Below are 144,179 nucleotides of genomic sequence, written 5' to 3'. Positions count from 1 at the left end.
GACGGATTTACCACCAGACGTATTACGAGTTCCATAGGATATAATGGACTCGTAATACGGCTGGTGGTATATCCGTCACTTTACCGTCACTTTTGGGACGGATTACCACTTCCTCCAAAGTTGGAATAACCCCCATAGAGTTTAGAAGTAGGGGTTATTTGCACATTTCTGTGTTTGTGGGTACCCTTACTGGAATGTGAATTAGAGGGTATTTCTCAAAATGACTTCTTTCTCACACATTGTCTTACATTTTGAAGGTGTAAATGCAGAGAAATATAATTGGTAATAACACTCGTATTGACCTGTTTTTTTGTAAAGTAGGTAAAGTGGATAGCTGTGGATTTTGGACACTAGCTCAGCTGGCACACATGTCAACCTCAAACTTTGAATAAAAAAAACACATTTTCCTCACAATTCTGGAATCTGCACCACTTCCTTCACCAGCATTCTCCTACCACTTCTGATACAAATGGTCCCTCACTTGTGAGGGTAGGCCTAGTGCCCATGACAGGAAGCGGTCCAAAATACAACATGGATACATCAAAATTTCCACACAAAACTGACCTGTTATTTCCAAAGTAGATAGCTGTGGATTTTGGCCCTATGTCAGCTAGTACCTAGGGATACCTAGCAAAACTGCCCATTTTTGAAAACTGGACACCTAGGGGAATCCAGGTAATGTGCATTGCTCTCAACAGGCTGTTTTACCCGGGTTCCCTTACAAACCTCAAACTTTGACTAAAAGATCACATTTTCCTCACATTTCTGTGATGGAAAGTTCTGGAATCTGCACAAAGCCACAAACATCCTTCCACCAAGCATTTTCCTACGTATTCTAATAATAATGGTACCTTACTTGTGTGGGTAGGCCTAGTGCCCACAAATGGAAATGGCCCAAAAGACAACATCAAATGTTTCCACACAAAATTGACCTGTTTTTTGCGAAGTAGATAGCTGTGGTATTTAGGGCCCTGGCTCACCAGACACCTAGGGAAACCTACCAAACCTGCACAAATTTAGAAACTAGACACCTTGGAGAATCCCGGATGGGGTGACTTGTGTGGCTTTCACCAGGTTCTGTTACATATAATTCCTTGCAAACCTCAAACATTCACTAAAAACACATTTTCCTCACATTTCTATGACGGAAAGTTTGGAAATCTGCACAGAGCCACAAACTTCCTTCCACCCAGCATTCTCCCAAGTCTTTAATAAAAATGTGAGTGGGTGGACCTAGTGCCCGCGACAGGAAACGGCCCTAAACACAACATAGATACATCAAATTTTTCCATGCAAAACTTACCCATTTTTTGCAATGTGGGAAGCTGTGGTCTTTGAGCCCTAGCTCAGCTTGCACCTATGGAAACCTAGCAAACCTGAACATTTTGTAAACCTAGACAACCAGGGGAATCCAGGATAGGGTGACTTGCATGGCTCGAACCAGGATGTGTTATTAAGAATGTCTTGCAAACCTCAAACTTTGACTAAAAATCACATTTCCCTCATATTTATGTGGTGGATAGTTCTGGAATCTGTACAATGCTACAAACTCCCTTTCACCCAGCATTCCCCTAAGTCTTCTAATAAAAATGGTACCTCACTTGTGTGGATAGGCCTGGTGCCTGGGACAAGAAAGGGCCTAAAACGCAACAAGGACACATCACATTTTTTCACGCAAAACGGACCTGTTTTTTGCATTGTGGGTAGCTACATTTTTGGGGCCCTAGCACCGCCGCAACCAAGGGAAACCTAGCAAACCTGTACACTTTTTAACACTAGACAACTAGAGGAATCCATGGTGGGGTGACTTGAATGGCTCCCACCAGGTTGTGTTACCCAGAATCCTTTGCAAACTTCAAACTTTGCCTAAAAAACATATTTTCCTCACATTTCTCTTTAGAAAGTTCTGTAATCTGCACAACTTCTTTCCACCTAGCATTCCCCTAACATGTCTAATAAAAATTGCACCTCACTTGTGTGGGCAGACCTACTGCCCATGACAGGAAACAGCCAAAAACGCAGCAGGGATACATCAAAGTTTTCCACACAGAACTGACCAGTTATATCCAAAGTGGGTAGCTGTGTTTTTTGAGTCAGCTGGGCACCTATAGAAACGTAGCAAACCTGCTCATTTGTCAAAGCTAGACACCTAGGGGAATCCAGGATGGGGTAACTTGCGAAGCTCTCAACAGGCTGTTTTATCCAGATTCCCTTGCAAACAGCAAACTTTTACTACAAGAACACATTTTTCTCACATTTCCATGGAGGAAAGTTCTGGAATCTGCATAGAGCCACAAACTTCCTTACACCCAGCATTCTCCTAAGACTTCCAATAAAAATGGTATTCACTTGTGTGTGTAGGCCTAGTGCCCACAACTGGAAATTGGCCAAAACACAACATGGATTCATAACATTTTTCCACGCAAAACAGACCCATTTTTTGCAAAATAGTTAGCTGTGGTTTTTAAAGCTCTAACTCAGCCAGCTCCTAGGGAAACCTGGCCAATCTGTACATTTTTGAAAACTAGACACCTAGGGGAATCGCACAGTGCCACAAACTTCCTTCCACCCACCATTATCCTCAGTCTTCTAATATAAATGGTACCTCACTTGTCTGGGTAGGCCTAGTGTCCATCACAAGAAAGGACACATCAAATGTTTCTACGCAAAACTGACCCATTTTTTCCAATGCAGTGGGTAGCTGTGGTTTTTGGGATCTAGCTCAGCTGACACCTTGGGAAATGTTAGAAATGGGGTCTCTGGCAGTCAGATTGCCCCCTGTCCAAGGACCCTCACTCTAGTCAGGGTGAAGGAGAATCACACTCAGTTAACCCTCGCTCACCTCTTTGGTAGCTTGGCACAAGCAAGCAGGCTTAACTCAGAGATAATGTGTTAAATATTTCTACCAACATACACAGTAATGCAGTGAACCACTACAAAATGACACAACACAGGTTTAGAAAAATAGTAAATATTTTAACTAAATAAACAAGACCAAATATGATAAAAATCCACAATACACCATTAAAAATATGATCTTACCACTCAAAAACACAAAACAAGTGCCTAGAGGCAGAAATGCTGCAAGTTGATGTTAAGCGGTGTCGTGACTGAGTCATTTCCTAAAATGCGACGCCACTGGCGCTGTTTACAGAGTTGTATGACCCCCAGGTACAGTAACTTAGCAAACAAAGTAGAAAACAGGCCAATGCACGGAGTTGGGGAGCAAGGCGTTGCTGGATCTGATGCGATGTCGATTCCGGTGCTACAGGGCAGAGTAGCAGAGGAGTCATGCAGCAGCGTCGGATCCTTACTGCAGAGCGGTGGATGTGAGGGGGCATCGGTTGCGAGGTGTCGGTCCCTTGGTTTCGGCAGGTACGAAGTCCACGAAGTCATGATGCTGCGGGGGCAACCTCATGGGGTCGCGATGATGTCGCAGGGCAGAAGGCGCTGCAATGGCGTTGAGTGTCACGGACGTCGGAGTTATGAAACTCTGATCTTTGCGATTTTGTGCCGGGTCAGCAACTGTGGCGACGCGCAGCCTGCAGAGTCGATGGGGTCATTGCGCTTCTGCGAGGTCCACGGTTTCTGTGCAGCGAAGTCCTTAGCGAAGTCGCACTGTGTCGTCCAGCATCATTAGACAAGTTCTCTCCAGAAATTCACTTCCAGGGGCCCAGGAACTGGAATGGCACCCTCTAGCAAGCTAGGGTCCACTGCATGCAGACTCAGAACAGGATGGTGAAGCGTTTGCTGTCCCTGAGGCTTCAAAACAGGAGGCAAGCTCTACTGCAACCCCTTGGAGACACCTCTCAAGCAAGAATGCACAACAAAATCCAGTCTCTGTCCCCTTGCACAGGCAGAAGCAACAACTGTAGAATAGCCCAACAAAGCACAGTCACAGGCCAGGGCAGCACGTATCCTCAGCTGTTCACCAGGCAGAGGTTCCTCTGGAATCCTTGAAGTAATCGAATGTTCAGGGGTTTTGGGGCCAATACTTAGACGCCTTTCTGCCTCTGAAGTTGGCAACTTTAAAGGGAAGTCTCTCTTGTTTGCAAGATCCTACCTTGCCCAGGCCAGGCCCCTGACACACACCAGGGGGTTGGAGACTGCACTGGGAGAGGACAGGCTCAGCCCATTCAGGTATAAGCGACCACTCCTCCCTCCACTCTAGTACAGATGGCTCATCAGGATGTGCAGGCTACACCCCAGCTCTGTTTGTGTCACTTTCTAGAGGAGAGGTGAAAACAGCCCAACTGTCAAACTGACCAAGACAGAGAATCCACAAACAGGCAGAGCCGCTTAAGCAAGAAAATGCCTACTTTCTAAAAGTGGCATTTTCAAACTAAAAATCAAAAACAACTTCACTAAAACATGTATTTTTAAATTGTGAGTTCAGACACCACAGACTCCATATTTCTGTCTGTTCTCAAAGGGAATCTGCACTTTAAGAATATTTAAAGTTAGCTCCCATGTTAACCTATGAGAGAGGGAGGCCTTGCACAGTGAAAACTGAATTTGGCAGTATTTCACTGTTAGGACATTTAAAACACATCAGTACATATCCCACCTTTAACATACACTGCACCCTGCCAATGGGGCTACCTAGGGCTTACCTTAGGTGTGCCTTACATGTATGAAAAGGGAAGGTTTGGGCCTAGCAAGTAGGGTCACTTGCCAAGTTGAACTGGCAGTTTAAAACTGCACACAAGGACACTGCAGTGGCAGGTCTGAGCCATGTTTATAGGGCTACTCATGTGGGTGGCACACTCAGTGTTGCAGGCCCATTAATACCATTTGATTTACAGGCCCTGGGCACCCCTAGTGCATTTCACTATGGACTTACTAATAAATTAAATATGCCAGTCAAGGAAAAGTCAATTACCATTACAATTTACACAGAGAACATATGCACTTTAGCACTGGTTAGCAGTGGTAAAGTGCCCAGAGTCCTCAAGCCAACAAAAACTGGTCAGAAAAACTAGGAGGAAGGAGGCAAAAAGTGTAGGGATGACCCTGCAAAAAGGGCCATTTCCAACAGGAAGCCTAGCAAACCTGTACAATTTTAAAAACTAGACATCTAGAGGAATTCAGGATGGGGTGACTTGCATGGCTCTCCCCAGATTGTGTTGCCCAGAATCCCCTGGAAACCTCGACTGTGCCTAAAAAACATATTTACCTCACATTTCTGTATGGAGAGTTCTGGAATCTGCACAACTTCATTACACCCAGCATTTTCCTAACACTTCTAATAAAAATTGCACCTCAGTTGTGTGGGTAGGGATAGTGCCCATGACAGGAAACAGCCAAAAATGCAACATGGATACATCAGCTTTTTCCACACAAAACTGACCCGATTATTTCCAAACTGGGTAGCTGTGTTTTTCAGGCACTACGTCAGCTGGCACCAAGGAAACTTAGCAAACCTGCACGTTTCTAAAAAGCTAGAAACCTAGGGAAATCCAGGTTGTTTAATTCAGATTCCCTTGCAAACCTCAAACTTTGACTAAAAGAACACATTTTCCTCACATTTCCGTGATGGAAAGTTCTGGAATCTGCACAGTGTCAAGCACTAACCTGTTTGTCCCACAGAGACACAATGCTGACCCAAGTTGCTTGTTCCCAACTCCACTTAGATGTTGCGGGCCTCCCACTTACTTGTACTTGAACATTAAACATTTAGTCAAATACCATTTTTCATCTAACTGATATACTAAAACTACTCTTCACCAATTCCCACAAACTAGGTGTACTTGTCGGGGTCCCATTTCCTGCTTTTGATGACTCTCCCCTCTCTCGCTAGGGGTTTTCAAGAATCAGTATGGAACATGCAACCAGATACTATGTTTAGCCTTCTTTACTACCTACATGTATTCCCATTTTATTCTCAAGTCAATGTGACCCCACTGGAAGACCTACCTATAATGTTGCAGAAATTCAATGTACGTCTTGCTCGTTGGGTCTTGATGAGACTTTCTAAAACACATTCACACTCACAATCATAGACATATACAGTAAAAATTAGTTTGTAAGTATTTTAATTTCTCAAATATTCAGGGATTAATCAGTGTAGCATGTTAGTATCGGAAAGAACACAGTTCAGTGGTTTAACTGCCCCTAGAGCATAGGTTTAATATACTAAAGCTCACTTTCGTATGTAATTGGTGTCATCACTGTTACATCACAGTGACAACTGAACATGAAAATAACAGATCTTTGATTCACATTATGAAACCAGTATGTGCCAAGGACCGAGGGGCATATTTATACTCTGTTTGCGCCAAATGTGCATCACAAATGTTGACGCACATTCAGCGTAAACCTTGCCCCATATTTATACTATGACGTCTGACCCCGCGGACGTAAAAAATCCTCCTTGTGGATCATTTTTTGGATGCGGGAAACCGCCTTGTATTAATGAAATGCAAGGTGGGCGTTCCCGTCCAAAAAATGACTTTAAGGCCTCTGCGCCTTATTTATACTCCTGCGTCATTTTGATTGAAAGGAAGGGGTGGGCCTTAAAAAACAGCGCACAGCCTGATGTGCGCCGGTTTTTAAAGCCTGGATGAGGGCAGGCGTTAAGGGACCTGTGGGCTCACTTCCATGGTCTCTGAGCATGGAAGCAGTCCACAGGTGCCCTTCCCTGCCCCCAGGGACACCCCCTGCCACCATCGCCCACACCTGGAGGACACCCATGGATAGGGGGACCCATCCCAGCTAAGTACAGGTAAGTAGAGGTAAGTATTATTTTTTATTTTTTTTAAATGGCATAGGGGGGCCTAATTTGGGCCCCCCTACATGCCACTGTGCCAATGACCATGCCCAGGGGACAGAAGTCCCCTGGGCATGGCCATTGGGCAAGGGGGCATGACTCCCGTCTTTGCTAAGACAGGAGTCATTTCAATGGTGGTTGTGCGTCAAAAAATGGCGCAAGTCCGGTTTGAGCCTCATTCTTTGCTTCAGATCATGCATTTTCCTTACATTTTGATGATGGAAACTTCCAGAGTCCACAGGAATCCACAAAATTTCTACCCCCCAGCATTTCTCTACTTGTAGCGATTAAAATGGTGTCCCAAATGTGTGGCTGGGCCTAGTGCAAGTGACAGGAACTTATCAAACTAAGGGCAACAGGAGCCCTTGTGTATGGACTCCTAATAACATTGGTTGGAAACGTTCCTGTCGCTGGCACTCGGCCCAGCCAGACAAGTGGTGCAGAATTGTTATCGACACAAGTGGGGCAATGCTGGGTGGTAGGAATTTTGTGGATTCATGTGTATTCCACAAGTTTCCATCATGGAACAAAACAGCTTCTAGGCCTTCAATATTCATAAACGTTGCAGACGTGTCAAGGTTAATGTGTACTTCAGATTAAAATGAAAATGACATTAGAATTCAATCAAGTAACATTTTAGGACATGTAACACTTGTACATTAATGAGCTTATAACAAATCAGCTCGTATTAAATGTACAAACTATGGTGGTCATTACAACCCTGGCGGTCGGTGTTAAAGCGGCGGTAAAACCGGCAACAGGTAGGCGAAAAAAAAAATGGAATTACGACCGTGGCGGAAACCGCCAACATAGACAGCCACTTTAACACTCCGACCGCCAAGGCGGTACAAACAAACACCGTGGCGGTAACCGCCAACAGACAGGCGGAAGACAATGTACCTCCCACATTATTACAAGTCACCAATCCGCCACCTTTTCCGGGGCGGATACACTGCGAACAAAAATTCGGCGGAAACAGGACTTGGAAGGGAAAACGCTCACCTCTACACATCCCACGAGGAACCAGGACGCCATGGAACCGGAACTTCAGATACTTCCAGCCCTTATCTTCCTGATCCTCTACCAGGAGCACGAACGCCGGCGGAGAAGACCACGGTGAGTACTGCACCTACGACACAGGGGAGAGGGGAGGGAAAAAACAGTGACAAACACACGCAACACGCAACACTCCCACCCCCACCCTCACCCACGATGACACACACACTAATACATCATGACACATCACAATTACACCCCTCAACCCCCCCTGGAAGAATGCAAGTACAAAAGGGAATGAGTTGAATGATTGTAATATATACGAAGACAGTAATCAAAAATATATAAATATATTAAGATATTCACACTATAAACAAATATATACACCAAGAATACAAGTCCAAGGTATTCCACTATCATAGTCCATGGACCACTGGGCCCAAAAGGCATGGGCGAGGCCCACACCCAATCCTCGAACAAGACGGAGAGAACACTGCAGGGGCATCAGATAGAAATAAAACAGGCTCCTCAGGGGGAAGGGAAGGGGGGGCACCTCAGCCAGATGAGTGCACGACGCTAGATCCATGAGGGGGCTCCATGCCCACTGTTCAATCCTGGGGAGTGCAAAGCCACAGACTCTCAAGTCTCTCCAGTGGGTGGTTTGCCCACTGCTGCATCCTGGGGAGTGCAAAGCCACAGTCTCTCAAGTCTCTCCAGTGGGTGGTTTGCCCACTGCTTTATCCGGGGGAGTGCAAAGCCATAGTCTCTCAAGTCTCTCCAGTGGGTGGTTTGCCCACTGCTTTATCCTGGGGAGTGCAAAGCCACAGTCTCTCAAGTGGATAACAGTCTCCACTGGTTCTGGAGTGGGCTTTGTGCCCAGAGTGCTTCATCCTGCCAAGGACTGAAGTAGCGGATGTATTTCTCCACTGGTTCTGGAGGGGGTATGTTGCCCAGAGTGCTTCATCCTGCCAAGGACTGAGGTAGTGGATGTATCTCTCCACTGGTTCTGGAGGAAGCATGGTGCCCAGAGCGCTTCATCATGCCCGAGGCGGCCTCAGTAGCGTCAGAAGCTATGGCGCTCATTGGCCTGCGGGGCTGCTGGCGGCGGTGTCCTGGGCAGTGGTACTGCTGGTGGCGGTGTCCTGGGCAGCAGAGATGTTGGCGGCGGTGTCCTGGGCAGCGGTGCTGCTGGCGGCGGTGTCCTGGCCAGCGGGGATGGTGGCAGCGGTGTCCTGGGCAGCGGGGATGGTGGTGGCGGTGTCCTGGGCAGCGGTGCTGCTGGCGGCCATGTTCTGGGCAGTGGTGCTGCTGGCGGCCGTGTCCTGGCAGCGGGCCGTATCCTGGGCAGCGGGGATCGTGGCGGCAGTGTCCTGGGCAGCGGGGATGGTGGCGGCAGTGTCCTGGGCAGCGGTGCTGCTGGCGGCCGTGTCCTGGGCAGCGGGGATGGTGGCGGCCGTGTCCTGGGCAGCGGTGCTGCTGGCAGCGGTGTCCTGGGCAGCGGGGATGGTGCCTGCGGTATCTTGGGCAGCGGGGATGGTGGCAGCGGTGTTCTGGGCAACGGTGCTCCTGGCGGCGGTGTCCTGGGCAGCGGGGATGGTGGCAGCGGTGTCCTGGGCAGTGGTGCTGCTGGCGGCGGTGTCCTGGGCAGCGGTGCTGCTGGCGGTCTTGTCCGCCTTGCAAATCTTCCCAGACTTGCTGGTTTTACTGTGCTCCTTCCCCACCTTGGATGGTGGGGCAGCTGTCTCCACACCCCCAACTGTACCCCTGGGAGCAGCTTTGGTGGCTGATTTCTTTCCCCTCTCCCGCCGGGCACTGGCCAACTTTTCATGCTTTACGGGTGGGGGACTGTCCGCGCTCTGGGTCCTTGCCACACTGGCTGCCCTGCTGCCTGGCGCACTCCAGAAGCCGGTTACTACTGGCACCACTGGCCCCGCAAATGTTGTGGCTGAGGTGCTGGGTTGGGACCTGGAGAGCCGGGCCCTGGGAGACTGAAGGGGTGGGGGAGGTGAGGGAAAGAGGTCAAGGTTGGACAGGAAAAGTTTCTTAGGAAAACTGGGACGGGTAGATGGAGGGGGTTTGGGAGTGGAGGAAGAGGTAGTGGTTGTAGGAGGTGTACGTTTGGGGACTTTGGGTGAAGATGCATGGGCTGGAGGCTGTCGTGAGGTGGATGGCTGTTGGGTGGGTGTGTGGCTGCGTTTGTGTACTTTGGGAGGTGGCCTCACAGACACACTGGGAGAGGACACAGGGGACGGGTGAATGGTAGTGGGGGTGGTGAGTGCAAGTGAGCGGGGTGTGGTGGTGGGTGTGCTGGTGATGGACGTAGTGGCTGAGGATGTAGTGCATGCAGGTGTGAGTGGAGACGAGACAGGGAGGGAGGAGGGAGACGAGTAGGAGGGGGACACAGTGGAGGCAGTGGATGTTGGTGTGTCTGCATGTGTGTGATGCTTGCGTAAGTGCCTGTGGGATGTGTGGTGCTTATGTTTGCCCGAGCTTCCCTTGTGTGTTGATGTGTGTGCATGCTGGTCTGATGGTGTGCTTGGGATAGGCTGAGGTACAGGGGTTTGGGTCTGGGTGGAGGAAGTTGGAGGGGGGAGGCTAGAGACAGGGACAATGGCTGTCATCAGTGCTGAGGCCAGAGTCTGAAAAGCTCGCTGATGGGCTGCCTGACCAGAGTGAATGCCCTCCAGGTATGCATTGGTTTGTTACAACTGCCTCTCTACACCCTGGATGGCATTCAAAACGGTAGACTGCCCAAAAGTGAGGGACCTGAGGAGGTCAATGGCCTCCTCACTGAGGGCAGCAGGGGTGACAGGGGCTGAGGTGCCTGGGGCGAAGGTGATGCCCACCCTCCTGGGTGAGCAGGCACTGGGCATAAGCTGAGGGGCTGCTGGGAGGGCGGTGCTGGTAGGGGGGTGGCGGCTGTACTTGTGGATGCAGTAGGCACAGAGGGGCCCGCCACCACAAGGGTGCTCCTCCCATCAGAGGAGGAGTCCGTATCGCTCCAGTCCCCGCCGTGGAGCTCCTCTCGCCCTCCACTGGTAAATTCAGACTCCGTTGTGTCGCCCTCCAGGGACATGTGGGATGTAGCTCCCTCCTGCTCCAGTGCCACTGCTCCTCCGCCTGATGATGCTAATGTACGCAAGAACAGGGAGACCACAAAAAGGAGGGGGAAGACAGAAGAAAGACATGTTGAGTGCATGCAATACTGCTACCGTTGGCGGACACTACAGACACAGAAGCCCCCTGCACTACGCAGCGCACTTGGAGTTCCCTATTCAATCCCAAGGACATGGGTTACAAGGCTATGCCTGATTGCTGGACACATGGATGTCACAGGAGCCTGACTAGCTGTAGTTGGCACTGTACACAGGTGGGGTGGGGTGCCACAGGGCCTGCCTTAAGAAGGGTCCTTGCTTACTAAATTCGCCCTGGCCTAGGGGAACCCACAGCCCACCTCCCCCACCCAGACACCTAAATGTGCGCTGAATCAGCAGAATGAGAGTGTACTCACCCCCTTGTGTCTGCTGTGATGCCCTCAAGCGCCCATCCAAGTCCGGATACGCCACCGCCAGGATCCTGAACATCAGGGGGGTCATGGTGCGATGGGCACCCCTCCCACGTTGGGAGGCCATCCCCAGCTGGGCCTCCGCCGTCTTCTTGCTCCAGTGGCGAATGTCCTCCCATCTTTTCGGGCAGTGGGTGCTCCATCTGTGGTAGACCCCCAGGGTCTGGACTTCCTTGGCGATGGCACGCCAAATGTCCTTCTTCTGGTGGGCGCTGACCTACAGGAAATGTGCAGGGGAAAAAGATAAGTTATTGCCGTCCGCACTGTCACAGTCATTGGCCCGCATCCCTACCCTTGCCATGATGCACATGCACTTATCGTTGTTTCATGCACGCCTCATTCTCCCCCCCCATCTTTCATCCACACCACTCCACACAGGCATTGCCCATACACCATGCTCACAGTGTACTTACCTGTTTGTCTGGAGAACCGTAGAGTAGCATGTACTGGGAGAGGACCCCATCCACGAGTTTCTCCAACTCCTCCGTGCTGAAGGCAGGGGCCCTTTCCCCAGACACACGAGCCATTGTCTCTTCCAGACTGAGGTCACAGCAGCACATGCAGTGTAGGCCCTCTCCTGTTGAAGATCAGGTATCAAGGGATTGAACAGAGAGAAAATGGCGGTCACGTCCGCAGCAGTGCGTACCGTCACCGTACATCGTCATTGGCTCTTGGGACCCATAGGGTCAAATGTTAACCAATGCAAGATTGCGCGCGGTCTTCAACCGCCTACCGCGACGGTTTACAACGTCAGCGCAGTTACCTCATATCCCCTTGTCCCACATTACAGGTCAGGCAGCCGCCATTTCAGGGGGCCACATGGCATTAATTTTAAATGCATCACACATACCTAGCCTTGCCTAAACACTCATACAGGCATCTGTCGATTTGCTAATATTTCTGAGTATGCTGTGTTTACGTACCTCAGAGTTCGTTGACTCTCTGCTCTCTGTTCTCCTCCATAGGCACTGTCCGCTGGGGCATGTGAGGAGATGGCGGCATCCTCCGATGTACAGACCGCAGGTGGCCCTGTCTACAATGGAGGAGCGACATGTGATCATCACCTACAGACTTGATCGTGCCACAATCCAGGAACTGTGTGCCCAGTTGGAGCCAGACCTGATGTCAACTATCCGCCATCCCACAGGAATCCCCCCTCAAGTGCAGGTGCTGTCAGTACTTCATTTCCTAGCAAGTGGGTCATTTCAAACTACAGTGGCCATTGCATCAGGAATGTCCCAGCCTATAGTTTCCAATGTGTTGTCCAGAGTGTTGTCTGCCCTGCTGAAACAGGAGCTACACCGTTTCCCCTCAGGTGGAGGATTTGCCTACAGTGAAAGGTGATTTCTATGCCCTAGGACATATCCCAACATCTTAGGTGCCATTGAAGGGACACATGTGGCCTTGGTCCCCCCCGCAGGAGTGAACAGGTGTACAGAAACCGGAAGAGTTACCATTCGATGAATGTGCAGATGGTGTGTTTGGCAGACCAGTACATCTCCCATGTGAACGCCAAATTCCCAGGCTCAGTGCATGACGGTTACATTTTGAGAAATAGCAGCATCCCTCATGTGATGGGGCAACTCCAGAGACACTGTGTGTGGCTATTAGGTGAGGACATGGACCCAATACAGTGTGAATAGGTGTCTGGGTCTGGGGTTGTCCCTAAGGGTTAGTGTGTGTATAACAGTTGTCCCTCGACATTTGCAGGTGACTCTGGCTATCCCAACCTGTCATGGCTACTGACCCCAGTGAGGAATCCCAGGACAAGGGCAGAGGAACGGTACAATGAGGCTCATGGGCTAACTAGGAGAGTTATAGAGAGGAACTTCGGCCTCCTGAAGGCCAGGTTCCGGTGCCTCCATATGACAGGTGGTTCCCTATTCTACTCACCAAAGAAGGTGTTGCAGATCATCGTGGCCTACTGTATGCTTCACAACTTGGCTTTGCGACGACAGGTGCCTTTTCTGCAGGAGAATGGTCCAGATGGAGGTGCTGTGGCAGCTGTGGAGCCTGTGGACAGTGAAGACAAGGAAGCTGAAGAAGAGGACACAGACAACAGGAACACCGTGATCCTGCAATACTTCCAGTGAGATACAGGTAAGAAGACAACACAGCCTGCTACATCTGATTTAATTCTAATACTTCTCATCTGTCTATCATTTTCAACCAGTGTATGGTCACTGAGTTGTCATTTCCCTTACGATTTCACAGATGTGGGTCCCACTGTGTGACATCTGCTTTGTTTCCGCATGGACTAGAGCTGTGTGACATAGGTATGTTGACATTACATTTGATATAGCATTTTGCCATTGTTATTGCAAATACACATTTTCGAAAGCACAGACTGACTCCAGATTGTTTTTTTATTTAAGGGTGTCTATTTAAGTGCTCAATAGTGGAGGGGGTTGTAAAATGGTCAGGGGTGATGGTGGAGGAATGTCCAGGTTGCACAGTCTATTAGTCTCACAGGTACATTGTCCAAAGGGGCATAGGAAGTGGAGCTGGGGCAGTTTAAGTATGGACAGGGTGACAAAGTGGGACAGAAGGATGACAATCAGGGTGGTCTCATTTCTTGGTGGGGTCTTGGCATTGTTCTCTGTCTTTGTCCTGGATCTCAGGGACCGTTTGCGGGGTGGTTCTCCATCTGCAGGGGGTGGGGTGCTGGTGTCGTGCTCCTGTGGCGGTGCCTTCTGTCCACTAGCACCAGAGGAGGTGGTGGGCAGTTCATCGTCCAGGCTAGTGTCAGGGGCCCCTTGTTGTGCCACAGTGTCCCTCCTGGTGTTGACGAGTTCCTTCAGCACCCCTACAATGGTGCCCAGGGTGGGATTGATGGATTTGAGTTCCTCCCTGAAGCCCAAATACTGTTCCTCCTGCAATCGCTGGGTCTCCTGAAACTTGCCCAGTACCGTTGCCATCGTCTCCTGGGAATGGTGGTAGGCTCCCATGATGTTGGAGAGGGCCTCGTGGAGAGTGGGTTCCCTGGGCCTGTCCTCCCCTTGTCGCACAGCAGCCCTCCCAGTTCCCCTGTGTTCCTGGGCCTCTGTCCCCTGAACCGTGTGCCCACTACCACTGCCCCCGGTCCCTGGTGTTGTTGGGGTGGTGGGTTAGCCTGGGTTCCCTGTAGTGGTGGACACACTGCTGATTGACGTGTCCTGGGGACAGAGGTATGGGCACGCTGGGTGGGTGATGTGCTGGTGTTTCCAGAGTCGGCAAACTCTGTAGTGGCCTGTGCCAGTGTGAGGGGAACCGACTGTTCCGAGGTCCCAGATGGGCCGGGCTGGTCATCTAGATCCAGTTGGACAGAGCTGCTGTCATCACTGTAGGCCTCTTCTGTGGGTGGAGTGGACATATCTGGACCCTCCTGTCCGGTGACGTTGGGTAGGGGTCCTGCAGGGGTGTAAAGGCATAATTATTGCATCTGTGTATGCAATGGTGTGCAATGGGTGGGTGACCGTGTACCCCAGTGCTTGCATTCCTGTGTAGGACCTTGTGTGATAATGGTTTAGGGGGCTGTATGGGTATGTGTAGTGGACATGCATTGGTGATGGGTGTCCATGCTTTGGTGTTGCATGCAGGGCTTCGTGTTGGGATGGGTGGTTTGTGATGTTGGGACATACGTGAGGAGTTGGAGTGATGGGGGTGCGGGCGAGGGTGGGGGTATGTGACAGCATGCAGGTGGGTGGGGGATGAAATAGTTAAAATTTGACTTACCAGAGTCCATTCCTCCAGCTACTCCTGCGAGGCCCTCAGGATGCAGTATAGCCAAGACTTGCTCCTCCCATGTTGTTAGTTGTGGGGGAGGAGGTGGGGGTCCGCCGCCAGTCCTCTGTACCGCGATGTGGTGTCTTGAGACCACGGAACGCACCTTCCCCCCAGGTCGTTCCATCTCTTCCTGATGTCATCCCTAGTTCTTGGGTGCTGTCCCACTGCATTGACCCTGTCCACGATTCTGCACCAGAGCTCCATCTTCCTAGCTATGGTGGTGTGCTGCACCTGTGATCCGAATAGCTGTGGTTCTACCCGGATGATTTCCTCCACCATGACCCTGAGCTCCTCCTCAGAGAACCTGGGGTATCTTTGCGGTGCCATGGGGTGGTGTGGGTGATGTGTAGGGTGGTGTGTGTTGTGATGTTTGGGGTGATATTTAGAGGTGTGTGGTGTTTTGTGCATGGATGTTTTGTGAGTGATGGTGTTGAGTGCCTGTGGATGCTAGTTTGTAGATGGTGGTGTCTCTCTCTGGCCCTCAGTCGCAATTGTTGTCGTAAGGGTTTGTGGGTGATGTGGGTGTGTGTTTTATATTGTATTGGGCGTGTGGGAGTGGTGTGTGTATGTGTATCAGGTGTGTGTATTTGGAATTGTCCATTGTGGTAGTGTTTTGTAAATGTGTGTGTATTTTGAGCGCGGCGGTGTGCACCGCCAGTAGAATACCGTGGTTGAAAGACCGCCATGTGGATTCGTGGGTCGTGATAGTGTGGGCGTATTCCTGTTGGCGTGATGGTGTAGGTTTTGTTATCGCCAGTTTATCACTGACTTTAGTATGACGGACTTGTGTTGGTCTGGATTATGACGGATTCAGAGCTGTGGGTCATAATGACTGTGGCAGAATTCCACGGCGGTGTGTTGGCGGTCTTCTGCATGGCAGTAAGCGGCTTTTACCGCCAATGTTGTAATGACCCCCTATGAGATTTTGCTTTCTTAACGCTCTGCTTCCTCTTTTTTAGTTGGAAGGCAAAACCCTTCATAGTAATTCTATCACATACTGTCAAACGATTTAGGTGCTGATTCTGACATTGGCGGTAATTGCCACCTACCGCTGGGGTGACGGCCTCCAGCATACCACTGCGGTGGCGACCATCCGTCTGCCAGATTATGAGCACTGCCACCACAATAAGGGTGGATATCTGGCAGCGTTCATACTGGTGGATAGTGGTGACCTGGCACTGCTACCACCAGCACCGCCCCACCAGTAGAATGTGGCTAGATGTATTTTGGCTTGATGTATTTTGAGCTGAAATATTGACTGCGGCCAACCCGCCACACTCATAATGTGGGGGTATGTACCGCCAGTCTGTTGGCGGTACTACCACCACATTAAGGGGCATATTTATACTCCGTTTGTGCCGGAATTGCGTCGTTTTTTTTTACGCAATTTTGACGCAAAACTAACTCCATATTTATACTTTGGCGTTAGACGCGTCTAGCGCCAGAGTCCATGGAGTTAGTGTCATTTTTTAGCGTGGACACCTACTTTGCGTTAATTATATGCAAGGTAGGCGTTCCTGTCTAAAAAATCGACTCTGAGGCATGTGCGTCGGATTTATACTCCCGGGCAAAAATCACGCCCGGGAGTGGGAGGGTCAAAAAAAATTACGTACGGCCGCTTTTGCGCCGTTTTTTAGCGCCTGCAAAAGGCAGGCGTTAAGGGACCTGTGGGCTCTGAAGGAGCCCAGAGGTGCCCTCCCATGCCCCCAGGGACACCCCCTGTCACCCTTGGCCACCCCAGGAGGACACCCAAGGCTGGAGGGACCCATCCCAGGGACATTAAGGTAAGTTCAGGTAAGTGTTTTTAAAAAAAAAACAATTGTGGCATAGGGGGGCCTGATTTGTGCCCCCCTACATGCCACTATGCCCAATGACCATGCCCAGGGGACAGATGTCCCCTGGGCATGGCCACTGGGCAAGGGGGCATGACTCCTGTCTTTGCTAAGACAGAAGTCATTTCTATGGGGGTTGGGAGTGAAAAAGAAATGGCGCAAATCGGGTTGAGGCGAAAAAATTGCCTCAACCTGACTTGCCCCATTTCTTGACGCCCAAGCCCCATATCCCCCTACGCCGGCGCTGCCTGGTGTACGTTGTTTTTTTTAACGCACACCAGACGTCGCCGGCGGCTAACGCCGGCTAACGTAATTCAATAAATACGGCGCCCGCATTGCGCTTCAGAATGGCGTTAGCCGGCGCTAATTTTTTTGACGCAAAACTGCGTTAGCGCAGTTTTGCGTAAAAAAATATAAATATGGGCCTCAGTTTGGTGGTCAAAAGCCTGCCAGGGTCATGATGACGACCTTAGTCTTTTATGCCTTTAACATTACTGTCTTCATCATCTCCAATAGTAGCAAGGGGACAATTGTAGACAAAGGACCTCATAACGCCACTAAACCAACACTGGGGGCTAAACCTTCGCCGGCCCTATTTTGAGTTTCCGGCTGGGCCGGAAGGGGTAAAACAGTGTTTCCACCCGCTGGCCCAGCAGGAAACAGGGCCATGACATTGCAGCCGGCTCATAATCAAGCCGGCTCCATTGTGGCGGGTGCAGCAGCACCCGTCGTGCATTCCACTGCCCATTATTTGGTGCCTGAGCAGTGCAGGGTCCCCCAGGGGCTCCTCGACACCCCCATTCTACCAGCCTTTCCATGGCTGTGTAAACCGCCATCGAAAGGCTGGCGGAAGGGGACTCATTATTCCCAGGGCAGCGCTGCTTGCAGCGCTGACCTGATGGATTACAACCTCCAGGACTGTCGAGCCGCAAGCTGGCGGCAGCCTAGCGGTGTCGGCGGTCTGACTGTGGTGGCTCTGCCACGGTCATAATAGGGCGGTCGGATCACCCTGTCTGCGTCATAAGGGCCAAAGTCTTTATTAACAGAAGTGTATGCTATGGTGCACATCATTAATTTGATTAGTATGCACAAAGTAACAACAATCAAAATGACACCAATGACTATTTCAAATATTTTAATTTTCCAAATTTTCAAAGATTCCACCCAGCCAAGAGCGGATCATAAGACTGGGGGGAAAAATATCAGCTGTGAGGATTGTGGTGTATTATATATTATGTTGTGTAACCTTAACAGGAAATACACTCAGGAAACGGTCTTGAGTCCAGTTAGGCTCATTTGTAAAACATCTTGCTCAAACCTGGATAGATGTGCCTTTGAGCAGCAAGACTTAAACGATGGAAATACTGTAAAGCATTTAGAAGCAATAAACAACGAAATCAGAAAATCATGCAACACAAGAGAAATCGGACACCAATTTATTATAATAGATGATATTGTTAAAAAGAATTGACACCATGATGAGCAAAATCCACCAGAAGGTTCTGGAGATATAGGGGGTCATTCTGACCCCGGCGGGCGGCGGGAGCCGCCCGCCTGGAGGGAGCCGCCATATGGTCGACCGCGGAGGCCATTCTGGCTTTCCCGCTGGGCTGGCGGGCGACCGCCAGAAGGCCGCCCGCCAGCCCAGCGGGAAACCCCTCCCAACGAGGAAGCCGGCTCCGAATGGAGCAGGCGGAGTGGGAAGGTGCGACGGGTGCAGTTGCACCCGTCGCGAATTTCAGTGTCTGCTGAGCAGACACTGAAATTCTTTGTGGGGCCCTCTTACGGGGGCCCCTGCAGTGCCCATGCCGTTGGCATGGGCACTGCAGGGGCCCCTCAGGGGCCCCACGACACCCCATACCGCCATCCTGTTCCTGGCGGGCGAACCGCCAGGAACAGGATGGCGGTATGGGGTGTCGGAATCCCCATGGCGGCGCAGCAAGCTGCGCCGCCATGGAGGATTCCTCAGGGCATCGGAAAACCGGCGGGAGACAGCCGGTTTTCCTGTTCTGACCACGGCCAAACCGCCGCGGTCAGAATGCCCTGCGGGGCACCGCCAGCCTGTTGGCGGTGCTCCCGCATCCCCGGCCCCGGCGGTCGGAATGACCCCCATAGATTCTTAAGTAAAACATAAATCTCAGCTTTTTAGTGCAAAGTACAAACAAGCATTGGTAACTGAAAACTTTAGAAACTTTTGAAAAGCTTGAAATAGATGTGTTTGGCTACTCTGGCCCGAGTGGGGAGACTGAGTCCAGCACGCAGATGGTCAGTGGAGCCAGTAAACAGTAGCTGGACGGTTAGGCAGACAGTCCATTTCTATACTTTACATCAAGACTGCTATAGACTTCAATATGGTGGCCTTGATGCTGGAGATGTAGGATGCTGAGGACTCTGAAAGATGCTCTGGGTGCAGTGTGGCAGACTGGGGTCCCATTGTGGATAATCCTGAATGCACAGGTAAGGTAGGGTGACTTTGGGCACAGGGGTAATTGTTCCTCAATGTTCTTTTTGAGCTGGTATAAGGCCAGATGCGGCTGTGCTACTGATCTCCAGACACAGTTTGTTCAACAGTGTCCTTTGGTGAAGGCTGGTGTCCATCTTTGGTCACAAATCTGGACTCAGGTGGCACATCAGGGTGCAGCGGACTTGGGTGCAACTTTTGCCGATTCAGGATCAGTCTTTTTTTAGTCACCTAGCAGCAGTTAGTGGTGATTCAAGTAATGTGTGGGCTTTTTCAGCTTTGATGGCCTTGGTACTGATTCCAGGAGGTCAGCTGACTGACCCTTTGTAAGAAAGTAGTTTCTTTCTAGCAGTTACCCCCACCTTTTGTTCTGTTTGTCAGTGTGTTTGACTGTGTTAACTGGGATACTGCTAATCAGGTCCCAGTGATTATGCTCGCTCCCTTAAACTTGGTGACTTGTACCATTTTCACCCCACGTTTGGCAAACTGGTACCCCCATGTAAGTCCCTAGTACAAGGTGCATAGGTAACCAGGGCATTGGGGTACCACGGGACCCCTATGGGGCTGTCACATGTATTATGCCACCCATGTGGAACCCATGCAAAGAGTTCTGCAGGCCTGCCATTGCGAAACCTGGGCATGTTTGGTATCAAACAAGTCGGAATCATACCCCAATACTATTGCAAGTATTGGAAGTATGATTCCAAGCACTCACGGGGCTCCTTACAGGACCCCCATCATTGCTACCACCAGTGTTGCAGGGTTTTCTGGGCAGCCCACGATGCTGCCACCCCTCTGACAGGTTTCTGCCCTCCTGCTGCTTGATCTGATCAAGCACAGGAAGGCAGAACAAAGGATTTCCTTTGGTAGAGGGAGGCAACACCCTCTCCCTATGGAGATAGGTGTGACTGGCGTGGGAGGGGTAGCCTCCCCGAGCCACTGGTATGATTTGAAGTGCAAATTAGGTGCCCTCCATGCATAAACAAGTCCACACTGGTTCAGGGACCCCCAGTGCCTGCTCTGTTGTGAAACCTGGCAATGGAAATGGGAGTGACCACTCCCCTGTCCATCACCACCCCAGGCGTTGTGCTCAGAGCTCCTCCAGAGGGTCCCTGGGTTCTGCCATCTTGTTTCCAAGGTTGGCAGGGAGCTCTGGGAGCATCTGAGTGGACAGACCAGGGCCAGGCAGGTGCTTACCTGGCTAGTTGACCAATCCCCCTTTCAGGGCTATTTAGGGTCTCTCTCTTGGGAGGATCCTCAGATTCGGCTTGCAGGAATCCAACAGGACTCCTCTGCAACCTCCACTTTGACGTCTGGCCTCTGGAACTGCGACTGGAACCTCCGGGACCGGACAAGCCTCCTCTAAGAAGAACTCTTCTGCAACATTGTTTCCAGGGCTCCTGCCAGCAATTGCAATATTTCAACTGACTGTGTATCCACTGAGGGTGGTGTGTCTTCAGTCTGCACTAGAAGAAAGAAGGAATCTACCTTGGAGTGAAGGAGTCTCTCCCGTGCATCTGCAGGCACCGGCTGCAACAACAACTGACTGCGTGCATCTCCTCTCATCCTGAGCTGCGTCCTCTTGGTCCTCTCTGCCAGCTGTCCAACTTTGGTAGAGGTAAGCTCTTGCCTTCCTATGTAGGTTAGTACCCCCGTGCACCAGGTCTCTTGCAGCTGACAAGACTTTGTTTGCATCTCCTCCAAGGGATCTTCAGGTGACATGTAGCTTTAGTCCCCAGCACTCCTTACTGTGATGCCCAGCCCTCTGAGTGGTTCTCCTGCAGCTTGTGATCCCTTTCTGTAGTGCTGCATGGGCTCCTTCTGCAACTTCTGGGTCCCCGTCGTGTGGTCCTCTGTCACTGAGGGCCCCCTCTGACTTTCCCTCCTGTGTTGAGTCCTCCTGGGCATTACTGGTCCCCAGCAGCACCTCCTTTCCACCAACCGCAAATTTGCCTTTGCCAAAGCTTGTTGGTGTAATTCCTGCACCGCCATCCATCTGCAATCTTCACTCCAGCATGGGACATCTTCTGCATCCATCAGGAACTCCTCTCCGGCTCCAAGGCTGCAGGGGTGACCTGTTCTTCCTCACCGTCGACCAACTCTTGCAAGTACAGCCGGGTGGGTAGTAGCTCCTACTCCTCCTGGACTCCACTATAACTTTTGGACTTGGTCCCCTCTCTCCACAGGTCTTCTTCTCCAGGAATCCACCGCTGGTTTCTTGCAGTCTTGTCTGGGTGTCTTCTTTTCTTCTTTTCCTTCCATTTGAGTGCTATGGGGAAATTTCAGTGATTTACTCCTGCTTTACTGGTCTTTGAAGGGTAGTGTGTTACTTACCTCTGTGGTTTTCTAATGCTCCCAGCTCCCTTCTACCCATTCCACTTACCTAGGTGGGGGTTCTGGTTTCGCATTCCATTTTTTTAGTATATGGTTTGGGCTCCCCCTAGGTTCATTATTGGTTATTGCTATTTGCAGTTTTCTAACCTTTTCTGTGCCTATTACTGTTTACTAGTGTATATAATTACTGTTTTACTTACCTCCTATTGGAGGGTTGCCTCTTTAGTATTTTGTGGTACTGTGTTTAAAAATAAAAGCACCTTAATTTTTGTATAACTGAGTATTTTCGTACATGTGTATAAGTGGTGTGTGACTACAGTGGTTTTGCATGAGCTTTGCATGTCTCCTAGATAAGCCTTGGATGCTCATCCACAGCTACCCCTAGAGAGCCTGACTTCTAGACACTGCCTACACTACACTAAGAGGGGATACTTGGACCTGGTATATGGTGTAAGTTCCTTAGGTACCCACCACAGACCCTTGAAATCACTTTTTTGGCCTGAGGCATGTGAGCGACTTTTATGTGAGCCAGGAGACACATGCACAGTCCTCTCTTTGTTAGCCCAGGGTGCGACAGGTGCAGTCCTGCAGACGGTGCAGCCTTTCTTGCCAGATCTAGGGGTCACCAGGGCAGTTCTTCAGTTACATTACGATATGAGATTCAGGGTGCCAGGGGTGCCATATTGAAGCCCAAAGAGTGCCCTGGGAGGATGATGTAGTTACTACCCAATAGGCTACCAGAATCCCTCTGGTTCTGTGATGACTTATGGCTATGTGTGGCATATGGCAATTCCAGAGTGCACTATTCTGCCTACTCTAAGATGTCTGACCCCTTCCTTGGAGTTTAAGAGTTGTTTAGCCCACCCTAGAGTTGTGGCTACTTGTGGTGCTACAATCCTACAGGCAAATCAGGCCCATATTTATACTTTTTGACACAAAACTGCGCCAACGCAGTTTTGCGGCAAAAATTTTGCGCCGGCTAACGCCATTTCTTTACGCTGTGCGGGCATCAAATTTATACTTTGACGCACGGCGGTGCAAACCACAGGTGTGAGTCATTTTTTTTTACTCAAACCAATGCGTCACGTTGTAAGGAAAAACGACGTTAACGTAGTGAAAATGACTTGAGCCGGTTTACGACGTCCCGAACCGGAAACGTGCCGCTTGTTGACGTAATTGCGTCAAAAAGTGGCACAAACTAAGCAAAATGTGCTAAGGAGAGCCAAAATGGATCCCAGATGCTTGCACAGACCCCAGGAAGATGACAACAGACCAGGAACCAGCCAGGAGGACCCACACAAGACCCAAGACAGGGAGAAGAAGAAAAGAAAGTGTAGCTTCAGTGCAGAGGAGCAGGACATTCTAGTGAAAGAGGTGACAGAACACCAGCACCAGCTGTTTGTCACCTCAAAGTTGCCAATTAGTAGGAGAGAGGCAATATGGCAAATAATTGTTGACAAGATCAACAATGTGGCAGAAGTATGGAGAACAGTCATTGAGTGCAAGAAACGCTGGCATGTCTGCAAGCGCAAGGAAAAGATGGCCAGGAACAGGAAGGCAGCACTGCAGACTGGAGGTGGAAGTCCAGTACCGCAGGAGGCCCTGGACCACATGGAGGAGATGGTGGCAGCCGTCATCCCTGAGGAGATCATCACAGGAATTCAAGGACAGGACAGCGCAGACTACCAGGAGACAACACAGATGCAGGGTAAGTCGCATGGGGAATGAAAATGCACAAATGTTAACTGCAAGCGGGGGGACATACCTACTACACAATGCATGTAAGTCATGATAATCAGGCAGTGGCATTGTTAAAGGGGCACGTTACAGGGGCATGGCCCGTTCAGAGGAAACCTGGGGCACAGTACTACCCTACACCACAACCTTTGCATGGGGTAATGCTCCATGCTAAGGATGTTGGAAAGGTAAAGCCAGGCCAGAAGGGTAGGGTACAACCTAAAACTGGCATGCTGTCACACGTCAGCCAGTATTCTCCCTACATGAACTAGGGCCCAATTAACAACCTCAGGCCAAATCTGCAAGTGGAATTTAACATTGACAACAGTTGTTATTACCACCTCTGCTGTGTGTGCAGGTCATGTAGCTAATGGCAGTAACGTCCCCCTGGATCAAACACACCCAAATTAGAGGGTTCAGGATGACAACTTTATCAATCCCCTGAAATCAATACAAATGTTCCAATCCTGTCAAATGTGATTGTCCATAGTTGCTACAAACATCTGCCATTGTCATAAACATTATGAGGTACACAGCACTAATGTCATACCCATGCTGCATATGTCAGGGTCCACCCTATGCCTGGATCACAATAGCTCCAATGACACCATGCAACATCCCAAATGTCATACTGCTCAGACAACAGCATTGAGGGGATGGGCATATGTAACTGGTTACAGAAATACACCCGCCCAGTCAGAGGAGGAAATGGAACACTGCTAGGACCATCAGTGCAATCCAATGTAGCACACATTTCCCAACATCAGCAGTACACACTACCAATGCTGATATCCGTATCATGCCATGCCAATGCAATACATAGTATATGCTAGGTCTCAGCAACATATAGGTGAATGTGAAATATCAGAGACTGGGGAAGTTCCAGAATGTTAAGTGTGGTGCAAGTACCATCAGAACACCCACAGCCAGTGAAAGGCCTCACCATGAGAATGGAAGTAGACGGAGGGTTGAGTAGGACAAGAAGGTGGCAATTCACAATTTGGCCAGAACCAACACCTAGAGGATGTGATGCTGACAAGTCCACAAACTGACCACAATACATGTGGCATGCAGGTGGGGCATAGGCCTGGGAGAATGCTAATATGAAAGACAGGAACAATGAACAGGAACCAAGATCACAGTGTGAAACTAATAGGAAGGTAGGCACGTCACATTACAAATCCCACAACACAGACACACTAATTGTACCATATCTCATTGCAGAGGGCGATGGCTCTTCTGCGGATATGCCTATCCCAGATGACATGGATGAAGAGCTGACAAACATCAGCCAGCAGACCATCCAAGATGTCCTTGGAACCCTCCAGACCCTACCTTCAGTCACAAGGAGGAGCACAGAACTAGCAGCCATCACAAAGGACCCACCCACCACCCCAATTGTATGACCTGTCATCTCCAACACAGCTGAGGACTCTGACGACACTGGCACCAGCTTTGAGAGAACTGTAGTTGGAGTACACCCAGAGCTGGCCAAGGAGGTGCGGGTGGGGATGGAAAATATGCTAGCCAGCCTAGAGGGGGTGCCTTCGTGCATGATGTCAACTGCAGAACAGGCAGCAGCCATGCAAGGGCGAACAACAATCTTGCAGGAACTTTAAAAAAAGGTTGAAGGAAATCAGCACAGCTGTAAGAGAGTTGACAAAACACCTACAACAACACTCCTGTCAACGTGTACACAAATGCAATATTGAACACCTCAGGGCCGACATGGCTGCCTACCACAGTGATGTGGCTGCTATTCTTAAGAACCAGCTTCTCCTCCTTACTGCAGTACTACCCTTAATAGCCCCACAGTTGGTAGCTACCGGGATGTCTGACTCCACGTCTTCAAACACTGCCCCTACACAACCACCACCACCAAGGGCTGAGGAGACAACACGCACATCAGAAAATGAAGACGTCGAACAGATCACCTTCACCCCTAAGAGTACCCGGTAGCACTAGTCCCTGCCACATGGCCACCTATTGCCAAGGTCTTGTGCTTTGTAACATGCCAGTCTTACAATAACTGTACTCAGGCACTGTTCTTCAGCCCACTGTTAATCATGTTACCATGCCCTGTGATTGTCTCTCACTACCTCATTGGCAAATCCTGTCCCTCTGCCACTTCACCCCAGCATGTCCAATGGCATGTCCTTTTGCACTTGTGTAGGATCACAATAGAAGGTGTCATACTAATGGACTCACAATCATGGACAATGTGCATATAGCACTACTGCACTTTCTAATAAATAGCGCTTACACAACAACTTTGTCTCTGTAATGTGACACATCAACCGTGAGGTAGATCAGTGATGTTTACCTCAGGTCAATGATTATAGATTGTCAATACACCTGACCTGAAGGAATGTTGGTTGATAACTATGCACAGTGGTCTGGATTGTACCATCATCTGCCCTTTCTGAGGGTTATTTCTGAGGAAAATAGAAACTATACACCATAATGCTGTGTTGGACAAAATAATGCTTCCTCAAGGGATGTCTAAGCCAAAGATTATTGCCTTCAAATGTTTCTTCAGGCCAAAACTTACGTATGTGACATTTGACCCAAATTTTACTCAACACACACCATACTGCATGAATGGATGTGTATGAGTTTACATACAAATATGTAACTGGGCTGAACATTGTAACAAATGATAGGTGTGAGTTATGTATACCATACTACATGAGAGCATGCTACCACTCACCTTATAAGGATTCGCTTGGACATCAGGCTGCATGCAGGCTTAACACTGTGTCCTCAATACCAATTCTGTAGCAAAGTATATGACATTGAAAACATATATCAAAAATGAACAACACTTTGGGATCCATCGTAACCGTGAGTGTTGGGTGCCATGGATGACAGTATCTTAGTAAAGTAGCTTTGGTGTGGCTGCCAATGTAACAGCTCAGTTGGGATTTGGTTGCAGCATGGGATACAAAAGCTAATACAAAAGAGACACTGTTCACTCATGCCAAGGCCCTGATCCCCAAGCATGTGACACATACTGTAAAGGGTTACCTAAATATTTATTAAACAGTAAAAACAGAAGCTAAAACCAGGGAAAACACCTTGCCTAACCTAACCTATCCTAAATACACATTACCCACAACTGGCCCTAACTAACCTAAGCTAAACTTACTTATCACATTTAACAAAACAATCTAAACTTCAACCCCCCCACTCCCCTTATAAGATGGGACACATGGAGGACAACATATACTAACCTAAACACATACTATCTTATACTAAACAAATATATATTTCTTTGTATTTTTATATTTTATATAGATATATTTTTTTTAAACACCAACATCATCCACCACCCACCCACCCACACAATAAAAAAATAGATATAAAAAGTATCATACCCCGCCCCCCACCCACTACTACTAACTAAACTAACCTAACACTAAGCCCCCTAAACTCACTTATTGAAAGAACCATGAAAGAGGAGGGAATCATGGCTGAGGGTATATTGTCTACAAGTTCACCCTCTGCAGGGTCTTTTTTAAGGCACTCTCCCTCCTATTTACTTGTGCCACCTCCTGCTACAGCCTGGTCATTTTCCTCAACATACGGTCCACGTTCTGTTGCATCTGCTGAAAATCTGCTGGGGCAATGACTGCAGCAGAGGTGGTCTGGGTGCCAGGGAAGAAGTATGTCCCCTTGTAGGTGCCAAGCCTGTAAGAGGAGGTGCAGGTGGTGCTGTGACAGATCCTGCAGCAGTGGAGGTTGATGGTCCTTCAAAGGTGCCTGCTAAGGTTGGTGACACCTGGGTGGTAGTGGTGGTGCTGGTGGTGGTGGCTGTGGTGGACATGGAAGGGCCCCCTTGGGCAAATGCCCTCCACACTCCGGAGGCTCTTTCATGTCGATAACGCCTTGCCATGTTGTGGAACCCCGACTCCACATCCAGAATGTGGCGGTAACGCATCGCCCTGCACTGAACCTCGGGAATCTGGATGGGATTCATATTGGCAGCTGTTAAAACTAATAGAAAACCAAACATTAGGTACTTCATTGTGTGATATGGCTCCAGAAGTTAATCAGACAATACATCTAATGTACCAGAAACAGCCCATATCGTCATACAGATCACTGATTGTCCCTGAGGAAGTACATGCCAATGCAGCCTACACATGTCCTATCAAACAGCACAGCAATACTCTAAAAGAAGGGTGACAACTTGAATGACCTATGCATTCATTGTTCAGCCATTTGCCACATAAAAAAAATGCTGCAGCCCTCCACCAGTGACAGGCCAACTAATGACTATCTTTTTGATGACAATCAAGGGCCACAAGGTCTGCGAGTTGTAAATGGAATTGCCAGGATAAAATCCAGTTGCTAATCATGAGTGGGTATCTTAGGTTTGGACAAGTGACGTACAGATTTACATGTCTGTGTACTAAACTTGGATCATCAGTCCTAGGAACACTTTTCACAACCCTACTTCTGTGCCTGAGGGGTCGGGACAAGCAACAAATACTTTCAAACATCAAGGACACCCAGGAAGCCTTGGACAGCTGTACATGGGTTTGGGCAGCCCACCACAGGTAAGGAGGATGTCCACCTAGGATACACCCAAACCTTGGACAATCCAATCCACACTTATGTTTGGAAATGCAGACAATTGACAACATCATTTCCTACCAGTAAAAGCAGATAGATGCAAGCACACATCTGGCCATGAGCTGCATGCACACCTATGCCATTGTACTCAAGTGCCTCATACTCGTAGCACAACATGTGGAGCTACATGCTGCTAGGAAGTCAAACATACAGTCAAACATGTTCATTAGTGAATAGGGAAGCTGAAGTCTGTGGGTAAGACTTTGGCATCCCTATTCTGTGAGAATCAGGGTCTGACTTGCTGACTAAATCACAAATATGGTCCTCTGCTACATATTCTGAATTTAAGTTTTGTCCACAAAAGTCATTCCTATTCACATGGCCGTGCCTACAGGACTGACCTACAATCCCAAATTATGACTATACGCTAATGATTGGGCAACTCAAAGATGGGGAAAAAATGATACTCCACTCAAGTAACATATCCGATCATTGACTAGCGCATCACACCTTGCTATGTGTCCAACACACAGGGGGCCAATCACACAACAGCAGCAAACACAACACAGAACAGAAATATCAACACTTACTGGAGATGTCTGGGTCTGCAAATTGAGCCACCTCTCCGATAGTGTAGGGGGCAGGTCCACCTGTAAAGCATGGAAGGGAGAAATGTGCTCAATGTCTGTGCACTGTACAACACTTCCAAATACAAATACTGTGTGTAATATTAAATCAGAAAGTCAAGCCTCTCAGACATGATGATACCGCATCCGACATACCACTGCAAATATGTACAGACCTGGGCACTCCAGTGAGTGATACACACATATCTGCACACATGCAGTGGCCCTACCTAACATGCTCCATCATTTGTCAGCAGACTCATTCTTGGAGTGTATTCCTCTCATCATGTGTATCCATGAGAGACATGCAAAGCCACTTTCCTGGAGGACTGCAATACCAGTCACCCAGCTATTGTGATTAATACCAATATAAAACACAATGTACAGAGGGCCAGGGAGAGTTGTTATCCCTCAATTTGTATCATTTGCTTCATTTTATGTGCCACAGCTATGGTAAGTTGCACCAAACATTGAGATATGAACCCGTGTGCATAACATTTGGCATCCATCCCTAATTTAATTGTGGCACAACAAAGTCCAAATATCAGTCTAAGATGTTACCTGAGGTCAGCTATAACTTGTTATGTATGTGTCAGAATCCAATTCAGACATGTATCCGAAAAAATTGAGGGACACATTATTTCTTGAAAATATCTGGATTTAAAACATGTCTTTCCTGGTACACTCAGAGACCATGCATAAAACATATGTTAGAGCCACATTTGCATCATCTATTGACATGAAGGCAGCACTAATTTACAAGCTCCTGTTGCATTTTGTAAGTTAGTGCAGCTGTTGCATCAACAAATGACGGTAATGTGTGGGAATTATTGTATAACTCACAGGCAACTGTATGTTTAACTTGCATTCCACATGTCAAAAAACATTGCCTGCAGCATATGAACAAATATGCTACTGTCACTACAGAGCATTTTAATGTGCACATTACTCTGATTTGTACTCACCAACAGGGCCACCAATCACAATCCCCAGGTGGTCCAGCAGGTCTTTCTCCTGGGCAACTAGGTCAGCCCAACGGTGTTTCAGCTGGTGATCGTTGCAAAGTGTGTTGTAGATTTGCTTGAGATGGTACAGGACCTTTGCCCCTCAGAGCCTCCTTTCCTCTGTGTGATACCCCTGTATCACACGCCCACCTGATTCGATCATTAAGGGTAGGAAGTGGCACACCAGCCAAATAAATCCACCCAGCTCCTCCTCTCCCATCCTGCCAAGACGAGGCCTACCCAGCATGCTTGCACAAAAAAAGGGAATAAAGGGGTAAAGAGGAGAATGAAGGGAAAGTAGAGGAGAGAAATGAAACAAATTAACAGAAAACAGCCCAACTATCCCCAAACTAACACTACCCACAACAGACTTCCAACAGTACAAAGACAAATTTTTACACCAGAAATGACAAACAATACACTTACAGAGGATACCACAGACACTTAGGAAACACAAAAAGACAATTTAAAGACCACACAGGAGACACAATCACCAAATGCACAGAGAGACAAGTCAAAACACAGCCACACAGTCAGGAAATATCACAGACTGCAAAGTGAAAGTCAAAGTACACCCACCGTACCAATTCTGTAAACAGGATCTCCTATTACATCACTTCCTGCCTCAAATGCAGGGCGTTTTTATTCTTATGTGTCAAAATATCATAACGCTTAGAGTCTGTGCGTAATTTTTTTTTTTACGCACATGCTTAGAAATAATCCCGCATCCATATTTTCAAATATATTTCATACTTAACCAATTTCATGGGGTACAGTGTGGTAATTACTGCTCAGGGCCAATGGATGTATCATGGCAATGAGCATCATTTTTCAACGCATATGCGTCATTTTTTGATGCATGTGCGTCTTTTTTGATGCATATGCGTCAAAATTTCTGTCTTTGACTGGGTTTGGGTCATTACTCATTTGTAATAGTACATGACAGGTGTGACAATACAGAGATAGGCTGATTGCACCAACAATGTGTATTCCGGTGTATGGGCACATGTGACAGATCATACTACTGCAGACCATGATCCACTACTTGTTGTACCGGATTTGCACTCTTCACTGACGCAATAGATGGCCGAACGTGTGGAATACAATTAGGTATTACCCAGTTTGGGCATGTTTTGTGTCAAGAGTCGGATAGCAAGGCTACGCAGCTCAATACAGTAACTCAATGCCTATGTGTCAATGTGTGTGAATTGGCTCTTACTATTGTGGTTGTCCCACTGTGTAAACATCACAAGACGCGTTTTCTCAAATCTGCTTGTATGCATGTGGAGTCAATGTGTCCAACCATCAGATGCTATTTAGTGTGAAAATGAGAAAGGAAATGTGTTTGTCATACACGTAGCAACAAATGCTGTATGAACTTCCTAGTTTTTTGGAACATAAGCACCACCAATGACAAACCATGCACAGGATAGATAGAAGACAGTTGCTCATGGCAATGTTCCAAGACTAAGCCATCACATGTCCTGGAATGTTGGATACTACTTCCTAGGCACTTGTTTGTATACATGAGTCAGGCATTGGATAATGCTATTTGGGTACAGTATTGTGACACCGAGTCCCAAATACAGTCCACAAATGTCATGTCACACCAAAGTTGGAGTCATATAAATGAGGCATGTTTATCCTGTGGCATTGGCGGACCAGCAGACCAAGCAGCACGTGTTCACATATTTCCAGTGGTAAATTGCACAAAGGTGTCCGGTTCAAGTGTGTGGGGCCATGTGTAGCCTGAGTCATTATTGGGGTCCATGTTGTCACAGTTAGCTGCAGGTCTAGTCATGAGTCTGTCGAGAAAGTATCCTTCACAGCTGAATTGAAGGAAAGCCGAAGAGGAATTGAGAACACATATGGGGATAGTCCAGCTATGGCACTGCTGACGTGTTATGAGACTGACAACAGGGCATCCTTGGTGTGCTGACAACGTTAATGGATCAGGAATTTTAAACCAGAAGGTTTACTCACAACATTTGCACACAGGTTGGCCTCTAATATTCCCACTGCATCCGGGAACATCAGTGCCTCTGTACTGATTAATCTCACAGCTATTCACCACTCAAGCCCCATCAATAAGTTGGGGGCAATGTGAATCAGCGTGTGGACTGTCAGGGTCCTAGCATGTGTTGACATTTCATACACATTATCTGACGTTGTTTGTTGTGCTGGAGGCACCATACCCAAACCATGCATACAGCCATGTTGCACTGTCACTATTTGTCACTCATGCATACATGAAACCCAGACAAGGGATGGGCAATGATTAGGCTATTTGGAGACAAGTTCCACCCCATGGTACGATAAATAAACTGATTATGCTATACAATGTATTTGATTATTCATTGTAGACCCAACTGACACAATACCCCAGGAGGGAAATGAGGACTTGGAAAGCAACTATGAGACAAATGTAGCCACAGGGAACCTTTATGATAATGCAAAGACAGGAACCAGTCAGGCTAACAGGATGCAGGGTCAATCAGGATCAAAAACTTTAACAAGGCAAATACACAGTGAGCAGACTGAGACTAGTCAAAGCTGGAACAACACTGTGAAAATGAAATGTGTGTTTGTCCTGTGTGTTGGAACTTAACACAATAACCCAAGGCCTGTGTTACCCAAGTGATTCATACAGCAATGCATAACAGTGTTATACATAAAATGGCAGCGTCTATGCTGTTCCAGGCAGCTGCAAGGGCAGTGCCTGTTCAAATGGCTGGTCTGCATGGAGGTACTCCCAGGTGTGTGCAGCTTCAGTCTCTCACAAGTCCTATAGGTGAGAATCAAGTTCAAAGGGCCAACAGTACCTTTCACATGGGAAGCAATGTACAGGTGATTACAGGTCCTACAGACTACAAGGCAGTGCATTACTCAACCAGAAGTCCATGCAGACAGAAGAACAATGACTATGGCATACCATACTAACGAGGGAAGCACACTGGATTCAGAATGTGAGTCTGGGTGTGTGTAGATGAGGGATTATCTGGGTACACTTATTCCCTTTCCAGGGCCCTCTGAAGAAAGGTGGGGTGAGACAGGGAACATGATAGTGACAGGACTTAAAACCTAGGCTGGCATGTGCAGGGGATGTCTTGTGAGCAATGATAGTCATACCTGGGGCACTCGTGCTATCCATTTGCTGCTTACATGAAATTCTTGTCACACATACTCCTTGCAAAGATAGCTGATGTAACACTTACTGATGTCAAGGGTTTGGTCATACATTCTTGTCACTAATGCAATAGCACATCCACTGTCTCATGTATGAGGCATATTGTTACCTTATTGACTGATGGTGTCTTAGTTGTGTGCCATATGCTGAAATGAACCATGTTGCCAACATGTATGTGTGAAATAGCTGTGGTCCTCTGATATTGCCCCTCAAATGTGAAATGGACAGGATACATGTCATTTACAGTGTGTGTGAAGTTGGCTGTACAATCATACCCATCAATTATGATGTGGATTTTTCTGTATCCTAATATGTATTTCTGCAATGCTCCATGAGGGATAATGTTATGCAAAAATGATTACCCAGACCATGATATAGTGAATACTATAGGTGTTTATTGACATATGGTAAGACAGTGGTGATGGATGAGTAGAGTTAAAAGAAATTTTGGACAATAAGTTGTCTCCGACGCAATCCTGCAGCTGTGTTTGAATGGTCCCCCTCATGTTGATGGACAGCATCCTCCTCTTCCTCCTCTTCAGGCATTTGTGGGTCGGGTTCATATAGGGGAATGTTCCTTCTTACACATATGTTGTGCAGGATGGCACAGGTCAAAATGATTTTGCACACCATTTCAGGTGAGTATAGGAGGCTGCCTCCGGTGATGACAAGGCACCTGAATCTTGACTTCAGCATGCCAAAGGTCCTCTCGGCTATGGTGTGTGTCCTCCGATGTGCCTCATTATAGGCACGCTCTGCTGCAGTGCTTGGGTTTGCAAATGGGGTCATGATCCATGGCTGGATCCCATAGCCCTGATCAGCTGAAAGAGAAAATGAGTGAGAACATGTTGATGTTGCTTGCACCATGATTATCACTCAGCATGACAGTTGTTCTCTTGTGTTGTCTGTGACTCATCTGTGTTTGTGTTATTGTGTGGAATCCAGGGCTTCTAGGATTTACCATCAGCATAGGGTTGTTTCCTTATCTGAATGGGTGTTTGGCTGATTGACCGGATGTCAGCAGTATGTTTGTAGAGTTGCAGTACATTGTGTACTCCCTTGCACTATGTCATGTGAAAGAGGTGTCCATGTGTCTTAACTGGGGGTGACATGATACTTCCATACACAGAATCAATTCCACAGTGGTGATAACACGGTTGCATCTATATACCCTGGACATCCTATCCAATTTCACATATGCAATAGAATTATTTAAACATCAGTGAGACCCTTAGATTTGGCTAGGTGACAATGTACAACACATCTCTGTACGTTGTCAGCACTGACGTGTTGACAATTGACTATGAACAAATTTCACATCTGTGACAAATCCTCTGCAGACCTATTTCTCTGCCCTTGCCAAGTCGACTCCGGTTCTAACATGTACCTATACTACTGAACATGTTCTAGTTCAGCTGGCTAACTTGGTTGTGAGGTTGTCATTTGGAGTGTCAGAAGGCCCATATGCCTGTACATCTGTTGTGTGTGTGTGTGGAATTGTTTCAATCTGTATGTGTAGGAATGTGCACTTTCAATATTGTCACATCAATATGTGTTCTTCGCACAGTCCACTTGCTTATTGGTAGTGGGCAATGTCACCCCAGGGGTGATGTGAGATATTGGTACATACTCAATGATGCCATGTCACCTTCATTGTAGTCATCATCATCCTATGTGTTTCATGGTGTTTGACCTGCAGCAAAACACATTACACACCCCTTACACAGTACATATTGGTTGTAAGGGTGTTTGATTGAGTGTTATTGTTGTGATATTGAAAGATTAATCTTCCAAGTTGTACTGGCAGTTGAGGCCATGTCATTGTCATTGTGTTGTTTTACATTGTTCCCTTGTGTCTGTGGAGTGGCATCTGTTGGTATTTGGTTCTGTCATTTGTCCATAGGTGTATATCCAAATGGGTCAGGTTATCACACATGCCTAGTAGTGTCACAACCTCATTGTCTTCCTGGCCACGTGTCAATGTAGTGGTGTATGTGTTGTGTGTCCTAGAGGGTTGCTGTGCTGTGTGTATATAATTAGGTTTATGTACTTACCAACAAGTAGGCCATTTCCATATCGTCCATCCTGGAAGTGTTAATTGATTGTGCAGTGGCGGAAAATGAATGAATCATGTACACTCCCAGGATACTTTGCCACGATGTTGGTGATCAATCCCCGGTGATCGACAATGGCCTGCACATTCATGGAGTGTGTGTGCTTCCTGTTGCGGTATAGATGTTCGGTTGCAGCAGTTGGCACAATGTGTACATGTGTGCAGTTGTCAGGATACTTCAATTCGATTTCCTCAGAAGCAGAAGATAACTCCTCAGTCCCGACCCGAGCTACTCACAACGAATATTAATCCTTCGTGCTGAGTACCCCGGAGGGGGAAAGGGGAATGGGATGGTAGAGAGACTGCCACAGAGATGATGAACGCCAGTACTCAGTCTGCCTCTTCACATCAAAGATTGGATACAGCACCTGCAAGAGTCACAGTCGCAATTACTAGGGACATACAACATCAGTTTTTCACTTTCTACTCTCAACACTTAATTCTCTTTAATTCTATTATTTCTTCACTCACCCTGAGTTCTCTGTAGCCTTGCTTCTCTCTATAAATGATAGCTCTTCTTAAAAAATGCTTATTACTGATTCTGGAAGAACTTCTCAACCTTTGTTAGAGATTGGTTTTATGTTGCTATATATATATATATATATGTATATATATATATAGTTGGTGATAATGTGTTCTTCAAATCAGCTGATGTTATTTAATTTCTCCTGTCTTATTGTGACTTCTGTCAATTCTTGTATTTGTAAATGCTTGTTTATTAAAGTTCGTTTCTCCTTTCTTACTTCGACATTTGTTGATAACTTGTATTTGTAAATGCTTGTTTATTACAGTTAGTTTCTCCTTCCTTACTTCGAGATCTGTCGATAACTTGTAGTTGTAAATGCTTGTTTATTTAAGTTCGTTTTTCTTTTAAACTCTATTTTGGTTTATTACCATTGAATTTCTAAATGCTTATTTGTTAACAGTTCGTTTCTCCTTTAAACTTGGCCTTTGTTTATAACCTTGACATTTGTAGATACTTGCTCTTTTAAAGTTCATTTTTTTTCTTTGACTTTAATCGCTTAAACAAGAACCTTGTAAACATAAGGTTAATTCATACATTAACTCTGTAGCCTTGACGACTTCCACGGGAACGGTCTACTATCAAACTCTTCGAATAAACCTTGACAATATTTATCAGTTTTCTGTAATATAATCTTCAAATGTAATTTTACCTCACAGGAGTTTCTGCTCTGAAGCGCGCTCTCTCTCCACACAGCTGATTCCTGTCAGACCTCAGTTGAAGTGCAAGGCTTCCAGCTGGAGAGCTCGTAACCTAGCAACCAACCGACTGCAAGACTAGAACTGTAACTAACCTTGAGGACTCACAGCGGCTATCTTGGATCTTCTCTTCTTGATTCTTCCTTTGAAATAAGCGCAAGATTACTCTGCAAACCTTCTTCCAGTTTGGGCTTTGCTGTCTCCACTAAGGATATCTCTTTGCTTTTCTCATGCACTTCTTTGATTTGACTTGGCAAGTTTGTGTGGTCATGACAGCAGTCAATGGCACCATGCATGTGTGGGAAGCCGTTGATTTGGTAGAAGCCCTGTTTGGTCTGCTGCTGCTTCTGCTGTGTGTTGGGGAAGCTGATGTGGCGGAGTGTGAGTGAGATGATGGAATCCAGTACCTTAGGTAAGAAGGCAGTGAATGAGGGCTGTGAGATCCTGGCAACCAGGGCACCAGTGGTTTGAAAGGAGCCACTTGCCAACATGTGGAGTACAGCTAGCAGCTTGGTTTCTGGTGGAATGGTGTGAGGTGTCCGCAAGCTGGGTGCCAACTGTCGCTCAGTGTTGCGCAGCAGCTGCTGAATGGCTTGCCAGTTGAGCCTGTACCTCTGGATGCTGTCTTGTTGCCGGAGTCCCAGAAGGGTTGTCCTGGTTTGGAATATCCTCTCCTGCCTTCTGCGTTGCCTTTGGGGTCCCTGCTGGTGTTGTAGAAGCTGCTGTTGTTGGTCCTGTGCTCAGCGTCTGTGTGCATGCTGGATGAAAAGCACCCCCATGTCTTCCTTTTGGAGCCCTGCTGTTGCTTCTGTGTGTTTTCATTAAGTACTGGTGTGTTTGCCCCATTTTAACGCCTTCCCTGACCCAGGTGTTATTTTTTTACGCAAATTGGGCTGTGTGTCATTTTCCGACTCCAACTCCACCTCCCGGCCATGCAGGATTCTTGCGCGATTGGATAAATAAGGCGCACAGGTGTTTAAGTCATTTTTTGGACAGGAACACCTACCTTGCATGTCATTAACACAAGGCGGTTTCCGGCATTCAGAAAATGACGCACACGGCAGAATTTTGGCGTTCGTTGGTGTCAAAGTTTAAATATGGTGCACGGTTTGCACCGAATGTGCATCAAAATGTTTGACGCACATCCTGCGCAAACAGAGTATAAATGTGCCCCTCAGTTTGGGCACTGCTCTTCCATCTCTGTTCCCGCCACCAGCCTCTTTACGTGAACAAAGGAGTAACCCTTCAGGAAAGTGATCGCCATTTGCCCACCAAAAGTGGCTTCGCCTTCGAAGCTCACCCTAAAGGCTTCCTGCAAGGGAGTGGTAACACCTCTCTCTGTAGCAGGATTCTGTTGTTCCGCAGCCCGGGAATAGTCCACAGTGTTCCTTAGGGGGCAGAAGGCTGTCTGGTGGCCAGCAACTGTGCGAGGCACTGGACAAACTGGGCAACATAGGTGCAACTTTGTAAAAGTAGCTTTTCCTTAAAGTGGCATTACATTTGACTTTGGCATTAAGTCATATTTAATGCCACGATTAATTTAATACCTTGAAGTAACCATTTAGTAGTCCCATTCAGAAGTTCGCCAGACTGAGAGGTCCGCTGGTAACTGTGTTAGCCAATGGGGCTAATAAATGTTTCACAACTAAATGACAATTTGGAAGTTTTCCTGTTAGAACATATTAGAAGTACTTGTCCTACTTAATAATATACAACTTTCTGCATGGGGTTTCATAGGCCTTCCTTAGGGGAGACTTATGTATATTGTTGAGGAAAGTGGGGACTTTGCCATTGATTTAAATGGCAAACTCAAACTAACAGTTTAAAACTTCTCTTTGAGGCTGCAGTGGCAGGCAGGGAGTTATTTGGTACTTCGTCACACGCATGGTAGAACAACCAGTGCTGCAGTCCTGAGGGGACATCCTTCTGTCTTACATGCCCTGGTACTCTTACTACCATATACAAGGGCTTAAGAGTAAGTCATTTCATATTTTGGAAGAGGATTGAACACTGGTGATGGGGTCTGGTTAGCAGGTCCCAGTGCACTCTGCCACTCAAGAAAATAGAAGTTAGTGGTGTAAGTGGGGGTGAAACATTAGGGGGTGGCAGCAAAAACCCTGCTTCCCCACACTGCAGATTCTGGCAGCCTGTGCCCATGGTAGCACAAGTTGAGACACGTTTTATTCTATTAAAAGAGAAGTGATAAGCAGAATCTGACGAGGTGCAGGTTGCAAAGTGGTCTTCCTTTGTTATACGCAGACATTCTTGTGGCTGGAGAGGGTGGCATGCCTATGTCGGAAACTCAGGTTAGGTAACTTGGATCTTAGAACAGAAACTATAGAGACAACGTATAAGCTTTCTGCAATATTGAAAAACTTCACCATCATTTAGTTTTAGGCCTAACTTTGGAGGTGAGACTGGAGGACTTGAACACAGCATCATGGGCTGCCCCATGACAATTTCATAGGTACTCTGTATAGTCTAGGTGGGCACTGATCTGTGAGACCATAGTGCTAAGGGAGGGTATCGGGCCATTTCCGATGTGTCTCCGAGCATATTTTTGCTATCTCATTCTTGAGAGTGCCATTGATTTCTCTCTATATTGCCTGCTGATTTTTGGTGGTAAGCACAATGAAAGTGCAAAACTATTCCTTACTCCTTGCAAACTTCCTGCACTGCCATTCTAGTAAAGCGGTTTCCTCAGTCACAACATACATGGCAGCATCTGAATTTTCAGAAAAAAACAGCATTTCTGGTAGCTGAACCCTCTAGGGTATTCACTGTAGCAACCTTGTCATGTGTGTGTTGATGCACGGCACACTTAACCACTGCCTCCTTCATTTGTACCTGCAATGCATTGAGAAGATTTTGAACATACTGCCCATGAGGGAAGTTACAGCAGATTTTAAAAACTCGTTTTGGATCCAATTGAGCCTAAAGTCATGCTTTACTCCAAATGCATACTTTGTATCTGTGTTCAAAATCACAATCTTTTCATTGGCTAGAATGCAGGCTCTAGATGGAGAGTGGCAAAATCAGCTACATGGGCAGACATTACATGCGGCAAGGGGCACGTCTCCACTATATGATGTACAATACATATGGCACACCCTGCAACCAGAACACCATCACTATTTCTGAGACAAGATCATCTACAAAGTACACTAACTCAAGGTGTAAATATGTATATCAATAAAATCAACCCGGGGATTAGTAACATGAGCAGTTACAACCAGTCACAGGATTCTCCCTCTTCAAGAGTGAGCATCAGGGAAGCCGAATTCAAGGTGTGGGACTGGGCAAGGGTTCTGTGAGAAGCCAATAACAATATAATCTCATTCTGGACAAACAGGTGACAGAGAGTTGCTGAGTCCTTGTTTTAAAGTAGAGCAACCGCATATGATACTGCAAGAGTTAAACGATACAATATTTTCCAGTACTTCAACAAGGTTTGCAGCAGCAGCAAAAAGTAAGCTACAGGCTCGCTCTGTTCTTTATAGCTCCAAACTAACACCCAAAGTGCAAAATCATTATGTTCATGACAGTGCAAAGGGTTGGCATAATTAGGAAGCCCTAGGGCGAGGCCAGAAATCAATACCTGCCTGATTTTAACAAATGAATTTTCGGCTTCCCCAGACCAGTGCATGGTTCAGGAGTATCTTTTCTGATTAAATCTTGCAAGAGGTTTGCAGTACTTTGCTATACTCAGAAGAGTATGTACCTGGGAAACTGTAATGGCATGAGGCAACTTATGAGTGGCTTTAACTTGGTTGGAGGAAGTTGACATTTGCCAGTAGAAATGTAATGACCAATGTACCATACTCAGGGAAGACTAAACACAATTTCTCCTTTGACTCCTTATGCCCCTTCTTATCCATTGCAGTAAGGAGGTAGATGGATTTATCCTTGAAGTGATCTAGAGTAGAAGATGTCAACAATAAATTGTCAATGTAATGAATGAAAGTGAAAGCCCAGGGAAAGACCAACATATCTAGATCTTTATTTTTAGAACTTACAAAAAACTTGACAAGGACTCTTTAAATCCTTGGGAAAGACTTTGCAACAACCTGTGAGATCACCGTAATCAGAATCAGAAGAGGTAATGACTCTCTTAGTGTATGGGAATGGAAACAAAGGTCGAATACTGGTCTGCCACAGGGAACCACTCAGCATCCGCTGGATACATGAATGATAGTAGTATGGTTGGAGACCACAGTGAAACTTGGGTTGACCACATTATTAATCTCCCCAAGATATTAGACTAATCTTTGCAAATTTGCTTTAACTGCTTTGTGTATCAGTAGATTTGGGTATGACATCTGCTTACAATTACTACTAAAAACCTTCTGATTAATCAAGTTTTCTATTACAGCACGGATCCTTTCATTCTTATTCGTTTTCAATGGATATTTTGTAGCATTTTCTGGAGGTCGATCTTGTTCTTCCCATGTTCCATCAATGGTATGAATCCCACATCATTGGGTCAAGTGGACCAAAATGTGAGCAGTACCTGGGAAAACAAATCTGCCAAATCTGGAGGCACGGAAGTCTTATTTACACTAAGTTGGCAATTTTTTTTTTTTTTTACAAAGGATAGCAAGGACTTTGTTTTCTTTTTTTTTGTATATGTTTATTGAGAAGTACATGTCAATATACAAACTGTGTTAAATAGAGAAACAATAAATCAAATTATGGCCATATAGGAAAAATATTATGAAATATTAAGTTCTCAGCTTTCTAAACACAAATAAAACATTATACATATATCAATAAATGCAATATATGAGATTATTTATAAGGCATCCAACTGTGAATTAACTCTCAGAAGTAGACCTATAAAAGAAAATCTGGAAAGAAAGAATTATGCAATATGTATTAAACCATATATTATAGGTTGTTAGAAGGTAGCCGAGATAGTAATATCATACAAATCCACATATATAACATTTCAAATGGAGATATTCCTGCCAATTCAACAGTGTTGAATTGGTGAGCAGTAAGTCCTACTTAAAATAACAGGGTTAATGGGTGAAGTTCAATTGTCTTAATAATAACAGCATGACTCAAAACAATAATAAAAATGTCTTAATAAAGATAGGAGACAAAGAAGGAGAAAACATTTAAGTGTGAATATTAATAGAATATGTATTAGCTAGAAAGGGTTTCCAAATTTGGATGAAAATCCCAACATTGTCTTGCAATCTGTAAACCAGCTTTTCATATGATGCCATGTTATACATTTCAATAAGCCATTCATCATGTGTAGGATGTTGTGGTGTTCTCCAATGTCGTAATATACAAATTCTTGCTACAGTGAGTGCAATAGCAATCAATCGTCTTGTATGGTTTGTTAGATTTGGGAGATCAGTAACATCATGTAATATAACTAATGTTTCTGTTAAAGGAATGGGCACATGTATGGCTCTGTGTAGAGAGGAAGTTATAGAAGACCAGTATTCTGTCAAAAATGGACATCGAAATAAAATGTGTAGGATATCACAGTCCTCATGAGGACACCTCCAACAGGTAGAATGGTGTAGTAAACCTTCTGCCTTGAGTTTTTGTGGTGACCAGTACCAATTATGAAGAATTTTGAAAAGAGTAAATTTCATTCTTGCCTCTCTGATTCCTTTATCTATGTTCATAACAACATCCGTACAGTCCTCATTGGAATACGCTACATTAAGTAATCCTTGCCATTTGACGTGGAGTTGTGCTAGTAATGGTGATGAGTGTAGTTTATGCACAATGAGATTATAAAATCCAGAGACCGCTCCTTTCAATTTCCCCCAAGTTTGTAAGTATTGTACGACTGGGGAATCCTCAGGTATCCACAGAAATGTTCCTAGTCTACTAAGTAGAGCTTGTTTCAATTGTAAGTATTTCCCCTTTTGAGAGCTAGGGAGTTGAAACTCTATCTGAAGCATCATGAAGGTTTTAAGCTCGCCTTCTAAAGTGAATAAATGAACCAGCATTAGAATACCTGCTCTCTCCCATGTATCCCAGGAAATTGTCTGTTTCCCTATTCTAATATCAGCGTTATGCCATATGGGAGCCTTATTATGTAGCCTCGGATTACTCTTAAAGAGTTTGTGAGAGTGTATCCAAATCTTAAGCATAGACTGAATAATAGGGTTAGAAGTTTGTAAAGCAGGCGATTTATGAGTATAAAACATTTGCAAACCTGAAGATGCCTGTAAAGATTGCTTTTCAATAAGAACCCATAGTGGGGGGGGTCATCCTGTATTGGACAAAGATAAACCAATTGAGATAAATGGAGGGCTGTACAGTAATGTTCAATGCATGGTAAACCAAGGCCACCAGATCGCCTGTGAGCAATCAGTTTGGAGATTTTGAGTCTAGGTCTCAGAGATCCCCAAATAAAGGTTTTAGTACCTTTGTCAATGTCTTGCAGTATTGATATTTTAACTGTCAAAGGTAACATACCTAAAACATATGTGAAACGAGGCACTATAATCATTTTCACTGCCTGGACTCTACCCCAAAAGGACAGGTTAAGATGGGACCATTTTTCATATTCTGACTTTGTTTTAGCAATGAGTGGATCTAAGTTATCTAGAATCATACGTTCTAAACCTGTGTTGATATAAATCCCTAGATACCTCAGGCGATCCGCTTTCCATTGAAAATTGCAGCCTAAGATAGCTGCTTTTGTTGTGCCCCGGGACAATGGGAGAGCTTCACTCTTATTCCAATTGACTTTGTATCCAGAAATGTTTGAGAAGTGAGAAATAGTAGACATGAGTGCCGAGAGTGAAGTAGGTAGATCCGTAAGTGTGAGTAATATGTCATCCGCGTATAGACGTAGTTTTGGGATGCCTGCTGGTGTAGGAATGCCTGCTATTTGTGAACACTGTCTTATTGCTGCAGCCAGTGGTTCAAGTGCAAGAAGAAATAAGAGGGGTGATAAAGGGCAACCCTGGCGGGTCCCTCTTTGCACTAAAAAGGTTTTTGAAAGGAAACCCCCACAATTCACTTGTGCAGATGGTGTCTTGTATAACCATTTAACCTTAGAGATAAAATCATTACCTAATCCCAACCTATGCAATGTATGGAACATATAGCTCCATTCAATGCAGTCAAAGGCCTTCTCGGCATCTAAGGATTATGCTACTCTGTCTTCTCCAGCATCCTTGGAAAACCAAAGTATGTGAGCCAAAGTGCGGAGATGGCTACGAGAGTTCCTGCCTGGCATGAATCCAACTTGAGAATTATATATGAGTTTAGAAATAACTTGTTTGAGTCTTTTGGCAAGAATGGTGGCTAATAGCTTTGAATCTGTATTCAGAAGAGAAATTGGACGATAGTTACTGCAGTATAATGGATCTTTCTCAGGTTTGGGAAGGACAGTTATGAAAGCTTTATTTGAGAGTGAGGAGAAACTACCAGTTTCCTCTGCTTCTTTATAAACCTCATAAAGGGCATCTATTGCTTCTGCTTTTACCCAACGGTAAAATTCCCAAGGAAAACCATCTTCTCCCAGTGCTTTATTGTATGGGAGACTGGAGATTGCTTGCGCAATTTCATCCTTTGTTATTTCACCCGTCAGTATGAGCCGGTCTTGTTCATTGAGACAGGGGAGTGTTATTTTATCAAAGAATTCCTGTTCTTTGAGGAGGTCATCATCAACTTCTGAACTATATAACTTGGTATAATAATCTGCAAACGTATTAGCTATTGCTTGAGTCTCATTTATTAGTTTACCCTCAGGGAAAGCTAGAATAGCTGGAATAGCTGTCATAGCTTCTTGATGTTTTAATCGTGCCGCTAGTAAGCAGCCTGCTTTCTCTCCTTGTTCGTAATTGCGAGCCTTAAGTCTATATAGCATATATTCTGCTTTGGAAGTATATAGTGTATTAAGTTCCATTTTAGCTTTTTCCAATCTGCATCTGGAAGCTTCAGTTGGAATCCTAAAATGAGTATGTGTCAGTGTTTTTATACAATTTTCCAAAATGGCCTGTTGTTCTATTCTGCATTTATTTGTTATGGCAGAATCCCTCATAATTTGCCCCCTAATAGTGGCTTTTGCGGCTGCCCATAAGATTTGTGGAGAAGAAACTGATCCTTTGTTAGCTTTCAATTAAGTAGTCAAATGTGATTGTAATTGTGACTTTTCTGCCAGTAGTTTGTAGCGCGATATGTTTAATCACCATGGTTTCCTACAAGGGCGTTTCAGACCCCAATCAAGCTGGAGACTGATAGGAGCGTGATCTGACAGTTCAATTTCTAAAATATCACAATCTAGTACTTGTGGTGTAATAGAATGTGAAATAAGGAAGTAATCTATTCCAGAATGAGAATCATGTACTGTCGAGTGATATGTAAACCCCTTGTCTGATTGATGTAGTAAACGCCAGATATCGATCAAACCATGATCTTCTCTGATGTCTCCCAGTATGGCTCTATCTCTACCATGAGTTGTGTCCAGGGGACCTGTTCTGTCTAAGATCACATCTGGCGCAAGATTCCAATCGCCTCCCAAAACTATTCTGGAAATTCCCATTTCTGTTAGAATTCTATTTAGATGAAGGAAAAAAGGGGCTTTAGTCCCAACAGCGGCATAAATGTAACCCACTCCTAATATATTATTACCAACTTTAAGCTTGGCTAAAACAAATCTACCATCCTCATCTGACCATGACTGTAGTATTTGGCATTGCAGTGTTTTCCGTATTAGAATGGCTACACCACTTTTCCTAGTAGTAGTGTGGGATGTAGCATCTCCTGATATGTGAGAAGGGGATTTGCAGCTGTAAAGAATCTGGCCTACCCAATCTCGTTTTAATTTTTTTGATTCTATATCAGATAGATGAGTCTCCTGGATGAGAGCAATGTCAGTATGTTTGGAGGCTAAATAGGAAAGAATGTTCTTCCTTTTAATGTAATTAGTAAAGCCATTGACATTGAGAAAGACAGTTTGCATAGGACTTATTGTCATGATGCTGACTGAAAATGTTAGAGTATATTTGTACTGTGTGAAACTGAGTCAAAATGCTAAAAAAGAGAAAAGGAAGTAGATAAATTATATGGTAATGTGATAATGAGAGCTTACTGGAGGGAAAAAAGAAAAAGAAAAAAACTATCTGGAGTATAGTAAACCTGAAACCAATATGTGGAACTGTAATCATAAAATATTGTTAACACTAAACTCTAAATGGTGTAAGTACACCGTTCTAAGTGCTAGAATGTAAAAGAACACTGCAGATCAAATAATATTTATCTTTCGTCAGTGGGTCTAAACCTCAATTCGAAAACCCAGATTCTGCAGGGGAGGAAAGGAAAACCACTCATGGTAAATAGATTATAAGAAAAACCACTCCATGGAGTTATAAAATCTATCCAAGAGAAAATCGGCAAATACAGTAGGAAATGTACATGGTTATTGAACAACAATATATGAGGATAGGAAATGAATCATATCCATCAGAATGACTAACTGCAGTAAAACAGTAATAACATTATATTAATACATAGCATGTATAAATATACTCATCTAGCTGGAAGAAGTGATAGTGGAAGGTTGAGCGTCAGTTACTTTCTTAAGAGACGTGGGTGACTTTAGAGGTGATCTCGATTTGTCTCTGGGATTTTCCTGCGTGAGTGCCTTTACGCAGTGGACTGCTTTATCTCTGTCAAACTGTTTCTTAAAGGTACGGACGTGTAATCTACCAGTGCAATGGCTTTGTGGATCATTCTGTAATTGAAGCGGACTATTCATAGATGTTTTGTTCAGTGGTGTTGAGTCCATATGTTGGTCATCCAAACTGTCCAGGAAGCGTACCAGATCCTCAGGCTCTGTGTAATCCATTGAGTTCCCATCCATTGTGATCCACATTGTGGCAGGTTCTAAAAGACCATATTTGATATCCCATTTGCGAAGTCTTGGCCTAAGTTGCAGGAACGCTTTTCGTTTGGCATTGGGTTCAGTGGAGAAGTCTGCAGCAATAAATACTTTATGGCCTTCCAAGTCATACGGACCATGTTTACAAGCAGCTGTTAATATTTGGCGGACCTGTTCATGAAGTAAGAGGCATGCTATAATCGATCTAGGTCTAGATTCAAGAGTTGAAATTGAAGTTCTTGATCCAATTCTGTGAGCTATCTGCAACTCAAGGGGATGCTCAAAAGATATGTTCAGTAGCCGTGGTATTAACGTTAGTAGCAAGTTCTTCACATCATTATTGACTTCCATTTTTTCTGGAATTCCATAAAAATGAATGTTATTTCTTCGGGCCCTGTCTTCCAAATCTATAACTTTTTGTTTTAGGTGCCAGATATCCGGACCCCAATACTTTGCATTATCTAATTTCTCTTCCAAAAAAGTGGTTCTTTGATCTAAAATTTCCACTTTGGTATGAAAAGAGTTTAGATCCATCCGCATTGTCTTCATTTCTGTTGCGAGATCTGAAATTTTTACATCCATAGATCCTAATCTTTGCCCCACGGCAGAGATCTCTTTTAAAATAAGGTCCATAGAAGCAATTTCTTGTGGGACAATAGTAGACGTGCCTGGAGGTACAGTGTTCTCTACTATTTGTGTAAACAAAGGCTTTCTATTAGATTTGCCACTGGCCATACTATTATATTTTAAAGTTAGAGAAGACAATAAATAAGTACAGCTTAGTAATCAAATATAATATCCAATTGACTCACAAAGTAGGTAGATATTAACACTGTAATTGGTGACAGATATCTGGGATTTTAAAATTATGGCTATATGTTTTCAAGCGGGTGTCGCTGAAAAACAGTGAATCAGAAATGTTGTACAGTTTTTGTCTGCCTACCCAAATTCACTTTACCCCCTCTGCTGATAGGAATTCCAGCGTTTATTTAATTTCGTAGTAGAGTCTGAATTGTCAAATTTAGAGAAATATCTCAGAAGTGAAAGTTTATATGCTTCTCATACAGCAGCCTTTCGACATTCAAGGAAAGGAATTTCACATATCTCTTCAGAAACTGTCTGTGTTTCCTGATAGAATGAGTAATTTTCACAAACTCTCCCAGCTGTAGGAACGGTGTACAACACTCACTTGCCAAACTATATTTACGCCACACACCTGTAGACAAGAAATTCCTGCACTTACATAATCACGTAATGGATCCTGAACAGTTAAGTGAAGAGAAATACCTCAGAGTTGAGAGTTGTCAGAGGCTTCTCTTACAGCAGCCTTTTCACTTATCTCACCAGCAGCTGGCTGTGTTTCCTGACAGAATTAGTCTTTGCCACAGACTTCTTGAATTTTAAAAAATAATGACTGAATGCTTTCAGACAGGTGTCCCTGAGAACCAGTGCATCTGAAATAGCTCACATCTTTTGCCTGCCTATCCAAATTCACTTTACACCCTCCGCTGATAAGAATTCCAGCATTCACTTAATTGTGTAGCAGACTCTAAACTGTCAAATGAAGTGAAATACCTCAGAAGTGACAGTCCATATCTTTCCCCTACAGCAGCCTTTCAACTTTCAAGAAAGGGAATTCCACTTATATGTTAAGAAACTGGCTGTATTTCCTGACAGAATGAGTAACTTTCACAGACTCTCTCAGCTGCAGAAATGGTGTACAACACTCACTTTCTGAATTGCATTTGCTCCACACACTCTGCTGACAAGAAAATCCTGTGCTCACACATTCAGGTAATGGAGTCTAAACAATTAAGTGAAGAGAAAATACCTCAGAGTTGAGAGTTGTCAGAGGCTTCCCTGTGCTGTGTGGAGAGTTCAACCAAAGGTCAACAGTAATTTAATTCCCCTGGTGCAGCCTCCTGACAGAAAGTGTTGTTCTTTGCTCAGCTGATGGGCCCTGTTCAGGTGATTTGTAGCCAGGCTTCAGGGCTTCAATTAAGAACTCTCTTACTGTCAATGTGACAACTGTCATCTCTTACTTCTGAAATAACTTCAGAGTTATGTCGCTGTTATGACATGTATATTTCCTTTCATTCTGACTCCAAGGAGGCTTTTTGACAGCTGTTTGGGTAATCCTTATCCCCTCGAGTCTCGGAGCTCTACGTTGAGGCGGCCATTTCAGACGGCAGCCAGACTCCGCCCCACAAGGACTTTGTTTTCACTCTATTGGCGATGTTGAGGTAAAGACCACCTGGAGTACAAAAACAGTGCAACATATTTCTAACAGATTTCCAAGTGAGGTTAGGCTGAGGAAAAAGGAATGTTTATCAGTAATTAGTTCTACTGTGGCATAGACAGGATCAGAAATAGGGCGAGGGATTCACTCATTAGAATTATTGACTGCGTTTATGAAAATTCCCTAGAGAGGTAATGAGGGAAATTCAGATGTTTCTAAGGCAGAGGGATCAGCGCCAGAGTCAATGAGACAGACAGTGCAATTACCATTTATATGGTAATCTGCCAATCAGCTGTTGTTGTCTAGGGGAATCAATTTATTCATGGCACAGTCAGAACCTCTCTGCTTGACCTAAAATTCATGGCAGGAACTTGGGTTTGTCCTAAAGACCACATACACAGACTTCTCAAGATCCTTCAGCTCCTGGGCTTCTCACCCCTCCCTCCCCCCAGCTATTTCCCCTATATTCTCTTCTCCTCTCTGTCCTCCTCTTGTCTACCACTTTGTTCCCCTCTTTGAGGGGCCACCCTCTATTACTGTTGGCTACATGTTCTGCAGTTTTAATGCGGTCAGATTTTATTCAACATTCTCTTTCTTTATTTCTTGTGAGGTAACATAGTGGTTTGCAACATCACTAATTCAGTTAACATGTTTGTTTGCCTTCCAATGCATATGGTCAGTAACTGACTTCTTACATTCAGTAGTAATCAGCAGTTGCTTTGCCCTTCTTCTGCTTGCAGTTTGCAGGGGTCAATGCTTTCTCATTGCCTGGATCTCCCCTGACATTTCCACCAATTTTTCATTTACTTCACTTGGCACCACCAGTTGAAGTAAGTGATTGACATCCACCCAATTTGGTCTATGCACTTCAAACATCCTCTACAGCTCCTCTCAGAAATACGTAGGATTTACCCTAACTTTGGTAAACTGTTTCTCAATACTCAAGTCAGAGGCGGTCTAGAGAATGTGGACCACAATTCTGTTCCCAGCCACTCAAAGGAAGAAGGGCATCTGGATCAGACAGGGAATGTTCCTGACTACCAGTGTCACTAGAATGGTGAGAAGAAAAATGTCTCCTAGTTTCTCTATTAGGGGTATCTGTGTCCGAAAGGGACAGCGTACTCACACTCCAGACAGATTCAGCGCAGAGGAATTGGCATCTCACACTCCTCTACTAGGCACTTTACTGTCAGTCATTTTGTAGGGCTTGCTTGCATGATACCTACTTGTGCTTGAGTCATTGTGGCTCCAAAGGCACTCTTTCATTTATGGGTGCATCTCTGCAACTGGTATGAGAAACATATCCAACAGATCCTCTTTCCTAGGGTCTTTGCTTTCATTCTCCTTTTCCTGTAGTTCAATCATCTGGGGAAATAGATGGGGGAGGAGCAGTTGGAGCACAAGTTGTCACACTGAGGTGACTAATTTAGTGCCCCAGATTTTCCAAGGTATTTTCCATATCATGGTCTTGGGATTCGTGTTTACCGACCCCAACACCACCCTCAGAGGAATGCTCGTCTCCAGGCCCCCCGGACCACGGGCCCAGTTCTGCGACTCCATTGCCGACCTCGCAAGCACCCATGCACTCGCCTCAACGGACTACATACTCCTCGGGGACCTCAACTTTCACCTCGAGAACAACAACGACCACAACTCCACCACGTTGATCAACAACCTCGCAAACCTCGGACTCAGACAACTTGTCACGTCGACAACCCACGCCGCCGGACACACACTGGACGCCATCTTCTCCACCAGCGACCACGTTACGTTCAACGACACCACCGAACCCTACTGGACCGACCACCACTGCGTCCACTTCACCTACAACAAAACCACTGCACACCACCACAGACACCAACTCCCCCGCCGAAACTGGGGCAAAGTCACCAAAGAACAACTTCTCAGCACCCTCTCCCAGAACCCACCAAACGAGCCCACCGACCCAGACACCGTGGCCTGCAACTTCAGTCAATGGATCAACAACTGCGCCAACATCCTCGCCCCACTGAAGAAACCCCCCAACAACCCCACCAGCAAGAAAGCCTCCTGGTTCACCGACGAACTCCTGGCATCCAAACGCGCCTGCAGGAAACTGGAAAAGAAATGGCTCCAAGAACGCACACCGGACAATCACGCTGTCCTCAAAGACACAACCCGCCGACACCACCACCTCATCAGGACCACCAAGAGGTCCTCCTTCAAAGACCGCCTAGACAACAACGCACATGACAGCAAAGAGCTTTTCCCCATCGTGAAGGAACTATCCACCCCCAGCACCAACGTCAACGACATCCCGACATCTCAGGAACTTTGCGACTCCCTCGCCGCCTTTTCACAGCAAGATCACCGACATCCACAGCAGCTTCAACACCCCTACCTCACCCACCTCTGTCACCACCTCGTACCCTAGCATCACCAACCCCATCACCGCCTGGTCCAACATCGACGACAACGCAACACACAAAATCATGAACTCCATCCACTCCGGATCACCGACTGACCCCTGACCCCACCACATCTTCAACAAAGCCGACTCTATCATCGCGCCCCAACTCTGCAAGATCATCAACGCCTCCTTCGAAACAGGCACCTTCCCAGAAAGCTGGAAGCACGCAGACATCAACGCCCTTCTCAAGAAACCAAAAGCCGACCCCAAGGACCTCAAGAATTTCTGCCCCATCTCCCTCCTCCCCTACCCAGCTAAAGTCGCAGAAAAGATTGTCAACCTTCAGCTGACACGCCACATCGAAGACAACGTCCTCGACTCCTCACAAACCGGATTTAGACGCAACCACAGCACCGAGACCGCCCTCATCGCTGCAACAGATGACATCAGACGCCAACTCGACCGCGGCGAGACCTCCGCCCTCATTCTCCTAGACCTCTCCGCGGCCTTCGACACAGTCTGCCACCACACCCTACTATCACGCCTCCAAGAAGCCGGAATCCAGGAAAAAGCCCTAGCCTGGACCTCATACTTCCTCTCCGGCAGAACACAGACCGTACGCCTCCCACCCTTCCGATCAGAAGCCAACAACATCATCTGCGGCGTCCCCCAGGGCTCCTCCCTGAGCCCTACGCTGTTCAACATTTACATGGCCCCCCTCGCACAAGTGGCCCGCCGTTTCGACCTCAACATCATCACCTACGCCGACGACACCCAGCTCATCTTCTCCCTCACCAACGACCCTGCCACCGCAAAAGCCAACCTCCACGAGGGAATGAAAGCAGTCGCCGACTGGATGAGAAATAGCTGCCTGAAGCTCAACACCGACAAGACAGAAATCCTCATCCTCGGGACTTCCCCCTCCGCCTAGAGCGACTCGTGGTGGCCCACCACCCTCGGAACCCCCCCAACGCCCACCGACCACACCCGCAACTTGGGATTCATCCTCGACTCCGCACTCTCCATGAACAGACAAGTCAGCGCCGTCACCTCCTCCTGCTACAACACCCTCTGCAGGATCTACAAGTGGATCCCGACCGACACCAGGAAGACAGTGACCCACACCCTCGTCATCAGCAGACTGGACTACGGCAACGCACTCTATGCAGGAATCCCAGCGAAACACCTACAGCGACTCCAACGCATCCAAAACGCCTCAGCCCGACTCATCACCAACGCACCCCGCCACAGCCACATCACCCCTCACCTCAAAGGACTCCACTTGCTCCCCGTCAACAAAAGGGTCACCTTCAAGCTCCTCACCCACACACACACACAAAGCACTCCACAACGCCGTCCCCTCCTACCTCAACGACAGACTCAACTTCTACACCCCGACCCGCCAACGACGATCCGCGAGCCTCGCCCTCGCCACCGTCCCCCGCATCCAACGAGCCTCCTCCGGCGGCAGATCCTTCACCTACCTCGCCGCCAAGACCTGGAACACGCTCCCTACCTACCTCCGACAGACTCAAGACCTACTCGCCTTCAGAAGACTCCTCAAGACCTGGCTCTTCGAGCAGTAGCAGTCCCCCCCCCTCCCTCAGCGCCTTGGAACCCTAACGGGTAAGTAGCACGCTCTATAAATTTCTGTGATTGATTGATTGATTGATTGCCCCTTCATGACATTATCTTTAGGATCCTTCAGTTTCATTTGCAAGATTCCCAGTCTTTCGACATCAACGATACCATTGCCAGGAAAGGATTTCTTCCTATCCTCATTAGAAAGTTGTATCCACTCTTGTAAGACTGTGCACCTGTTCTTACCATACTGTGATCCGCAATGTGCGCACGAGTCCCTTCGGCCATGGCTTATTGTTATATTTATGCAAAATTCACATAATTTGCTTTTGTGTGACTATGTGAAATTTCAGCAAACGTATGTAAAATTATGCATAAGTAAACAAAATGCAAAACCGCCATTTTGCACTATATTTTAGCGACAAATTTGTCTTCACATAAACTTGCTGCGCAAAGCCTCATTTACACAGGAGTAGTGAGAAAATCAGCTGCTTATGGCCTGTTGATGAAGTTTGCTCAAGGTAAATGTTTACCACAAATGAAGCATAATTACGGGAAGTGACATAATGGTGTCATTTTGGAAATTTCGCTCAAAAAGCGCAAGCGGAATTCCAGAAATTATGGGGCATATTTATACTCCGTTTGCGCCGAATTTGCGTCGTTTTTTTCGACGCAAATTCGACGCAAAACGAACTCCATATTTATACTTTGGCGTTAGACGCGTCTAGCGCCAAAGTTCCTGGAATTAGCGTCATTTTTTTGCATGAACACCTTCCTTGCGTTAATGATATGCAAGGTAGGCGTTCCCGTCTTAAAAAATGACTCCAATGCTATTGCGTCGGATTTATACTCCCGGGCAAAAATGACGCCCGGGAGTGGGCGGGTCTAAAAAACCCGCATTTGCGCCGGATTTTAGCGCCTGGGTCAGGGCAGGCGTTAAGGGACCTTTGGGCTCAGAATGAGCCCAGAGGTGCCCTCCCCTGCCCCCAGGGACACCCCCTGCCACTCTTGCCCACCCCAGGAGGACACCCAAGGATGGAGGGACCCACCCCAGGGACATTAAGGTAAGTCCAGGTAAGTATATATATATTTTTTTTTTGTGGCATAGGGGGGCCTGATTTGTGCCCCCCTACATGCCACTATGCCCAATGACCATGCCCAGGGGACAGAAGTCCCCTGGGCATGGCCATTGGGCAAGGGGGCATGACTCCTGTCTTTGCTAAGACAGGAGTCATTTCAATGGGGGATGGGCGTCGTAAAAAAATGGCGCAAATCGGGTTAAGACGATTTTTTTGCCTCAGCCTGACTTGCCCCATTTTTAGACGCCCAAACGCCATTTTTCCCTACGCCGGCGCTGCCTGGTGTACGTGGGTTTTTTTCACGCACACCAGGCAGCGCCGGTCGGCTAACGCCGGCTAACGTCATTCAATAAATTCGGCGCCCGCATGGCGCTTCAGAATGGCGTTAGCCGGCGCTAATTTTTTTGGCGCAAAACTGCGTTAGCGCAGTTTTGCGTCAAAAAGTATAAATATGGGCCTATATTAATAACTCCGGCGTAATTTACATTTCACTCAGACCTACAGTGGCCAAGCCCGTCACTTGGTAGACTGGAAATAAAGATAGTTTGTACCATGGTACGTTGTTTTTCTCGTTTTTCTCCCACTTAAAGTGCAAACGCCAGTGCATTGCCTGGTCTCACCCAAAATAACCTTTTACGGCTACACTTAACCGAATTCATACCTTGGGTTGAGCTATGTAAATTGAAATGGACATAACAATGCCAGCGTGTATGTGGAGCTGAACATGAAGTTCATTCTTCAGAAATACTTTTACAGAGAGATTAATATGACAGCGGAAGATTTCACAATACGGGGTATAGGCTCGGCTCCTGGAACATAGATGTTAGGTTTTCAAATGAAGGAAGAAAGGAAACAAGAAGCAGTGGGCAGAATTACTTATAGACACGAGCGATTAAAGGTGAGCATCGAGCCTGATGGGTACGTGAGAAAGTGCATGGGAGATGATTTTATATTTTGTTTCTAGCCTTGCTGGTTTCACACCGCATTTGGGATCAGTCGCTTTTGTCAACACATAAAAATGTTCCCAGACGTGCCCAGGCCCCACCCTACTACGCACACAAAGGCTACGCTAATTTTACCAAACAGTAGTAAAGTTTCACTGTTCCGAATCTCAGATGTGCTTGAAACTTGACTCTGAGTCGAGTTAGCTTTCGGTCACTCCCTTCTTTGCGCCACTTATCTGGTATCAGTTTCTGTGGTGTGGCGCAATTTTGTTGCTCAACTAGTTATTCGGCGTATTTTAAGAGCCTACTATTTTTAGATCTGGCCTAGAAATGACACTTGTTTTTTTGCAGCCTCGTGTAATAAAAACATCATTTGATTAAAATGCAGACGTAAATAGAGGGTCTTTTGGTCAGCCGTCTTCATTCATTAGACTATTCACTGTCTGTCACATTTTGCTTCTGACTGTCAATGGGTCACTTATTTCCGCCATTGGCTCACTGACACTTTGATTTGTTTATTTTGTTTGCTCACATGCTTATTTGTCTAAAAAGACATGCACTTCAGTGCTAGGGCAGGTAGTCCAGTACATAACGTTGCCAATACCTTTTTGTCTCCATTCTTTAGCCTGTATTTTTTTTTTTTTCAGTAATATCTTCCTTGTTTACACTATTCTTCAGTTCATATTACTTCGGAGCCAGTAATTCATTTGCCTTGCACCAATAAGAATTATAATTTCCTGTATTTCATTAAAACTAAACCATGTTTATTTACCTGTTATAAATATAACTACCAGATCAGACGTACACTTACATTTCTGTTAACATTATAAGAAATAGTTACTTTTCTATTTAAAATTGCATTACAAACTTATGTTTACCACGTTGTCCGAACCTTGATAATTTAACTTACAAGGGGACTCGTTTTAGGCCAATGAATCTTTTGACCACGTTTGGGGACTTCCCAGAATGAGATATCCGTTTAGCATTTCAATCAATAGATCAATAACCTCATCAATATTCACAATAACGAATCAATCAAATTAATCAATAGCGTTTAATAAGAATCAAACACACCATGACCTTTCGGCCATGAATAACCACATAGACCTAGTAAGATTTAAGATATTTATTCCCTATTAGTTACACTCTAGTATCATATTTATTAGTTGCAATATCAATAGGCACATCAATACCACTATAACTTGGCAACTGGAGTAAGACTTTATCAAAGCATAGGTCATGAACATTAGAACAAAGCACGACGTTAACATGAATCAACTTTAGCAGAGTATCATGAGTACATTATTCAACAAAGCAAGAATTCAGTCATTTGTCTATTTGCACCCGATATTAGTGAACTCCTTAACTAACCTCTCATTAGCATCAGCATGTCTGGCTTCATGCAAAACAATTTAGCAACATGAATTTGGAAAACATCAAACTATGGCCTTTATCAAAAGAGCAGTTGGTACCTAGAAAGAAAAGGCAAACAGAAAATTACAATTTATCCTCAGATTGTTACCCATCCGAATGAGTCAGCATGCAGGATCAGTCTTCGTCCTCAGGACATCAGTCAATTCGCCATCAGCCAGGGCAGGCACGTAAGTCTCAGTAGGGCATAGCAAGAAAACTCTTCCCTCATAAGGAGGAGAAATGCATATCAGGCAAGGGGTGGGAGGAGGATGGTTTAAAGTATGACAGCTAAAGACAAAGGGCCATATTTATACTTTTGACGCAAAACTGCGCCGGCGCAGTTTTGCGCCAAAAATATTACCGCTGGCTAACGCCATTTCGGTGCGCTGTGCGGGCATCAAATTTATACTTTGACGCACGGCGGTGCAAACCACAGGTGTAAGTCATTTTTTCTTACGCACACCGCAGCGTCATGTCGTAAAGCAAAACGACATTAATGCGGCGGAAATGACTGTGGATCAATTTACGACACCGCACACTGGATATGTGGCATTTTTGACGCAATAGCGTCAAAATTCCCCACGAACACAGCCATTTCAGCAGAGGAGAGCCAAAATGGATCCCAGATGCCTGTACAGACCCCAGGAAGATGACAACAGACCAGGAACCAGTCAGGAGGACCCACACAAGAACCAGGACACTTTTAAGAAGAAAAGAAAGTGTCGCTTCAGTGCAGAGGAGCAGGAAATTCTGGTTAAAGAGGTGACGGAACACCAGCACCAACTGTTTGTCACCTCAAAGTTGCCAATCAGGAGGAGAGAGGCAATATGGCAACAAATTGTTGACAACAGTGTGGCAGAAGTACGCAGAACAGTCATCGAGTGCAAGAAACGCTGGCATGACTACAAGCGCAGGACCAAGGAAAAGATGGCCAGGAACAGGAAGGCAGCACTGCAGACTGCAGGTGGGAGTCCAGCGCACAAGGAGGCACTGAACCACATGGAGGAGATGGTCGCAGCCGTCATCCATGAGGAGATTGTCAAAGGGATTCAAGGACAGCGCAGACTACCAGGAGACAACACACATGCATGGTAAGTCGCATGGGGAATTATAATGCACTAATGTCAACTGTAAGCAGGGGGGGATATAGACAACAAAATGCATGGAAGTCATCATATACATGGAGTGGCATGGGTAAAGGGGTATGGCATTGGGGGCATGGCCTGCACAGAGAGAAGCTGGGGCACACCATAACACTACACCAACAACAGTCCCATGGGGCATGCTGCCATGCCAACGATGTAGCAAAGGTAAAGCCACGCCAGGAGGGAAGGGCACAAGGCACACATCCGCCACTATACCCCCTACAATAACTAGGGCCCAATTAACAACCTCTAGTCATACCAACAACTGGAATGTAACAGTGACAACAGTTGCCACTACCACCTCCGTTCTGTGTGCGGCTCAAGTAGCCAATGGCAGTAACATCCCCATGGATCATACACACCTAAATGAGAGGGCTGAGGATGACAATTTCAATAATCCCATGAAACAAGACAAAGGCTACAGTCCTGTCAAATGTGAATGCCCACAGTTGTCACAAACATCAGCCAATGTCATCCACATTAGGAGCTACACAGCACTAAGGTCACACCCATGCTGCATATGCCAGGATCCATCCTGTGCCTTGGTCACAATGCAACATTCCAAATGTCATACTGCTCAGACAACAGCATTGAGGGGGAGGACACATGTAGCTGGTAACTGACATACACCTGCACAGTCAGAGGAGGAAATAGGACACTGCTACGACTATCAGGGCAATCCAATGTACCACACATTCCCTAACATCAGCTGTACACATTACCAATGCCAATGCCAACATCCATATCGTGCCATAACAATGCTATGCATAGGATATGCTACATGTCAACTACATATAAGTGGATGTGAAAGATCAGAGACTGGGGCAGGTCCAGATTGTTAAGTGTGGTGCCAGTGCCATCAGAGCACCCACAGTCAGTGAAAGGTCTCACCATGAGAATGGATGTAGACGGAGGCCTGAGTAGGACAAGAAGGTGGCAATTCACTATTTGGCCTAAAACAACACTAGAGGAGATGATGCTGACAAGTCCATTAACTTAATACTATACATGTGACATGCAGGTGGGCCATAGGCCTGGGAGAATGCCCATCTGAAAGACTGGAGCAATGAACAGGAAACAAGATCACAATGTGAAATCATCACAAGGCAGGCATGTCACATCACAAATGCCACAACAGACACACTCTAATTGTACCCCATTTCATTTCAGAGGACGATGGATCTCCTGCGGATATGCCTGTCCCGGAATACCCTGATGACATGGACGACGAGCTGACAAACATTCCCCAGCAGACCATCCAAGATGTCCTTGGAACCCTCCAGACCCCACTTTCAGTCACATGGAGGAGCACAGAACAAGCAGCCATCGCAGAGGATCCACCCACCACCCCAATTGTAAGATCTGCCAGCTCCAATACAGCTGAGGACTCAGACGACACAGGCACCAGCTTTGAGAGAACTGTAGTTGGAGTACAGCGGGAGCTGGCCAAGGAGGTGCGAGGGGGGATGCAAACTATGGCAGCCAGCCTAGAGGAGGTGCGTTCGTGCATGATGTCATCTGCAGATCAGGCAGCAGCTATACAAGCCCTAACATCCATCCTGCAAGGACTACACGAAACTGTCAAGGAATTCACCACTGCAGTAAGGGAGTTGCCACAAAACCTCGCACCCCAAACATTCCACTGCATGCACGAATGCAATCATGACCCCCTCAGGGCCGACCTGGCTGCCTACCATTGTGATGTGGCTGCTATTTTTAAGAATCAGCAGATCCTCCTTGCAGCAGTACTGCCCTTAAGACCTTCACAGGTAGCAGTGACCGGGATGACTGACTCCACGTCTTCTAACACTGAGGTGTGTGTTGCCCCTTCACAACCACCACCACCAAGGACAAAGGAGGCAACACACACATCAGAATAAGAAGGCATGGAACAGATCACCTTCACACGGAAAAGTACCCGGAAGCACTAGTCCCTGCCACATGGCCAACTATTACCAATGTCCAGCACTTTGTAACATGCCAGTCTTACAACAACTGTACTCAATGACTGTTCTGCAAACCACTGTTAATCTTGTCATCCTGCCCAGTGATTGTCTCTCACTTACTCATTGGCAAATCCTGTCCCTCTGCACTGTCTGACATATCACCCCAGCATGTCAAAAGCATTTTCCTTTACCACTTGTGTAGGATCACAATGGAAGATGTCACTAGAATGGACTCACAATCATGGACAATGTACATATAGCACTACAGCACTTTTCAATAAATAGCACTTACATAACTGCTTTGTCTCTGTGTAATGTGACACATCAACTGTGCAGTAGATAACTGAAATGTGACTCCTGTCAAATTACACAGCATGACAATACAACTGTCCTGAACTTAAGTAGTAAGATACATTTGCACACTGGCCAGGATTCCATCATACTCTGCCCTTCCTGAGGGTATTATCTGAAGAAGTGAGAAACCATACACCATCATGCTGTGTTGGACAGAATAATGCTTCCTCAAGGGATATCTAAGTCATCAAATAGTGGCAGCAAAATGTTGTCACCATGCAATACTAACACATATAACAGTGCACACAAATCTAAACACTCCAAAAACTGCATGAATGGAGGTGTCTGAGTTTACATCCAAATAAGTAATCATGCTGAACAGTGTCACAAATTATGGGGGTCATTCTGACCCTGGCGGTCATGGACCGCCAGGGCCAACGACCTGCGGGAGCACCGCCAACAGGCTGGCGGTGCTCCCATGGCATTCTGACCGTGGCGGTACAGCCGCGGTCAGATACGGGAAACCGGCGGTGTACCGCCGGTTTCCCGCTGCCCAAGGGAATCCTCCATGGCGGTGCTGCAAGCAGCGCCGCCATGGGGATTCCGACCCCCTTACCGCCAGCCTTGTTCTGGCGGTTTTGATCGCCAGAACCTGGTTGGTGGTAACAGGTGTCGTGGGGCCCCTGGGGGCCCCTGCAGTGCCCATGCCAAAGGCATGGGCACTGCAGGGGCCCCCTAACAGGGCCCCACCAAGATTTTCAGTGTCTGCCACGCAGACACTGAAAATCGCGACGGGTGCAACTGCACCCGTCGCACCCCTTCCACTCCGCCGGCTCCATTCGGAGCCGGCATCCTCATGGAAGGGGGTTTCCCGCTGGGCTGGCGGGCTGCCTTCTGGCAGTCGCCCACCAGACCAGCGGGAAACTCAGAATTACCGCGGCGGTCTTTTGACCGCGCAGCGGTATTCTGCCGGCGGGACTTTGGCGGGCGGCGGAATGACCCCCTATGTCTGTGAGTCATGAAGACGATACTACAAGAGTGCTTACGACAACACACCTTATAAGGATGTCCTTGAACATCACACTGCAGTCACACCTAAAACAGTTCCCCCAATACCAAATCTGGAAGCAGTGTTTGTGACTTTGAAAACATACTTATTGACAAAAACACTTTGGGATCCATATTAACTGTGATTGGTGGTTGCAATGAATGGTGGAATCTTTGCAAGGTAGCTCTGGGGTAGCTGCCAATCTTACAGCTCAGTTGGGATTTGTTCGTAACATAGGACACAAATGTAATAGAACAAAATTAATGTACACTAATGCCAAGGCCCTGATCAACAAGCATTTAACACATACTGTAAAGGGTTCATTATATATTTATTAAACGGTAATCACAGAAGAGGAAACTCTGGGAAAAGTCTTACCTACCCTAATCTACCCTAACTACTCATTACCCACAACTGTCCCTTACTAACCTAACCTAACCTAAACTCACATGTAACGAAACATTCTAAACATCAACCCCTCACCCCCCTTATGAGACGGGACACATGGAGGACAACAGATACTAACCTAAACACATACTATACTATCCTAAACAAATATATTTTTTTTGTATTTTTTTGATTTATATATATTTTTTTTTAAAACTTTTTAAACACACAAGAACCCCAACATAGCCGGAACACACTTAAAAAGTAAAAATAGAAAGAATCAGGACTCACCACCCACTAACACTAACTAAACTAACAGCCTATACTAAGCTAACACTAAGCCCACTAAGTATAAGAACAAGGAAAGAGGAGGGAGGGGAGGGAATCATGTCCATATCAAAAGTCTAGAGGGTGGCCCTCCGGAGGGTCCACTTTATGGACCACACACACCTGTTCATATGTTGAACATCCCGCTGCAGGTGACTGATTTCCCGTAGCACACGGTCCATTTTTTTTCCATTGCCTGAAAAGCTGCAGTGTCAACTGTAGCAGCTGGGGCAGTCTGGGTACCGGCGGAGGATGTGTGTGGGCGTGTAGAGTCAATGCCTGTGTGCTGCCCTGAAGGTGTTCCACTGCTGGGGCCTGGAGTGACTGCAGACGTTGGGACAACAGTCCCAGCTGTGGGTGGTGCCACCTGGGTGGAAGTGGTGGTTGTGCTGGTGGTAGCTGTGGTGGGCAAAGTAGGGCCACCCTGTGGGAAAGCCCTCAATGCTCCGGAGACCCGTTCATTCTGGTATCTTCAGGCCATCCGTCTGAACCCCTACTCTACCAGTAGGATATGCTGCTACCTCATAGCCCTCCTCTGGAACTCACGGACCTGGATGGGTGTCATGTTCGCAGCTGTGAAGACAAAGGCAAGCAATTTACATTAGGGACTGCATTGTGTGAAATGGCACAAGAAGTAAATCAGACAGTAAATCTACTGTACTTGTAACAGCTCATATCATCATACAGATCATTGAATGTCCCTGAGGAAGTACATGGCAGGGCAGCCTACAAAGGTCATATCACACATAGCACATCCAAACACTACAAGATGGGTAACAACTGGCATTAATTTGTCATCTGAGTTCTGGCAGTTGTCAGCTAACAATCATGCTGCACATCCTCCGCCAATGCCAGGGCTACAGATGTCAGTGTGTACGGGATGGAAATCTAAAGCCACATGATCTGCAAGTTGTAATTGGACTTGCTAGTATAGTACTCATGTGCCATACCTGAGTGTGTATACTAGGTTCCGACCAAACATTCACTTATTCACATGTCTGTGTAACATACTGGTAGCATCAGTCCTAAGTACCCTATTCACAAACCCATGCCAGTGTTTGAGGGTGGGGGGGTGGAGAAACAACGAACAATTCCAAACAACATCAACAACCAGGAAGTCTATAGAAAGCTGGACATGTGTTTGGTTCTACACACACACCACAGGTAAGGTCTATCAACAAATAGGAGACAGCAAACCCTTGACCAATCCTAGCGCCACACATGTCAGGAAATGCAGACCTTTGTCCACGTCATATACTTCCAGTAAGGCATGACTTACAACAGACACAGAGTTGCAAGAACACCCATGATCATGATTTGCATGCACACCTAGGCCATTGCACTTAAGTGACACATACTTGCGGCACTACATGCTTCTAGGAAGTTCTACCTACATTTTTATAAGTACTTTGGTGAATAGGGAAGCAGAAGTCTGTTGGAAAGCGATTTGCAGTCCCAATCTGGGAGACTGTGGGTCTGACAGGCAGACTAAATCTGAGATGAGTTCCAGTGCGACTCTTGTTGATACAAGTGTTATCCACATTACTCACCCCAGTTCTCAATGCGGGGCCTACAGGAATGACCTACAATCCCGAGAAAATACAATAGGATAAGCATTGGCCAACTCAAAAATGGTGAGAAACTGAAATCCCACTCAGGGAACAAGACAAATGAATGGCCATCGCATCACACCTTGCTATGTGTTCAACACACAGGAGTCAATCACACATCACCAGCAAACACAACACATAACAGACATATCAACACTTACTGGAGTGGTCTGGGTCCTCAAATGTAGCCACTTCTCCCACAGTGTAGGGTGCCGGTCAACCTGTAAGGCATGGAAGGAAGAAATGTGCTCAAAATCTGTGCACTGACCAACAATTCCAAAGACAAAAACAATGTGTAAGATGACATAAGTAATGAAAGCCATTCAGACATGATGATACTGCATCTGGTATATAACGGCTAACATGTACATAGCATGGGTCTCCTGTGACAATTACACATCTTTCTGCACATATGCAGTGGCCCTAACTATCATGTGGTGGCAAACATGCTCCTTCATTAGTGAGCAGAAATAATAATGGTGTGTAATCGTCTCATCATGTGCATCTAAGAGAGACATCCAAAGCCTGGTTACTTGAGGACTGCATTACCAGTCAAACAGTCTATGTGGCCATGACACATTTATGACACATAGATACATTGTACAGAGGGGCAGGGACTTTTGTAAGCCCTCATGTTGTTACAGTTTCTTCATTTGATGTGGCCCAGCAATGGTAATTTGCACCAAACATAAAGATATGAACCCATGTGCATACCTTTGGACTGCCATCCCTAATTGGAATGTGGCACAACAAACTCCAAATACCAGTGTAAGATGTTAGCTGAGGGCACCTTACACCTTTTCCCGATGGTTTCAAATCCAGATCTGACATGTATCCAAAAAGATGAAGGACCACAATAATCCCTAACATTCATAGAACTTCCAAGAACGCTTTCCTTACACACTCACCATACACACATGATACATATGTCTGGGCCACATTGCTATCATCAATTGACGTGAAGCCAGCACTCATTTTGTGCATCATGTAGTGTTTCTAAAGTCAGTCTAGCTATTGTGTCAACAAAGGTTGCCTATATTTTAGTAAATCTATACTTCGCTGGCAAATGTGACCTATATAGACATGATTGGCTCCTATTTTGTGTTGCTGTCTGACACAAAGGCGGCACCAAATTACATTAAGCAAAAGTATTCTGTAAGTTTGCAGAGCACGTGCTCCCTGACAGCTAACAATTGTGGTCCTTCACATAGTCCATCAATGACCCTGTATGTTTCCGCAGCATTCCACACCGTCAGCAACTTAGCCGGCAGATATTGTACAAATCATCTGATGTCACTACGGATCTTTTAATTGTGCAGATTTACATGATTTGTACTCACCAACAGTGCCACCAATCACTATTCCCAGGTGGTCCAGCAGATCTTGCTCCCTGGTGATGAGGTCAGCCCAGCAGTGCTTCAGCTGGTGGTCATTCCTGTGGCTCCCATACACGCGCTGCAAGTGATGCAGCACCTTTCCCCACCGGCTTCATCCCGCCTCACTGTGATACCCCAGTATCACCCTGCCCCCTGCCTCGATCATGAGTGGGAGGAAATGGCACACCAGCCACACAAACCCCCCAAGCTCCTCCTCACCCATCATGCCAAGACATGGCCTACCCAACATCTCAGCACCGAAAAGGGGAATAGGGGAAAAAGAAGAAGAAAGGAGAAAAGGGGGAAAGTAGAAGTACAAAAAAAAAGTAAACTTAATAACTAAAAGAGCCCAACTATCCCCAAACTAGCAGTACCCACAACAGACTCCCACAAACAACAAATACAATACAATATCGGACAATTGTAAACAAAACACACTTAGACAGTATACAACAACAATATTTATTTCACAAAGTAACAAGTAAGATAGCACACGGGGCACAAAAGCACAAAATCACTGGAAAACACTCTGAACACAGCCACACAGTCTAGAAGATTCACAGACTGCAAAGTGAAAGTGAAAGTACACCCACTGTACATATTCTGTAAACAGGATATCCTATTACATCACTTCCTGCATAAAATGGCTGCCGTTTTTATCGTTATGCGTCATATTTTTTCATGCATACAGATTGTGCGTCATATTTTTTGGCGCACAGGAGTGAAAATTAGGCTGCATTCAAGTAATAGTAAATAGTCTGTACAATTATTTGGATGTGGCCTAATTTTCACTCCTGTGCGTCGGAAAATATAATGCACAATCTGTATGCTTGAAAAAATATGACGCATAACGATAAAAACGTCGAAATTTCAGGGCATGAACTGGTTTTGGGGATTTTTTCCATTTTAATATTATGTTATATTTGGGACACAACTGAGATAGGCTGATTGCACCCACTTTGGTGTTGATGGTGTATGTTCACATGTGAGACATCATCATGCAGGCGGATCATGACCCGCTACTTCATTAACATGATTTTGACACTAGGCTGACGCACTAGATGGCCATATGTGTGGCCTACATATAAGTATTGCACAATTTGTGCATGTTTGGCATCAGGAGAGGATAGCAAGGTGACGGGCATGAGTACAATACCTCAATGCCTATGGCTCAATGTGTGTGCAGTGGCTACTAATGTATTAGTTGACCCAGTGTGTGTGCATCAAAAGATGCATTTTTGCAAATATGTTTGTATGAATGTGAAGTCAATGTGTCCAGACCTTAGATGCAAGTCATTGTGGAAATGAGAGAGGACATGTGTTAGTCATACATGTAGCAACATCCGTTGTGTGCACTTCCAAGATTTTGGGTAACGTAGACACCACAAATGACAAAGCATGCACCAGATAGATGGCAGACGCTTGTTCATGTCAATGGTCCACAATTTGGCCATCCCATGTCCTAGATTTTTGGTAACTGCTTCCTAGGCACTTGTTGGTGAATCCCATAGTGATTCAGGCACATGAATAGACAAAGTGGGTACCATGTAATTGGCCCAGACAGCCAAAGGTGAACCACAAATGTAAGATGACGCCACAGTTGAGGTCATATAACTGAGCCACAACTCTCCAGTGGCTCAGTTATATGACACATGTCCACATTTTTCCAGTGATCAATTGCACAGAGGTGTCTTGTTCATGTGTGGGGTCCAATGTTGATCCTGTATATTTTTAGGGGTGTATGTTGTCACAGTTACGTCCAGGTCTCATCATGAGTCAGTGGCAGCTATTCCTGTATCTACTGAGTATCCTTCAGAGATCAATGTGAGTAAAGTCAATGAGGACATGAGAACCTACATGGGGATGGTCCCACCCTGTCACTGAAGACGTGTTATGAGACTGTCAACAGGGCAACTTTGGTGTGCTGAGTGAGATAATGTCTCAGGTGTCATGTTCCAGCAGGTGTCATTACAACATTTGTACACAGGTTGGCCTCTAAAATTCCCACTGCATCTGGAAACATCATAGCCTCTGTGCTGATTGTTCTTGCAGATTTTCACCACGCACGGCCCATCAGTATGTTGTGAGCAATGTGATTCAGCGTGTGAACTGTCAGGGTCCTAACATGTTGGGACTTTTCCTGGACATTATCAGAGGTAGCTGGTTCTGCTGGAGGCACCGTAGCCAATTCCTGCATTCGGCCCTAGGACACTGTCACACTTTGTCATTCATGCATACATGAGACCCAGACAAGGGATGGGCCATGATTTTGGTATTCAAAGACAATTTAATAAATATGGTACAATTAAAAGGCAGATGATGCTATACAATGTATATGGGTATGCATTGATGAAGCACATGACAAAATACCCTCTGAGGAATGAGAGGTTTGGTAAAGCAAGTGTGGTACATATGTAGCCACAAGGAATCTTTAGGGTAACGCAGAGACAGGTGCCAGTCAGGCTGACAGGATGCAGGGTCAATCAGGATCCAGCAATTTTACAAGTTAAAAAATCAGTGGTCTGACTAAGACTGGTCGGAGGAAGAACAAGACAGTAGACATGTAAAACTGTGTATGTCCTGTGTTTTTGAAGGTGACACATGAACCCAAGGGCTGTGTTACACAGCTTAATTACTAGCAATGCATAACGGTGTATTTGACAAAATGGCAACTTCTATGCTGTTCCAGGCATCAGCAGGGGCAGTGCATGTTCAGATGGGTGGTGTGCATGGAGGTGATCACAGGTGTGTGTTGCATCTGTTTCTCACAAGTCCTGTATGTGAGATTTGCATTCAAATGGCCAACAGTACCTTTCACATGGGAAGCATTCTACAGGTGCTAACAGGGCATAGTAACTACAAGCCAGTGTATTCATTGACCTGACATCCATGCAGTCAGATGTACTATGACAATGGTATACCATAGGAAAGGGGGTAGCACACTGGATTACTATTGTTTGTCTGTGTGTGTAGAGAAGGGAATATCGGGGTACACATATTACTGTTCCAGGGACCTCTTCAGACAGGTGGGTTGTGACCAGGAGCATGGGTGTGTCAGGAGTTAGGAAATGGGCTGACATGTACATGGAATGTCATGTGCGCAATGCTTGTCATATGTGTGGCACTTGTGCTGTCTATGTTCTGCTTATCTGGAACTCTAGTCACAGATAGTCCTTGCAAAGATTGGATGCAGTTGGACTTACTGCTGTCAAGGGTCTGGTCATACATTCCTGTTACCAATGCAATAGCACATCAACTGCCTCATGTATGATGTTTGTTTTCCCCTTATTGAGTGATGGTGTCTTAGTTGTGTGCCATATGCTGCGATGAACCCTGTTTCCAACATGTATGTGTGAAATAGGTGTGGTCTGCTATGCTGTTGCTTCTGTGTGTTCTGATTAAATACAGGTGTGTTTGCCCCATTTTAACACCTGCCCTGACCCAGGCGTTACATTTTGATGCAAATAGGGCTGTGCGTCATTTTCCGGCTCCGCCTCCCAGCCGAACAGCATTTTTGCCCGAAAGCATAAATACGACGCACGTCCGTTTAAGTCATTTTTTGGACGGGAACGCCTACCTTGCATATGATTAACGCAAGGCGGGTTGTCGCATCCAAAAAATGATGCACACGGCAGGATTTTGACGTCCGCAGGCTCGGGCGTCAAAGTTTAAATATGGGGCAAGGTTTGCGCTGAATGTGCGTCAAAATGTTTGCTCCGTAATGGCTTCAGGAAGAATGGCTAGGAATGACTGATTTCTCTTCAGGTGACTCTGTAATATCAAAGTTGTCAAACAAGTCTCTAATTTCCCATTGGGCAATATTTGGTGCATCGTTATCTCTGTCCAATAATCCATCACACACCTTACTAGAACTTTCACCTAAGACAGTTCTCATGCAGTTGATTGGCTCCTGTGATTGACGTCTTCAACGGGTGGAATGTCAGGTAAGAAAAGTGACACTTGTCGCTCCAGTCAGTAGGCCCATTGTCTTCTCCTAGTCCAGGCGACCTTGCACCTTTTGCGAATTACACTGTTGCATTCGGCAAGAATGTCTCCTTGAGCAAGTCAGCTCTCATGAGAAAGAATTTACTACAGCTACACACATATCTCAAAGCTTCTGGAAAAGTACAGCTTTGTGTCCTTCAGGAAGTCATTACGTCACACGTTAGGAAAACACAGTTAATATGAGACCAGGCAGCTAGGCCCAGACCCGTGCTAACTAAGGCCTAGTAATTAACTTAGCAGAACCTTAATACATAACTTTAATTAGGATACATTATTACAAAACCATACATGAGTACATTGTTAATTCATTATTAGTCAGTTTCATTAATCATCGTATACATTGGTGGCCACTCCCCGTGGGCACATTTCAAACGTGTGCATTAGTATTACATTAACACATTTTATGCGGTTTCATTAGACATTATATTGCAAGCCTGTCATGTTAATATTGATTATAAAAGTTACACTCCAACAATTGTTAGTGTGGTATTTGCTTGTACCATTGCACCAGCTTACCAAGACCAGACCTATTTTCGTTGTGCTAGTTAGAAATGCGTTCATTAGGTTGTAGAGTTCCACATTGTGTTTTCGGGGTAAATAACAGACTAGCACTGTGCCAAAACCTCCATACTGGAAATGACAATCACTTTGGCTTGTGTATATTGAAAATGTACTCACTTTCGATATTGTAGTGTGGTCAGTTTTACGTATATTTTGCGCATTAGCTTCAGGCCTTAGGCCTCTGTGCACTTTGCCCTAAATATATTTTATTCATTTGCTAACAGCTTAGAGCCTCTGTGCACTTTACTCTAAATGCTTTCTATTAGGCTTCGTACTGTTATTTTACAGAATAGCCAGTTCTACGGTGTTGTTTTTTATTCATATCACACTGTTTTGCCTACTTCAGCACTGGAGTTCTTCATAACATATTCACTCTGTGCTTTAGTCAAGGATACAGTCTGGTACATTGCCGATAGATGTGGTAGGAGTCTAGACTTGCCATTCCTGCGTAGGAACATTTTGTGATCACGATGACATGTTAGTTATAAAATCACTTCCTTGTCCCAATACATGCAAGAGGGAGATTCCGACCAGGGAACCACAGCTAGACGCTGACTGCCTCGTTGCAGATGCTGAACCAGATCACAGGCCTTTGCTCAGGTATGAGTGTGTCCGTCTCCCTAGTGATACAGAAAGGCAAGCTGAAAGCTTAAGATGCTGTGCTCCAAATAGAACAAGCAGAGGGAGAGTAGAAACGGTTAGGAATTATGATAGCTTTATTTCTATGTTTTACTCTCCTGGTTACTATATCAATCCTACTATGTTGTATTGTTCTGGTTATTGCGGCTCACGCCTTAATATCTAAAATACAGTTGTTTTATTAAAACATTATATAAAACGTATACTGTCTTTGTCATTTGTATATGAGACCATATTGTGAATGAGAGAGTTGGTTTGGATCTGAGTGACCACGACTTCCCTGAGAAGTTCCAAAGATGTCATGCGCTCGGCTGCCCAATCATTTCTTCCCCTTGGGAGAAATGAGGCACTGCTAGTTAGCCGGAGTAACAACCGGATTTAGGGTGACAGAGTTCCTTACACGTGGGTCAGACTCAGTCCCCCACACCGTTATCGATCCTGCTGCCTAGAAATCCAGTAGTCTCATTTAGGATAATGAGAGCCCACGCGACATGGCGCCGCCAACGTTTGGTCTGGCTCTAATGTTTGGGTCCGACTGACTCTCTCGGTCTCGTATATATTTTGACTCCTCGGTTCCGTATACAGAGACGTCCGTGGGGCTGAGGGTTTCCGCCACCACAGGTTGGGTACATCCTCATACTTTGTGGTTGGTTGTTCAAGCTTGAACTTTGAAAGGAAATACCCCGATATTGGTGTGCCTTCTCTGTCCTAGAGCTATTATTGTTATACTAATGGTGAATCCAGTTGTAATAAATATACCGCTTAATATGCGATTGCCGCTCACGGGTCATCTGATAGCACATGGACTGACGGTCCAGGGGGGTCCGGTCACTTTTGTGGTGGACGCCCATGCAGCCTATAGAACAGAACTTTTTTATTCTTGGGTCGTATTTCCAGCAGCTGATGGGGGTACAACTACTTTTCACGAATATACTGTTGCGAATGTCCCTGGACAATACAGGGCTTATGCATACTTAGAAATACCTTTATCTTATCAAGAACACCATAATTGGCTTGATGGCGCCCTCCCACATTCAGTAACACCAGTAAGGTTAGGTCCGTTGAGTAATGATGGTCCGACCTGGCCTTTATTGGCTACATATACACCATATCCTGGAGTGGCAAATGTGGCAGTGGCTGAGGTGCGTCGTTTATATGTGGAATTAACTGCAACGTACAGACGATTAGTTCAGTTTGTGATGCAGACATTAAATACTAATGCAGCGCGTGCTGCTCCAGCTCACCCACATGCGGTGGTACCGGGAATCAATCCGGCCACTGTACACTCTGTAATGGGCAAAGTACCGGCTAAACGTGAGGAGACTCCATTTTGACTGGCGCAAAAAATTAATACGCTGTAAGCAGTATTTCCCCATACGGGACCTCAGGATAAGCATAGAATTTTGACGATGTGTTTGCCGTATGGGATGGTTCCTACGGTGGATCTTTGTAATACTTGGGGCACGGTGTTTGCCGCACTCTATACTACAGCACACGGTACACCGACTTTGGCTAATTTGCCGGAGGTGCTTAAACAAATTCAGGATGAATATGGGGCTGCCCCTGCCTTAGATTTAGGCATGCAATTGATGGGTAATTTTGACGCGGTTTCTTCTATTATTTTGAGTAATCTCAAGGGGGAGGCTGTGGCACTAGCAGTGCGAATGCGTCTTCGGGACGTTCCGCAGATTAATCAGGAGCGGGAACTTCCGAGAATAATAGCTGAAACATATTCTAGTATTGGTCGTGATAGCCTAGGGGCTCGACCGCAGAAGCCACAATTGCAGGGTAAAAATAATAAGGATAATTCTAAGCAACAGCAACCTGAGGGTGCGAAGAAGCGCTGGGATAAGAAACAGCAAACACCTAAGAAAGATGGTGGGCAGTCTCCGCAACCGGAGACCCCGCAAAATAAGTATAATCTCAGGAATAGGGATACTTTGAAGACGCCTGATAGATATCAATATACTGATACGCGCCAATCTCGTTCCTTTCAGGACTCCTCGGAGAAAAGAAGTGAGAGAGGTGGGCGGTCAGAGCGGAGGACGGAGTACGTGAAACCGAGACAGGATTCACAACGCTCAGCGGAGGTTTCTATTAAACAAGAAGAGAAACCGCTGCAACAAAAACAGCAATTTAAAAAGAAGAAAGTGGCAGCAGTTTCAGTTAGACATGCCGCTCAAGAAGAGAGTTCTCTTGACGAACAAGACATGGGCGTTAGAGCTGTTAGACAGCGCGGCAGAGGTCACAATAGTTCGCCGGAGTCTTCTAGAGCATCTGGAGGCGAAAGCAACTGATGACTTCATACAAGTCGAGACGGCGGATATGCGAGTCTCTGATCCTGATCAAGTATATCTTGTGACTCTACGATTAGAAGGGGACATTGACCGCGTTGTACACGCCATCTTTTGGGACCATGTGGTGAAATCATATGATGTCCTGTTGGCCGAACAAGATTGGCCACCTGACTTTGTTCGCGACTGTCCGGTTGGGGAGGAGGTTATTGCGCCTTCCTTTTCACCACTTGTTCCGAGAGAACTAGCGGAGTCATATGGTAAATCATGGGCTCTAGCACAAGCCCCCGCCCTATATAGAAATAATGTGGGGTGGGATAAACATTCACCTTATCATGTCATTCCCATTAAAGGAGAACCTCAGCCACAGCCGCAATATCCTATTAAATTTGAAGCAAGGGCATCGGTTCGGAAAATTCTTACACAATTGGAGTACCAAGGTGTGATTGAGCCTTGTGTCTCGCAGATGAATAATCCCTTATTTCCGGTTGCTAAACCGGACCATTCCTATAGGATAGTGGTGGATTACAGACATTTGAATAGTCATACACGCACATATGCAATACAGAATTCACATAGCGCTGCGCTTATGAATAATATAGTGCGTAAAAAATACAAAACAACCTTGGATATCTCGAATGGATTTTTCTGCCAGAATATAGCACCCGAAAGTCGGGACTATACCAGTTTCAGTGCGTTTGGCTCTCAGAAAAAGTTTTGTCGTTTACCTCAGGGGTATAAGAATAGCCCAGGACTGTTTTCGGCTCGTGTGACTGAACTTCTGCACGAGTTGGACCCTGAGGCGTTATCATATGTTGATGACATTTATTTGACGGACAATGAGATTCTACAACATCTCAGACGCGTATCGCGCATTGTTGTGGGTTTTGCTGATATTGGTTATAAGTTTAATTTTAAGAAATCGAAGATTGCCTTCCTCATTGTTATTTTCCTGGGATATGAGTTATCGAGTGAGGGCAAGAGCCTGGCGCCACATTTTTTGGAGAAATGTGCTTTACTGCAGCCTCCTAACACGGTTCGGAAGCTCCAGTCATTGTTGGGGTTTCTGAATTTTGGCAGAACTTACATTCCTGATTATGCTACACGTATAAAACCCTTATATGAACTGATTCGCCCGAATTTTTCAAGTAGATTTTGGACGATTGAGCATACACACATACTGCGAGAGTTGCAGAATGATCTCTTAGCGGTTAAACATTTACACACACGGGACAATAAAACTCATTTGGTCATCAGGGTGATTCCTGGGGCTGTTGGGTTTACGTATGTCACCTTTAATGAAGGGGAGACAGTCGCGATAGCATACAAGTCCCACTTGTATTCTGCTGCAGAACAACGTTTTGCACAGACTGAGAAAATTCTCACTGCAGTACAGATGGCGGTGATCAAAGAAAGACCGCTAGCCCAGGGCCAACGCATTATTGTCGTTTCCCCAATTCCGGCCTTAGAGGCTGTTACAAAAGCGAGTGTTCCTAATTCGAAAGCTTTACACCCGCGGTGGATACAATGGGCTACGTCTTTGACGGCCACTGATGTGGATTACATATTTGACCCTAAGCTGCAGACTCAAGAATTTCTTCAATATGAAATAGAGTACCCAGTTCCTGCTGGCACATTGCCTATTGACCAATATGAAGTGGTCATGTATACCGATGGCTCTGCGCAACCGGCGGTTGGGACTAAACAACAGTATTCTGCTGCATGTGCGGTGGTGAGCGGGACTATGGAGGGGGAAGTCTTCTGCCCCCGACATACTTATACTAAAACCTTGGGAGATTGCACAGCGCAGCTGGCTGAGCTCAAAGCTCTTTTGTTAGCGTTGGAGCATGCAGAGCCGGCGATATTGACCTTGCTGGTCTGTGACTCCTACTACTGTGTGCAATCCTTCAATGAATATCTGCATTATTGGAAAATGAATGGGTTCAGAGATTCTAAAGGCAACACCATTAAACATAAATTGTTGTGGGGTAAGGTTGCGGGTCTGAAAGAAACGCTTCCTAAAGTCCATGTTGTACATACACTTGGACACCAGCGCGTTGGAATACACGTTGCTGGGAATACTTTGGCTGATGAGGCTGCAAAGTCGGCAGTGGCTATCGCCACTGTAGCCGCGGTGACTCGTTCGAGTTCAAAACTGGACATAGAGATTTCGGCTGCCATAAAAGCTACGGCTGATGGCACGCCATTTCCTAAAGGATTCCCTTCTAAATATAGTTACTGCTTGAGTGGTGCACTAAATGCTGTTGTTAATATTACAGGCGTTGGTGTACGTGAGTTACCGAATAAGATTGAGAGACCTCGATTAATTTCTGCAGCACATGAAGGGGTGGCATCTGCGCATGCTGGTGTGGCTGCCACGATTTCACTTTTACAGGCCCGTTATTGGTGGCCTGGTCTCTATAAGGAGACTAAGCAGTATGTCCTTTGTTGTGACGTCTGTCAACAAATTAAAGCATCGTCGGCTAGACGCCCGCAGCAGACTCCTCTTCTGATATCAAATAGACCATTACAGTGTGTGTACTTGGACCATTGTGGTCCACTGACACCAGATAGTGCATACAAATACATATTGGTTGCTGTAGATTCGTGCTCCAGATTTGTGTGGGTCTGGCCACAGCGCTCGGCTGACGCTCGGACTGTTATTAAAGATTTGCGTATCTTTGTCGATACATTTGCAGTTGCGGCTTTTCATTCGGACCAGGGCCCTGCTTTTGCCTCTAAGGCATTCAGGGACACCATGGCTTGTTGGGGGTCCAACTCCAATTCTCGTCTCCATTTCATCCCGAGGGAAATTCTGTCGTGGAGCGTTTAAATCGTGATTTAAAGCAATCCTTAACAGCCAGGGTTATAGGTACGGGTCGTAGTTGGCTAGCCCACCTGTATGGAGAACAGAGAGCACTTAATAACTTGCCTAGAAGGTCACTGGGGGGTCGTACTTCATATGAGTGCCTGTTCGGAACACAAATGTATGTTCCTGATCTAGATGGTCCTGGTGTGGAGGCGGCAGATACGCCCTTTGACATAAATGATCGTGTCACTGTTTTGCAGGATTTACAACAATTTCGTGAAGATAACTCTTCTGCGAGTGCTGCCTCCTCTGGAATTAAGGATGAGCCAGTAACACCTACTGGTTGGATACCCAGGATTGGGGATCTAGTGCGTGAAAAGGTTGCAGTAAAGAAAGAATTTGGGGCCATATTTATACTCTGGTTGCGCCGAATTTGCGTCGTTTTTTTCGACGCAAATTCGACGCAAAACCAACGCCAACTAACGCCATATTTATACTATGGCGTTAGACGCTTCGGGCGCCAAAGTGCCCGGAGTGTGCGTCATTTTTTAGCGTGAACCCCTTCCTTGCGTTAATGAGATGCAAGGGAGGCGTTCCCGTCTTAAAAAATGACTCCCAGGCCTTTACGTGGTATTTATACTCCCGGGCAAAAATGACGCCCGGGAGTGGGCGTGGCCAAAAACGGCGCATTTGCGCCGCTTTTTAACGCCTGGGTCAGGGATGGCGTTAAGGGACAAGTGGGCTCAAAATGAGCCCACAGTGCCCTCCCCTGCCCCCAGGGACCCCCCCTGCCACCCCTGCCCACCCCAGGAGGACACCCAAGGATGGAGGGACCCACCCCAGGGACATTCAGGTAAGTTCAGGTAAGTATCATTTTTTTATATTTTTGAATTTTTTTTGGGTGGCATAGGGGGGCCTTATTTGTGCCCCCCTACATGCCACTATGCCCAATGACCATGCCCAGGGGACAGAAGTCCCCTGGGCATGGCCATTGGGCAAGGGGGCATGACTCCTATCTTTACAATGATAGGAGTCATGTTGATGGGGGATGGGCGTCGAAAAAAAATGGCGCAAGTCAGGTTACGACGTTTTTTAGCGTCAACCTGACTTGCGCCATTTTAAGACGCCCTAACGTCATTTTTTCCCAACGCCGGAGCTGCCTGGTCTACGTGGTTTTTTTCCACGCACACCAGGCAGCGCCGGTCTGATTGCGCCGTCTAACGCCATTCCATAAATACGGCGCCCGCATGGCGCTTCAGAATGGCGTTAGACGGCGCAAAATTTTTTGACGCTAAACTGCGTTAGCGCAGTTTTGCGTCAAAAAGTATAAATACGGCCCTTGGTCCTTCTTATCGAGCACCTGTCCCGGTGTTGGGGGTGAGCGGCACGAGAACTGTGATTTTGCCGCCGCTGCGAGGGGCCAAAGTTAATTGTTTTGTTTCCATTGATAATGTCAAGTTACAACATGTGGCCGATTCTGCACAGCAGACCAAGAGGGACACCCAGTATTTCCGGCATCCCTCTCACTACTGGGGAAGAAGTCCCGCTGCAGGTGATTTGCATCGACCCTGTTTCCTCTCCGAGCTTGGGGAGGGTGGAAGATGATCTTGCGATTGTTCCACAGTCAACGATTGATATCGATTCTTTTTCTCAAGTTGCTGTACGTTCTACTGATGTTTCTGAACATGTGATTTATAGCGTACCTAGGAGAGAACCTCCATCAGCTTCCTTGTTCACTGTTGCACCTTTTGCAAGAACTGCCTCTGGCTGCTTCAACGACGCGGATGCGGCTGTATCCAGCTCTTCGTCTTCGCTGTCTTCAATCCGAGGTCCCCGTAAGCTACTCAGTTGGCTTAAACATACATATTTTGTTATTCCTTGGAACTATTTGTGGCTTTTTATGGCTGTACTGACTCTTTTTTTATGGTTGGGATTTGTGGTTACCTTTTTTCTAGTAATACATGGTCATTTTCTTCCTGATCGATCAGACATTGAGCACGTGGAGACTGTGTTGAGACCACATTTTTCGTCTCATATGGTTCGAAGAGACCAGTCAAACAGTCTATGTAGCCATGACACATTTATGACACATAGATACATTGTACAGAGGGGCAGGGACTTTTGTAAGCCCTCATGTTGTTACAGTTTCTTCATTTGATGTGGCCCAGCAATGGTGATTTGCACCAAACATAAAGATATGAACCCATGTGCATACCTTTGGACTGCCATCCCTAATTGGAATGTGGCACAACAAACTCCAAATACCAGTGTAAGATGTTAGCTGAGGGCACCTTACACCTTTTCCCGATGTTTTCAAATCCAGATCTGACATGTATCCAAAAAGATGAAGGACCACAATAATCCCTAACATTCATAGAACTTCCAAGAACGCTTTCCTTACACACTCACCATACACACATGATACATATGTCTGGGCCACATTGCTATCATCAATTGACGTGAAGCCAGCACTCATTTTGTGCATCATGTAGTGTTTCTAAAGTCAGTCTAGCTATTGTGTCAACAAAGGTTGCCTATATTTTAGTAAATCTATACTTCGCTGGCAAATGTGACCTATATAGACATGATTGGCTCCTATTTTGTGTTGCTGTCTGACACAAAGGCGGCACCAAATTACATTAAGCAAAAGTATTCTGTAAGTTTGCAGAGCACGTGCTCCCTGACAGCTAACAATTGTGGTCCTTCACATAGGCCATCAATGACCCTGTATGTTTCCGCAGCATTCCACACCGTCAGCAACTTAGCCGGCAGATATTGTACAAATCATCTGATGTCACTACGGATCTTTTAATTGTGCAGATTTACATGATTTGTACTCACCAACAGTGCCACCAATCACTATTCCCAGGTGGTCCAGCAGATCGTGCTCCCTGGTGATGAGGTCAGCCCAGCGGTGCTTAAGCTGGTGGTCATTCCTCTGGCTCCCATACACGCGCTGCAAGTGATGCAGCACCTTTCCCCACCGGCTTCATCCCGCCTCACTGTGATACCCCAGTATCACCCTGCCCCCTGCCTCGATCATGAGTGGGAGGAAATGGCACACCAGCCACACAAACCCCCCAAGCTCCTCCTCACCCATCATGCCAAGACGTGGCCTACCCAACATCTCAGCACCGAAAAGGGGAATAGGGGAAACAGAAGAAGAAAGGAGAAAAGGGGGAAAGTAGAAGTACAAAAAAAAAGTAAACTTAATAACTAAAAGAGCCCAACTATCCCCAAACTAGCAGTACCCACAACAGACTCCCACAAACAACAAATACAATACAATATCGGACAATTGTAAACAAAACACACCTAGACAGTATACAACAACAATATTTATTTCACAAAGTAACAAGTAAGATAGCACACGGGACACAAAAGCACAAAATCACTGGAAAACACTCTGAACACAGCCACACAGTCTAGAAGATTCACAGACTGCAAAGTGAAAGTGAAAGTGAAAGTACACCCACTGTACATATTCTGTAAACAGGATATCCTATTACATCACTTCCTGCATAAAATGGCTGCCGTTTTTATCGTTATGCGTCATATTTTTTCATGCATACAGATTGTGCGTCATATTTTTTGGCGCACAGGAGTGAAAATTAGGCTGCATTCAAATGATAGTAAATAGTCTGTACAATTATTTGGATGTGGCCTAATTTTCACTCCTGTGCGTCGAAAAATATGATGCACAATCTGTATGCTTGAAAAAATATGACGCATAACGATAAAAACGTCGAAATTTCAGGGCATGAACTGGTTTTGGGGATTTTTTCCATTTTAATATTATGTTATATTTGGGACACAACTGAGATAGGCTGATTGCACCCACTTTGGTGTTGATGGTGTATGTTCACATGTGAGACATCATCATGCAGGCGGATCATGACCCGCTACTTCATTAACATGATTTTGACACTTGGCTGACGCACTAGATGGCCATATGTGTGGCCTACATATAAGTATTGCACAATTTGTGCATGTTTGGCATCAGGAGAGGATAGCAAGGTGACGGGCATGAGTACAATACCTCAATGCCTATGGCTCAATGTGTGTGCAGTGGCTACTAATGTATTAGTTGACCCAGTGTGTGTGCATCACAAGATGCATTTTTGCAAATATGTTTGTATGAATGTGAAGTCAATGTGTCCAGACCTTAGATGCAAGTCATTGTGGAAATGAGGGAGGACATGTGTTAGTCATACATGTAGCAACATCCGTTGTGTGCACTTCCAAGATTTTGGGTAACGTAGACACCACAAATGACAAAGCATGCACCAGATAGATGGCAGACGCTTGTTCATGTCAATGGTCCACAATTTGGCCATCCCATGTCCTAGATTTTTGGTAACTGCTTCCTAGGCACTTGTTGGTGAATCCCATAGTGAGTCAGGCACATGAATAGACAAAGTGGGTACCATGTAATTGGCCCAGACAGCCAAAGGTGAACCACAAATGTAAGATGACGCCACAGTTGAGGTCATATAACTGAGCCACAACTCTCCAGTGGCTGTGGTGGACCAGCAGATGAGGCAGCACACATGTCCACATTTTTCCAGTGATCAATTGCACAGAGGTGTCTTGTTCATGTGTGGGGTCCAATGTTGATCCTGTATATTTTTAGGGGTGTATGTTGTCACAGTTACGTCCAGGTCTCATCATGAGCCAGTGGCAGCTATTCCTGTATCTACTGAGTATCCTTCAGAGATCAATGTGAGTAAAGTCAATGAGGACATGAGAACCTACATGGGGATGGTCCCACCCTGTCACTGAAGACGTGTTATGAGACTGTCAACAGGGCAACCTTGGTGTGCTGAGTGAGATAATGTCTCAGGTGTCATGTTCCAGCAGGTGTCATTACAACATTTGTACTCAGGTTGGCCTCTAAAATTCCCACTGCATCTGGAAACATCATAGCCTCTGTGCTGATTGTTCTCGCAGATTTTCACCACGCACGGCCCATCAGTATGTTGTGAGCAATGTGATTCAGCGTGTGAACTGTCAGGGTCCTAACATGTTGGGACTTTTCCTGGACATTATCAGAGGTAGCTGGTTCTGCTGGAGGCACCGTAGCCAATTCCTGCATTCGGCCCTAGGACACTGTCACACTTTGTCATTCATGCATACATGAGACCCAGACAAGGGATGGGCCATGATTTTGGTATTCAAAGACAATTTAATAAATATGGTACAATTAAAAGGCAGATGATGCTATACAATGTATATGGGTATGCATTGATGAAGCACATGACAAAATACCCTCTGAGGAATGAGAGGTTTGGTAAAGCAAGTGTGGTACATATGTAGCCACAAGGAATCTTTAGGGTAACGCAGAGACAGGTGCCAGTCAGGCTGACAGGATGCAGGGTCAATCAGGATCCAGCAATTTTACAAGTTACAAAATCAGTGGTCTGACTAAGACTGGTCGGAGGAAGAACAAGACAGTAGACATGTAAAACTGTGTATGTCCTGTGTTTTTGAAGGTGACACATGAACCCAAGGGCTGTGTTACACAGCTTAATTACTAGCCATGCATAACGGTGTATTTGACAAAATGGCAACTTCTATGCTGTTCCAGGCATCAGCAGGGGCAGTGCATGTTCAGATGGGTGGTGTGCATGGAGGTGATCACAGGTGTGTGTTGCATCTGTTTCTCACAAGTCCTGTATGTGAGATTTGCATTCAAATGGCCAACAGTACCTTTCACATGGGAAGCATTCTACAGGTGCTAACAGGGCATAGTAACTACAAGCCAGTGTATTCATTGACCTGACATCCATGCAGTCAGATGTACTATGACAATGGTATACCATAGGAAAGGGGGTAGCACACTGGATTACTATTGTTTGTCTGTGTGTGTAGAGGAGGGAATATCGGGGTACACATATTACTGTTCCAGGGACCTCTTCAGACAGGTGGGTTGTGACCAGGAGCATGGGTGTGTCAGGAGTTAGGAAATGGGCTGACATGTACATGGAATGTCATGTGCGCAATGCTTGTCATATGTGTGGCACTTGTGCTGTCTATGTTCTGCTTATCTGGAACTCTAGTCACAGATAGTCCTTGCAAAGATTGGATGCAGTTGGACTTACTGCTGTCAAGGGTCTGGTCATACATTCCTGTTACCAATGCAATAGCACATCAACTGCCTCATGTATGATGTTTGTTTTCCCCTTATTGAGTGATGGTGTCTTAGTTGTGTGCCATATGCTGCGATGAACCATGTTTCCAACATGTATGTGTGAAACAGGTGTGGTCTGCTATGCTGTTGCTTCTGTGTGTTCTGAATAAATACAGGTGTGTTTGCCCCATTTTAACACCTGCCCTGACCCAGGCGTTACATTTTGATGCAAATAGGGCTATGCGTCATTTTCCGGCTCTGCCTCCCAGCCGAACGGCATTTTTGCCCGAAAGCATAAATACGACGCACGTCCGTTTAAGTCATTTTTTGGACGGGAACGCCTACCTTGCATATGATTTACGCAAGGCGGGTTGTCGCATCAAAAAAATGATGCACACGTCAGGATTTTGACGTCTGCAGGCTCGGGCGTCAAAGTTTAAATATGGGGCAAGGTTTGCGCTGAATGTGCGTCAAAATGTTTGCTCCGTAATGGCTTCAGGAAGAATGGCTAGGAATGACTGATTTCTCTTCAGGTGACTCTGTAATATCAAAGTTGTCAAACAAGTCTCTAATTTCCCATTGGGCAATATTTGGTGCATCGTTATCTCTGTCCAATAATCCATCACACACCTTACTAGAACTTTCACCTAAGACAGTTCTCATGCAGTTGATTGGCTCCTGTGATTGACGTCTTCAACGGGTGGAATGTCAGGTAAGAAAAGTTACACTTGTCGCTCCAGTCAGTAGGCCCATTGTCTTCTCCTAGTCCAGGCGACCTTGCACCTTTTGCGAATTACACTGTTGCATTCGGCAAGAATGTCTCCTTGAGCAAGTCAGGTCTCATTAGAAAGAATTTACTACAGCTACACACATATCTCAAAGCTTCTGGAAAAGTACAGCTTTGTGTCCTTCAGGAAGTCATTACGTCACACGTTAGGAAAACACAGTTAATATAAGACCAGGCAGCTAGGCCCAGACCCGTGCTAACTAAGGCCTAGTAATTAACTTAGCAGAACCTTGATACATAACTTTAATTAGGATACATTATTACAAAACCATACATGAGTACATTGTTAATTCATTATTAGTCAGTTTCATTAATCATCGTATACATTGGTGGCCACTCCCCGTGGGCACATTTCAAACGTGTGCATTAGTATTACATTAACACATTTTATGCGGTTTCATTAGACATTATATTGCAAGCCTGTCATGTTAATATTGATTATAAAAGTTACACTCCAACAATTGTTAGTGTGGTATTTGCTTGTACCATTGCACCAGCTTACCAAGACCAGACCTATTTTCGTTGTGCTAGTTAGAAATGCGTTCATTAGGTTGTAGAGTTCCACATTGTGTTTTCGGGGTAAATAACAGACTAGCACTGTGCCAAAACCTCCACACTGGAAATGACAATCACTTTGGCTTGTGTATATTGAAAATGTACTCACTTTCGATATAAATGCTAGAGGTAGCACTTGTGTAGCAGTTGTGTATTTCCCACATGCAGTGAATCGTGCACTGCTGCTACACATGTTGTGTCAGTTCTGTGTGTGGGTAATCACTGCTGCCACCTGTCTTTTAACTTTTCTTTATATTAGGTAAAGTCGCACTGCAGGTACTCAACAGGTATATACTGTATGTTACTTTACGTTTTGAGCACCTCTTTGCGAAACAAAAGACACAATCATTGGGTATATCAAAGGGTGGGGGAGAATAGCAGATGCAAGGTGGAGAAAGGGCGCCGTGAATGGAGTTAATACCTGTATAAGATAAACAGATGGAGCTGTGGAGAGAAAAAGAGCAGACCTGTCCAACAAACAGTGAAAATAACAGACGTGATTGTGGTACTCTGAAGAGCCCTTATACAAGCCCCAGTAGTGTTTAATTGCACAATTTGCAATATTATGTACAGGAAATACATTGTTGTAACTTATTTGTCTAACAGATTAAACAACCATTGACAAAGCCAATAATCATGGCTTGTTTTAGGTGTATGTCAGTTGTTGTGTTATATGTTGGTTTTAAATAGTAGAAAGCTCAGAGAGGAACCAAAATAGTGGCTTGGTGGCAAATTACGGGAATCTCTGAAATTTAGTTTAGGTGTTGAAGCCACACACTTAACGCCTTGTGTGCCTTGTACGAGGTGATCTTGTCCTCGGCACTGACGAGACCACCTCGTCCTGCTATGGGCCCCAGAGGAGAGCGCTAGCGCTCCCCCCCCACGGCCAGGCACACCCCTCCCCTGGGCAGGGATGGAAGGGGAATCACTTCCCCTTCCACCCCCACCCGTGACCTCCCCGTGGTGTCTGATGACGTCAGCGCACTTTCACTCAGCTTCCAGCTCCCCTGATCGGAGGAGAAATGCTTTGCTTTGTAATACTAATGCTTTGCATTTCTCCTCCGATCATGTGGAGGGGGCAGAGAAGCCTGAAAGGAGAGGAAAGGCCTCTCCTCTCCTTTCAGGCTACTCTGAGCATTTCTGCTGCCCGATCGCGATGCGATCGGGCAGCAGAAATGCCACTAGACACCAGGGATTTTTTATTTATTTACTTGATAAGGAGAGCGGCCCCTTGGGCAAAGGCCGGTCTCCAGGGGAGCAATTTGTTTTTGGGCTGTTTCTGCCCCCCCAAGGGGGCAGATCGGCCTAATACCATTAGGCCGATCAGCCCCTAAGTGGGGGTAGAAACCCCACTAGACACCAGGGTTTTTTTTTGTTGTGCTTTTTATTTGTGGGGAACGACCCCTTAGGCAAGGGTCGCTCCCCTGAGGGCAACATTTTTTCGAAGCCATTTCTGCCCTCCTTGGGGGCAGATCGGCCTATTTTTATTAGGCCAATCTGTCCCCAAGGGGGGCAGAAACCACTAGACACCAGGGATATTTTTTTTTATATGTACACATAAGGGGAGCGGCCCCCTAGACACCAGGTATTTTATTTTTTTGTTATATGTGTGGAGCGACCCCTTAGGCAAGGGTCGCTCCCCTGGGGCAAAATTAATTCTAGATCGGCCTATTTCTACTAGGCTAATCTGCCCCCAAGGGGGGCAGAAACCACTAGACACCAGGGATTATTTTTTGTCAGTTTCTCTTGAAGGTAGCGACCCCTTAGGCAAGAGTTGCTCTCCTCGGGGGGGCACATATTTGTTTCAGGCCATTTCTTTAGGCAGTTCGGCCTATTGTAATTAGGCTGATCTGTCCCCCAGGGTGGCAGAAACCTATAGGCACCAGGGATTTTTTTTTGTTTTGTTTTATTTTTTTATATGTGGTCGCTCCCCAGGGGAAAAAATTATCTTTGGGCCATTTCGGCTCCCCTTGGGGGCGGATCAGCCTATTTTTATTAGGCCAATCTGCACCCGGGGGGGGCAGAAACCACTAGACACTAGAGATTTTTATTTTTTTTATGAAAATTTCACGCAAGGGGAGCCACCTCTTAGGCAAGGGTTGTTCCCCTGGGGGGCAAATTTATTTTAGGCCATTTCTGCCCCCCGATGGGGCAGAGTTGCCTATTTTTATTAGGCCAATCTGCCTCCAAGGAGGGCAGAATCCAAAAGGCAACAGGGATTTTTTTTGTTGCTCTAATTTCACGCAAGGGGAGCAACCCCTTAGGCAAGGGTCGCTCCCCTTGGGGAGCAAATTTATTTTAGGTCATTTCTGCTCCCCTTGGGGGCGGATCGGCCTTTTTCTATTAGGCCGATCTGTCTCCGGGGGGCAGAAACCACTTACGCACCAGGGATTCGTGTGTGTGTTTAGTTTGGGGGGTGCAGCCCCTTGGGCAAGGGTCGCTCCCCATGGGGGCACATTACTGTTGGCCATATCTGCCCCCCATGGGGGCAGATCGGTTATTTTTGGACAGCCCATCTGCCCCCAAGGGGGGCAGAAAGCCCACCAGAGACCAGGGAAGATTTTTTTTCAAAATAAGAGGGTGGGGGTATGGCCATACCCCCACCGCAAATAAATGGGGCCAAAGTTGTTCTGCCCACCAGTGGGCAGATGGGGCAATTACCCCCGATCTACACCCCGGGGGGGCAGGAAGTCTACTAAATGCTAGGGAATTAAAAAAAAAATTGTGGGGTGGTGGCTACCAACCAGTATGGGCATGGTTATGCCCCCACCCCAACTGAAGGGGGTAACAGTCTTTCAGCTTTCCCCCGCACACTAAAACATCTTATCCCACGGCAAGCAAGTGGACATTTGATTATTTGGGGTTTTGGTTTTATATTTGGGCCTTGAGAGCTTGGCTAACTCTCAAAATCGTCCCACTTGGAATGGTGAGGGCTGCACTTTTTGGACTTTGGGATGCTGCCATGTAGAAAAATCCACAAGACATAGACACATCTGAAAACTAAACATCTGGGTGAGTCCAGGGTGGGGTGCTTCAAATGCACCCGCACCATTTTCTTACCCACAATGCCCTGAAAACCTCCAACTTTGCTGAGAATCACACATTTTTCCCACATTTTTGTGATGGAACTTACCGGAATCTGCAGGAATCCACAAAATTCCTACCACCCAGCATTGTCTCATCTATACCGATAGAAATTTAGCCTAAATTCTTTTTTTCCAAACTGCCCTTTTGGACCCACTTTGGTTCCCCCTCAATTTTCACAAGTTTTTGGCTCTTCCCTGTCACAGGCACTTGGCCCACCTACACAAGTGAGGTATCATTTTTACCGGGAGACTGAGGGGAACGTTGGGTGGTAGGAAATTTGTTGTGGTGCGGTGATCCCACACAGAAATGTGGGAAAAATGTGATTTTTTAGCTACATTTGAGGTTTGCTGAGGATTCTGGGTAAGAAAACACTGGGGTATCCACGCAAGTCACACCTCCCTGGACTCCTTCGGGTGTCTAGTGTTCAGAAATGTCTGTGTTTGGTATGTTTCCCTGTATGGCTGCTGAGCCCAGGACCAAAAACGCAGGTGCCCCCGCAAAAACAGGTAGTTTTGTATTTGATAATTTTGATGTGTCCAGATAGTGTTTTGGGGCATTTCCTTTCACGGGCACTGGGCCTACAGACACAAGTGAGGTACCATTGTTATCGGAAGACTTAGGGGAACACTGGGTGGAATGAAATTTGTGGGTTCTCTCAGATTCCAGAATTTCTGTCACCAAAATGTTAGGAAAAAGTGTTTTTTTGGCCAGATTTTGATGTTTGCAAAGGATTCTGGGTAACAGAACCTGGTGAGAGCCCCACAAGTCTTGGATTCCCCAAGGTGTCTAGTTTTTAAAAATGTGCAGGTTTGGTAGGTTTCCCTAGGTGCCGGCAGAGCTGGAGGCCAAAATCTACAGCAAGGCACTTTGCAAAAAACACCTCTGTTTTCTGTAGAAAAATGTGATGTGTCCTTTTTGTGCTTTAGAGCATTTCCTGTCCCAGGCACTATGCCTACCCACACAAGTGAGGTACCATTTTTATTGTGAGACTTGGGGGAACGCTGGGTGGAAGGAAATTTGTGGCTCCTCTCAGATTCCAGAACTCTCTGTCACCAAAATGTGAGGAAAAGGTGTTTTGTTAGCCAAATTTTGAGGTTTGCAAAGGATTCTGGGTAACAGAACCCGGTGAGAGCCCCACAAGTCACCCCGTCTTGGATTCCCCTAGGTCTCTAGTTTTAAAAAATGCACAGGTTTGGTAGGTTTCCCTAGGTGCCGGCTGAGCTAGAGGCCAAAATCCACAAGTAGGCACTTTGCAAAAAACACCTCTGTTTTCTGTAGAAAAATGTGATGTGTCCACGTTGTGTTTTGGAGCATTTCATGTCGCAGGCACTATGCCTACCCACACAAGTGAGGTACCATTTTTATCAGGAGACTTGGGGAAATGCTGGGTGGAAGGAAATTTGTGGCTCCTCTCAGATTCCAGAACTCTCTGTCACCGAAATTTGAGGAAAAAGTGTTTTTTTAATCCAAATTTTGAGGTTTGCAAAGGATTCTGGGTAACAGACCCTGGTGAGAGCCCCACAAGTCACCCCATCTTGGATTCCCCTAGGTCTCTAGTTTTCAAAAATGCACAGGTTTGGTAGGTTTCCATAGGTGCCGGTAGAGCTAGAGGCCAAAATCCACAAGTAGGCACTTTGCAAAAAACACCTCTGTTTTCTGTAGAAAAATGTGATGTGTCCACGTTGTGTTTTGGTGCATTACCTGTCGCAGGCACCATGCCTACCCACACAAGCGAGGTACCATTTTTATCGGGAGACTTGGGGAAATGCTGGGTGGAAGGAAATTTGTGGCTCCTCTCAGATTCCATAACTCTCTGTCACCAAAATATAGGGAAAACTTGTTTTTTTAGCCAAATTTTGAGGTTTCCAAAGGATTCTGGGTAACAGACCCTGGTGAGAGCCCCACAAGTCACCCCATCTTGGATTCCCCTAGGTGTCTAGTTTTGAAAAATGTGCAAGTTTGGTAGGTTTCCCTAGGTGTCAGCAGAGCTGGAGGCCAAAATCTACAGCTAGGCACTTTTCAAAAAACACCTGTTTTATGTAGAAAAATTTGATGTGAGCATTTCCTGTCACGGGCACTTTGCCTACCCACACAAGTGAGGAACCATTTTTATCGGGAAACTTGGGGGAACGCTGGGTGGAAGGAAATTTGTGGCTCCTCTCAGATTCCAGAACTCTCTGTCACCGAAATGTGAGGAAAAAAAGTTTTTTTTGCCAGATTTTGAGGTTTGCAAAGGATTCTGGGTAACAGAACCTGGTGAGAGCCCCACAAGTCACCCCGTCTTGGATTCCCCTAGGTCTCTAGTGTTCAAAAATGCACAGGTTTGGTAGGTTTCCCTAGGTGCCGGCTGAGCTGGAGGCCAAAATCTACAGCTAGGCACTTTGCAAAATCCACCTCTGTTTTCTGTAGAAAAATGTGATGTGTCCACGTTGTGTTTTGGAGAATTTCCTGTCGCAGGCACTATGCCTACCCACACAAGTGAGGTACCATTTTTATCGGGAGACTTGGGGGAACGCTGGGTGGAAGATAATTTGTGGCTCCTCTCAGATTCCAGAACTCTCGGTCACCGAAATATGAGGAAAAAGTGTTTTTTTAGACACATTTTGAGGTTTGCAAAGGATTCTGGGTAACAGAACCTGGTGAGAGCCCCACAAATCACCCGTCTTGGATTCCCCTAGGTCTCTAGTTTTTTTTAAAATGTGCAGGTTTGGTAGGTTTCCCTAGGTGCCAGCAGAGCTGGAGGCCAAAATCTACAGCTAGGCACTTTGCAAAAAACACCTCTGTTTTCTGTAGAAAAATGTGATGTGTCCACGTTGTGTTTTGGAGCATTTCCTGTCACAGGCACTATGCCTACCCACACAAGTGAGGTACCATTTTTATCGGGACACTTGGGGGAACGCTGGGTGGAAGGAAATTTGTGGCTCTTCTCAGATTCCAGAACTCTCTCTCACCGAAATATGAGGAAAAAGTTTTTTTTTAGCCAAATTTTGAGGTTTGCAAAGGATTCTGGGTAACAGACCCTGGTGAGAGCCCCACAAGTCACCCCATCTTGGATTCCCCTAGGTGTCTAGTTATGAAAAATTTGCAGGTTTGGTAGGTTTCCCTAGGTGCCAGCAGAGCTGGACGCCAAAATCTACAGCTAGGCACTTTGCAAAAAACACCTCTGTTTTCTGTAGAAAAATGTGATGTGAGCATTTCCTGTCGCAGGCACTATGCCTACCCACACAAGTGAGGTACCATTTTTATCGGGAAACTTGGGGGAACGGTGGGTGGAAGGAAATTTGTGGCTCCTCTCAGATTCCAGAACTCTCTGTCACCGAAATTTTGAGGTTTGCAAAGGATTCTGGGTAACAGAACCTGGTGAGAGCCCCACAAGTCACCCCGTCTTGGATTCCCCTAGGTCTTTCGTTTTCAAAAATGCGCAGGTTTGGTAGGTTTTCCTAGGTGCCGGCTGAGCTAGAGGTCAAAATCCACAAGTAGGCACTTTGCAAAAAACACCTCTGTTTTCTGTAGAAAAATGTGATGTGTCCACGTTGTGTTTTGGGGCATTTCCTGTCGCGACACTAAGCCTACCCACACAAGTGAGGTACCATTTTTATCGGGAGACTTGGGGGAACATAGAATAGCAAAACAAGTGTTATTGACCCTTGTCTTTCTCTACATTTTTTCCTTCCAAATATAGGTCAGTGTGTAAAAAAGCCATCTATTTGTGAAAGCCCCTCGAACTCACATGCTAGTATGGGCACCCCATAATTCAGAAATGTGCAAATAACCACTGCTCCTCAACACCTTCTCTTGTGCCCATTCAAAAATCAAAGGTTTTCTTGATACCTATTTTTGACTCTTTATATTTCAGCAAATGAATTACTGTATACCCGGTATAGAATGAAAACCCACTGCAAGGTGCAGCTCATTTATTGGCTCTGGGTACCTAGGGTTCTTGATGAACCTACAAGCCCTATATATCCCCGCAACCAGAAGAGTCTAGCGGACGTAACAGTATATTGCGTTCAAAATCTGACATTGCAGGAAAAAGTTACAGAGGGAAAACGTGGAGAAAAATGGCTGTTTCTTTCACCTTAATTTCAACATTTATTTTATTTCAGTTGTTATTTTCTGCAGGAAACCCTTGTAGGATCTACACAAATTACCCATTGCTGAATTCAGAATTTTGTCTACTTTTCAGAAATGTTTAGGTTTCTGGGATCCAGCATTGGTTTCACACCCATTTCTGCCACTGACTGGAAGGAGGTTGAAAGCACAAAAAAATCATAAAAATGGGGTATGTCCCAGTAAAATGCCAAAATGGTGTTGAAAAATTGGGTTTTCTCATTCAAGTCTGCCTGTTCCTGAAAGCTGGGAAGCTGGTGAATTTAGCACCACAAACGCTTTGTTGATGCCATTTTCAGGGAAAAAAACACAAGCCTTCTTCTGCAGCACTTTTCCCATTTATTTTTTAAAAACGAAATTTTCACTGTATTTTGGCTAATTTCTTGGCCTCCTTCAGGGGAACCCGCAAAGTCTGGGTACCTCTAGAATTCCTAGGATGTTGGAAAAAAAGGACACAAATTTGGCGTGGGTAGCTTACGTGGACAAAAAGTTATGAGGGACTAAGCGAGAACTATTCCAAATAGGCAAAAAAAAGGCCTGGCACAGGAGGGGGAAAAGGCCTGGCAGCGAAGAGGTTAAGTATGTGTGCCACTGCCCTTTTAGAGACACTCAGGGGGTTATTCTAACTTTGGAGGAGGTGTTAATCCGTCCCAAAAGTGACGGAAAAGTGACGGATTTACCACCAGCCGTATTACGAGTCCATTATATCCTGTGGAACTCGTAATACGGCTGGTGGTATATCCGTCACTTTACCGTCACTTTTGGGACGGATTAACACTCCTCCAAAGTTAGAATAACCCCCTCAATCTTTTCATCCCATTTAAAGCTGTAATTGTCTTAAAATGCTCAAAAGACTTTTTAGACTGAAAGTCCTTACTAACTTGCTTCTAGACCTTGGGTGAATGTGGCTATATTTGTTCAACTTTCTTTCATCTCCACCAAGTTTCTATCACAAACACAAAGTCCAATCTGGCCCCATTACACACATCCAGACAGCAAAGTCACTACAATCCCAAACCTCCCCTCCTGTCCCAGCTGCAAAATATAATTAGGTGCAATTCATTTCAATTTCACTGGCTGCCCTACTAACTTAGACAAACTTTGGGCTGTGCAGTACTCCCTGTGCTGCAGAGGTGGCAGAGTCCTATCTTACTCTCCCAACTCTTAAAGCAATCAATAAAGCCAATATCAGAGTAAAAGACATAAAGAGGAAGACCTTAAAAAGAGGAAGACAAACCTTCTACCACTCTCTGAATCCCACATGCTAGATCACCTTTTTCTCCATTAAAAAGTACTCTGGCATAAAAAACGCTAATGGTAATGAAACACAAGTTAGAGCTATTTTTATATAGGGCCAATCACTCTTGCTCAAGATGCCCATCATCTAAAGCAAATTGTGATAATCTGAACTGGGTTTCCTGATTTCGTCTTTCAAGTTGGCTCTTAGACCGTCGTGTGGTTTCCCATAACTTTTTGCCTTCTCACCTCCTTGTTTTTCTGACTTCATTTTTGCTGGCTTTAGATTCTGTGCACTTTATACCACTGCTAATCAGTGCTATAGTGCAGGTGCTCTGATTTCTAAAGCATGGTGATATTAGCTTCTCTACAATTGTCATATTTCATTTGCTTGTACGTCCCTAGTAAAGTGCACTGTATGTGCCCAAGGCCTGTAAATTAAATGCTACTAGTGGACCTGCAGCACTGATTGTGCCACCCACTACAATAGCCCTTTAAACATGTCTCAGGCCTGCCACATGCAAGTGTACCCACTGCCAGGCCCAAAACCTTCCTTTTTATTATGACATATAAGTCACCCCTAAGGTAGGCCCGGTTTATCCCCAAGGGCAGGGTTCAGTGTATTTAAAAATTTGGACATGTACTTTTAATTTTAACATCTACTGGTATTGAAAAACTATTAATTTCATTTTTCAATACTGCAAGGGGTGGGTGATAGCTGGGCTTTGTACAATCCTTCTACATAGTTACATACAAAGGGAGCTGGGGTGTGACAATTGCACCTGATGGCCCACCCCCAGGCTGATTGGTCTTCCTGGGCTAGATGGGAAGGAGGAGCCGACACTTATACTTGAATAGGACTGTGCATCTCCTCACACAAAGGGCTACAGAATGCCCTTTATAGTGGCTGGAGCCAAGGGAGGAATGGAATAGACCTTGTGCACTTCAAAGGCCTCTCTTTGAAGTCTCCCCCACTTCAAAGGTTCAAGTGGATATAAGTACTGGACCCGAAACCTCACCAAATCAGTACACTTCTGGATCTGAACAACATTCTGCCAGGAAGAAGGACTGCTGTGATGTCAGGAGAGACTGCCACTCTACTCAGTTGCATTGCTGTGTTGGCCTGCTGTCTCCTGCCTGGGAGTGAGAAGGACTGGACTTCGCTATCTACATTCCCTATGGAACCATGTGACACCAAGGGCTTGCTGGCTTACCCCCTGTTCCTTCAGCCTCAGGGACATCAACGACTGCCTGCAACTCTGCCCTGCTGCTGGACTCTACCATCTGTAAGTCATAACCTTGCCTGAGGTGCCAATCCAGTCCTGATCCTTAGAATTGGGGTTTGCAGCTGTTTCTCTGCAATGATGTGGGACCTGACTGCGACGTTCAATGACAATACAGTGCCAATCCGAGGACACATCTGAACGGCTCGATGATGACGCATCACATTCATCCCAACAGAGTTCAATGCTGACGTGGAACCTGACTACGAGGCTCAACATCAATGCATCGACCCGACTGTGAGGCTTAACACTGACGCATCTACTTGACTGCATGGGTCAGAACCGACGCATCACCTTCTCATCAGTCCTCAACTTCAAAGCTCACTCCATTCAAGGTACTTTTTGAGCAGGCTCTGCGTGAGTCATATAGTCGGCCGTCCCTCCATAATGATCGGCCTGAATATTGGACTTACCCCGGTCCAGCACGACCTCAAGTAACCTTTCAGTGCTATTGACTTTAAAGCACTACATTGCCGTTTATTCTTTAAAAATTTATTTCTTGAGTTCCACTTATTGGATTTTTGTCCTGTTTTATTCAGATAAATATTCTTTATTTTTTTAATCTGGTATGGAGTCTTTTTGTGGTGTCCTCCACTGTGTTATTGTAATTAGGTATTGCACAAATACTTTACGTATTGCCTCTTAAATTAAGCCTGACTGCTCTGTGCAAAGTTACCATAGGGTGAGCACAGGTCAATTTAGGGTGTGTATCAGACTTATCCTGACTAGGATTGTGGTCCCTACTTGGGCAGGGTGCAAAATCCTGCCAATTAGACCCCCAGTTTATAACACTGACCATTCCCAAAATGAACCAGATTTAGAGCAGAATGGGTTAGTATCATCCAGCATATCATCCTTGATGAATGTCCACTTTGCTTCTACTTCATCATAATTAGATGTTGTCAGGTTAATGCAAAAAAACATTCCAGGGTATCTTAAAAGCCTTGTTTGTGGTATACACTAATCAACAAAATCACACTGGTCTTCTTAAAAAAATCTCTTCAGAATTAGAGAAAGTGAAGACTTGTTTAATAACGTTAATTAGGCGAGTAGAGGTAAATTCTGTTAGCTCACTGTCCAAGCAATGAAACTGTGGTGCAATGACTCAAAGTCCTTCTCCACTGCCTATTCATTCTGCTAGCATAGAGTATACCACTCTGCGACCAACTTTTGTAAAAAAAAAAAGATATTTTAACGATGCTTGCTTAAAACTCTCTGCATATTATAATCTACCATTTGAATGGATAGATAGGAAAATATTATCCAATAAGTAAAGGCAAAGAAAACATAGCAGAGCAATTTCAGGGCATTGTACAAAAATAATTTACCAAAAGCTAGAACAACTATCAATCTTCAGATAGTGTTAGATGAGCTAGGCCCATTCAAAGTCAACTTAAAAAGCTGAGCAGTTTACCTGCCCTAAAAATACCAGGTTTAGAAATCTACATTTAAAAGTTTCTACAAAAGTGGAAGAAAGGCTTGGTTCCTGATAATTTGATTAGGCAACCACAACCACAGGAAGCAATCAATAAGTGTTCCTCAACTCCGCACAATATGAATTTTCAGGAGAGTCAATCGAACAGGGAATATTAGTTCACACTAACAGCCCTTTGTGTTGAGAGCCCCCAGAACAAGAGATGTTGTTTGGAATAACTATAAAAGGGGAAGAGGCTAAGAAATTATGTCCCCTAAATAGATCAAAGCGGCTTTCACTTTTTAAACAGATTCCCATGTTAGCAAAAAAGCTAATCTGAGGATCTACCCCGGGTTGGGGGGTGTTTCAGCCTGGGATGAGGGGAGACCACTAACAAAAGTACATTTTATCTCTCCCTTATTTGTAAATATACTTTAGTGTGCCAAAGAGAACATTTTATAATTAAATTTAAGTATCACTACTCCTGAGGTAGAAAGTAAGGAGATCATTATAAATCACACCTTTCGCCTATCACGAGGGCCTGAGTGAGAAACAGAGAGAATACATTTCATCCCACTTATGTAACAGTCGCTCTTCATCGATAGTTATTCCTAATGAAACAAATTACTATAGGCCAACTGCCAGATAGGAAGATCAAAATAGGTGATGTTCTCTCCTGGGTCTACAGGATGAAAAGGAATGGGCCAGCTGGGCTGTTGACAAATAGAATATTGTATTCTCTTATAGCCTAAAAATAGTAAGTTGGGACATTCAATAATAAGACAGACGAAAGGGTTGTTTAGGTGTATTAATAAAGGATGTACATTTTGCTTTTCTTCATGAAACTTGGTTACAAGAGCACGCAAGTATAAATGGCTTTCTTGCCCTCAGTAGCTTGGGTATCAAACATGAACAGTGCCCTTCAGCGGGCCTGTTAAATATATTATTCACCAAAATAAACAGGAGAATTGAGGAAAGGGTTCTGGAGCACAAGAAGGTTACAAATAGCAATAGTGGAAATGTGTGAAAATAAAATGAAATCAAAATGTTTGTATTAATAACTAATTACATCCATAACATAGAACATCTAGATATAGGAAAATGGCTGGATGACCTTGATCCCGTATTCAACTATGCTTTTTAAAAGTACCTGAAGGCTATTTTGGTTATAGCAGGTTGTCATTTTAATGCAACTTTCTTCCCAGGAACCTCTAATGATCTATTGCAATATCTATTGGAAGTGTATAGAGTACCTATGGCATCCTTGCCATTGGGTGTTGAATCGAAAGAGTCTATGGTATTGGACAATTGATTAGTAAAAACATATATAGCCTGATCTGCTTAATTGTCCATTTTAATGATGATTTTCCTGCTGTACAAACCTTTCAATCAGGTCTCTATTGCTGTGTTGTTGATTACATCCATGTCTTTCTTTGGTAATTTGGCTATTTTGAAAATCTTAAGGTATTAAACACAAAAGGTAGTGATCATTGTACAATTGAAGCAAGTTTGTGTTTTATGGAAACATCGGTATCCAAGATAGTTCTTCCCTTGGTTATGAACTTACCTTGATGGCTCATTATCCGTCTCTACCATTTGAATCTCAATCATTTGTCCATCTATCAGGTTAACAGAAATATGAATATTAGTTATGAACTGAGCAAGGATAAAATAGCCTGATATATTAATCATATAAGAAATGTACTTGATTGTATTTGAATTAATGTAAATCATGATTGTTTACAAATTGAAATGGAAACGAGGGTCTCAGCCTAAACGTGGCTTGACCATTCTTGTCAAAAGTTAAAATTTGATCTGCGAGGATACAGCAACATTCAAACATATCACCTCTCATATTACAAAAGAAGAAGTTTGTTGCTTAAGACATAAGTATACATCTTACCTAAAACAAAACTAAAATGCTTTTTTATAATCACTGGGAAGAAATAAATGAGATAATCTTCTCAGGTGATCAGAAGAATTTCTGGAAAATAGTTACCAGTTTAAATAATGATAGCCCTGGCTTACCTACATGTGTGACTGTGGAAGGCACATGAATGGCCCATTTTTAGGATTTATAAACGGCTCTCCAGTTTTACTGATTCTTCCACAAAATTTCGAAACTGGTGCTAACCCCTCTGATGACTGATTTGCTCGGGAAATGATCTTATCCGCAATCTTATATCTGAAATTGAGCAGCGCTGCAGGCCCAGACAATGTCCCTGCTGTTGTTATCAAACCTAGCAGCGAATGGTGGACAGATATGTTTGTGCATCTGTTTCATTAGATTTTAAATCTAGTCTATACTAATATGCTTGGAAATAAACCAGTATTGAAGAAAGGTGATGGTAGTCTGCCCTCTAATTAAAGATTGATAAGTCTTTTGAATATTTCTGAAAAGTTTTTTTTTTTAAATCGTATTATCTCACTTGGAAGAATGGGTACTGTCAAACACACTTCAGCAGATTGAACAGGGCGGATTCCGGGAGGGACATTCACCACCAACCACTGCTTTGCCCTCTGATCTATCATTAAGAAATCATTAGAAGTGAACCAGAGGCTGTGCTATTGTTTTGTGGACTTCCGCACAGTCTTTCATACAGTGGAAAGAGGATGGCTGTTGGAGAAGATAAGAGGCTGTAATATCCCAGCTGATCTTCTATTTCTCATAGAGTCACTACAGACGGCAAACCGAGCCCATGTGGAATTAGGAAATTTTGGTGCGGATATCTAGTAAAATTAGTATAATGGATGGCCTGCGCCAAGTCTGTGTATTCTCTTTTCATTCTTTATGTGCCAGATAAGCCAGGAGGTTTAAACAGTCACAAAAGATGGGGTCCCAGTATATCCCTTGTCTCCTCTAGGTTGATGATCTAATTTTAATGGACTATGCAGCAGTGGGTCTGCAGAGGAAACTTAACACTCTAACACTCTACTGTAGGGAATTAAAAAAAATAATCTTTCTAAGGCAAACATAATGATATTTAGGAGAAAAGTAATCAAATTTAAATGGTTCTTGGATGAAAAGTGAATTGAGGTGGTTAGATTTTTTGTTTTAAAATAACCTGAAATGGATCGAACACATGAAAATAACAAGGGTGAGAGCCCTGTTCTAAACAGGGTATTAAGCAAAATGTAACCATACATACAGGGGATTTTCGCTAGGCCCTCTTAATAAAGCCTTTGCAAGTAAAATCAAGCTCTAAAGGATATAATGTTAAAATGTATGTTCGGCTTGGCTAAAAGTACCATGATTCAAGGTATATGCTGAGAATTTAATTTCACATCTTGGTATATCATGTCACACTCATGCCACTTAAGTTTCATTAATAAGTTGTCCTCTTGTGAAGAGAGAAAATATTAATAGGAGATTTTCATATGTAAAAGGGAGTGGGCCACAAGTCTTATTAAAAGAGTCAATGGGATTTAAACTATGCATAGCACTGTTGGTAAACGAGATACATGGGCCTCATTTCCAAATAAACTCACTTTGAGAGAATCCGCCTTTATTGCCTCCCAAGCGTTGGATATGGAATATCTTTCTACTAAACCCTCTATAATGTTTACAGTTAAGACTATTGATCAGGTGAAGGTTTTCCCCTACCTAATAGATATTCCAAGTCCCAAAGTGTGCTTAGCTCAAAATAAATGTGGCTTGGCTGCAATCCAATTTTTTGCTCATGTGAACGGTGCAATGCGATAAGGGATGATAATGGAATATGTAAATGTTTTTTTTTTTTTTTTAATGTTCAGTTTACCATGTTCCAAAAACCTGTTTTTTTAAAACAACAGATTTGATAATTTCTGAGGCAATTACTTTTTTGGCAAATATGTATTTTCTGGATGTTGCTACTAGTATCGAATGTTTATTAATGCTTATTAAATATCAAGGGTTAGTCTTTATGATATTATGTCAAGATAATGGTTTATGTGATTGTTATGTGTTCTAATGATCCATCTATTTATGTTTTATGGACATATGCATTAATAAATTTATTATCACCAAAACGGGATTTTCATAATCAAAATTGTAAATGTGAACATAAGCCATCCAAATCTGAAAGGCAACCACCCACAGCAAAAGCATTTCACACAGACTCTAACACGCTTTGCACAATACTATTTAACACTGGTTTCAGCACGTCCCAGCCCTCTCTTCATTTCCCCCACATTACCCTACTCTCTTTGTGGTTAATGCTTATAACTGTGTTTAAATGTTTAACACCATCACAACACATTTAATTGCAACACCTTTCTTTAACACTTTTATTCCACCATCAAAAACTATTACTGTGCATTTAAATACTTCTATGAGTCACAAATTAACATCACATTTGTTTGTATTTCAGTTTATATAGTCTTCTTCAGCTTCTACCTTTCCCCTTACCCCATTTCTTCCATTTTGTTACATATGTTTATGTACTACATATACCATTTCTGTATATATACACTGTAGGAGGGGCAGAGAGGGCAAGGAAAGCTATAATTTTAAAGTAGTCCCACAAGCAGTTCAGTACAAACGCTCAACATCAACAGCAAAAGGTGATTGGTGAAACCTCTGTTCTCATCAGCCAAGAGGGGTTTGGCAAAGTCTCAAGCCAATGGCTGGAAGAAGCTTATTGAAGATAGTCAATGGTTGAGAGGAACAAACCCAAAGCCCACTCTATGTATTTATTTAGCAATGCATCTGTTCAACAGGAGTGCTGGCAAAACCCAGAAACGAAATATAAGTAAAACCAGAAAGCAGCAAGAACACCAATCACAATCCTGCGTTTAATATGGCATTCGTACCTTAGCGTATAGTAGACTATTACAACCATCTATCTACAAAGCCTTTGAAAGGAGTTTCTACTTGTAAAAAACACATACCAGGTCATATATTCATTTACCATGATTTACCTACACTTATGACTCGTTCTATTTCAGGACATTAACACACTCATGTTTGGCACACAATTTGGAATATTAATCCCTAGCATACTTCATTTAGGATACTTTCATTGCATAATTTTTTCATATAAAATAGTACCACATTTGTCTTATTCACACTGAAATTACCCTACCAGAAGCTGCAGCCACCATGTGAAAGGTAGCCAGTAGTTGTAAAAAATAAGTGATGGTCGTAAGTTCTTCGTAGCCAGTTTACTGAAAGCCAAAGCTGCATGGCCTAGAGTCCAGCCTCTTTTTTCCACCACCTTCCGCACTTCCTGCCCTAAACTTTCACTTGCAGGGTCTTTTTCATCTCTGCTTTCTCCTGTGTCACTCATTTACAGTCTCTCTATTTTATCTTATTTCTACCTTTTCTGCTTTGCTCTTTCCTATTCTGTGACATAGTTTGATTATCTCACAAAATGAGGGAAGGTGCTGGCCACTGACAAATAAAGCACTGGTGATAGAGCGTTCCGTCTTAATAAATTACCTGTATCTGGACGCTCTTGGGTCGATGAATCTTTTGACCAAGTGGGGCTCTCTTCACCCGAGATTAGTCAATTTAATCAAATCAATAATCAATAACGAACATAAGCAATGCCCTGATCAACATAACACTTCACAATTAATCCAGAAAACATTTCGGCGAACCATGACCTTTCGGCCATGAATAACCACACCAGTTCATTCAAAGTTAATGAATTTATTTCCCTATATTAACAAAGCTAGCACGATATATATGTGTCTCAACACCAAATGATATATGTAAATGAACATTAATAGCTGTCCATAACGGCGAAAAAGATGCAATCTATGCAGCATTTGAATAACAATGCATTCGATAATAGCAACGCAAACCACTAACACTATAATCTGTAATGGGCTAATTGCATACATTAGTCAGCATAACAAGGTCTCAAATTGCATCGTGCATTAAATGAATCCTCATCTAACCTCAAATTAGCATCTGCATGTGGGATTTCATGCAAAAAACAATTTAGCAACATTAATTTGGAAAACTCCTAACTAGGGCTCTTATCAAAAATCAGCAGTTGGTTACCTAAAAAGAAACACAATGCAATTGTACATTTTCCTTTCATATTTACCAAATTCAATCAGCATTCAAGGAAGTCTTCGTCTCACAGGTACCGGTTTCGATCAGCATGGGACGGGGGCAAAGGGGCAGGGTGGACGGGGCAATTGCCTCACAGCGGCAAGATAAAAGGACAAAGCTACTACTTCATGCAAAGGGGCAAATCAAAGTTAAAGTCTCTAGGGCGAGAATTACTTAAAGTCTCTTTCTCTCGATTAGAGAAAGCATCAAAGTCTCATCGAACATCAATTGGCATCGTAGAAGATGACAAAATGACGAGGTCGGCAAGATGGGCCATAATGTCTGCAATGGTCAATAATGTCCTCAATGGGTGCAATGGGTAATGGCCAATGTCCGATGGGTAATGTCCAATGGCAAAAAATGGCTAATGGCTAATGGCAAATGGCTATGGCCAATGTCCGATGGGTAATGTCCGGTAATGGCAAATGGCAAAATGGCTAATGGCTGCTTTCTTCTTGTGCACCAGGTTTAAATAATCAACAGTTCAAATCCAGTAGGGTCTTCCATTGGAGGGTTCATAGGTTGGCTTCAAATTGTCCAATCAAAAACAACAATTCACAAGCTTCTACCTAGGCATACATTATCCTTGGAGTCGGGAACGTCAGTTGCAACATATTTTACAAATTAACTCACTTTCAGAGCTTCCATTGTCTGCACCTGCAGATTGACCTTGGAGCAAAGAAGAAGATGCCAGGCTGGCACGAAACCTTAAAGATAAGCATGTGAACCGATCTCACTGGAAAAGTACAGCTTCAAGCAAGAATACACGTTTTATTAGCACATTAGAAAAACACGAGCATCTAAACCGTGAGACAAGGCAACTAGGCCGAAGCCTCCACTAAAGTTATGCTAAGTTAAAACATTTCAAACAAGCAAATCATGGCACACGTTTACCGTTATGTCAGATTAGTACAATTCTAATACATCACGTTATATAAAGCACGCTTATAAATGTTGGCGAACTACTCTGAGGGCACATTTGTCCCCGTACAATCTTTATTAGTTCAGTTAAAGTCACACTTGATTATTGCAGCACTACGTTTATGCGCTAATAAATGTAAAACCTTCATTTCTGCGTCATCAATCCCTCCTCTGATGACTACTTGTCATCACACAAAACTATTCCCACAAATTTTATTCCATTAAAATTCTGTCAGTTCTCTTTGCCTTTTAGTTCCCCTTGTTCTTGCCTTGTATTCTTCTGCCATTCTTTTCATCATTTTCTCTTCCTTCCTCCTCTTAATTCTTGCCATGATCATTAGTATTCCCCTCTTTATTCCCCAAATCCCAAAGATGCAAATTAGTACTATTAGTATTCCCTGTATTATTTTTAGTAATATTCCATTCCAAATGCCACCAAGCCAATTTCCCACTGAAGCAACTCCCTTTCCAACCTTCTCCCAAACTCCTGGTTCTTTCAATTCCTTCAAGTCTGCACTCTCTTTTGTTAGATTTGCAAGCATTGTTTTAATCTTCACACTGTTGTCTGGTATATACGTGCAACAGTGACGCGCACCAAGCATTTTGCAAACACTGCCATCCTTTGCTAAAAGAATGTCTAGGGCAAGCCTGTTTTGAAGAGTCATAGCTCTTTCTGCTGCAAGTTCAGCATCCATCAGGATTATAGCACCTGAAAACTTTGTCAACATGTTATCCACTATAGTAGACAACTTTCTTATTTTGATGGAATTCAACACAACTCCCAATGAAGGAATCATGGCTCCAAATATATCTCCTACCACAGCAGCTGCGGTCTCTCTTTTCTGGATACGATAAGATCCAGACGTCTTTGGAATCACCGATAGGTCATCCAGTTGATAAACCTTTGGGAACACTATACCCAAATAACATCTCCCCCACCATCCCTTTGGAAGACGATAATAGGCATTATGCCCACAAATGTAATATACACCAGGTATGACAGGGTCAAGTCCGTTCAGCATGAATGTCCATTTGGCCTTAAAGATAAACGTATGTTTACATTCACTCGCTCCCACGAAAATGTTATCATAATAAGATTCACCACGATATATACAAAATTTCCCTACATGCCAAGCATCTAAAGCTATTTTTCCTTGTGTTTTTATTGCGGCAAAAGCATAATTATCTACTGAAGTCCTCTTACTTAGCTCCTTTTCTAATTTCGCATTCATTTGTGCCCTTCTATCATCTGTGCGATCTAAAAAGCTTATTTCTACTGCAGAGAGCGAGCAGGTAAGGTTTTCCCTATGAGCGTGAGCTGTTTCAAAAGGTTGCATTGGCTCGAAAAATTCCCTCATTATTTTAGCATCCCAATCTTTAGCAATCTGGCTTAGTTGCATTATTATAGGAACATATGCAAAGGTAACATCATAATTTGAATAAAAATACTGTATGTTAGTTTGACCATAAAATCTAGAAGTTACTAAACTACATGTAATCCCATATGTAAGAGGCATGTGGTGATAAGTCACCCCTTCCGTTACCGATGTCGGTATCTGTGTACACACATAACAATCTTTCGCATCCATAGTCTCAACATATTCTGTTAGTAGGCGATAGAAAACATTATACGAAAGTTCCTTCTTATCATGCAAGTGTCTCTCATCTAATTCTAGTCTTTTCAATGCGTTTAGTTCAGTGACAGTAACAGGAGCAGAAGTAGAAGCATCAATTTTCTCATTCTCACCCTTACCACGCGTTGCAAGCACTATTGCCATTATTATTAGTACACATGCAGTTATCAAGCCTATACACGCATATTTACAATATTTCACTCTACTGTTTTGTGTAGCGTACCTAGTCATGATCTGTATAGAATCAGAGAGCTAGAAGCACTTATAAAAGAAACGATTTAGCAATTAGTTACAAAGCTTAACGAGCGCAATGTTCACACAGTTTTCTTCAGGAGCCCAGTCACTTATCGGTTAGCAACATTTGTCTCAATTCGGCAATAACTCAGTCTTTTATCAGTTAGCAACGTTGTCTCAAATCGGGTTTAAGAGTCAATCAGGTTATCAAAGTCTTATCAAGTTAGCAAATGTCTCATCCGGTTTAGCAATGTCTCAGCTGGTTGTGTCACGTTAGATTATAGCAAGCAATGTCATTTATCAGTTTTTCAGTCAATAGTGTCCATAAAACTTTTCTTTTCTATTGGTATCTCTTCTTCTTCGTTCTCGAGGCTAAGAGATACAAATTCGTCGGTCCAATCGTCATTGACTACATATGCCCATTCTGGACCGGAATATCTCCTGTTTGGTATCCTTTTCCTTTTCAATTTTGCATCTCTCTTTGATTCTGCCTCACTGGTACTTTCCTCTTTGGCCAAGTCTTTTTCTTCACTTGATGTTGGTACCACGACAGACACTTCCTTTCTTTTCTCTTTCACTCTTGGCCCTTCACTGTCATTCAACTTTTCTCTAGTTCTTACTTTTACTGGTGATATACTTGGTCTTCTCTTTGCACTGTGTCCACTTGATGGACCTGCGATCTCTTCTGAAGAAGTTTGAACAGTTTCGTTCTGTTCTGCCTTGTCCCCTTCTTCTGGGGAGTCAATCAGGTTTTCCTTTTCTTTTTCTGTACCGTCTGCTTCTGGGAAAGCCCTCCTCTGATCAGGCTCTCCTGCGTCTTCACCTCTTTCGAGCCCTTTGTCACCATTACTTTCCTCAGGCTCTTTGTCACTTTCAGCTGCTTCAGGCTCTTTGTTACCTTCAGCTGCTTCGTCGCTGTCTGAGGTTTCTCCTTGGTCTTCCCCAAGTGAATCGGTTGCTTCGTCCTCAGAGAATATTTCTCTCTCCTCTATTTCTGCCTGTTCGCTTCTAGTTCTGTTTTGCTCTGTCTCAGCGCTCGGCACTTTGTTATCAGGTACTGGCAGTTTCAGCGCTTCAACTTCCTCATCTGTGGGACACAACACTTTCTTTGTATGACTGGCGTGAATCCAGTTGGGAACTCCCGCACACTTCACAGCGGTAGTGGTCGTCAGGATTACTTGGAAAGGGCCTTTCCAACGGGGTTCCAGACACGACTTCCTCAAGTGCTTCTTTATCACGACCCAGTCACCTGCTTTCAGTGTGTGTCCTGGACCTTGGATCGGTGGCAAGGTGGTTGCTTCCACCTGGTGAGAGAAAGAGCGAACCACGTCAGCCAGACCTTTGCAGTAGTCTAACACCATATCATCTGTAATATTCAAAAGCGCGTTTGCGGGAACTGCAGGAAGTCTCATGGCCCTGCCCATGAGAATTTCGTGCGGGGACAATCCAGTCTTTCTGTCAGGGGTGTTTCTCATTGACATTAACACCAAAGGCAATGCGTCAGGCCATTTCAAATTTGTCGATGCACATATTTTCGCCATTCTTGATTTCAGTGTACCATTCATTTGTTCCACCAGTCCTGAGGCTTCAGGGCGATAGCTACAATGCAGTTTTTGCTCAATGTTCAGCGCTGCGCAAAGTAACTTTATCACCTCGTTATTGAAGTGACTTCCTCTATCTGATTCTAAAGAGATCGGGAATCCGAAACGTGGTATCAACTCCCTCAACAATAGCTTTGCAACTGTAAGGCTGTCATTTCTACGTGTGGGGTATGCTTCAATCCAGTGACTAAAAATGCACACAATCACCAACACATACTTCAGACCTCCATGCACAGGCATCTCAATAAAGTCCATCTGCATTCTGCTGAACGGGCCACTCGCCCTGCCAATGTGGCTCACGTTCACAACCGTTCCCTTTCCTGGGTTCATCTGCTGACAAATGACACAACAATGGCAAACTGCTTCTGCAACTTGACGGAATCTGGGGTTAAACCAATCAGTTTTGAACAATCTTATCATGGCATCTCTCCCTAGGTGAGCCTGCCCATGATAGAACCGCGCTAGCTGCGATAAGAGACTATTTGGTAAAACAAATTTTCCTTCATTTGAAACCCATAACTCATCTGGTCTCCTTGTACATTGTGACTTAATCCAGGAAGCTCTTTCATCCTCCCTGACGCTATTTTGTAATGCTTTTAGTTCATCCATTGTATCCACGACCTTCAAGGCAAATGCTTCAGCTGGTTCGAGCTCTGGCTCACTTATCAAATTCCATTCATCCCTGAGCAATATACAGTTCAAGGCACAAAATCTTGCGACTTGATCCGCATATGCATTTCCCAGGGAAACATAGTCCTGTCCTTTTGTATGAGCACTACACTTTACCACTGCAATTTCGGCTGGCATCTGAATGGCGTGTAACAATTCCCTTATTCTCTCCCCGTTTTTCACTGGAGACCCTGAAGAGGTCAGGAAACCTCTCTGTGACCATAATTGCCCAAAGTCGTGCACAATTCCAAACCCGTACTGACTGTCAGTGTAAATGGTAACCTTCATCAATGTAGACAGTTGGCATGCTCTGGTAAGGGCTACAAGCTCTGCTACTTGTGCGGAATAGACTCCTTGAAGCCAGGACGCTTCCAAGACACCTGTTACAGTACATACAGCATATCCTGCTTTCAATATTCCCAAAGGATCTCTTAGACATGAACCATCAACAAAAACAATTTGGTCATTTTCATCAAGCTTAGTATCCTTAATGTCAGGTCGGGGTTTTGTGCAAAATTCAGTCACCTGAAGGCAGTCATGCTCGACGTCTTCAGCGTTCTCAATTTCAGCATTTTCACCGGGAAGCAAGGTTGCTGGATTCAACGTAGTGCACCTTTTCAGCTGCACATTCGGTGAGCCCAGAATTATTGTTTCATACCTTGTGAGTCTTGCTCCAGTCATGTGTTGCGTTCGGGAGCGGGTCAAAAGTATCTCAACTGAGTGAGGGACCATGACTGTTAATGGGTGTCCCATCACTATTCCTTCACTCTGAGTGAGGCTGATACCAACTGCTGCTACGGCGCGCAAACACCCTGGCAGTGCTGCTGCGACCGGATCCAAAGTAGCTGAAAAATACGCTAGTGGTCTGTTTATGCCACCATGGGCTTGGGTCAAGACAGACAAAGAACATGCATCACGTTCATGACAAAACAATGTGAAAGGCTTTGTGTAATCAGGCATACCTAAAGCTGGAGCCCTGCACATGCATTCTTTCAATTCAATAAAAGCATCCATCTCATCTCCTTTCAGCTCAATTTCATCCAAGGCATCCTTCTGGGTCAGTTTCAGTAAAGGCTTTGCTAGAGTTGAGAAGTTGGGAATCCACTGGCGACAGTAGCTCACAATCCCCAAAAACTTCCTCACCTCCCTCCTTGTCTTTGGTGGACTCATTTGAAGTACACTTGTTATTCTTTCCTTCATTATTCTCCGTGACCCTTTCTCTATTTGATGACCCAAGTATTTTACTTTCTTCTGACAGAACTGCAACTTTGAAGGAGACACCTTATGTCCATTCCTTCCCAAATGGTTCAGTAGAGCAATGGTGTCGGCTGTGCAGCCACTTTCTGTCTTAGATGCAATCAGTAAGTCATCAATGTACTGTACTAGGGTTGACTCGAATGGCAATTCTAACGCTTCCAAGTCTTTCTTTAGAATCTGATTGAAAATTGACGGTGACTCAGAAAACCCTTGAGGAATTCGACACCAACTGTAAACTCTGTCTAAGAATTTGAAACAAAAGAGAAATTGGCTGTCCTCATGAAGAGGCACCGAAAAGAATGCTTGTGACAAGTCGATGACTGAGAACCACTCGGCATCGCAAGGGATTTGAAACATTATCACAGCTGGATTCGGTACTACAGGGCAGCATTTAATTATGATGTCATTTATTTTCCTCAAGTCCTGCACTATTCGGACCTTTCCACTCGGCTTTATTAGTCCCATGATTGGTGAATTACATGGACTGCTTAACACTTCTTTCAACACTCCCTGTTTTACAAACTCGTCAATGAGTTGGGCGACTTTCATGAGGGTGTCTTGTGCCATGTGGTATTGTGGGGTCTGGGGAAAGGTTACATTGGGTTTTACGGTCACTTTCACTGGTTCCACTCCTTTCACCAATCCCACCTCTTTTCCTGTCATATCCCACACTTCCTTTCCGACTGTTTCCCGTAATTCAGCTGGAATATCTTCTTCAGTTATCATCGGAAAAAGGTTAATCAGAGGGTATTCTTCATCGACAGTTTCCATCTCATCCCCTTCTACACTGTCCTCTTCTTCCCCATCACTGCTCGTCTGAATTCTAATTCCATCGTTCGAACACATAATCGAACATCCCAATTTGCACAATAGGTCTCTCCCTAACAGTGCTATCGGGCTTGAGTCACATACCACAAAACTATGTGACCCTTGATAGTTACCAATTCTGACTTGTACTGGATCTGTGATTGGGTTCGTCAGGTGCCTGTTTGCTACTCCCACTACTTGAACTGTTCTCCCTGAGAGTGGCAAATTTGGTACTTCAATGCTCCTAACAGTTGAACGTGTGGCTCCTGTGTCAACCAAGAATGAAACACGATGACCCATAACTCTTCCCTCCACATATGGACCCTTTTGATCGACTTCCAAGGATGCTGCAAGCACACAATTTCCTTCCTCTTCTGAACTTTCACTCTCCCATACATTGTTTATTCCACTCTCACTGTGTAATGGGAACTGTTGTACTGTGCCATTTGTATTCATCACCTGACCCGAGACCTGTGGAGGAACCATCACTTGCTGCTGACTCACTGGTGCCAAAGGTATTTGCATTTGCTGATTAGGTACCATGGGAAACTGCTGTTGCATTGGCTGCATTTGCGTCATCTGCATACGGGGCATCTGCATCTGCTGCGGCTGCATGGGCTGTAATCCCTGCAGCTGATTTATGGTCTGAAAATTTGGGTTTGGACCTCTCATTTTCGGTCCCCTCATTGTCTGGAATGCATTGACATCATTGTTTTGCTGACCAACACCTGCACCTTCCTGCACCACCATCGGGCACTCGCGTTTCCAATGTCCGACGATTCCGCACACGTGACACGGCATCACCCTTTTCATTGCCTGCACACCATTCGGAATTGCAACAGTGTTCAAATCCGGACCATTACTCCCAAAGCCTCCTCTGCCTCTGCCTCTCGCCTGTGGCTGAAACACCACATTTCCCTGCGGCTGCGGTATCTGCTGTTGGAACCCTTGCAACCCTTGCAAACCTGTCTGAGCTGCTTTAAGTTGCATCATCATCACTTTCTCTTTCAACCTTTTCTGTTTCACTTCAATTTCGTCGCTACAGTATTTCGCATAATTCAACACCTCATCAATCGGTTTCGACTGCCAACAAATCAAATGCGTCTTTATCATCTGACTTATCTCTGGTCTCAGCCCTTCCACAAATCTAAACACAAAATGAAGCATGTCCTTCGCCTCTATTGTTTCCGTGCCACTGTAGTTCTTGAACGCCTTCAACAACCTCTCATAGTAACCATGAATCGACTCTTTAGCCTCTTGGGCAGTTCGATCAATCTTCTGCCAATCCACATTTTTCGCGGCAACCTTCGTCTTCAAATGCTCAATCACCTTATAGTACAAGCTCATTACCATAGGTGATGGTGCACCCGTATCCCTGTCTCTCTCTGGTTCACTTGTCGGCCAACCTACAGCCCTTTTGCAGTCTTCCCCCAAATCTGCCGGAACCACAATCTCAAAGAGGGTGTTCAGGTCTTCCCAAAGACATTTTGCAAGCTTCACAAACCTATCAGTCTGTTGATACCATTCAATCGGTTTCTCTCTCAGTTTGGGAAAATCATCCGTAAAAGACTGAATGTCGCTTCTGTGCCACGGTACATGTATTAATTTTCCCCCTGCTGTCTCCCTCATTGGTAACATGGTTATTGCATCACTACTCTGTGGTCTTTTCTCGTTGTGCTCTGGGACACTGTCTTTCCTCTTTTCCTTTTTCTTTGCCCATCTACTTTCCCATTTGTCTAAGCACCTCCACACTTGTGCACTCTGCAGCAATTCTCTAAGGTGCGTTTTCATGCCTGCTGACCTCATGTGTTCAAAGTCTGTGGTCCCGAAATCCAATCTATAGCTCCTGCCCAAGTGTTTTGTCTTGTCTATCTCAACCCCGTTTTTGTCAGCTATTTCTTGCAACCTTCTATGTACCTTGTTCACTTCTCTCGTAATCCTGGGACATAGATACCTCAGCTCTTCTTCCGAGTAGGACTCTAACCTATTCAAACCCATAGTCCCTTCCACCAATTCTTCTGCTTCCATGTTCAACCTGACCCTATTCAGATAGTCCTCTCCCTTCCCACTGGCTGAGCTTTGTGTGGAATTCAGACTGTTGAACCACTGTGTCAGCTGTTGCGCATTTAACCCCATCAGTGTAGCATTCACATCGACTGCCATTGATGGTTGCGGCAACTTTTCAGTGTTCGATGATAGCGGTATCATCAGTGGGGGACTCGACCTCACCACTGTTGACTGAGCACATATGGGACTAAACTCCATCAAGGACCCAGATCCAGTTGGCAGAGCCGCTATCAGAGTTGTCTCTGGAGTGTTTTCTATGCACCTCCTTTCCGTCCCACTCTGCACCACTGATCCTTGACCGCTCATACCTGAGTTAGGCTGAATGTACAAAGGTACCGGTGGACCTACAGTAATGGGTAGGGATATCGCATCTGGGTTCTGTCCATTCCCCAGGTTCTGAGGCATGTTCATTCCCACACTATGGGTCATCATTGCCGGCATGCCCGTCTGACTCCCCGTCATCTGAGCATGTGCGGTTCCCCCCTGCATCTGCTTTTGAGGCATCAAAAGCTGGGTTGATTCAGCTTGTGCCAATGTTGGGTTGCGACCATTCTGTACTCCCATTACGGTTGGGTCTAGAATCATTCCCGTACTGTTGTCACTGCTGTAGTACCTTGGGACCTGCGGCTGATAATTTTCTGCTGTTTTCAATATAGGCACATCTGGATATATTCTCCTAACCTGCGGTATCTGCGGGGTAAACAGTAAACTCGGGTCCTTAGATCCCGATGGCGTTTCTGAATTCGGAGTTTCATTATTCTGTACCGGTGCCGGAGGGGCAGAACTGGTACTTGGACCTTGTTCACTCTCTGCATAAGGTGGTGGACGGTCGTTCAGCAATTGCATGATGAACTCCTCATCCTCTGACTCGTCTTCTCTCCTTAACTTTTCCTCGTCCTCTCTATCTTTGGAACACCTCCTGTTTGTCTTACAGGTAGCTTTCTTGCCTGTCGCCTCTTCTTCCTTAGCAATTGCGGGAAACAATTTTATCCCCTGCAATATATCTGACCTCCACACCTTCTGTGCATTATCCCACCTAGCGTCCGCTAGTGTCTTTTCTACCTTTCTTATCCTGGCCTCGAACTTCTTTTGCTGTTGCTGTCTAGCCATTAGTTCCCAAATCGCTAGAGCCTCAAACTGTGCTGGCCTTGGAGGTACCTTCATGTCGTACATCGCGAATCTCAAATTCTCTAGGATCCTTATATTGAATGTCCCATGGATCGGGAACGCTACGCTCCCATGTCTCTCTGTCAGCTTGTGCCATTGCTTTAGCCAAAGGCACGGAGCTACCCCCCTTTCCTCCATTACAATGTAAGCTGGTGTACCTTCGGGTGGCGTCTCCTCTCCTACGCTCGCTTTAATGTAAGACTCCCCCTTCATCGCACTCTTTAATGCTTTAAAAAATTTCATTTTCTCGTCTTTTATTTCACAAAGTTTGTAATCAATAAGTGACTTTAATTCCCGCAATACTCTTTGCTTGCCTTTCCCCTTCCAATCGAGCCCCACAGACTGCGTCCAATCCGTGCGCGACCCTTCTCTGCAACCAACCTATCCCAGCGCGGCTCCTAGTGACGTCACACTCACACACACTGCGGCTGACAAAGCCTCGCGGCTTGTCCTCCTTCACTCAGCTCCTCTCGTAACAACTTCTAGCATGTATCGCGAGCAACCAAATAATAATAAAACAGATCTGTCGGTTTACTACAGGAAGGGTAACACAATCGCTTCAGGACCTTAGGGATTTTTCACTAGCCTCAGCAGTTATTCCATCTTTCTCGGTCCCCACTTTCGCAAGCAAATCTGACCCGCAGACTCTGCTCTCAACTTGTCAATGATCTATTCTAGTGCACTTAGAATTTGTCAAAGCCCGAAGTCGAAGTTTTCTTTCACTCCCTTAACACACGTACCGACTCGTTGACCACGCCCGGTCAACCTATTAAACCGACCAGACCACAACATAAAACAAGTGTCTCATACACTTTTCAACATACTCCGGAGTCTCTTGACCTCGCAGGGCCCGTCTCAACAACAACAACCACGTGGACCTTTTTCTGCACAAAGCGCCACATGCACATGAAGTTCGACGACTTCCCTACTCTCACACTCGGAGTCGCACCTCCGCTATTCTCTAAAATCCTCGCAACCTTTTCAAACAATCTGCGGCAATAAGCTGTGCAAGCGCAAAATCCTAACTTCACTCATACCGTCACCAGTACCGCCAACGCCGATTTCACACCTCCATTCTCTCCATTCGCAAGCTCCGAGATCCCGGGAAAGTCGCGGGAGACTTAGGGCATCATCATTCTCTCAATCTGTTTTATCCAAGAAAAATCTAATTCAACACCATATACTTCTCGAGCGGGGTCTCAAAGAGTGTAACCTTCAATTCAACACCATATACCTCTCGAGTGGGGTCCCAAAGGGCGAAACCGTTACCTCTCGAGTGGGGTCCCAAAGGGCGTAACCGTTACCTCTCGAGTGGGGTCCCAAAGGGCGCAACCGTCCTCTGCTACCATCTACTGATAGAGCGTTCCGTCTTAATAAATTACCTGTATCTGGACGCTCTTGGGTCGATGAATCTTTTGACCAAGTGGGGCTCTCTTCACCCGAGATTAGTCAATTTAATCAAATCAATAATCAATAACGAACATAAGCAATGCCCTGATAAACATAACACTTCACAATTAATCCAGAAAACATTTCGGCGAACCATGACCTTTCGGCCATGAATAACCACACCAGTTCATTCAAAGTTAATGAATTTATTTCCCTATATTAACAAAGCTAGCACGATATATATGTGTCTCAACACCAAATGATATATGTAAATGAACATTAATAGCTGTCCATAACGGCGAAAAAGATGCAATCTATGCAGCATTTGAATAACAATGCATTCGATAATAGCAACGCAAACCACTAACACTATAATCTGTAATGGGCTAATTGCATACATTAGTCAGCATAACAAGGTCTCAAATTGCATTGTGCATTAAATGAATCCTCATCTAACCTCAAATTAGCATCTGCATGTGGGATTTCATGCAAAAAACAATTTAGCAACATTAATTTGGAAAACTCCTAACTAGGGCTCTTATCAAAAATCAGCAGTTGGTTACCTAAAAAGAAACACAATGCAATTGTACATTTTCCTTTCATATTTACCAAATTCAATCAGCATTCAAGGAAGTCTTCGTCTCACAGGTACCGGTTTCGATCAGCATGGGACGGGGGCAAAGGGGCAGGGTGGACGGGGCAATTGCCTCACAGCGGCAAGATAAAAGGACAAAACTACTACTTCATGCAAAGGGGCAAATCAAAGTTAAAGTCTCTAGGGTGAGAATTACTTAAAGTCTCTTTCTCTCGATTAGAGAAAGCATCAAAGTCTCATCGAACATCAATTGGCATCGTAGAAGATGACAAAATGACGAGGTCGGCAAGATGGGCCATAATGTCTGCAATGGGCAATAATGTCCTCAATGGGTGCAATGGGTAATGGCCAATGTCCGATGGGTAATGTCCAATGGCAAAAAATGGCTAATAGCTAATGGCAAATGGCTATGGCCAATGTCCGATGGGTAATGTCCGGTAATGGCAAATGGCAAAATGGCTAATGGCTGCTTTCTTCTTGTGCACCAGGTTTAAATAATCAACAGTTCAAATCCAGTAGGGTCTTCCATTGGAGGGTTCATAGGTTGGCTTCAAATTGTCCAATCAAAAACAACAATTCACAAGCTTCTACCTAGGCATACATTATCCTTGGAGTCGGGAACGTAAGTTGCAACATATTTTACCAATTAACTCACTTTCAGAGCTTCCATTGTCTGCACCTGCAGATTGACCTTGGAGCAAAGAAGAAGATGCCAGGCTGGCACGAAACCTTAAAGATAAGCATGTGAACCGATCTCACTGGAAAAGTACAGCTTCAAGCAAGAATACACGTTTTATTCGCACATTTGAAAAACACGAGCATCTAAACCGTGAGACAAGGCAACTAGGCCGAAGCCTCCACTAAAGTTATGCTAAGTTAAAACATTTCAAACAAGCAAATCATGGCACACGTTTACAGTTATGTCAGATTAGTACAATTCTAATACATCACGTTATATAAAGCACGCTTATAAATGTTGGCGAACTACTCTGAGGGCACATTTGTCCCCGTACAATCTTTATTAGTTCAGTTAAAGTCACACTTGATTATTGCAGCACTACGTTTATGCGCTAATAAATGTAAAACCTTCATTTCTGCGTCATCACTGGTTAAGGATGTTTACTGATATAAACAGTTTAATTGTATGATGAACACACCCTTCTCCAACCAAGTTGGTTCCACTCTCTAGGCACCTTTGTTTGTCAAATACTTTTTAATCCAAATCACTTATCTTTATGTGACAGCTGACAATACAGTTTTACGTTGTTTTAGAGGTGCTATTTCTACCTCGAAGATTGTCATTGCTATGATTAAGAATAGTGCTTTATCAGCCTGGCCGAGATACTGCCCTCCTGTCACTATAGTGAAGTGATGATCATATTTCCCTTCTAAACCCATTTTGTTTGCTTTTTACACACACTCTTGTAAATATATAATATGGCCATTAGACAGACCGTTCAGCTTTCAGCAATTGTAAAAATAGCTATTTTTCTTCGAAACCTAAAGAAGTGCACGATGCCCGCATTTCTACTGCTACTACCACAGGTCTCCTTGTACTCTGTGTTTTTTCACTTTTGTTTTAGTGTTTTTTTTAATCCTGATTGGTATTGTATTACAGCATTTGTATAGAGTGGTGTCGTATACTTTTGGTTGTACCATCATGTGTTATAGGAGTGACATAATAATGTACCCAACAACACATATATCGTGTGCCTCAAAGTTACTAATGTAAAATGGAGCATCTAAATTGTACCATTGAAAGTACAGTCACAGTAGAGGATTAGTAGTTCATGTATATGTGTGTTCAAGTGTTTGATTGTAACATGCTGAATTGTGGTACTCGTGCACCTTAATATACGTGTATTTTGATTTATATTGTTATGATGAATTGCATATTATTGTGTTTCATGTATACTTTCTGCTTTAATTTATAATTGTAAGATGCACTCATGTATTTCAAATGTGCATTGGATGTTTTATTAAGATAGCATAACTAAAGCCCGCGTGAAACATTTGGGGGCAGATTTAAGAAAAATGGCGCTGCACCCAGTGCAGCACCACTTTCCCTGTGCTCCTTAGCACCCCCTACCACCACCATGTATGCGCCGTATTTAAAATACTGTGCACCATGGTGCAGGGTAGGGGGGCATTAGCATCAACATTTTTGATGCTATTGATGTACTGTTCAGGGTTAGCGCCAACATTTTGGAGCTAACCCTGAACAGGACATAGGGGCCCATTGTAACAAATTGTGTGCCCATTTTTAATGCCTGCTCTGAGCAGGTGTTAAAAATGCCACAAAAATGGCGCAAAGAAATCTTATAGATTTCTTTGCGCCATTTTGTTAGCCGCCCTAACGAGGAAACGACCCCCTTGCATACACTAGGCCTGCTGCAGGCATAATGTGGTGCAAGGGGTTACGAAGTGGCGCAATGCACGCATTGCACCTCTTTGTAAATATGGTGCAGTGTTTTTGCCTTAGTACCCAGATGTGGCGATATATGGCGCAAGAGGCTCTTAAATCTGCCCCCTGGTCTCTAGTGTTTAACCTTCATCATGGAGTTTTGCTGACGTTGCAATATTCTTTCCTTGCAGGTGTGTTTCTGCGTGTCTACAGTTAATGAAAGGCATATTGTGTGTTGAAGATAGTGGCGTAGGGGAGGAAACTGGCAAGGCCAAGGAGCGAAGTGAGAAGAAAAGAGTCCTGTTTGTGTATCAGACACCAGGAATCGTTCAAGGTCATCCTGATGATCGATTCATGGGATGAGACCTTGAGGGGAGTCGCCAATTTCAACTGTGCAAGGAAGATGGAAGGAAGATGGAAAACTACTGGTGTGGATGATGTGGCTTTCTTAAACATTCAGTAGGGTTTAATTGGAATTCACCTAGTAAGACAAGGGCAGGTTCCGCTGAGACTTGTAGAGGTACAGACCTCTGTACTCTTCATTATTTTGTGTGGCTTTATCCTATGCAATGTTTCTCTATCAGAACTTCTACTTAGGTTTCTGTCAGTGGAAAGAGAGTGGGTGTTGGGGAAGATTAGAGGCTGTAATATTCCAGCTGATCTTCTATTTCTCATACAGTCATTACACACTGAAAACTGAGCTCATGTGGAATTTGGAAATTTCGGTTTGGGTATCTAGCAGAATTAGTATAATGAACGGCCTGCGCCAAGTCTGTGTATTAGCATCTTCTCTTTTCAGTCTTTATGTGCCAGATATGCCAGGTGTTTTAGAATGTATACAGTCCTTAAACAACAGCAGATTCCCTTGAGACTTAAAGAGGTACAGACCTCTCTACTTTTTTTTTTTTTGGTGTGGCTTTATGCTATGCAACATCTCTCTATCAGAACATCTACTGAGGTTTTTGTCATGCTGAAACTTTCCTATATTCCCTGAGACTTAATTAGGATTTCCTTTTAGTTTAGTTTATTTAGATTAATTTAATTTCTCAAATGATTAGGCAAGAAGACCGAAATGTATATACTGATCATCTAATTCTGTTTCTCATCTTTTGCATTGCCTCATCTGAAATTCTTGTATGCCTTAAGCTCATACAATTTAACTTCATTCAACCCTTTTCCCAACCTTTGGTGATTTTGTCCCTATATAGCATGTTTTTGAGATTAATTTACATCAGTTTGGCTCTTAATTTTTAATAAACTTTTGCACCTTACCTACCGCTTCCTTGATTTTCATGTCTGACCAACTAGGTTGCACTGTCAATTGAATCAAAATGTTGATTTAAACTCTTCTTTACCTCTTGAGCATACTAGAAAGGTCCATCTGAAGAAGAAAAATAAGAATATGGGTCCAGAGCGTCCTCATACGCCTAGTCCAAACTCACACTGACAACTCCGTCTTCTAACCTAGTTTCCAATTAGGGAGCTAACAAAAGAGAAAATCTCATGTTTAGGCATACAACGAACGCAAATCAGTCTAAGAGTATGGCTGTCCATTATAAAGTATCAAGTGACATCTCAGCACTTGATTGTCTCTGAGATAATTAACGTTACTGCAATCGGGGTTTTACACCTTTATCTGTTCAAAATATATTATGTGTTTTGAGCAGCCTTCACCTCCACTCCGTAGGTGTCTAGTGATGAAGAAATATATTTTGGGGATAATTCAAAAAGCTAATTTCAGTTGTAAATTTATTCTTGTCAGGCATAAATGGATTAACAGGGACAGAATTCTCTGCTCCTGATGAGAAACAATCCACACTCATAAGTCCCGCTCATGGGGTGAAAAGAGGACTTTCCAAGCCATGGTTTTTCTTAGAAAGAAAATGCACAGAAAGGTGTGTTTGTGGGTGTTTTCAAACCCCTCCATGACCTCTTCCCACTCTGAAAATGGCGGGTGGCTTACTCCTTCACAGGGCTGGCATAATTCTTGTTCCACGGAAAGGAGAATTAATTATTCCCAGATTTGGTAGGGGAAGAGGATTTTTCCAGCTGGATAGATGTTTTCCTTGCATAGAAAAAGAAAGAGTGTGTTTGAACAAAGGGCTCAATTATCCCTGAGCTGACTTATCTTCAAATGAGTTCTTTGCACGGGAGAATAGGAGACTTATAAAAAAAAGTAACTTGATATTCGTTAAGTACCCCTAATAGCCTGTGCCTGGTGCAGCTTTCCAGGAGTACTCCTTGGAATGGGGGAGAGGAGCACACTGGTTATCATAACAGCACTAATTCAAACAGCTGCATTATGGCTGATGAGTACATGATTCCAGTCACTTTAATGTATTTGTAAAGTTGAGGAGTGTTTGCCACGTGCTGGCACAGCCTCCCATCTTTGACTGTGAGCTCCTCCTTGGAACAATTAGGCTGATGTTCCTCCATGCTTGCAGACAGTATCTCACAAATAGCACAGTATGTAAGTATAGTACCAGAGCTGAGGGAGGGGGGAAGGGAGGAGGGAGAGAAGAGTACTGAAGTACAATACCAGAGGTGAGGGAGGGGGGGAGAGAGGGAGGAAGCAAGGAAGGGATAGAGAGAGGGATTTAGGGCGGATGGAAGGAAGGAAGGAAGTCTTTTTAGGGAAGCTCAGGCCATTGAGGCAGGGCTTGCGTATGATGTCATTAGAAGTATGGTTCAAATTAGGGGATATTTTAATGTTATGGCTATTGTCTTGAGGAAACTGTTCATTCGGGACACTAAATTATTTACCCTATTTTCAGTTTTTGTAAAGCAAAATGAGTTATTGTACTACTGCTTTTAAAACCAATAGGATTTAGTGATATACAGCCTATTGAAGAGAACGGGGTGGGTCTAATCTGAAGGAGGGAGTACATATCTAATTTTCCACAAATATGACCCTTGGTCTGTGAGACATTTGGGCCCTCGTTATAACACTGGTAGTACAAACTGCCTACCAGTGCGGCAATGGCCGCCAAAAAAGCCATCGCCGTGGCTACCACCCATCTGCCAAATTATGACAGTAGCTGAAATTCCACCAGAAGGATGGTGGAATTCTGGCTGCGGCCATTCCGCGGATGGCGGTAAGGTGGCGCTGCTGCCAACAGCAGCGCCACAGCAGTAGACCGCCGCAGACCATATCATGACACATGAAACTGCCTGGTGGTGTTCTGCTGGTCGACCCCTATTAGTGACAGGGAAGGAATTCCCTCTCACTGGTAGTGCCTACCGCCATAGTTTTCGTGGCAGTAAGGAAGCCACGAAAATCATGGCGATAGGCGGGGTCATAATCCTTTGGGCAGTCTAGTGACGGCCCCCTGGCTGGAGACTGAAGTCTCCAGCCCGGCGGCTGTTACCGCTGTGGAGGGCGGAGTGGTACATTGACGGTTTGGCTTGAGCCAAACCGCCAATGTCGTAATATGGGGAAATGTACTGCCAGCCTGTTAGCAGTACATTTCTCCATTTTACCGCCATCTGCCGGAGTTGTAATGAGGGCCATAGTGAATAAACCTCAGACGATTGCAAACCTCCGAGTCTTTCTCTGTCGGGTGGGTCCTGTGTAGGTCTAAGCTTCCAATCAACTAATAAAGCTTCATAATCTGGAAACTTTCTGGATATGATTTGTGAGAAGAATGAAAGGAGAACAAACTGTGCTGGGCTGTGTGTTCCCAGGGAGCGCGCACTGCAGGAAGACCTAAATAAGGACAGACAGAAGACATGACCCGACCTCTATGCGTGTTTGTGTGCTGGCTGGGAAACATGTACACATGCGGGTGGGAGCATCTCGGTGTGTGTGTGCATTCATACATGCATGCTACATACATGCATTTATTTAAATGTAATTCCACATATAAAAGGTGGACTGATATTTATTTTCATGCTAATGTTTTGTGCTAATTTGTTTTTGTTTTCTTTATTGTTGCTTAGGATCCCTCAAGAAAACATCACTATGAGTGATATATGTGAGAGCATTTGAATAGAGTTTATTCCCTGAACAAGATAAAGAAGACATAAATACAACCGAAATTAGCTGATGGGTTTTTTATGTAAAAAAGATTACTGTTAAGATGATGCAGGGAAATTTTCATATATTAGATGCCTAATAAGATGTATTAATGTTTTTAAACACACTCTAAAATTATGAATGCATGACTGTGCAATTTGATCAGGGATATGTTTTATGACATATATATTTAATTGTACACCTTTTTTAAGAAAAGTGATTACTAATATGAGATCAATTTTTTTGGGATAAACACATTTTTATTGTTTTCCAATAGTTACAACAACTCACATTGAAAACCGACAAGAGGCCCCTAAAGAGAGACTGGATCATCACAGTTATAAGTATGACAAAAGGTAACATCACATACCCAGTAAATGAAATCAGGTTCAGCACCATGTTTTCACAATAAATCCATGCCCTACACCCTAACCCATTTACTCCAAACGTTAGTAAATTTAGCTAGACATTCCAGTGACTTCAACACCGGTTCCTCTTGCTGGGCACACCAGTCTACTCCACGCCCCCATTGTGACATCATCGGGCTTGAAGGCCTTCCAGTAAGCCGCAATGTCACATTTGGCTACCATCAGTGCCATCCCCAATAGTGTTCAGTCTGCACACGTCCTGCATGCCCTCAAGGACACCTAGTTGAATCAACAACTGAGAAAGTTCTATCTCAAGGCCTAAAACATCTGAGAGATTAGATCAATTTTAAGCAAATAATGATGAACATCCTTTCTAAACTATATATATTTATTTTTATGTGTTGAATTTGTGTATTTTGTTTTGATCAATAATGACAACACAGTTTTGTTTAATAGGTAGTTGTTAGTAAGTTCTTGTGTGTGTGCATGTAGCCACAACAAATAGTCAGACAGGCATTGAACAGGCTTATACAGGATTATACAATAGTCTGTAAAAAACAGAACAAATACTTAATCTCCCAATCAAGTGTTATATGGTGGTTTGTTGCAGGACTCATGTTAGAAGTACACTTATTGATGACATATGGAGATTTCCTTGGAAGAGTATTTAACCATGTTAGAACGTTCTTGTTTTCTTTTAAATATGATCACTAACTAGGAGTCATTCACAAATAAAAAATGCAGATTCACCTAATGTGCTATTCTGTGTGAGAAACTGAGTTGTTGGTGGTGGAAGTGTGAGCCCTTTTCAAGCAACAGCCACGATCCTTATCAGAGTGAACCACAAAATGTCTGTAAATTAATCTGTTATTACCCTCTTGTAGCTTGGTGCAGTAGCAGTCAAGTTTAATTTAGAGGCAATGTGTAAAGCATTTATGAAATGCACAAACATTAATGAAGTGAAATCACAACACGAGAAAAACCCAAGCCAATTTAGAAAAATAGAATAACTTTTGATAAATTATTTGACAGCAAAATGACAAAAATCCAATTAGTAGAACCAGAATTATGATTTTTTAAAGTTTAACTTGTAAAATAGCACCTAAAAGATCAAAGTGCCAACCACGGACACCTCCCCATGCAAGACCGGGGCAAAGTCAAAAGTTATGGCCGACCACGATGGAGCATAGGTCTCCTTCTGGTTCTCAGACCACTTTGTGGGCAAAGCCGAAGTTTTGTTTTTGGGCACCTTCAGCACCACTTCCAAGGGTCCACAGCTGGAGAGGCACCATGGAGGGTCCTGGTGCAGGATTAAGATGTTTGGAGTCTTTTCTGTCCCTGAGGTTCTGACGGGGAGAACAGCTTACTAGCAGCCCTTCTTTATGCAGCAAAGCAGTCTTCTTAAGTACACAGCAGGCCATAGCAGCAGGCAGTGTTCTGAGAGTCCCTCTGCAAGTCCAGAAAGTGAGCTGAAGAATGAGTAAGATGGTCCCTCTTTTTTTACACCTGATGCCCACTTTGAAGCTGGAGAAATTTCTGATGGCTTCCCCACCACAAAATAATCTCGGATTTCCTTCCTCCCTGCCCTGGTCCCAGTCTGTATGCACGCACAATAGGCTAGTGTGAGTTTGTGTGTCTGTGTGTATAGCCCACACTGTGAGGACTGGTTCAGTCCTCATAGTGTGGGTAAACACTGTCAGTTGCAGACAAACACTATCCTTGTGAGGACCAGTGCGTAAGGAAGACAGGTCCCCGTATTGTATTTAGGTAGTTTTAAGTGAGTGCATCAAAAAACTAAAAGTGCAGTTATATTTGCCTTGGTCCGTTATATAACCATCCCTACTATGACAGCGCACGTGGAATTAGAAAAGTAAATACACATTTCAATACTGTCAAAGGCCTGTACTCATAATTATAGGAATATCATGCTGTGTGTGTGTGTGTGTGTGTGTGTGGGTGTGTGTGTCAGATTCTTTTAAAGAGCAACTTCTCACAACCCGGCCCCCCATCCTTCCTGATATTGCCCCTTCAGGTACTCTTAGTCCCTCTATTGTTTGGCTGTCTGGGAGGAATATACAAAGGCCAACTGCCACTTATACCTAGCCATGTGACCAATAAACAGCTTGCAGGCACCAAATCGGTAGGTGAAGAAAATGCTGCCATTCTGAAAGTGGCAATTTTCAGAATTGTGACTTAAAATCTGACTTTACCATTAAAGTGTATTATAAATTACAACTCCACAGACACCAAACTTTCCAACCTGCTCCCAATTCAAAGGTATCATTTATAAATAGTAATAAGGTAACCCAGTGTTATCCTACGAGAGCGGTAGGCCTTACAGTAGTGAACAAGTACTTTAGAAGTTTTTCATCATCAGGACATGTAAGACTCAAAAGTACATGTCCAATGTTTAAAATACACTGTGCTCTGCTCATGGGCTGTTTAGATCCTACCTTAGAAATCACGTATATGTATTAAAAAGGGAGTTTGAGGCTTAGCAAAGGGGTTATATTTTTCCAAGTTGAATTTGCGGTTTAAAACTGCTAGTAGGCTGAAATGACAGGCCTGAGACATGTTTTAAAGGGCTGCTTTAGTTGGTGGCACAATAAGTGCTGCAGGCGCCTAGTAGCATCTAATTTACAGGTCCTGGGTATATAGTATACCACTTTACTAGGGAAATATTAGTAAACTAAATATGCTAATCAGGAGTAAGCAAATTTTACCATGTTTAATGGAGTGAGTATATGCATTTTAGCACAGATTAGCCGGGGTAAAGTGCAACGATTTGTAAGGCCAACAAAAACGAGTAAAAAAAATAAATAGGAGGGGTGAAGGTAAAAAGACATCGGAAAACTACAGAAAGACTGATTAGTCAAACACTCTGTATATTTCCAAAAAGTGTTTGTCTGGTATATTCAATGCTGAAGGCTGTGGTATGGGATTAGCAAGATAGAGTATGTAGAGGCAAAGCTGCAAATTGTGGAACCAGAAGACCTATGTTGAAATCTCCGTTGAGTATCGTGACACTGTGACTTTCCCGGTTGCACATCTTTTGATTATTATTATGGGTACCTGGGTCCCCCATTATCCTGCAGAATGACATAGGAGGTGAATTGGTAAATGCAAGATAGCCTAAGTTTTGATAATGAGGCAGGAGGAAGGTTTCTGATTTTCAGAATACTATTCCCTGCACAGGAGGTTGTAGACACGGAACACCCGCACTCTTTCGGGCAGGGAATTGCAGTGTTCAAGAGTTTGAGGGCCCAAGACACTGTGATCGTGCTTCAGGGGTTGGGGCTCTCAGAGCTGATTTTTAGGGGAGGGCCTCACACAGTCTCCTCCACAACAAAAAAACGCTGGCCCCAGGGAATAGGGTCTCTTGTGAGGTTTGGGGATGTGGGCTGTATGTCCCACTCCCTGTACTATAAAACTTCACCACCAGAGAATGGCATCCCCTGAGCCTTTTCTGAGGCTTTGGGAGGGCAGCCACGTCCACCTTCCCTGTATTAAAAAAATAAGCCCTAGAGGATGCGGTCCCTGGGGAACCTTTGAGGCTTGGCGAGGGGCTGTGTGCCACCCTCCTCTTATTAAATGATTTGGCCCCAGTAGATGTGGTGCACTGGGAATCAGTGAGCCTCGGGTAGGAGGTCCACATGTCCCCTCCCCTCGTTAAATGATTAAGCCCTGGGAGATAAGGTCCCTGGAGCCTGAAGATACTCTGGGAGGGGGCGCACGTCACTTGCTCTATTAAATAAACTTTGCTATCTCTACGTGAAAGCACACTTTTTAAAAAATTGTGTTGCAGATCTGTGGATTGTTTGTGAATCTTTGCAAAAAAATATAAAATGATGTTTTTGGCCCAGGGGGGTCCCTCTGTGACCCCTCATCTGGCCTAGGGACAGAATATCCCTACCCTGCCCCTATATTTTTTGCCTTTTTCTCAGAATAATAGATTAAGTCCATGAGTTCCAAGATGGCTGCTGCCACATGTTTGGTGATGGCAGCCAGACGGGTCATAGTTTTTGATCTTTTGGATTTGTGGGACCTACGCAGCCTGACATATACAAATGTTTTTGACTCTTAATTTCTACAAACCTACGAAACAGATTTACACCAAATAACAAGAAGCACACTTTCTGGACCAAGAACTAGCTTTCTGTTAAATTTGGTTTAATTCCGTCTAGTCGTTTTGGCTCTAGCTATGTCTAATTTTTCCTATGGAAAGATAAATGGGGAAAAGACGTTTTGGGACCCCCTTTTTGTTGCCCACTGGCTGAGGATCACCTTTTGAGGAGGAGCTAATGCTAACTGATGCACTTATGCTGAATTCTGCAAGGAGGAGGAGTGAGGAGTGAGGAAGTGGGGAAGTATGAGGAAGCCGGGAGCTGGGAGCTGCGCTAGTATATACACGCCATGCCAGTTCACTCCCATGCCGTTGCTGTGGTCGTGAGCAGCCTATTGCTCAGCTCTCTGGCCTCTTGGGGCTCATGGGCTGTGAGGCTCTGGCTGAGCTGTGCCGAGCTGCAGTCTGCAGTCTGCCCTATCACCTCATCTCTCCCGCTCCACTTCTATCCCTCCTATCATCCATTATCCTCTCTTGCTCCTGTCTCCAGTGCCATCCCGTGCTCTGGCTTGGGCTTCCAATGTAACATGTGTAACACATGCTCATCTATAGTTACTGCCCAGGAGCCTGGGAGCCCAGTAAGGAAGTTTCATTATTAGGGGTGGTGAGTTGTGTTGCGGACTACTGTGACCTGATTGAGGCAGTGGTTTGATTGACTCACTGTTGCAGAAGGAGAGTCACCCTCTTGGCCTATTATACACTACACCGCTGTACTCCATGCTGACAAGTCATTATAGTTTAGCCCGCTGAGCTCATCCTTAAAACGGCAAAAAGGGCATGAACTGTTGTTGAAAAAGGTTAAGAAAGATTACAAAATTAATAAGTGAAAAGGAGTGATTCGGACACATATGGAGCAACAAGTCTTGCTATGTTGCACAACTGGAAGATAGTGTAGAACTTGGTGTCATAATTAAGTGAGTTACTAGGGCGTGATGTGTGGAGAGTTGAGAGTGGGGTTGGTAGCTTTCTCCTCATATGTTCTTAAATTAGTTGTTCAAATCGATCAAGGCGAGAGTGTGAAGGCAACCTGACTAGGATGTAGTGCGGCTTGCCCGCCCTCAGAAAACTTGCAGTATTTTTCTCCACCTCAGTACTGTTGCACATGTCACCACATAAATTAACATAAACATAAACTAATAATTTTTCATCCCACATTGTTTGAAGAAGATGGCTGGCAATTTCGGCAATATATTAACTATAAGCAGACAGTTTGCCCACCAGCAAATAAGCAGCCAATCAGTCAGTTGGGGATGTACATGCCTACCATTCTGTGTGGGCAGCCCCAACACTCTTAGGGGCAGTTTGGACAAGGTGACACTGAGGAGATTGCGTTCTGGTCTCTTAATTGCTGCTAACAGTCCCTTGAAATTAAAAAAATCAATTTGTCAGAAAAGACCACATCTGCTCCACTTTAATTCTTATCCTCCAATTTCAAACTTCTTTTCTTCAGTTAGTCAAGAACTGGATAAACATATGGATATTGTCTCAGTTAAGGATATAGGATTTATGTAACATAAAGAACTTCTGGGCTTCTCCTCGGTCAGAGTCAGAGGGGGTAAATTTGTCAAAATCTTCCACTTTTGTTAAAGGACAGTATGTTAAGAAGGACCCTCGGCCTAAGAGAGGAGGGGGTAGTGTGAAGGACATTGGCAATCAGCTGAGTTCCCCAAATTGGGAAGAAAACAACACAAACCTGGGTCTGTTGGAGTTAGATGCTGCATTAACTGTGCCAGTTCGGGATCATCATGCTGAGTCGAGCTCTGAAAGCAGCCTGTCTGAGACTTTGGGGCAGGGTGAAAGTCCTGATGTGAAAAATCATAAGAGCCCCCCTCTTGACCTGGAGGAAGCTGCATTAATTCCAAGTGATGCGATTCCCTTTGGATATTCCATGGAGGCCGCTGACAAGGGGTTGGCCTTGATTAAGGATTTTACTTTGTTGGACATAGAACTGTCTGGAATTAATCAATTGCTAGAGGTGCATTTGAAGTCCCCTAATGTTCCTTGTCATGGTGGGATTGGTCAGTTCCCACAAAGTCTGGCCAGTCGTCTTCCTCCTCTGGGCTGTGTCAAACATCATTCTGAAATAGTAAAGAGTTGAAATCACAAGCAATTCAAGCTAACTGTGTGGTTAAAGATGTCAGCATACAAGTGGAGAAACCGAGCTGGACTGAGGGCCATTTAAGTAAGCAAATTTATGGTGAAATCAAAACAAATCAGGGACCAGGTATATTCTCTAAAGTCTCCATTCAGGGGGTGTAATTTAGATGTCACAAAGGCTCAGGCGGTGGTAAAAACGTTCTAAATTTTCAAAAAAGTAATAACTCGGACAGCTTGGGTGTCTTCTTCCGGGACAGCACCAGATTCCTCTTCTGTGCTAACTAATAACACATGGGGGGATACTAACCCAAACGGCCCAGGGGCTAAGGGAAAAAAGAAACACAGAATTATGAAATGCAGATCAAAAAAATTTAGATTTGCAAGAGCATCATGGGCAATGCTGAGGCCTCTCCACCATGAATATGCCGGTCTGTGCTTTCAGCTCAATGGGTACGGAGTCTGGTTCTTTAAAAAATGATATTCCTCAGGTGATGATTGATGAGGTTGAAGAGAATGGAATTAGAGTAATTTGCCCAAAAAGGGGGTCAGTGATACATAGCACCGGTGGTGATCCTTCTTTGGTATCAGTAAGGATGTTGTGAACCCCGATTGCAGATGTAAAACAGGGAGCGAGAGTACTGGAGATACAGAAGTTGATGCTGTTCCCCATGGGATCCCTTCAGAGGGGCAGGGTATGGAGGATATGTTATCACTTTAGCCCCTATTAAAAAGATGCCTTCAAGGCATGATCCAAGGCCCCAAAGACCCCTAAACGAGTACACAAATATTTTGTCATCTCTATCACAGCGCCTGGAGTGGAGAAGTCGGATAAAGTTACATAAATTTAAAAAAGGCCCAATGAGTCTAGAAACAAGCCCAATATCGAATATGCTCAATTTCGTTGTTTTGTTTGTTCAGTAATTGGGTCCTCTTAATACACACTTTATTCTACACTCTTCAACTGAAATAAAGGCATTGAAATTGGAGACAAGTAGTGCTATTGAAAATGTTTATATAAATTCATATGTTATGCTGCCTAGCTCTAGAATAAGATTTTGCTCAAAGACTATTGTAAAGCTAATCTTGGAAAATGTTGACTAGTTCCTCAAAAGCGGTACAGATGTAACTTGTGTAGAGCATGAGGTAGAGTTCAGTTCTAAGAATCCTAAGGTGTATAGTCATAAAAAGTTTCTGGATGGATTATAATTGGGGCCTGCTAATCCATTCCCCTTGGTAATCCTAAAGATGAGTTGCCCAAATGGAGCTGGGTAGCAGGAACATTAAGGGAGTCATTACAACCCTGGCAGTCTTTGACCGCCAGGGCTGTTTTGACAGAAGCACCGCCAACAGGCTGGCGGTGCTTCCTGGGGAATTACCACGGCGGCGGAAGCGCAGCGGTCGCACCGCCGGGACCGGCGGTTTCCCACCACTTTAGTCCCGGCGGTTTAAATCCCCCAGGTCAGCGCTGCTTGCATCGCTGCCCAGGGGATTACAAGTCCCCCTCCCGCCTTTTCATTGTGGTTTGAACAGCCATGAAAAGTCTAGCGGAAAGGGGAGTCGCGGGGCCCACTGCCACGGGCCCATGCAGCTTTTCACTGTCTGCATAGCAGACAGTGAAAAGCGCAATGGGTACAACTTCACCCGTCGCACAGCCGCAATACCGCCGGCTCCATTTGGAGCCGGCTCCCGTGTTGCGGCCGAGATCCCCGCTGGCCCGGCGGGCAGAAACCAGGTTTCCGCCCGCCGGCCCAGCGGGGATCTCCAAATAATCCCCGCGGGAGTGCGGCTGCATTGGCGACCGCCCAGCGGTTTCAACATGGCGGGCGGCGGTTGCCGCCCACCAAGGTTGAAATGAGGGCCTAAGTGGTTTCACTAGGAATCTAATGTACCCGGCGAGGCGGAGGCAACCCCACTGGAACACTTCTATCCTGGAATATGGCAGGCCTAGGGCAAGATGATGCAAAATTGAATGCTATAATACATTTTAATCCTATGATTTTATATCTGAAGGAAACATGGCCCTGCACCGATTTCTTGTAAGAGAACTATTTCTTTTTTTCCTGTAATGCAAAATCAGCTGTAAAGGGTCATACTAGTGGAAGTATAGCTATTGTGTTCAAACATAGTATTAATTGGATCCAAAAAATATTTGTTCATCCATCAACCTTGCGTCTTTATCTTAAGCTGGCCTTGCTTGAAGGGGTAGGAGCCTTGTTCCCTGGTTAAATCGCATGTCTACCTAGTCAATTCAATGTTTGCATTTTTTTGTAACATTAGTTTAATGGAGGAATGTCTTCTGGTGAATATTGTAGGAGATTGTAGTGCTAAAATATCGATTTCAACATATTTGACATTTACTAACTCTGAAATAGATGAAACATTGGATGTTCCGGAAGCGGTGCTCCTGAAAAAGGTTAGAACAGATAGGCAGGGTCTAATATTCCTATACAACGTGAGATTAAATGAATGTATCCTCTTGAATGGTAGGTTCTCAGAAGATATACCTGTCTCCTATACCTTCCACTCTTCTTACGGTGAGTGACTAATCGATTATATGGTGGTTTCCCACGAGATGGTTAGAGCATGCTCTCATCTGAAGGCACTGCTGTTGGATTCGAGTGATAACTGTATTCTCTCTATTTCTGTTGTTTTAGAGTCACAATTCTGGAAGGGGCAAAGTGGCCTATAATGAATCCAATGAGCATACATTTTGGTCCCATACTAACATAAAGGTTTAAGGCCAATGTCTTAGAGTAGCAAGCACAGGCCCAGTGAGGAAGCATTATAGGCAGTTATAGAAAAAAAAAAACAGCTGAAGGGTCATCTCTTATACTAAGCTTTCATTGATATCTCTGCAGCCTTTGATAGAGAAGTCTGGCAGACGTGGTGGAGTAAACTGTTGCTGCTGGTAATTCTATCAAATCTTTTGAGGACAGTTATAGCCCTTCACTCTTATATGTGGGTCAGGAACCAAGGTCTATTGCAAAGAGTTATGACATATAATGGATTGAAGCAAGGGTGTCTGTTGGCGCCATTGCTATTCTTGCTTTAAATTCACGATCTTCCCTGTAGAGTAGGAACGGCAAGCAGTGTCTCCTCTAAATTTGACTCCTGGACATATCCTGCCTTTTATATGCTGATGATGTAGTCCTGTTGGATTTAACACCTATCTGACTCCAAAGACATCTCAGTGCCTTAGAAGAATATGCTGCAGAACACTTTAAAAAAATAAATATTTCAAAAATCTAAGTCTTGACTTTTTAAAAGAAGTGTGTTAGAGACAGGCAGAATGTTAATTGGTTTCTGGGGAGAGTTAAGATGGCAATAGTGCAATTTTACCCTTATCTAGGTAGAATGTTTTCCAGTAATTGCTGTGAAAGAGATCATATACATCATTGTGCAAGTAAGGCACTCTCTCAAGCTTCTGCCATTTACAGATTGTTTCAAAATTGCAGGAAAAGGCACTGTGCACATGTCCTGTCAGTTTACCAGGCAAACATTTTCTAACCTTTAAATTATGCCTGTGAAGTGATGGACATGTGGCATTGGCCTTTTTGATGTACTGGAGGGGCATAATTTGTAATAGGAATGACAGAAGTCAGTTCATCAGAAGCTTATTAGTTGGTGGCGGACTGGAAACATCTAGAATAAAAAGCGATAGCATTAATGGAGTTTCACAATGCACTTGGAGTACTGTATAGTGCTAAATATTGGCAGACTGTGAATTAGAGAGTGCACATAAAGGAGTAGTTGTGAGATGTAAAAGATAGAGGCCCAGATTTATGAAAAAGCAGCGCATCTGCTCTGATGCACCAATTATTTTGCCCCTTACCGGCACCTAATGCAGTATTTAACATATGGTGTACCATAGCGGTAGTTAGGACAATAGCATCAAGATTTTTGAGACTATTGAGGCGCTTTGCTTCACTAGTGTAAACAATGTTGATGCTAGGGTAGCAAAGTGCAACGAGGTCCATTGATTACAATGGGTGCGTCGAGCTAAGGCCTGTCCTTGAGTAGGCGTTACAAATGACAATAAAAATGGCGCTAACGCCAGAACGCCGCCCTTGCATACATTATGCCTGATGCAGACATAATGTGGTGCAAGGGGTCACAAAGTGGTGCAATGGATGCATTGCATCACTTTGTAACTATGGTGTGGCAAAACTTGCTTCCTTGAGCCACATTTGCATAACACATTACTCTAATGTGGTGCAAGGAGATGCTAGGCATTCTTAAATCTGGCCCTGAGAATGGGATGATAACAGACTGAGAAGCAGCCGAACTACCTTTTTTGGAACAGGGTCACCAAGCAGCAAACAATCAGTTTCTGAAATCAGAGACATTTTAATGCATGGGCAAAGTGGTCTCTGGCCGAGGGCCCCAGCCTTTTAGGGGGGACCCTAATAGGGCCATCGCTGTTTTGCAGAGGGTCTTTCCCTGATGACCTTGAAGAGTTCGTAAAGTGATTGCCTTCAATACTGTTTTCCTTTCATTTATTTTTATTGTGGGTGATCTGTGAGAGTCTATTACAGATATTTTGGAGAGAAATGTGATTGTGTTTCATGCAGCAGCCATAAAAAAAGTTTATTTTAGATCAAAATAGGACCTCACATATGAGAAAAGGGAGGGTGTAACTGACATTATTTGCATTAACCCTTTGAGTGCCCTTGACGTAACAGTTACGTCCTTGGCAGCACTGCTCGGGTGCAGAGGACGTAACCGTTATGTCCAGCACCCAGCCCACAGGTGGAGCCCTACCCCTGTTGGCCGCCCACCCCCTGCCCTGGGCAGGGATGGACGGGGAAATGCTTCCCCTTCCACCCGAGCCCCCCTAGTGATGTCTGTTGACATAGGTGCACAAAGGCACAATGACCTAATCAGAGGTCGCCTCTATCGCGCTGGAAGCATGGCTTCCAATGCGGTATGGGGCAAGGGAGGTCAGGGAGGCATGAAAAGGAAAGGAAAGGCAAGGAAAGGCTTTTCCTTTCCTTTTCATGTTTCTCTGAGTGATCAGACTGCAGGAATGCCCACTAGACATCAGGGATTTTTTTGGGGGGGAAATGGACATAAGGGGAGCAGCCCCCTGGGCAAGGGTCGCTCCTAGGGGGACAATTATGTTTTAGGCCATTTCTGCCCCCCTTTGGGGCAGATCGACCTATTTCCATTAGACCTATCTGCCCCTGGGGGCAGAAACCACTTAGGCACCAGGGATTGGTGTGTGTGTGTTTTGTTTTGGGAGGCAGTCCCTTGGGCAAGGGTCGCTCCCCATGGGGGCACATTACTGTTGGTCATTTCTGCCCCCCTGGGGGTCAAATCGGTCTATTTTAGTAAGGCTGATCTGCCCCCAAGGGGGGCAGAACACCCACCAGACACCAGGGAAGATTTTTTTTTTAAAAAGAGGGTGGGGATACGGCCATACCCCCAATCCAAATAAATGGAGACAAAGTTGTTCTGCCCACCGGCAATTACCCCCGATCCACTCCCCGGGTGGCCGGGGCAGAATGCCTACTAGATGACAGGGAATTAAAAAAAATATATAGTGGGGAGATGGCTACCAACCAGTATGGACATGGTTATGCCCCCTCCCCAAATGAAGGGGGTAACAGTCTTTCAGCTCTCCCCCACACACTAAAAGATCTTATCCCAAAGGCAAGCAAGAGGGCATTTGAGTATTTTGGGTTTTGGTTTTGCATATGGGCCATGGGAGCTTGTCTAACTCTCAAAATCATCCCACTTGGAAAGGTGAGGGCTGCACTTTTTAGACTTTGGGACGCTGGTAACCTATAAGACCTAGATACATCTGAAAACTAAACATCTGGGTGAGTCCAGGGTGGTGTGCGTCACATGCACCCGCACCATTTTCTTACCCACAATGCCCTGCAAACCTCCAACTTTGCTTGAAATCATACATTTTTCCCACATTTTTGTGACAGAACCTTCTAGAATCTGCAGGAATCCACACAATTCCTACCACCCAGCATTGTCGCATCTATACAGATAAAACTTCTGCCCCACTTGTGAGCCTCAATTTTTTTTTTTCCAAACTGCCCTTTTCGACCAGCTTTGGTTCCCCCTCAATTTCAACATGTTTTTGGCTCTTCCCTGTCACAGGCACTTGGCCCACCTACCAAGTGAGATATAATTTTTATTGGGAGACCGAGGGAAACGTTGGGCGGTAGGAAATTTGTGCCATTGCGGTTATGCCACACAAAAATGTGGGGAAAATGTGATTTTGTTTTAGCTAAATTTGAGGTTTGCTGAGGATTCTGGGTAAGAAAACACTGGGGGATCCACGCAAGTCACACCTCCCTGGACTTCCTCGGGTGTCTAGTTTATAGAAGTGTCTCGGTTTGGTAGATTTCTTTACATGGCTGCTGAGCCCAGGACCAAAAATGCAGGTGCCCCTGCAAAAACAGGTAGTTCTGTATTTGATAATTTTAATGTGTCAACGTAGTGTTTTGGGGCATTTCCTGTCAAGGACACTAGGCCTACCTACACAAGTGAGGTGCCCGTTTTATTGGGAGATAGGCGAATGCTGGGTTGAAGGAAGTTTGTGGCTCCCCTCAGATTCCAGAACTTTGCAGCACCGAAATGTAAGGAAAAAGTGTTTTTTAATGCCAAATTTTGAGGTTTGTTAAGGATTCTGGGTAACAGAACCCAGAGAACACGCCACAAGTTACCCCATCATAGGTTCACCTAGGTGTCTACTTTTCAAAAATGTATAGGTTTGCTAGGTTTCCCTAGATGCCGGCTGAGCTAGAGGTCAAAACCCACAGCTAGGCACTTTGCAAAAAACAGGTCAGTTTTCTTTTGGAAAATGTGAAGTTTCCATGTTGTGTTTTTGGGCATTCCCTGTTGCAAACAGTCGGCCTACCCACACAAGTGAGGTACTATTTTTATAGGGAGATTTGGGGGAATGCTGGGTGGAAGGAAGTTTGTGGCTCCTCTCAGATTCCAGAACTTTCTATCACCGAAATGTGGGGAAAAAGTAAAAATGTGATGTGTCAATGTTGAGTTTCCTTTTGCGGGCACTAGGCCTACCCACACAAGTGAGGTACCATTTTTATCTGGAGACTTGGGGGAACACAGAGTAGAAGTAGAAGTGTAATTGCCCCTTGTCTTTCTCTACATTTTTCCTTCAAAATGTAAGAAAATGTGTAAAAATGTCTATTTGAGAAAAACCTTGTAATTTACATGCTAATATGAGGACCCCGGAAATCAGATATGTGCAAATAACCACTGCTTCTCAACACCTTATCTTGTGCCCATTTCGGACATACAAAAGTTTCCTTGATACCTATTTTTCACTCTCTATATTTCACCATATGAATTGCTGCATACCTGGTATACAATGAAAACCCATTGCAAGGTGCAGCTCATTCGTTGGCTCTCGACATCTAGGGTTCTTGATGAGCCTACAAGCCTTATATATCCCCACAACCAGCAGAGTCCAGGAGATGTAACAGCATACTGCTTTCAAAAATCTGCATAGGTGGAGAAAGTTATAGAAGAAAACGTGGACAGAAATGGCTCTTTTTTCACTTCAATGTCAATATTTTTTTATTTTAGCCTTTACTTTTTGTAGGACGACCTTGAAGGATCTACTTAAATGACCCCTTGCTGAATTCAGAATTTTGTCTACTTTTAAGCAATGTTTAGCTGTTAGGATCCAGCATCTGTTTCACACTCATTTCTGTCACTAACTGGAAGGAGGCTGAAAGCACAAAAAATAGTAAAAAAATGGGGACTATCCCAGTAAAATGCCAAACTTTTGTTGAAAAACGTGGTTTTCTGATTCAAGTCTGCCTGTTCCTGAAAGCTGGGAACATGGTGCTTTTAGCACTGCAAACCCTTTGTTGATGCCATTTCAGGCGAAAAAACAAATGCTTTCTTCTGCAGCCCTTTTTCCCAATTTTTCTGAAGAAAACTATATTTTAGCTGTATTTCTTGCTAATTTCTTGGTCTTCTCTAGGGGAACCCACAAACTCTGGGTACCTTTAGAATCCCTAGGATATTGTAAAAAAAGGACGCAAATTTGGCATGGGTAACTTATGTGGACAAACAGTTATGAGGGCCTAAACGCGAACTACCCCAAATAGCCAAAAAAAGGCTCAGCACCTGAGGTAAAAAGGCCTGGCAGCAAAGGGGTTAAGATTAGTGAGCTGCTGCTTTGTTAAAATATTGAAAACACATCACTATTCCTCAATATTATATGTGAACACATTAAGAGGCCTATTTACAAGAAAATGGCACAGCTCAGTGTCGCAAGCAATTTTGCTGTGCCCAGCTACATCATTTTCAAAATGCAGGGATGCGCACTTCTATGTTTTCCCTAGTACTGGTGCTAAATTAGATGACTAGTGCCAATACGGGCACCCTTGCACCGTAGCATAAGGGTGCCTTTGTTGCAGGGAATAATTGCTTATGTCCACGAAGGTGTCCCTTCCTACACGTAAACAATCATTAATCGGGATTTGTTACTTCTATGTGTGCTGCAAAATCATTCATGGCACTTTGCTCTTTCTATGTGTGCTGCAGAGTGCAGCACACACAAAAAAAGGAAAAAAACGAGGAGAAATAAAAGTATTTCTCCTCGTTGCGCCATGCCAACACCACCCATGGGGTGGCATTAGGGTTTGGCACTGCCTCAGAATTACGTTTGCTTGTAAATCTAGGACAGTGTCAAAAAGCAATGGATGTTGCGTGGGTACGCCAACAGCAACACTCATTGCACTCCCCTCTGCCGTAGAAAACTGAATTGGATTGACTACACCTTGTAAATATGGAAAAGGACGCAGCGCCACCAGAACGTCACAAAAAGTGACGCTCTTGTGGCGCTAGGGGCTTGTAACTATGCCCCTTGGGATTTAGATGAGTGTGCCCGTGCACTGCCAGTACATTGGCCAAATAGAGCATGAAAGAGCTGAAATTTTATCACAAATTCAAAGCTGTTCGGAACAGGGGCCCTGAAAATGTATTTGATCCACGGCGCCAAATTCCTTAAGATGTCCCTGTCTGAAATTCTAAATGACTGCATTGTGTGTTTTCCCAGCCAGCGGTTAAGCCCAGTTCTCAAAATCACAGTATAGTGACACCCTGCGCGGCAGCTGGCGGGCTGTAATGGCAGAATCTCACTCAACGACCTGTCAGTCTGTCTGGGTTCTACTTACCTGACGAATTAGCAGGCTTCGAACACTGTCTCTCTCGGATTCTGCTCACCAAACACTCAAATCAGTACTCTGGCTATATTGATCATCACCTGTGTACTCTCTAGGGCAAAGGAGAAGCTTCAAATTATAGTTTGTGGGGTTCTGAATTTTATATTTATTCATTTTGTCATTTTACTATTTGGAGTTTGATTTCTTCTTTGCCCTGTAAACGACCAGCATCTTGTCTGTACTATGTGTATTTAAATGTTGTTTTAACATTAAATAATACTTTTTGACATCTGGAATGTGCTTTGGCGTCTTGTCCGGCCTGGATCAAGCAGTTTAAAACTTCAAAAAATAATAGAAACAGCATCTTATAGTGGGTTGCAAAAGGCCATGCAAGTAGCGTCTGTTTCTTCATTTCATCCAAGTACAATTTATGGTCCTCCTGCCACATTGAAGTAATAGCCAAAGCAGAAATGTTCTGTAACAGTAATGTTTTTAAGACTGAACCAGTGAAGACATGGTTTCGTTTTGAACTTGTAGGATCTGAGTACTTTATTAACTCTTAAGAGCTTGTGGTACCAAAGCAGGCGAGACAGATCTAGAAGGCATTCTGCAAATTAAATGAATATTAAAATGGGACTCTATTAAAGTAGACCTCCACTAATGTCTGACTCGGGGTGACTGGTAATAAGATGAAGCTAACACTAGATAAATTCATCACCTAGATAAGGAATACCCACAGCAAGAATTAAAGAAGCCTATTAAATAAAGGATGGTATGTTAAAATTGGTCAGGTTGAGTTTAAAGCTAAACAGATGTTTTGTATTTGTTTCCCAGAACATCAAAAATCCAACGTATGTACGTGCAAAGTTCAACATGGGCAGTGATCCGGAAGAGGCGCAACACAAGGTACTTCTCTGCAGCAGGCTCTACAGATAAAATCCATGGGTGGAGCAATGGTGTTCCCACGCATCCATCCATAGTTTTTGGTGCATTCCCAGATTTACCAGTGTTAGTAAATCTGTGAATGCACCACCAAAATGATACGCTTTGCCAGGAGAGGCTCAAACCGTCAAAATGTTTATTTCTCCTCATTGTTTCCTCTTTCTAGGGGTACTGCATCCTACAGCACACTTAAAAAGAGGAAAATGCCTCTGAAAATAGTTTTTTGTGCAGGAAGGACCCCCTCACTGCACAAAAACAATCCTGCCCGCAAAGTTAGGAACCTTGTGTCATGGTGCAGGTGTGCCTGCATTGGTGCAAGGCAGCACGTTGTGCGCCAGCGCAAGGAAAGAAAAGGAATGCACTGTATCGGGTTAAATACGGTGCATTCCTGCCCTTTCTCCTTCATGCAGCGCAGCAAGGTGGCATGCTATGCTAAATAATTCTAAATCTTCCAGAGTAATTAGGAACAGCAGTCATAAAGTGCTACAAGCGGGCAAGGAGAGAAGGGAGTGAAGGCAGCTACACATAAGTTAATACACAAGCATACTACACACAGATTTCATGTACGAGTCTACCCATTGCTAACATATATCATGATTTATTACAGTTTTGCTCAACGTCATTCTTTATGCGAGAGGAGATCTGGGTGGAAATGACTTGCAGCAACAGCCAATTGCAAAGATGTAAGCAAAATATTTTTTTTCATGCAAATAGATGGTGGATTTGCAGATTTTGGGAATCAAACGTATGGGGAAGAGATTTACAAGGAGATCGACAATGGACCTGATTACGACCTTGGCAGATGGGATACTCTGCCGTTTTCAAAGTTCCATAGGATATAATGGAACTTGCAATTCGGTGGACGGTATAGTCGTCACCCTTGGTGCTGGAGTATATCATCCGCCAAGGTCATAATCAGGCCCAATGTGTGTAGCATCCATAAAACTAGGGCCAGACTTGGGAACAAAAAGCAGCCCTGGCTAAAACGCTCAAACCAGCCTCCTTTTGTTTCTTTCCAGTCCTAACCGTGTCTTCCTCTCCTCTTCTCTCAGATAGCTTTCTCTCAAACTGCCCCACTCTTTCTTTCTTGAAGAGCCCTGTGCCTACTGCACTCGCCCTGTGCCTGCTGTAATTTACCTCGTGAGTTGGGGAAATTGTCAGAGACTCCAGGAGCGACCATCTGTTTTCAAAACTGTCCTCCAAGGGCTCTATCCCACCAAGGAATTGCCGGTAGGATTAAAAGGCCTGTACAGTCCTGCATAAAACCCTTACTTCTCACACGAATTGCACACAGCAAGAAAAATCAACACAACTTCACTGATCTCTTCTGTGCGAGAAGACAGCTCAGATTCATTTATGAGGAGAATTAGTGAGATGTCTTAGTATCTATTAGTTATGGGGTGTACCTTTGAGAGTTTCATAAATTCCTTCCTCGTCATTCAATCTGTACAGAATTCTCTCTCGTTAGTGACTTCTTTTGCTATTCCTGATATCCTTTGTTGGAAAGATGATCTGGGAGCAGCCACAGCGGTGCAAAATTCACTTCTTCGTCAACTATGCTCAGGGCCACTGAAATTAAGCGGCAGGTGAGGATCAAATTATGCGACCAAGTTGAGTAAATCATGCGTCAATGAAAGGCAAATTATGCAGTACTACGTGGCACTCATTATTTTGTCATTTTTAAACTTGTTAACATTGTCTGGGCGTTAGTTGCACCTCATTAGTATCAGTTTAACACCCAAATATGGCAGTAAGCTACAGAAGGTGTGCCACTGCACCGTAACACGTGTTGCTGTGTTTTTACTAACGTTTGAACCGTTTGAGCTACAAATAACTTTTTTGTTAAAATCTTCAAATTATGCTGCAGTTGATGGGTTATGTTGCAACTCTACAACTATGCGAAAATCACTGTGGCTGCACAATAGCTTAATTCCAGCAGCCCTGACTATACCCAGGGCCACTGGAATTATGCGGCAGGAGAGGACTATGTTACATGCAGGGGTTGAATAAATTATGCGGCACGAAAAGACAAATTATGCTTCGCAATGTGGCTCATTTTGTGGTAGTATTAATTAGTTATTTTGTCTTTTTTACCCATGTTAACACTGCCTTAGCAGACGTTTCACCTCAATAGTGTAACTTTAACACCCAAATACTGCAATAAAATACTTAAAGGTGATCAGGCAACTTTTGTGAAAGGCCTTCCACTGTGCAGCAACATATGTTGCTGCTTTTTTTAGTAACTTTCATTCCATTTGATCTAAATCTGCATTTCCATTAAATCTGCAAATCATGCAGCTGATTATGTGGCGAATGCTTCAAATACAAAATTATACAGAAAACACTGCTGCTGCAAAATCAAATATTTCTGGTGCCTGTGGGTTAACTGAAGAACATCAGCCATCCTCTTTTATGTTTGGAGAAATTTGAGAATGTTTTATTAGCCATGCAGTAGATGCGCTGTCGCCTATGTAAAGAGGGAACAATTAATGCTTGAGTTTGTTTCTTACACATAGGCTCATAATTATACTTATTTAGCAATGCATTTGCGTCATTTTTTTATGCAAAAGTGGCACAAACTTACAAAACACAATTATATTTTGTAAGTTTGCGCTGTTTTTGCGTAAAAATATGAAGCAAATGCAGCACTAAAAAAATTATAAATATAGGCCATAGTATTTCGATACATACGAATATCACAACACAATTTGAAGCAGGGTGCACTGGCACTCTGTAGTTCGGGACAGCTCCAGCATTTGGACGTTTCTCATAAACACATTTTACACAATTTAATTTGGGAGCCATTGCTATAGCTAAAAACGTAACGTTACGTTACGTTAGGTTACGTTACACGGTTTATAGAGCGCATGGATAGCCTCGTGTTTCCCAGCGCTAATGGACCCTAACCACAGAAAGTACACAGAAGGAAAAGGCCAGATCTAAAACAACCATGTTTTCAAAGCCTTCCGAAACTCAAGTTCATGATTCATCAGCCGAAGTTTAAGGGGCAACAGATTCCAGAGTTTGGCTCCTAAGAACGCCAGTGTAGACCCACCCCTTCTAACTTTCTTTATTTTAGGTGAAGTTGCTAAAGCTATTGTGGCGGATCTCAAGTCTCTTTTCGGCATGTAAAAAGTGGCCAAATTCTTAAGGAGCGGCGGTCCTCTGTCATACAAAGATCTATGTATGTGACAGAGGGCCTTGAATTTGATCCGTTGCTCTACCGGCAACCAGTGCAAGGAGGCTAACCCAGCTTGCACGGATGACCGTCTCGGGATGTTCAGCAGTAAACGAGCTGCAGCATTTTGTACTTTTTGTAATTTCTTCTTCACATAAGCTGGGGAGCCTAAGAAGAGACCATTCCCATAGTCTAACCTTGATAGGATGACGGCCTGCACAATAAGTCTTCTTGCCAATGCAGGGAGGATGGCAAAGACCTTCCTAAGAAGTCTAAGTAAGCCGAAGCAAGTTGTTGATATGTGCCTAGCATGAATGTCTAACGTCAAGAGGGGATCCAAGCTAATCCCCAAACTCTTAATCTCCTTTTTGGGAGGCGGGAACTCACTAAGTGCCAGAGGCCAACTGCAAAGGATTCCAGGTCTAGGTTCTGGCCCCAAATTCATCAATTCAATTTTCTCCTCATTTAGTTGCAATTTACTCTGGGTCATCCAGCTAGAGACCGCTTGCATGCACGTGGATCATGCGACTCCTCTGCGGTCTCATTTGTAGAAAAAGAGACCACCAGTTGGGTGTCATCAGCATAGGACACCAACGCTAGACCAAATGATTCTACCAGGGTAGCCAGCGGGGCCATATAAATGTTAAACAGTGTCGGACTCAGGGAAGAGCCCTGAGGTACACCGCACCTACACTGTAGTTTGTCTGACAGAAAAGATCGGTCAAGGACCTGAAAAGATTTGTCCTGTACGAAGGATATGAACCAAGCCAATGCCTGATCCCTAATTCCAATATTCTTCATTCTCTGGATCAGAACTTTGTGGCCTTCAGTGTCAAATGCTGCACTCAGGTCCAGCATAATGATCACTGTAGTATGACCCTGGTCAACCCGCTTCCTGGCTTCTTCCATAACCTCAATTTATGCAGTTTTACGTACTATGACCCGCTCTGAAACCCATCTGAGTAGGATGGAGCAGCATATTTTCTTCCAAAAACGTGGAAAGTTGTAGATTGATATATTTATCCAAAATCTTGGCAGTGGGAGGCAGTAGGGAGATAGGTCCAAAATTCTTCAACACTGTAGGGTCAAGAGTGGATTTTTTTTAGTAGCGGCTTCACTATAGCATGCTTCCATAGGCTATGTACTACTCCTTTGGATAGTGAATCATTAAGTAGTTCTGTAAGCACAGGTATTATATATAGCTTCCGCCCCTTGAACAAGTATGCACAGACGAGCCGGGTCCGAGGGGGATCCTGATTTGAGGGAACTCAAGAAAGCTAATACCTGAGCTTGCGAAAAAGGGTTAAAATGAGAAAGGCAGTGTTAGAAATGGGGTTTTTGGTTGGCAGTCAGCTTACCCTCTGTCCAAGCAAGAACCCTCACTCTAGTCAGGGTAAGTCACACACAATCCAAAATTATCCTGTGCCCACCCTCTGGTAGCTTGGCACGAGCAGTCAGGCTTAACTTAGAAGGCAATGTGTAAAGTATTTGTGCAATAAATCATACAATAACACCATATAGCACCACAAACAACACACCACACAGTGTTTGGAAAAAATATAGATTATTTATCTGGATAATTGTAGGTCAAAACGAATGAAGATGCAATGTGAAATTGTAGAGATATCACTGAAAAGTGATATTAAGTGTCTTAAGTCTTTAAAAAGCAAACAAAGTCTCTTTCAAGCACAAAGTACCTGGTTTACAGTGGAAAATCTCCGCAAAGGCCTGCAGAAGAAGAGATAGATGGAAAAATGGTGTGTGCGTCGATTTCTCCCCTGCACACACGGACTTGTGTCGTTATTTTTCATGCGGGGAAGTCATGCGTCGTCTTCCAGCCCGCGGACAGTCTCTTTCTGTGGTTCGCAGGATTACCAGATGTCCCGGGGTCTGTGTGTGGATTCTTCGGCTTGTTTTCCATCTGCGCGTCGTTCCGGGAGGCTGTGCGTGGAATTTTCGCTCTCACGGCAGGCGTCGCATCAATTTCCCCTCTGGAAGTCGGGCGGTGTTGTCCTTGCGAGACAGTGCGTTGAAGTTCCGGTTGCCCTGAAGGCGTCGCGTCGATCTTCATCGGTGTGCGGCGATTTTCTCGTCGCGGAGCAAGCTGTGCGTCAAAATTTTCTGCGCACGAAGAGTCCAAATGAAAGAGAGAAGTCTTTTTGGTCCTGAGACTTCAGGGAACAGGAGGCAAGCTCTATCCAAGCCCTTGGAGAGCACCTTTACAGCCAGACAAGAGTTCAGCAAGGCAGCAGTCCTTTGTAGAAAGCAGACAGGTGAGTCCTTTGAGCAACCAGGCAGTTCTTCTTGGCAGGATGCAGGTTCTGGTTCAGGTTTCTTCTCCAGCAAGTGTCTGAGGTGGTAGGGCAGAGGCCCTGTTTCATACCCAAATGTGCCTTTGAAGTGGGGCAGACTTCAAAGAGTGGCTTAGAAGTGCACCAGGTCCCCTTTCAGTTCAATCCTGTCTGCCAGGGTCCCAGTAGGGGGTGTGGCAGTCCTTTGTGTCAGAGCAGGCCCTCCACCCTCCCAGCCCAGGAAGACCCATTCAAAATGCAGATGTATGCAAGTGAGGCTGAGTACCCTGTGTTTGGGGTGTGTCTGAGTGAATGCACAAGGAGCTGTCAACCAAGCCCAGCCAGACGTGGATTGTAAGGCACAGAAGGATTTAAGTGCAAAGAAATGCTCACTTTCTAAAGTGGCATTTCTAGAATAGTAATATTAAATCCAACTTCACCAGTCAGCAGTATTTTGTATTACCATTCTGGCCATACTAAATATGACCTTCCTACTCCCTTCAGATCAGCAGCTGCCACTTCAACAATGTGTGAGGGCAGCCCCAATGTTAGCCTATGAAGGGAGCAGGCCTCACAGTAGTGTAAAAACGAATTTAGGAGTTTTACACTACCAGGACATGTAACTACACAGGTACATGTCCTGCCATTTACCCACACAGCACCCTGCTCTAGGGGTTACATAGGGCACACATTAGAGGTGACTTATGTGTAGAAAAGGGGGAGCTTGAGGCTTGGCAAGTATTTTTAAATACCTAGTCGAAGTGGCAGTGAAACTGCACACACAGGCCTTGCAATGGCAGGCCTGGGACAAGGTAAAGGGGCTACTTGAGTGGGTGGCACAACCAGTGCTGCAGGCCCACTAGTAGCATTTAATCTACAGGCCCTAGGCACATAGAGTGCACATTACTAGGGACTTATAAGTATATTAAATAGTCCAATTGGGTATGATCCAAATTTACCATGTTTAAAGGGAGAGAGCATATGCACTTTAGCACTGGTTAGCAGTGGTAAAGTGCGCAGAGTCTAAGAGCCAGCAAAAACAGAGTCCAAAAAGTGGAGGGAGGCAGGCAAAAAGTTAGGGGTGACCACCCTAAAGCATGTCAGGTCTAACAGGCAGGCTACAATGTCAGCAGTAGGATTCTCCTCCTCCTCAAGAGAAGGACTATAATCCCCAAAGGTAGCATAGATGTCCAAAATGTTTTGGTGGAAAAATTTAGCTAACATGTTACTATATTCTAAGGAGGCTTCTTTAGGGTTGTCTTCGACATGAGTTTAAAGGATATCCTTTAGGACTTGAAAAACTACTTTAGGAGAACCTGCCGCCTCTTCAGTTTTCTGCTGATAAAAAACACTTTGTGCCACCTTAATCTTGGAGTGACATCTCCTCATAGCCCCTTTGTATGCTTCCCTGTCTATTGGATCATAACATTTTCTCCAAGTGCTTTCTAGTTTTTTACATCCTTTCTTTAGGAGAAGTAGTTGGGGTGTGACCCCTGGAGCGCTAGCCTTCCTACGGGGGCCGCATTTTTACCTCCAGGGAAGAACTTTGTTCAGGCTATCATTAATCCAGTCATTGAAGGCCACAGCTTCGGGTCCCCCCTTGTCCATGAACCAAGACTTACGGGAAACCAAGGTAGCAAAAAAGTTATCTCTATTCAGTTTACCCCATGATCTCCCAACCTGTACAGGAGGCTTGGGCCCCTTTTCCACTGTGTCCGTAACTAATTCAATAGGAATTAGAAAATGGTCGGACCAAGCCAGTGGAATAGGGGACATACATGTCAAGGCAGGTGTATTGCTAAAGACTAAATCAATAGTATGACCCCTTTCATGGGTGGGCCCTTAACAAGTTGGGTCAAACCCAATGCCTCCATGCCACCAAGTAGACGTGGCATGATTGTTCAAAACTCTCAGCATAAATATTAAAATCTCCAAAAATATTAAAACTAGGTCTAGAACATATAAAATCTGCAGTGCAATCTAAAAGGGAATCTAGAAACTTCTCTGAGAGGCCTGAGGGGCGATATAATAAAATCCCTGAAAAGGTATAACGGGGGTTAAGAGCAAGAGAGAAGAACATGCCTTCCCCTTCCACTAACTGAAGGGGCTGGTAGGTAAGGTTAAGAAAGTCCCTGTAAATGACTGCAATTCTCCCTCCTCAGGCCGTCCCTCTGTCTAATCTGGCAATTAGACATCCTGTTGGTAATGCCAAGTTAATATCAGGGTCCGATCTTTCATTCATCCATGTTTCAGTTAGAAACAAGGCTGTGGAAGAGGCCTCAGTTAGTAATAAATTAATGTCCAGTTTATGGGCGGCCAACGATCGGCAGTTTGTGTAAAGAAAGGAGGTGCGAGGTTTACACCCCACATCCACACAAACCCCCATGGGATTAGATGCCCAATGGCAGGCAGGGCAGCGCCATGTGTCTCTGAAGGCTTCTATACATGTAATACATGTAACAATGGTTTAACGTGGTTTCGATGGTGATAACTCGTCAGAACCTTGAGAAGTAAACTTACAAGGAGAAACGTCTAGGCCAATGAACCTTTTGACTACTTTTGGAGACTTCCCAGAACAAGATATCCTTTTAGCAACGCAATTAATAGATCAATAACCCCATCAATTTTCACAATAACTAATCATTAAGCTAATCAATAACATTCAATATAGCTCAATGCAGCGAACACACCATCACCTTTCAGCCATGAAACACAAACCTAGTTATGCGTTAGGATATTTATTCCCTATTAGTTACAATCTAATATCATATTTATTAGTTTCAACAACAACAGGTACATCAAAACCACTATAACTTGGCAATCAGAGCAAAACTTTATCAAAGCATAGATCATAAACATTAGAATGAAGCACGACGTTAACATGAATCAACTTTAGCAGAGTATCAATTGTACATTATTCAACAAAGCAAGAATTCAGTCATTTGTCTATTTGCATCCGATATCAGTGAATTCCTTAACTATCTTCGAATTAGCATTAGCATGTTGGGCTTCATGCAAAGCAATTTTAGCAATACAAATTTGGAAAACATCTAACTATGGCCTCTATCAAAAGAGCAATTGGTACCTAGAAAGAAGAGGCAAACAGACAATTAAAATTTTCATCAGATTGTTACCCCTCCAACGACTCAGCATCAGCAAAGATAGGACAGGGCAAAATCTCAGTATGGCATAGCTTCTGAGAATAAGGCACTTCACTCATAAGGAGGAGAAGTAAGTATCAGGTAAGGATTCAATATTGGATGATTTAGGATCTCAGTAAACTCTCAAAGTATAATAATTCTCGATAGAGCGGCAAGGGGCAGTGAGGAATGGCAAAGAATTTCTGATTTCTCCTTGGGTCAAGCGGTTATATAAAAACTGTCAAACTAGTCCTTAATTTCTCATTGGATCAATTTTGGTGCATCATTATCTCTGTCAAATTATTCTCCAAGCACCTCACTAGAATTTTCCACAAAACACAGTTCTCATGCAATTGATTGGCTCCTGTGATTGACGTCTTCATGGGGTGGAATGTCAGGTAAGAAAAGTTACACTTTACGCTCCAGTCAGTAGTTCCATTGTCTTCTCCTAGTCCAGGTGGCCTTGCACGTGTTGCAAATTACACTGTTGCATTCCGCAAGAATGTCTCCTTGAGCAAGTCGGGTCTCATGAGAAAGAATTTACTACGGCTACACACACATATCTCTAGCTTCTGGAAAAATACAGCTTTGTGTCCTTTGGGAAAACAGCACATTGCACATTAGAAAAACACAATTAATATGTGACCAGGCTGCTAGGCCCATACCCTTGCTAACTAAGGCCTAATGAGTAATTTAGCAAAACCCTAATACAACCCTTAATGCTAATACAAAGTCATACATTAGTACATTGTTAATTCATCATTAGTCAGTTTCATGAATCATCGTATACCATGGTGGCCACTCCCCGTGGGCACATTTCAAACGTGTGCATTATTTCTACATTAACACATTTCTATGCAGTTTCACTACACATTATATTGCAAGTTCTTCATGTTAATATTAATTTTAAAGGTCACACTCCAACAATCCCTCATCTGATGACTCTTGTCAACCTTTTTCCTTACAATTTGCACCCTAGAATTCCCTCATTTCAATTTCCTCTCAATCGTTCCCCTTCTAATTTTGCCCTGAACAATTTTCCCTTTTCTTTTCTTCCCTCCTCTTATTATTTTTTGCCATTTTCAATTTAATTATTTTACCAATTTTGCATGACAGCCATAATCCAAATAAACAAGCTATAACAATTAATATTCCCTGTATTATTTTTGCCAATATCCCATGCCAAATATTACTAAACCAATTTCCCATTTAACAAGTCCTTTTCAAACCTTTTCCCAAGCTCCTTGCTCTTTCAATTCCTTCAAATCTGTACTATCTCTTGTTAAGTTAGTAAGCATATTTCTAATTTTGTTACTATTGTCAGGTATATAAGCACAA

The sequence above is a fragment of the Pleurodeles waltl genome, chromosome 5 (genome assembly GCF_031143425.1).
Source record: "Pleurodeles waltl isolate 20211129_DDA chromosome 5, aPleWal1.hap1.20221129, whole genome shotgun sequence".
Taxonomy (NCBI): Eukaryota; Metazoa; Chordata; class Amphibia; order Caudata; family Salamandridae; genus Pleurodeles; species Pleurodeles waltl.
This window is presented reverse-complemented; position numbering follows the sequence as displayed.